Here is a 144,179-nt window from a genome sequence, read left to right as displayed (position 1 = left end):
GGATATGTAGCATAGGGTTGCGGCGGGGCAGGGTCGGTCGGTCGTTCTCTCGTCTCCTTACTCTCTCTCAGTCACTTTCATCCAACAGTTCACCTACTTCTATATTTCTTCCTTCCGACACCCTTTCAATCTGCAGTAGTCGATCCACGCTAGGCAGCGTAAAGCAGCCTTGATGAAACCAAGAGGCCGTGTAACCCAATTTGCAAATCAGTTCCTGTAAGTTCAATTTCACACATTTCGGGCGGTGGGAGAATACAGCTTAATTGCAGTAAGCATTTAAAAATTCTGTTAACGCCTTTTTATTCAAAAGGAAGCAGATGAAATGGCTATCAAATCCGTATTTAATAAGACAAATGCTCTTTCAAGTTCACCGTCTATACTAAATATTTCACACGAAAAAGCAGCCAGAATTTCTGCAAGTTCGACCCGGTTAAATCTGCGATCTAACAGTCACTGACCCACCACTATTAGCGAGATGAACATTCGGTCATTTCAGTGGTCTTCTGTGTCAGAAGTGCTCGCCGAAGTATTCCATAAAAAACACGGAAGATGCCATGCGGAATTGTCACTATGACCGAATATTTCACTCGCTCAGTAAACCTTCAACTAATTAAGTCCGAAACTTCACACTTTCCTCAAAATGTTCGTAACTTAAACCACATTAGTCGCGACGCGTTCTGTCTGAAATGATCTCACTAGCTCTTCATTTTACATACTATTTTCGCAGAGACATCTAGCATGGTGTTACTCAGAACTAGGTTAGCCAGTGACTCTCTTGATGCACCTCTGCTCTCTGCTTATCATTGGTTATTGATCTGAATGACCAATCACAGTGATCTTTCCAGATCATTCTCCGGCAAAACTTGCCTTAGCCAACCACTAATCAGAGAGTCATTTACGTCATTACAATTTCAATTTCCAATATATTGTTTAATAAAATAGAACGAAATGTAAAATAATCTTTAAATTAATAGAGAAATTCATTCCGCTTCAGACTTTCATTCTGGCTGCTCTCTTACAAAAGCAAGCACACATCGACGTACGTCATCAGCATCGTGGTTGCAACACAATTTTCCCACGGTTCAGTTTTATAAGGTTTTACATAAAATGACATTAAGTTTTAATATACGACCAGTATACACTCTCTCATTCATTCCCAGGTGCCGGCCGCGGTGGTCTAGCGGTTCTTGCGCTGCAGTCCGGAACCGCGGGACTGCTACGGTCGCAGGTTCGAATCCTGCCTCGGGCATGGGTGTGTGTGATGTCCTAAGGTTAGTTAGGTTTAAGTAGTTCTAACTTCTAGGGGACTTATGACCTAAGATGTTGAGTCCCATAGTGCTCAGAGCCATTTGAGCCATTCCCATGTATTCGCACAAGAAAATAATAACAAATAATAATGTTGAATGATTTTTATACTACGTAATGTAGAGTAATTAAAGTTTTGAAAAGAAGATTCTTGTTAAGTGATTTTATATATACGGTGAGCTCTGTTATGACTTCAGATGGTAATAAAAGAGATTTGTTTACTGGTCCGAACTGAGTTTTGAAACATAAGTGTCGGTTTTAGGACATTTAAGTAATTTTCTCAATCTCCGTAACTGTAATAGATAAAAATCTGAAGTTTTGACAGGATCCCTTCCTTAATAACATAAGATTGTGTATCAAGTTTAAACAGAGTCGGATGATAATGACCATGGTTTATTTAGATTCGTAGGCGGTATGAATTTGCATACCGACTTAATGTTACTGGAGACCATTCAGACAGCTGGTAGCGTCAGCTGCGCTGTGAGTCAGAGTGAAGAAAAAACGTAGCACGGCTGCGTGCCTTACTGCATCGAATGTTATCTCGTAATAACTTGCTACGATACAGGGTCGAATAAAATTATAGGAAAAGACTTTTCTACGTTGTCATGCAGTAAATAAGTTAATTTACTTAGATCATTTACTTAAGTTCAGTTTAATGGATGTAACAGGTACCTGTTGTTTGTACTACTTTCATCTTCCTTCGGTTCACTCTCAGTCCATAATCTGTACTCATTAGATGGTTCATTCCATCCAGCTGCTTCTACACTCCTGGAAATTGAAATAAGAACACCGTGAATTCATTGTCCCAGGAAGGGGAAACTTTATTGACACATTCCTGGGGTCAGATACATCACATGATCACACTGACAGAACCACAGGCACATAGACACAGGCAACAGAGCATGCACAATGTCGGCACTAGTACAGTGTATATCCACCTTTCGCAGCAATGCAGGCTGCTATTCTCCCATGGAGACGATCGTAGAGATGCTGGATGTAGTCCTGTGGAACGGCTTGCCATGCCATTTCCACCTGGCGCCTCAGTTGGACCAGCGTTCGTGCTGGACGTGCAGACCGCGTGAGACGACGCTTCATCCAGTCCCAAACATGCTCAATGGGGGACAGATCCGGAGATCTTGCTGGCCAGGGTAGTTGACTTACACCTTCTAGAGCACGTTGGGTGGCACGGGGACATGCGGACGTGCATTGTCCTGTTGGAACAGCAAGTTCCCTTGCCGGTCTAGGAATGGTAGAACGATGGGTTCGATGACGGTTTTGATGTACCATGCACTATTCAGTGTCCCCTCGACGATCACCAGTGGTGTACGGCCAGTGTAGGAGATCGCTCCCCACACCATGATGCCGGGTGTTGGCCCTGTGTGCCTCGGTCGTATGCAGTCCTGATTGTGGCGCTCACCTGCACGGCGCCAAACACGCATACGACCATCATTGGCACCAAGGCAGAAGCGACTCTCATCGCTGAAGACGACACGTCTCCATTCGTCCCTCCATTCACGCCTGTCGCGACACCACTGGAGGCGGGCTGCACGATGTTGGGGCGTGAGCGGAAGACGGCCTAACGGTGTGCGGGACCGTAGCCCAGCTTCATGGAGACGGTTGCGAATGGTCCTCGCCGATACCCCAGGAGCAACAGTGTCCCTAATTTGCTGGGAAGTGGCGGTGCGGTCCCCTACGGCACTGCGTAGGATCCTACGGTCTTGGCGTGCATCCGTGCGTCGCTGCGGTCCGGTCCCAGGTCGACGGGCACGTGCACCTTCCGCCGACCACTGGCGACAACATCGATGTACTGTGGAGACCTCACGCCCCACGTGTTGAGCAATTCGGCGGTACGTCCACCCGGCCTCCCGCATGCCCACTATACGCCCTCGCTCAAAGTCCGTCAACTGCACATACGGTTCACGTCCACGCTGTCGCGGCATGCTACCAGTGTTAAAGACTGCGATGGAGCTCCGTATGCCACGGCAAACTGGCTGACACTGACGGCGGCCGTGCACAAATGCTGCGCAGCTAGCGCCAGTCAACGGCCTACAAAGCGGTTCCTGGTGTGTTCGCTGTGCCGTGCGTGTGATCATTGCTTGTACAGCCCTCTCGCAGTGTCCGGAGCAAGTATGGTGGGTCTGACACACCGGTGTCAATGTGTTCTTTTTTCCATTTCCAGGAGTGTATAATTATTCTTCATCTTCACTGAGGATAGCAATGACATCAGTGAATGTTATCATTGATAAACATACGGTAACAAAATAAAATAAGCCGCAGAGGCCGCGAGCAAAACACTGGCATTAATGGAAGGAATCGTGGCAATAGTCGACTGATGGTCCATCGCCCAGAAAGCTCACAAGGCCTAAGCGTGGTAATATGGAAAGCCAGCGGAATAAAACAAAATCGGTCGAAGTGAAGCAGGTCATCACGATGCACGTCCTATTTACGAGCAAAGCACACCTTCGTGAGAATGAACCTTTCCGGCTGCGTAATGTGGCAACCTACCGGTCTGAAAGCACAACAGGACGTGTGGCGGCGTTGCCGTGTTCTTGAAACTACCTTTCACCAATCACCAAGAAGACCTGCCACAACTAGCTGGCACAGCGCCCGATGCCGTAACAATTCGAACGAAGACGGGTAATTTACGTTCGTGGCAGCATGCCTCGCCTCCTGCAACGATCGACGCCGGCAAGAGGTGGAAGCACTCTACTCACTTACGGAATCGACTTTCATTGATGGGACCTTAAGCGTCAAACAGCAGCACTGAATCACTCGCAGGATCGACAGACAGAAATGGACGCCAACTCCTGGCCGTGGCACAGGTGCTCTCTCACGGGACCCCACTTAGCTGTCGTTCAACAGCAGACAGCGTCCCGATACTCTCAGCATGACCATTACCAAAAATGTGCCGCGGAAATAGAGCTTATGACACTTAATGAACTCACCTCCGACCACTGTCTAACGCTTGCCGTACAGCACAGGATCAGTCTACCCACCAGTGATCGGAGCAAGTAGGTGGGACCAATATAGGCGAATCCTGATGAACATTTTCGCCCCGCGATAACCCTGAGATCGACAGGGGACACAGTCCCAGCGGTCGATTACATACCAGAAAGAAACAAACAGCGATTCGTCGCGCCGCTACGACAACCGTAGTTGCTACACCGGGGTCGGACGCATTGCTACAGCAGTTACGTCATCAGAACAACAGATACCGACGAAGATGGCAAACGTATCGGAATCCACCGGATACGATGGAAATACACTAGCTCCAGCGAGAAATCAGGTCCTGATCGGTGGAACGGGAACATGAGAGATGGAAGGATAAGTTGAAGGATATCCTTCCTCTGCTATAACAAAAGTTGCAGCTATTGAAGTGACTGCGGGCGTCTCCTCAACCGGAAAGAGCCCAGTTACAGCCCAGAGACTGCTCTACGATCTCTTCTTAGTGGCGGAGGCCTTTTCTTAGACGTATGAAACAGACAGTACCCTGCCAGATCATGACCTCGGGGCCTAACCAACTTTGCGAGGAACAACAAACACGGCTCTTCCTTTTTCCCATGGAGACCGATAAACAGCTTGCCACTACTAACAATTCCCACGGAAATCAGGAAGATCATTCGGAAGTGGAAAGGCACCTCGGCTCCAGGTACAGACTGCATAACAAATGAACACCTAAAACAGGTTCCACGAAGACCATTAGTTATTCCGATTACAATATTAACAAGTATTTGCAGCTCATCTTTTTTTTTTCTTCTCAGTGGAAGACGGCCAGAATTGTTCCCCAACCCATGTCAGGAAATGACCTCCGGCAAGCCACAAACTACAGGGCAATTAGCCTGCTCACTACAATGACTAAAATCCTCGAATGAGTAGTGCTGCACAACATCTGTTAGTCTCTTGCAGCCGAAGGAACTATCAGGTTCGAACAATATGGCTTTCAAAAGAAATTGTCCGCAGAAATGCAACTCCTCCGCGCGATGCAGCACAGCAACACTAGTACCTCAGCGTCCACGGTCGCGGCATTATTGGTTTGGGAAGACGTACATAAGGTGTGGCGGAAAAGGGTGCCAAGAAGATGATGTACCGGACATCAGTTCCGGATTGTTACACACATCTCGTTGACAGCAAGATAAGCGGATCGTAGTATCCGTCGAAGAACAACACTCTAACGCCAAATTGCTTTCCGCTGAAATCCCACAGGCCACAGAGCTCGGTCCTGTCGCCAGAGTTATTCAGTTGGTCTGCCCGTAGAAGAAAACTTCCACTTAACAAATGGTCACTTGGTGCGTTAGTAATAAAGTGACTCTAAACGTCAACAAAACTACGCAACTTCTCTAGGAAAAATTTCGACTGGACCCTATCCAAGTTTAGGATCATCGGATGCCATGGACGCCCCATGCGGTACATCGGAATAACGTTGAACGCTGATCTCTACTATCATGACCGTATTCGGGAAAAGAGGAGGGAAGGCCTTCGAGTGACGAGAGCTCTGGCTCCGTTTCTCAGCAGCGAAGAATTGCTCAAGAAGATCTAGTTGAAATTGAACAAAGGCGCGTTGCTCGCTGCCATGACATACGGTAAGTGAGCATCTCGAATAGCCTCAAAGACTCAATTCTCTGCAAAGCCAAAATAAAGTTCTCTGGTGGGTACCAGGGGTACCCCTCTGGGAGAGAATACATGATATACACGCCACAACTCAGACAGCTACACTAAAAGAGGTCACAAAAGAAAACATCAAGCTCTACAGGGAAAGCGATCTTCTTGATAATGTCTTACCCAGTTCAGACACATAGGTATAGCTCGTTCGATACAGGGCTACAGATTCAATGTTCCCCTAAATCTGAAGATGAAAAATAAGCATTCGTGAAATACGTCAAGATGGTAGTTACTGTGAGAACGTGTGGACGCAAGTTACTTAAGTCATAAAACCTTTAATATTTGATATAAAGTACAGAATATAGAAGAAAACCTCTTACCAAAGAAGAAGAATACTAAAGGAACAGCATTCTATAGTTTGTTATAGATATTGAAAATTCTGACATTATGATAAAAGTAGAACTCTAACCACAGGAAATTGGAAACACTATTAAATGTGGGAGAAACATCAAAAAGTGGTTTCAACAAGAACGCCATCAAGATGTGCTGTTGGAATATTGATCCCCAATCATTTCGTAGTTAAGTTACGAGCAAGTTAACTCAGTCCAGACAAGGCGTAATATAAAGTCAGTCTTCAATACTTCACATAAAAATCGGAAGAGGCGTCGCATTTGGTAAGGCAACGGAATCACAGTAGAGTGACGATGGTTTCAAGCCCGGTCCGAACATTCAGATTGTGGTTTCCCGTGGGTTCCCTAATTAGTTTAACGTGAATACCGGTATAAATTTCGTCCCATCACGCCTAATCCTAGAATGTACTCGGTCTTCAAAGACTTTGTCTTGGACTGGAAGATTAACAGTCTTTAACACATAGGCGAAATTGGTATCCATAGAAGTAGAGATGTATTCCTGACACGAAAATATTACAAGAAGTGCATGTGGACAAGAGGCTGAAAATCTTTCCAGCGCGTCTGGATCGTACATTATAACGTATATTCCCATTTACATATAGTTTTTGCATTTACTTTTAGTTTTTCTGATTGTCTTTTCTTCTGCTTTGTGTATGTCAGAGTAACTTATCTTGTTCTGACTGATTGTATGTCGTTCCTTATTCGCAGGATAACTTCCATCAAATTACAAAACGATGTATTTAGTACTAAATAACGTATATGCGCTATATGTATGGCCTAGCAGACGGGAAGGCTGCTGTATCACGTCGTCTTTAAGCATTAAGGTATCCTAGGTGGTTTGAATGACGAACATCAAATGCAGTTATCGGCTAAGCACCATCATGAGGGGTGCAATCATTCATGACAATCTTACTGCTCCCCATTTCTTCACACAGAGGCTTTCTGGGCGGATATACCTACTGTATCTCAGAAATGAAGTGCTCCATCTACTCGTTCCTGTACCTCTAGAAGTCATCCAACGAATGTGGTTTTTCTAATGCATCCTTACATGTATGGACACCAATTCAGAAACACCTTCAGTATATACCTCTTGACGGAAAAAATGGAACACCCAGGAGAAGAGGTGGAAATGAAACGAAACTTCACAGAGTGCGAGACAATGTGATGTTGTTCCAGTGATAACGAAATCGGGTGAAATTGATAAACAAGTTGGCAGGATGAGCCCCCTCATCAGTATGACGTTACAGCCCTTCTGGGTTGGATGTAAACGATCACTCGGTTGGGAAGGGCATCATGATCTTCCTGTCTCCAGAACTGAGCTGGCCAAAACTATTTTTATTCGTTCTCAATACCCTGGATAAGCAGTGAGACCGAGTTGGCAGCCGAGCTAGTTCCACACTGTTTTAACGAGGACAGATCTGGGGATCTTGCTGGCCACGTGACTACCTTAACATCATGCAGACAGGTCATAGAAAGTGATGCCATGTGTTGCCGATCATTGTCTTGCTGAAGAAGGGCACCACGATACTGTTGTATCAGAAGTAACACATGAGGCTTCAGGATGTTAGTCATATACCATGTGCAGTCAGAGTTCCCTAAGTCACTGCCAGATGTGAACAGAAGTCGTGCTCCATGGCCCCCCATGACATGCCGCCAGTGCCTCTCCATAATAATGGAAGAATGGGACCTATCATTCGCGGTAGTGCAGAACAGCGATTCATCTCTTAACACAACTCGACGCCATTTATCTGGCGTCCACGCTTCCCGGTCACGCACCACTACAAATGCAGCCATAAGTGTTGTGGTATTAACGGCAGCCTACGCGTTACTCGGTAATGCTGATTTCTGACCAATTGCGTACGATGGCTCAGAATATAACAAGGAGTCCGTTACATGTTTTTGGATGTCCAGAGCAGATGTGAAGGGGTTACGATGTTCTTGGCGACAGTAAGGTGACCCTCCCCTGTGGTGGTCACACATGGTCTACCAACACCTTGACGGCAACTACGCCTGATCTCAAATTCGCATTTAGTCCAACATCGGTCCACTGTCACATCCGAATACCTCACAAATTTGGATATCGCACGATTCGACCAAATGGGGACCCACAGTGAGGTACTTCAAAATGGATCAGGTGCTGATAATGCTGTCACACACGCTACGAGGCATCTCCGTGCTCTTCACAGTGATACTCAACATGTGACGCTGTTCTAGCCTCTGATATACTGTACCAGGCCTGGTAACAACACGAAACACGAACATCACTAATGCACTACGGTGTCACAGAGAATTGATTCTAATTATTTACATACCCGCCGGTGGTATATACCTGTACGAAGTGACACTGACACCCAACCATCTCACGAGAAGACAAGAAATCCTTAATGTTGGTGCTTCCAACATCCAGAAGAATCAACCGTACCATACCACAGAAAGGGACAGGAAGTTATATTTCTGTCACAGATATAATCAGGTTGTGAGGAAACAGACCGAATGTTGCACATGAATTGACATAGATGAAGCACACAATATTTTTACATAATTTCAGGTGTGTTAGTAATAACTAAGCATATGCTATTTAGCAGGCCGGTGTGGCCGAGTGGTTCTAGGCGCTACAGTCTGGAACCGCGAGACTGCTACGGTCACAGGTTCGAATCCTGCCTCGGGCATGGATGCGTGTGATGTCCTTAGGTTAGTTAGGTTTAAGTAGTTCTAAGTTCTAGGGGACTGATGACCTCAGAAGTTAAGTCCCATGGTGGTCAGAGCCATTTGAACGATATGCTATCTAAGATGAGAAAGTGTACATAGAATAACTACATTAAAACAAAAAAAAAAACGATACTAATAACTAAAAGGAAGTCGCATACTACCATTTGGCCATCTGGCGCACAGATATCTGTTCATCCGGAATACAGAAGGCGCTCGCTACTGGTCTATTGCACTATGCAGCATTGGTAGATCACAAATTGTGTAATTTATAATTTTGGACTACTCTACTATGACATTATACTACACAGCACTACACTACACTAATGTACTTGGTATTAGAACCAAGCTGGATATCTCAGTTGCCTGGTTGACTATCTCCCGGCGAGCTGAGGTACAACTCAGGATTCACAGGGGCTCTGCTGCTGTGCCACCCAAAATGTAGAGACCGGAAGGTGGCTGTCATGATTTCAGGAAGCCCTTCCTCGTCCTCCGCGAGGCTCGTCTCCTCACTGCTTCCAGGAGGTTGTTGTATGTGTGCGTTCTGCCGTGGCGCGTCTCGTTGTCATAATGTAAGGCCTCTTCTTCGTTGTCTCTCAGCCATGTAGGCTTGCAGTCCGTAAGCTGATATCCCAACTGTAAGCGAGTTCAGCTTGTGTCACAGCTCCTCATTCCTTGCAATATTACAGACTGTTCTATTTGCAAAGGCGTTCCTGTACTGGTCTGTAACATCTTTTCTAATGGCACACTCCCAGACAATGTGATCCGGGGTTTCGATTGCTCTGCGTTCACCGTCTATGATGTGTTGCAGTATTTTTAATAAATAGCTGGAATACGGACCATGTCCCAACATATAGTGTAAAGGTCCCTTGGCCGGAAGGAAGTATGTCATTCTTGTTCTTTCTTTTATATTAGGAAGGAACTGGTAGGTTCTCCTTACTGTTTCTGCCCTGTCCCAGATTTCTTGCCATTCTCTATCAATGCATGCTTTTATTTCCTTTTTCGATAAGGCTCTTGAGCCCAGTACCTCCTTTACCTTATCATATTCGCACTTTTTGAGCCAATATGGTGAGCCTTTCTTTCTTACTGCTAAGTCTAGAGGTAGCAAGCCTAATGGCATCAGCAGCGCCTCAATCGCTGGTGTTCCATACGCAGGTATCAGACAATGGACTATACTCCTCTGTGTTCACCGTTGAGTCTGTACTGTCCTTACCTTTCTGGCTCTGGAAGTCCAAACGCTCGACCTGTAGCCCACAATAGCGAGTAGGACCGCGTTGTGGTGCGTTCATATCGGACTTAGTGGCAGCTTGAAACTCCTTTGGCCAATGGTTGCTATTTTATTTAGGATTTTGATGTCTCTCTGGCAGAAGATTTATACATGTACATGAAGGTTTTGCTTTTCATCGATGTTAATTCCAACGTACGAACCTATATAATTGTTTTCTTTTCACAGGTTGGTCATTTAGTAAGATTGTGGGATTTCTCATTCCTTTTAGTAACATATGGACCGCTTTATGCGTTGCTATCATTAGTTTGTTTTCTATGCACCAACTGCTTAGTTCAAATGGTTGCAAGCACTATGGGACTTAACATATGAGGTCATCAGTCTCTTAGACTAAGAACTACTTCAATCTAACTAACCTAAGGACATCACACACATCCATGCCCGAGGAAGGATTCGAACCTGCGACCGTAGCAGGGGCGCGGTTCCGGACTGAAGCACCCACAACCGTTCGGCCACAGCGGCCGGCAACAGCTTAGTCTTTTAACACCTACACTACTGTTTACCTCTAATTTAGCCCTTGTGTTTGCAGATACTATAGTTAGCACATCGCCTGCTTAGGCGATAAAGCATCTAGTGTTAATTTGAAACTGGTTCAGTAAGGGCTCTATGCCAACATCCCAGAACTATGAACCACAAACAGACCCCTGAGTACAGCCTTTGGTTATGTCCTTTACGACGAGCGGACACCTGGACACGTACTGGCCACAGAAATGCATTCACATATCAGCCCGACGATTGAATGGGCCGATATTTAACGTCGTCACTTCTGAAGAATTATTCTCTATATTTTCCAGGTGCGTATTTTCAAAGAGGACAAACTAGCACTAATAGCTTTTACTCTCTTAAGAATTCGTGCTGGAAATATCAATTTCAAGCTACTTTTCGTACTGAAGTTAGTTTCTGTTGCCAAGACAAGCAGAGATGCTCGCGCTATTACTAAACAGTCAAGCGCGCAATAGCGTTAAGCTTATCTCTGATTCGCTTAATGTAATCGTCAAACTATTTCCCTTTTCATTATTAACCTTCAATAAACTTTCAAAACTGTCAAGAACTTGCAGATTAACTTTAACTATTCCCACTGTTAAAAAAAAAAAACTCGCTTACAATTATGAAAAGAAAAAAAATTAGTCCAATGTTTCTTGGTTGCGTATTATTTAAACCTTCATCTCTCCTTTTTAGCCGATTAGGATCTTGATTCAGTTTTGATAACCACCTTTAACTATGCACACTTCCAAATGAAAAATCTTCAACAGGGTGTGCTTTCATTTCACAATAATTATCTTCTCCGTTTATTGACAATTCTTCACAATACACTATATAGTAGCTAAGGGATACATTTCCATCCAATAACTGATTTCAAAGGAATACAGGCATCAACTGAACAAAATTAGAATAGTAACAAGTTCTTTTTACGTGTTAACAATGTTATGCTTTACTTTGTGTCGTATGTGCTGGCCCAACGACGTCGTCCTCTGGCGTGGCATGGCTGTCGGCTTAGTTCGTGCAGCGACCAACTTCTCAAGCTGCCGAAACGTGCTGCTGCCAGTCCGCCGTCGTCGCTGCAGCGTCCTAGAACTCATGCAACGTAAGAACACAAAAACACTACACATAATGCATCTTTTACACAATTTTCACCTATCACATTTATGAAAATTAAGAATAAAACTGATTAATTACTTGCTACTTCATATGTTATAGTATTCTTACCGCAAGATCGTACGCCGGGCAGCGTTATGACGAAAGGTAGCGCTGATAGGCAAGAAAAAAAAGTGCGATATTCACTCAAGAATAACAGCACATCTTCACAATTCTCTTTCCATTTCATTCTAATTACACCTGCCTGTCTGTGCAATAATCTCGTAGACTTTCACAGACACACTTTGGACACTCCATTTGTTTCAGTCTTTTGAACACGACAGGCCACCACAAATTATTAAACGTCCCAGAAATTTCAATCACTATGCCTATAAAATACTTGTCTGAGGTGTTCCAAATATTCCTTGCGTGATTTATAGCATTCTCGGTGTATTCCCATTTCCTGAATCTGTACCACAGATGGCCCATGCTTACTAATTGTTTGTGGTTCCACAGGCAGCGGCACAGAAGATTGAGTTAGAGCATTTACCAACCAAATCGGCTTGTAGTGGGTCTTTGTATACCTTTTATTCTAGTATAATGATATTCGAGACTTTCGAGATTCTGGGGACCCGACTCTGCGACAGACATTCGTTTAATAACACTGTTATATATGGCACAATTTGGTCCACTAGCTGAAGCAACACTTCTGCCGGGCCGGTATTTTATCCGGTCCTGCTGCTTTCTTCTTCTTTAACTTCATTGTTGCTGGTCTCACTTCCACCTGGGCAAATGGAATCAAAACACTGTTATTCACATGCAGCTCTAGCAATTCATAGCGAAAATGCTGATGGAACTCTGTGCCTTCCATCGTTTTATCACACGATAACGAAGCTCTGAGTAGATACTGGAATGATATTTCCCAGTCTGTGGTCATTGTGCCAATGGATCTTCTCATCTTTGATCATCCAGTGGGTGACCGCACCTCGTTCATTTCAGGTTTGTATGGAAAACCCCAAACATCTGTTATAATTTGGTCCTTAATGTACGCCTCCTACTTTTCTACTCAAGTTTGATGTTGTATTTCTTTCTGTTGTTTGACTATTCGATAGAAAATGAGCCATCCTTGTCGTTCTCTTTCCCCTAAAGATCTGTCACAGTATTTCAACGGCTGATTTTCTGTGCGTCTAAAGGACTGTAGGGCGGAACTCCAGGCAATTTTTAAGCCTTTTGACTTCCTAACAAATGTTCGGATCGCCTTGTCTTGATCCATCTGCAGCGCTCGCACCAATTTGTCCGCTTGGGCGTCAACATCAAGTACGCTCCTTGCTGTGGCTGTATCTTGAATTCTGCGTTTAAAAGTTCCCAATCTGGTTTGCGTAGATTGTATACTCGCTCGGCTGGATGTTAGCGTCTAAGTCATTAAGAAAGAATCAGTGGAAAATAAAAGAACAGATAACACCTTTAATAAAGACGTGTGGCTCCACCTATGGCGATGCTAAAGCGGATACAACCTAACTCAATGTAATACAGTGCATGGCGTGAGGAGAGTAACCAGTGGAATTGTAGGGAAAAACGTCGTGAAGCACACGGCAATTTGTCATCTGCTGGTGTTCGAACCACGCAGTGTGGTTGGAAACGCCGGCCGGAGTGGCCGAGCGGTTCTAGGCGCTACAGTCTGGAACAGAGCGACCGCTACGGTCGCAGGTTCGAATCCTGCCTCGGGCTTGAATGTGTGTGATGTCCCTAGGTTAGTTAAGATTAAGTATTTCTAAGTTCTAAGGGACTGATGACCTCAGAAGTTAAGCCCCAACTTTTTTTTTTCTTTTTTTTTTTTTTTTTGGAAAACGCCATCGAATTTAAATAATTTCTTCACATCGATACTACTCATTCGCAAAGAGTAAGCTTCAACTGCTACCACATTATCGTGTAACAGTATACTCATGACATCTAATGTGCCATCTCGAACAGTCACTGGGAGCACACACGGGCCCTGTATAGCACAAAATTCGTTTCGTGAAATATACAGGGTGATCAGAAACAATGCCCGCCGCCCGGTAGCTGAGTGGTCAGCGCGACAGAATGTTAATCCTATGGACCCAGATTCGATTCCCGGCTGGGTCGGAGATTTTCCCCGCTCAGGGACTAGGTGTTATGTTGTCCTAATCATCATCGTTTCATCCCCATCGACTCGCAAGTCGCCGAAGTGGCGTCAAATCGAAACCCGGCAAACGGTCTACCCTATGGGAGGCCCGAGTCACACGACCTTTACATTTTATCAGAAACAATGTGGAATGATTATAAGAGTACTGCAGGGGAGACTGTGCGATTGTGCGGTTTCCGATTTAATTAGCATTAAAGTCAGCCAGTCAGTCGTTCAAATTCAAGTAACCTGCCAGAGACAGTGTCGCCAAAATTGTTCTCTTTTGGTTTCCTCAGACGGAACATACGTTGGTTTTGCTCACTTGGCTTAAACCTATCGCTTCCGAAAAAGACACAGTTCAACTGGTAAGCAGCATTTCAACAAATGGTAACTCACCGATCGACTGACGTCAGTGCACTACCGCATTTTAGCGCGTGAAAGTGCTGGAATCTGCGCATGCAACTACCTGATTGGCTAATGCCAGTGTTGATTAAATCAAAAAATTTATGATACAATGAGCCCGCAGGGTAGAATATATCTCTTAGAGACGCTATGTAATAAAATCCAGATTGCTGCTGTAGTAGTTTAATGACGCATTTATTGTGATGGATCTATTTCGGCTAGATTCCCACCTTCAGACCATATGCTAAAGTTAATAACATTTTTTTGTTTTATTGTAGTGTTTGTTAATCATATTTTTGGATTTGCAATTTTGGTCGTCCATGTGTGAAATGTTTGTTTTGAATCCGAATGTTCGTTCAAAATGTCACCAGCTGCTAGTGCTTAAACCATCTGGTGCGGCTGGAGCCGCCACACATTTAAGTACAATGTCCTGGTGACATTTCAAATGACCAAACGGATGCAAAAAATAAACATTCTGAATAAAATTTCATTGAATTCCCAATCGCAGATAACGGATAAACAGGGACGACTACCCATTGACACATCGATTACAAATACCAGACACACAGCCCGAAATGATATCAACACACCATAGGAACTGTAACCATGTAGCGTTTCTGGCCTACTGTCACGTCCGCCAGTCCGTCAAACCGGACGATATAACCTCAGATTATAAAAATGACAAGAGAGGATCGTGAACAAGTGCAAACCACATAGCGGCTTATAACGTTAGTGTCCTAAACCTACGCCACGCTGAAATACAGTACAGAGTGACAGCGACCAGAGATGATACATGGACGTAAGTACCAAATATGTATATCCGAAAATATGATCCAAAATTCTTCACGGTAAACGATAATAGCCGAACAGTTGCAGAATAAAGATTTATTGAAATCCTTCGTTAGCAAAAAACTTAGCAACAAACTGAGAAAGAAGAAAAAAAACTATGTATTTTTGATGAGTGTTGTTTGCGGTTTTCGATGTATATGTTTGGTTTAAATGATTCTGTTATGTCTTTTATTCATGACTACAGATGGTTTCGATTTACAACATTTAGTTCGTTTTCGCTAGTACGCATCCTAGCCTTCAATTTCCGCGATATTCTCACTCATAATACTAGAGCCCTCTCTCATGCTATATGTTCCTTTGCGCAAGCTTCACCTGCTTGACACTAGGACACAGGCAAATTGGTGTTCATATTTTCTATTGTATACGAGTGTTGTAAATGATTCTGTTATGTTTTATTTATTAAGAGAGAGGGTTTAAATTAGCTCGACCTTTAAAACTTTGATGCGCATGAGTATATATCCCGGTGTTTTAAGGTGCGCGAGTGTCTCGCGCATACCACAAGTGCCCTACCTCGGTGAAATTGTGCCGGCCAGTGTGGCCGAGTCCTGCCTCGGGCATGGATGTGTGTGATGTCCCTAGGTTAGTTAGGTTTAAGTAGTTCTAAGTTCTAGGGGACTGATGACCTCAGATGTTAAGTCCCATAGTGCTCAGAGCCATTTGAAACATTTTTTTTCGGTGAAATTGTCTGCCCTAGTGTTTCCACACCCTCTTCACGCTAGTTCACAGGCTAAGTCCTGATAGTATGCCGTGTTCGCATCGACCATCTCTTTATAATTATGCTGTACAGTTGGAGGTGACATTTTAATTTTAACTACTGACGACGCCTTTGGCACGATAGTTTGATGCGTGTCTACTGCAGTGTGTGTTTTTAGTAAGTGACTAAATGTTTTTGTGCTTGTAATACTTTGGTAATTTTCATGGTTACTTAAAGCTATAAGTGTTTTTTTTTCTTCTTCCTCTCCCGTCCCTTCCCTTCCCAGCCCTCCTTCGGCGCGCCCCCCACCTCATCCCTCTTTCCCTCGCCTCCTTCCCTTTCTTCCCATTCCCCTTCTCCCCCCTCCCCCCCATCCCAGGTTTTTATTCGGTATCAGTGTGCTACGTTAGTGTTGTGTTTCTCTGCCGTTCTACAGTGTCATCTAGTGACGTGGGTTTTAATTGTGTGCTCGACGTGTTTATTGTCCATGACAGTTCCTTGCTACGCCCTCAGTCAGGTGACTGTTTTACTTGTTCTACGGACTTTTATGTTCCGGCCGTATTTTGCCTGGTGCCTTTTAATGTAGTGTGTGTGTGTGTTTCTTTTGTGCAACATGCTTTTTTAGATTTTTATCTTCGATTTACAGTCACCGCTTTGTATGTCTTATTTTCTTCTGTTCCGTCTGTTCTGTTTCTATATTCCGCCGTGTTATCTCCGTTATATTATTTTTAAATGTTTTCCTGTCTATTTATGTCTCTTGGCTGAAGTGCAGCGCTTATGTTGCTCACAGCCCCCTCTGATGGGGAATGGAAATGACAATAAAAGAAAAAAATTTTTCTTCTAGCTCAGTTTGTTGCTAAGTTTGTTGCTAATGAACGTGTCTTCCTGTTCAGGTGTATTTTTGCTTCTGATGAAGGTATATCTGGATATACCGAAACCGTGGTCAAGGATTTCAATGAATCTTTATTCTGAAACTGTTTGGCTGTTATCATTTACCGTGAAGATTTTTAATGATTGCTGCTTCAGCCATGTTTAAAATTATGATCCACAATTATAACAAAGTAAAAAGTGCGTAACTTTCGCAGATGGTCTGAAGATGGAATTCTAGCCGAAGTTGATCCATCACAGCAGATACGTCATTAAACAGCTACAGCAGCGATCTGGATTTCATTACATGAATCGGAAAACGTATAGAGTTTTTTCTTAACAATTATTTTCCAGCGCAACCTACGCTACAACAATTTTATCAGCTTTTCAGATTGCTTCTGACTACAGTGTATATAATGTGAGTGCTATGTGAGATCATCGTATGGGCTTAGTGGAGAGCGAACCGGAGGCGCCATATGCTTGCAATGGGAGATCTTCACACTTGAGTGCCAAGCTTTAAATCATTTGATATGAGGAAGTACAAACTAAGCCGCAATCGCACTACTATTATGGGCAGGGAGCGCCATTGCACAGCGAGGAGTGCTGCGCTGCGGCTTCGTCTTGCAATGTGACGGCTGAGTAGAGGCTTGCTGCGAAGTGCAACCGGGACCACCTGCGGAATAATTAGCAAGGAACCGGTAACGAGCGGGCTTGTTAGAGGAACCTTATTCGTGTTTAGTCCGCAGCAACTGGTGCTCTGCAAAATGACCGAAGCAATTTAACGGAAACTTCAGTATTTTAGGTTGTAAATCATTGCGCATTTAAAACCCTTATCAATAAATTAAGCAGACTAGACAATAAGCCAGTCATTAACTGGAAAAACCACACTAATACGTTGTAACACCACCTCCAGAATTGACAATGGCCTCATTTCGGCGAGGAAGGAAGCCTAGGAGCTTCTTCAGCTGTACCATCATGTCGCCGGCCGTTGTGGCCGAGCGGTTCTAGGCGCTCCAGTCTAGAACCGCGCGACCGCTACGGTCGCAGGTTCGAATCCTGCCTCGGGCATGGATGTGTGTGATGCCCTTAGGTTAGTTAGGTTTAAGTAGTTCTACGTTGTAGTGGTCTGATGACCTCAGCTGTTAAGCCCCATAGTGTTCAGAGCCATTTGAACCGTTTTTGTACCATGTCCAACTTAAGCTTCTCATTGACAATTAGATCTTGTAGAGCTACCAGATTGCGTGGATGTTTACAGCTACGCTTCCCCATCTTCTGCAAATAGTTCCAGAAATTTCTTATGAAATTAAAATCGGTTGATTTAGTTGGCCAGCAGCAACCTTGCCCCTTTCCTTATTCACACATTTCGTGTAAAACGAAGTCTATGAGTGATTTTAGAGGCAGTTGGCAGTGTTGGTGCCAATGGGATGCCCACAAACTCGTCGTATTTTCAGATTATTGCTCTACTAAATTTCTGATAATCGACTAAGTAGCAGACACGATGTAGTTGGTGAAATAAAACTACCTCGGCACAATGTGGGTACATTGTAGTAAAACAAAGTTAGTAACTTCACCCTTACTTAGGGCAGTGATTGCAACTACAGTTCACTTGATGGCTCGTTAAAGAATTCACTAAGCCGCGAACGCCACTCTGCTGTTCGGTTCTGAAGACCGAAAAACCTATTTTGATAGCTTCTCTAAGTCCAGGACCTATGTAGGAATTTTACAAGTCTTTAACAAGGCGTGACATTGGCCTCCAGTCGCTTGTCGGTTAGTATCTCTTCAGGACCACTGTTTTATGCTGTGTTACATGGCTGCAAGTGGTAATTTTTTTTTACCCTGATGTACCAACCATTCGGGAAACTTAATACGCAGTAGAGCTATGGACACATTTAAACGCGGTAGTTTTGTTGAACATTTTCTTCGTTAGGCGCGAGGGAAGCTCTCTTCAGGTCACATGGTAAGTCTCGCAGGTCTTTCCAGTTAGTTATAGTAAGTGGAATACAAAATCGTTTATTTAAAATGTTACCTTTCCACGTCGACACCCCTTACTGCCCTGATCCCGTACAAGTGCCTTTCACATACACTCCACTTCACAGCCGTCACTTATATCAGTAGTCGAGCGTTCCACCACATTTACATTGATACCAGGCGATCCGTGCGCTGTTTTAACTCTTTCAGACTAGGTGTCCAATATATTGGATTCCGACTTTGTATAGGTTTTGTAACAGTAAATAATTTCGTTCCTCTTTGAGTCCCACTGGTCTCTTTACTGGACATCGGTCGGTTTTAGATTCGTGCATCTTGCTGAGTTCTGTCACCTGACTGATGTACTACATCGAAAAACAGTGAAGATTGCGCCATTCCCCACTGCTATAATCGAGATAGAGCCATCTGTAAAGACTGAGTTAATGGTAAGAGCATAAGACTAATAATATACTAAAGCTGTTGTGACAAATGTCGTTGTCCGAAATTCTGGGTATTAGGACTCAGTAGAAAAAATGGCTCTGAGCACTATGACACTTAACTTCTGAGGTCATCAGTCCCCTAGAACTTAGAACTACTTAAACCTAACTAACCTAAGGACATCACACACATCCATGCCCGAGGCAGGATTCGAACCTGCGACCGTAGCAGTCGCGCGTTCCAGACTGTAGCGCCTAGAACCGCTCGGCCACACCGGCCGGCAACTCAGTAGAATTTTTGTTCTCTCTCATAAGGTGCAGTGAAGGCTATGAGATAACCACTGGGATCAGTCCCGTACTCTCTCGTTGCATACATTCAAGTAACGTCTCATTAGCCTCTTGTTTCATAACATAGAACAGGAGCTTATAAATTGTTTTAAGGAGATTGTCCTATAATTAGTGCTGTATTTTACGACATTTTCATCAGTGACGTATGAGGCAGTGTTTTAGAATTCAGTTGTATGATATAACAAATCCAGATCAAGTCAAGGAGATTCTGGACTTATTAGAACGGTGTGTTTGTGATACTGGTGTTGATACGTCAGACAGTGGAGATAATCTTGAAACATTCCAGCTACTATTTGTCAAGGTACAAAGACAGTGCCTGGAAAAATGACAAACAAAAAGGATATGTTGATCACACAGAAGACATTCACTGGCGTTTCAGTAGAAGAAACTTCGTTTCATGACGATGACCTTGAATGTGAAACTATCTCCCAACGGTACATCAATGCAACGGTTGACGTAGGTTTAAAAACACCCCCTATCAAGGGAGATCAAAAATAATATGTTCAGATTGTGTTAACCTTTGCCTAAAAAGGATGCAAATTACTTTGTGGCTTTTCATACGAAATGCAAATAATTTTTTTCTGTGTATGTTTAACTTGCTTATTGTTTTGTATTTGATGACATTTCTTGAAATTACTGATACTATGTATTAATTCTTGTATTATGTAAAAATTCTACTGCCATATACATTTTCACAATAAATAAGGCTGTAAAATGTTTAACTGTTGACTTCTTATTTCGCATCCTCAACTGTCTCCCAGATCCGATGTACAAATCATTGGACAATTTTTAATTTTTTAAACCAAATTTGACAAATTTCTGTTTTCCTCTAATATACTATAAGTAGATCCATATAGACTTGAAAAAGTACAACAGTATTTTTTTGTGTTTTTAAAATAATTCAGGACTTGGGGTTAAGGGGTGACTAATGTTTTATCGCTTGTGTTTGCGTAATGTTCGGCATGACCCCTATATTAACTATGCGTGTGAAATATTAAACTGGAGGGGAAGAAGAAGAAATGAAAAACTGTAGCTTGTCATGAGCTATGGAGTGGGATCTAGAATTAAACAATTATGTAACAAAAAATAGACACGTCTTCGTAAAATCTGCCCTATGCAATTTGGAAGAGCTACGGAAAACCTAAAGTTCTGTCACAGAACTGGGAATCGAATCCGGTTTCTCTCGAACGAGAGTACAGTGCGTAAGCAATTGTACGACTTCCTCAAGTGCCGTTGGAAACTCTCAAGAAATTTCGCAGAACATATCCGACTTCTTACAAAGATGGTAGTCAGAATAACCTTTTTTAATGGTGTGTTCTTGAACCACTCTTTCGAATATAAACGTGGCCTCTACATATCAGTTATAACTCAGTCACTTATGTGCCTTATATCCATTGGTGTTTGTGGCACATATTGATACGCTCACCTTGTTTCATCGACATTGTCTATTGCAACTATTTATGGTATGTATGACTATGGAGAGAGTATATGTAGTGTAGCTTCCCGCTCGTTTTGCTGGCAACGATAATGAAAATGACAGAAAGGGAGAGGATGAAACACGATGATGGCACATAGGCTACTCCATACATACATCGCCAATGTACATGCCAATATTAACGCCGTCATTCAATGGTACGGATGACCATTAACACTATCAACATTTCCTTCCGGTACGAGACCTACCGGGTCAGTGTTATTTGCGATTAAGACGAAGAAATCAAGTTGAATTAAATACAAGTGCAGGTTGTGTAACTGAAAGTCTGCTGTACAGTCAAGGTAAAGCACATATTATAAAAGTTTCAATGATGCTTGTTTTAACAAAATTGGTCTAGTGTACAGAGGAACAGCATAGAAATATGTATTAATGGATTCCACAGTGGTTGCAGGGCTGTAGAGTTTTAACAGTCGAGAAATGATTACTTATCGGACATTTCAGATTTGCGATGGACCCTTAACAGTTACTATTACAGCCGTGTGACTCATTCCTGAGTACGGCAATAATATCTCTCAAGCTTTTACCAGATAGAAATCATTGAATAACAGGAAAATGTTCATTGCAGATAGAGTTAGAGATTTTTATGATCGGCATCGGTAAAGGCCCACTATAAACGTATTTCGCCACTTTCTGAACACAATACTGATTCCTTGCAATGGATTCTGCTGTGATGTTTTTGAGTGGTGTTGTTGATTACGAGAGATATTCAATAATTAATGCAACACATTTTTTCTGAAACCACATTGGTTTTATTCGGGATTCCAATACACCAAGTTATTCCCCACTCTTTTGGATAAAAAACCATGTTTTTCAACATAATGTCCGTTCAATGCGACGGTCTTACTACACCTTACTGGGAGGGCATGATTGTCAGCACAACACCACTCTTCTGGTCGACATCGGAGTCAACGTTTTGTTGCATCAATAACGTACCCATCATCCACCTACTGCCTCCCACAGGTTGCATCTTTCATTGGGCCAAACAGTTGTTCATCACGGTCCTCTGTTAGGCAGCGAGGAACCCAGCGGGCACAAATCTTCGAGTACCCTAACCGGCGGGCGAGAGCGTCAGCACTACCACCAGAGACGTCCAGCGAGGTGTTTGATTGTGAAACGTCGATCCCCTCGAATGACATCGTCCGCACATTCCAACATTACGGGGGTCACAGCAGTGTGCGGCCGGCGGCACGCTGAGATCTCACAGGATTGGTTTAAATGGTGCCACTGAGATCGCGCAGGATTGGTTCAAATGGCTCTGAGCACTATGGGACTTAACATCTGAGGTCACCAGTCCCCTAGAACTTAGAACTACTTAAACCTCACTAACCTAAGGACACCACACACATCCATGCCCGACGTAGGATTCGAGCCTGCGACCGTAGCGGTCGCGCGGTTCCAGACTGAAGCGCCTAGAACCGCTCGGTCACATCGGCCGGCGCACAGGATTGCGCGACCTTGTAGTGATGATGAGACGCCTTGCCCATCGAAACACGTGCGTTTGTTTACTGCCAGGTTGGTTCAAATGCCTCTGAGCACTATGGGACTTAACATCTGAGGTCACCAGTCCCCTAGAACTTAGAATTACTTGAACCTCACTAACCTAAGGACACCACACACATCCATGCCCGACGCAGGATTCGACCCTGCGACCGTAGCGGTCGCGCGACTCCAGACTGTAGCGCCTAGAACCACTCGGCCACTCCGGCTGGCTACTGCCAGGTTTTCGTAAATATTTTGAAAGCGCCTATCTGAGATGCTCTGGTTTCCCAGCAAAACAAATTCAGTGATACCTCTGCTTGGAACGCATCTCCTCCACAGGCGCCATTTTGAATGCCTCATATAGCGCCGCCACATGTCGAAACGTCATGAAAATACACGGCCCGAAGCAGGAATATTCCACGATGTCCCACAACATCTTCTGCATTTTTTCAACGAAACTAGCCCAGAACAAGGATTAGTTACATTACTTATTGAACCTTCGCCGTATTATACCTGTCCAGTATATGATATCACGTACACCGAAGTTCTCGTGTTGTAACATATTTTGGATATGATTGTATATTCATTTGGCTTCCAGAATTATACATTAAGCTGTAATTTTTCGGCTAGTATCGTCTGTGCACCATGTCTTTGCCGCAATTACATTGTTCAGTAAAAAATTGCAATATGTCACGATAGTGGTTGTGCATAATTCAAAATGTTGCACGGGCTTCTGATACTGTCAAGTCACCGTCAAATGTTTCGGTTGGCAACGTCGTTGCCTGAAATAATTGGAGAATTACTAAAATCTCAGTAGCAAGTACAACAGGGAACTATCCTGAAAGAAGGGGGGACGATTTTTCAGCATCAGAAAAAAAAATGCGTTTGTGGACTCCCTTATGTTTTGACGAAAAATGCTCATCTTTCTATCAGCCATCGATCCCGTCAGTTCTGAGTATATTGCTTGTCATGCACTGTAGGGGTAGTTTTCTCGAAAAGGAGGGAGGGGGGGGGGGGGAGGATGCTGAGCCAAAATTTCATAGGCTGCACATAAGCGACTTGCCAGATTGAGCTGAATCGATTTCCCTCTCTGAGCCATTCCCCTCTGTGAGTAAGTCTGACCTCAGAGTCACCCAAAGCAACGCGAGCAACGTTAATCTGTCTGAACAGATGAAATATTACACGTTATTCCTATTATTGTACCTAGAACACTATTCTTCCAGGTGAATAAAACAGAGCGCAAATTGAACCGGCATTTATCTGCTCAGACCATATTCCTTCATTCCTTCAGCCTGTGATTTAGATATTTCTCACTGACGAGAGTGAAACACCCAATGGCGGAGGTAACCAGCTGCTAGGAGCTTCCGATACATTATTTGGAGGTAAGCTGCCCCAATCCTCGAGGCTGTTGCCAGCTCCCTATATCAGACGTTGGTGCGTTTGGTCACAGAGACAAAGGACCATACCGATTCAGTTGTGAGCCGGCAACTCTTTATCGACGTTGTACTGGTCTGTCAAATGGCGTTCACTGCGTGACGTAACTATTACTAAAGCCTTGAAAGAACACTTTGGCACCCATACCTTATTGACGAGACCACAGAATGTGTCTGATCTCCTTCACGACTTCCGAGGATTCCATCACGAAAGAAAAGGCCTCACTATTTTCGCTGCATCATTAAAATTCCAACATGATACCGCATTCTGTTTCCAGCGAAGGTTGGATTACACCGATACTCTATGGATACATTGAAATGTTTTCCGTTTTCTTTGAACAAATTAGGACGGATGCTTGGTGTTTAATGTCTCTTTCGACATCGAAGTCATTGGAGACGTAGTACAAGCTCGGATTAAGGAAGGGCGGGGAAGGAATTGGGCCGTACCCATTCAAAGGAAACGTCCCGACATTTGCCTTAAGCGATGTAGGAATATCACGGAAAACCTAAGTCAGGATGGCCGGACAATGACTCGAACAGTCGTCCTCGCGAACGCGAGTCCAGTGTGCTAACCACTGCGCCAGCTAGTTCGGTCTTTGAATTAAGGGCGTTTTTTGGTAGCGTCGAGTCGACAATCGGTCATTTCACTCAAATCACAAGAGAATAAATTGAAAGTAAACAGGCCGTTTTCTAATACAAATAATATTTGAAGCATTCGTATTAAGAGATATAGGGAAAACACGGAAACTTAAATCTATCAACTGAAGGCAGTCTGTAAACGAGACTACTATCATTTTTGGCTCTTTATTCATAAACATACGTCTTCATTACATATATTGTACAATTCACAAAGACCGGTTTTGGCCTACAGCCTTCATCAGACCATTAAAGCTGTTCTATACAAGTTTCAATACCGAGAAGTCGGTACATGTAGATACATATCAAGTGATTGTTTGGTGTTCACACTGTTGTATTAGATCATTTTTAATGAGCTGATGACGGCAGTAAGTCATAACCGGTAATTGTGATTTGTATAGTATATAATGACCAAGACTGACATTTATGAATAAACGAGAATCTGAATTCGTGAATGGGAGTTTCATTTGCCATGCCTCCGAACGCTGGCATTACCGGAAGTCGAAACCGGGGCGTCGACACACAAGCCAGACCCGCTAACTACAGGTCTATGAAGTAGGACGCGACATTTCTAAATACCATAAAAAGTAAGTTCAGTTCTCATATCAGCTATCAACAGTCTTCCGAGCCGAAACTTTCTGGTAGATTAAGACTGTGCGACGAAATGTGACTCGAACTCGGGACCTTTACCCTTCGCGGGAAAGTGTTTTACCGACTGGGCTACCCAAGCATGATTCACGATTTACTTCTACCAGCATTTCATCCTCTACCTTCTAAACTTAACAGACGTGCTCCTGCGGAACTGTCGGAACTAGTACTCGAAACACGGTCGGTAAAGCACTTGCTCGCGAAAGGCAAACGTCCCGAGTTCAAGTCACAGTCCGACACGCAGACGTTTCTGATCAGCGCACATTCCACTGCAGATGGAGAATTTCCATCTGTACTTTGAGTCGATTACGATTCATCACTGGGAGAGGAATAGAATCTGCTGTAAGTATCACAGGAATAGAGACATCAAACAAAATATGTAGCGGTGCAGCCTAATATTTCACACAGCGTGCTTATCGTCAGTTGCCAGTATCGCTGCGTATTTAGCACATTCAGTGCCCTTTCAGGTTCCCGATTTTACGGAAACGATCTGAGCGAGAATCAACAGCTGATTATAATCGTCCACTGCACGTGGAGCAGGAAGTGTGTCACTGTGTGCACAATGGTTCCGATAATACTGAGATAAAAGAAATTAGCGGAGACAAAATTACACAGGGTGCGGTTTAATGTGGAGGCAGTGAGTGTCGCAGAGAACGTAGTACAGTGCAGCAACGGAACTGTAGCATTGTTGCCGAGGCTGATGCTTCACCGTTTTGAAAACAAAGCCATTATCTGGCAGCGATCCCGAATTTGCCCGGACATGAACAGAGCAGTTATGGCAGTTAGCGAGCCACTAGCTGCGTGTAGCTGGGAACGACATGGCTTCCTGCCGGGGACAAAGCCACCGATCGCCATCTCCGGAAGCGCCGGGGGAAAATCGAGCTGCTGCCACTGTGTGTGTCCGCTGTCCACAGCGTCCAGTCACTCCGCAGCCTACAGTCGCACAACATGGCCAGCCACTGCCATGCCACCGTAGCCGCCGTGGTTGTCGCTGCTGCCTTTGCCGCAGTGGTCGCCGAGTCTTCGCCGCATATGGTAGCTACTTACACATTTTTCACTGCTCTTATGTCTGCTACAACACACTGAGGTGACGAAAGTTGTATGATAACTCCTAATATCATGTCGTATCTCCAGGAGTCGATTTAGAAGAGATAGGGGATCCAGTATTAGAATCGGAATTTAAAAGAGTTTTGGAGGACTTACGGTCAAATAAGGCAGAAGGGATAGATAACATTCCATCAGAATTTCTAAAATCATTGGGGGAAGTGGCAACAAAACGACTATTCACGTTGGTGTGTAGAATATATGAGTCTGGCGATATACCATCTGACTTTCGGAAAAGCATCATCCACACAATTCCGAAGACGGCAAGAGCTGACAAGTACGAGAATTATCGCACAATCAGCTTAACAGCTCATGCGTCGAAGCTGCTTACAAGAATAATATACAAAAGAATGGAAAAGAAAATTGAGAATGCGCTAGGTGACGATCAGTTTGGCTTTAGGAAAAGTAAAGGGACGAGAGAGGCAATTCTGCCCTTACGGCTAATAATGGAAGCAAGGCTAAAGAAAAATCTAGACACTTTCATAGGATTTGTCGACCTGGGAAAAGCGTTCGACAATATAAAATGGTGCAAGCTGTTCGAGATTCTGAAAAAAAGTAGGGGTAAGCTATAGAGAGAGACGGGTCATATACAATATGTACAACAACCAAGAGGGAGTAATAAGAGTGGACGATCAAGAAAGAAGTGCTCGTATTAAGAAGGGTGTAAGACAAGGCTGTAGCCATTCGCCCCTACTCTTCAATCTGTACATCGAGGAAGCAATGATGGAAATAAAAGAAAGGTTTAGGAGTGGAATTAAAATACAAGGTGAAAGGAGATCAATGATACGATTCGCTGATGACATTGCTATCCTGAGTGAAAGTGAAGAAGAATTAAATGATCTGCGGAACGGAATGAACAGTCTAATGAGAACACAGTATGGTTTGAGAGTAAATCGGAGAAAGACGAAGGTAATGAGAAGTAGTAGAAATGAGAACAGCGAGAAACTTAACATCAGGATTGATGGTCACGAAGTCAATGAAGTTAAGGAAATCTGCTACCTAGGCAGTAAAATAAACAATGACGGACGGAGCAAGGAGGACATCAAAAGCAGACTCGCTATGGCAAAAAAGGCGTTTCTGACCAAGAGAAGTCTACTAATTTCAAATACCGGCCTTAATTTGAGGAAGAAATTTCTGAGGATGTACGTCTGGAGTACAGCATTGTATGGTAGTGAAACATGGACTGTGGGAAAACCGGAAAGAAGAGAATCGAAGCATTTGAGATGTGGTGCTATAGACGAATGTTGAAAATTAGGTGGACTGATAAGGTAAGGAATGAGGAGGTTCTACGCAGAATCGGAGCGGAAAGGAATATGTGGAAAACACTGATTAGGAGAAGGGACAGGATGATAGGACATCTGCTAAGACATGAGGGAATGACTTCCATAGTACTAGAGGCAGCTGTAGAGGGCAAAAACTGTAGAGGAAGACAGAGATTGGAATACGCCAAGCAAATAATTGAGGACGTAGGTTGCAAGTGCTACTCTGAGATGAAGAGGTTAGCACAGGAAAGGAATTCGTGGCGGGCCGCATCAAACCAGTCAGTAGACTGATGACAAAAAAAAAAAAATCTTCTCTTGCACAGTGTAGCTGGTGCAACTCGACTTGGCAAGGACTCCACAAATTGTTGGAGCCCTCTGCGGAGATATTGAGCCATGTTGTCTCTGTAGCCGTCCATAATTGCGAGAATAATGTTGGTGCAGTCTTTTGTGCATGAATTGACCTATTGATTATGTCCCATAAATTTTCGATGAGATTCATATCAGTCGATCTGGTTGGCCCAATCATTCGGTCAAATTTCCAGAAAGTTCTTTAAACCAGTCGCGAACAATTGTGGCCCGATATCATAGCGCATTGTCACTCATAAAAATTCGATCGTTGTTTGGCAACATGAAGTCTACCAACGTATGCAATTGGTATCCAAGTAGCCAAACATAATTGTTTCCAGGCAATGGTCGATTCAGTTGAACCACTTAATCCAGTCCATTTCATATGAAGACAGCCCACAAGGAGCTTGTACAATGTTTTGTTGACGACTTGGGACTATGTCTTCCTGGGTGCTGCGCCACACTCGAACACTATCATCAGCTCTTAACGGCTGAAATCGGAACTCATCTGATCAGGTCACGGTTTTCCAGTCGTCTAGGGTCCAACCGATGTGGCCACGAGCCCAGGAGAGGCTATGCAAGCGATGTCCTGCAGTTAGGAAAGGCAATTGCGTCCGTCATCTTCTGCCATAGCCCATTAATGCCAAATTTCGCCGCACTGTCCTAACGTTTACGTTCGTCGTACGTACCACATTGATTTCTGCGGTCATTTAACGCTGTGTTACTTCTCTGCTAGCACTGAGAACTCTATGGAAACGCCACTGCCCCTCGGTCGTTAAGTGAAGACCATCGGCCACTGCGTTGCTGTGGTGAGAGGTAAGACTGAAATTCGGTATTCTCGGCACAATCTTGACGCTGTGGATCTCGGAATATTCAATTGCCTAACGGTTTCTGAAATGGAATATCCCATGCATCTAGCTCCAACTACCATTCCGTGTTCGAGGTCTCATAACTTCCGTCGTGCGGCCGTGATCACGTCGGCAATTTTGTCACATGAATCACCCGTGTTCAGTCCCACCCCGGTAGCTCAGTGGTCAAAGCGACAGAATGTGAATCCTAATCAGGGTTCGATTCCCGGCTGGGTTGGAGATTTTCTCTGCTCAGGGACTGAGTTTTGTTGTCCTAAGCATCAGCATTTCATCCCCATCGACGTGAAAGTCACCGAAGTGGAGTCAAATCGAAAGACTTGCACCCGGCGAACGGTCTACCCGACGGGAGGCCCTAGTCACACGACATTTACATTTACCTGAGTTCAAATGACAGCTCCACCAATGTACTGTCCTTTTACACCTTGTGTACGCGATGCTACCGCCATCAGTATATGTGCATATCGCTACCCTATAACGCCTGTCACCTCAGTGCAAATTGTGTTTGAAAAAATATTTTCGCATTTCAAAAGCCTAATTTGCTCTGCGAATAAAGAAAGGACCTTAGAGTCAATTTTTGCTGTAGCATCGAAGCTAAACTTAATGTGTGTGCCCGTTCTGAGTCTCAGACCCATGTGGTGGCCGGTAGGGTTCTCATGTTATGGCTAGCTCATTAGCTCGGTACAAACTTTTGTGATCACATCTGGAGTTTTGCATTCAAGAAAGTTTCTACGCGGCGTTGCATTCGACCTCAAGTTGATGAAATAGCAACTATCCACCACTGAGGATTTGTTAATAAAAGGTGCGTCTGAAAACTTCGGTGAATGTTCTCAAAGTAAATAGAGAAAGAGTTAAAATAATTTTATAGGTCGTCAAAATAATTACCATTAGCGGCATGGTTTTCTTCTGCTTTCCTCCGAAAGTAGAAAGTACTCACCATAGTGAGCTCTTCAGATGCACGGCCTACCTAGAAGCGTAATGATCCTCAGCTGAGAAAAGTTGCAAAAACGCAGTTGCACCACACATGTCAAGAGAGTGCATAGATGTATGTAACTGATTTAACTGCATTACACTGTTGAAGTGAGTTAATTTTGTCAGGTCTGACAGTAACTTTTAAAAGAAGGGAAGTGCTTGTTGTAGAACATCTCCTCTGCATTAGCACTTGGTGTGCGCGTATTTGCTACTACTCTCATTCCAGTACGCAGTTTCAAAAATAAAGGAACCAAAATAAGAACAGATCTCACTAACAGCACACTCTCTGTAGCAGTCAGTTTAAGGCTTTAATTCTGACCTTTTACGCAGAGACAGAGAGAGAGATAGGGATAGACAGATAGATAGATAGATAGATGTATGGATGGGTGGAGAGAGAGAGAGAGAGAGAGAGAGAGAGAGAGAGAGAGAGAGAGAGAAAACAGAAATGAACAGTCGTTTGTTTGGCAATATTTGCTTCGTTTGTTGGGCAATATTACGAAAAAAAATAAGAAAAGAGGCATCAAGTGAACGTACAATATCGACAGAAATCACGCACAATTATCGTAAGAAAACTTTGCAGTTAGTGTCAGACCAGTATTGTTCCAAACCACATCAATCATCTTAAAGTCTGTAAACTTGAAAGCAAAAATATCGTAATGTGACAACATGTCGATGTTTTATAAGTGAAATGCCACTGTGATACTAAATGCATATTTCGACCATAAAAACGAAAACCTGCAAATAATAATTTATTAACGTAAAAATTTTGATGTGAACTGTTATCTGATCTGAAAAAACCGTATTTACGAACAAAAATAAAACTGTATTATTCCAGAGTACATCCTCTCAAAATGCCGCATTGTACAATGCGAAATGCTTCTGGCACACAAATATAGGTAGCAGTTAGAGAAGTCGTTTGAATTTATAATATGCATATTTATGTACATGTAGCGGATGATGGCCATGCCAAAAAACTTGTTACAAATTTTGATTTCACCAGCCTAAATGCTGATGCTGAATGACTGATTTTTCAGCTCACGCGCCAAATTACTTACGTTACCAGAGTGTAGGTAGGTTTTATTACTGAATTCACAAGCCAAAATATTACTATTGTTAGGCTGTTATTCAGTTTGTAGACTGACATTTTTCTTATCATAAACAATTTGGTTCATTGTAAACACTGAAGTTGCAAGTATTTCTTGCTCGTTTTCTGTTTTATTTTACTCATTCACAAATTCCTGTTTAATTTGCCTTATAAGAAACACTACAGATTTTACATCAGCTTCCATTGCATTCTGTTCATTTACATCACCCTGATTAGTGTAAACCAAATTAGAATGGTTAAAGTTGTTCAATCGATCGACTGTTCTCTACATTGAACACGTCCACCAAAGAGACACCCACCAACGAATTGTGCTCGAATTTTACCTACGCAGTTGGAGATAACTGCTGCACATTTTCAGTAAAAACATCACTACGTTCTATTTCTGCTCCCTATCTTTGTTCTTGGGTGTTAGTTTGACATGCACCCACACTGAAACGTACCGCATCAACTTCCTACACAAATACTAAATCATCATTCATTTCCATGCTAATAATTCTTGTAACACAAGTAGGCATCAAACGAAATAATTCGAACTGGTCCTTCATTGTCTGTGGCAAATGCGAAGTGTCGTCACTGCGAGTCTGAAGATCACGCCGAGCGATGCCTAAACACTGCGCTCCGCCCGCTATGCCACGCGTCAGTTCCACGCCAGGCTTTGTAAAATTTGCAGCTCCTGCCGCCTGCGGCTATGCTTTCTCTTCTGTCATGTGATTGACGTCTGCCTGTAGCATTATGCTGTAGCAATCCAATTTCACCATCCGGAACTATTCCTCTTCTTGTTTGCCCCACGTATTACACCCTATTTTTCACCTATTAATAAACAGTTGAGAAAAACGTACGGTGTTTGATAGTTTCGAATGCTCAATCCAGACCATCACTTTTGCGCTGTGAAAGTTCATGATAACGACTATACAGTACACCATCTTGAAATTGTACCCTCTGAAAGAAAGCCTCAGTCACAGTAAAAAGTGAGGTCTACTTTACGTGACCTCTTGTCACAGAGGCCGACCAAGGAAATTCCTTTACAAGTACCAAAAGACGCAAAGTATCTCTTGTCTCAACACAGTAGTCAATCAGTTTCATATTGCGATTCATTTAACGTAATAGTGTCCTCCTTTGGACTAATCCCCACTCCGAAATCAATTTACTTCAAATTAAGAAAGAATCCAACCCCAAAAATCAGATAAAAGTGTGTTGACCCCATTATTAAACGTCTGAAGAACAGAGGTACGTTTCATATTTCTGAAATACCGAAAACCGCTGGCTTTACCATTATAATTTTTCTCCCTTATCAAGATTACGCAGTTTGATTCCGACTCTGACTCACAGTTTCAGTGATTCATTTTTTTACATATTCTCATATCCACTTGGACAACAAAACAAATGAAAAGGATGAAACTTCCTGGCAGATTAAAACTGTGTGCCGGACCGAGACTCGAACTCGGGACCTTTGCCTTTCGCGGGCAAGTGCACCACCAACTGAGCTACCCAATAACGAATCACGCCCCGTCCTCACAGCTTTACTTCTGCCAGTACCTCGTCTCCTACCTTCCAAACTTTACAGAAGCTCTCCTGCGAACCTTCTATAAAGTTTGGAAGGTAGGAGACGAGGTACTGGCAGAAGTAAAGCTGTGAGGACGGAGCGTGAGTCTTGCTTGGGTAGCTCAGTTGGTAGAGCACTTGCCCGCGAAAGGCAAAGGTCCTCAGTTCGGGTCTCGGTCCGGCACACAGTTTTAATCTGCCAGGAAGTTTCATATCAGCGCACACCCCGCTGCAGAGTGAAAACCTCATTATGGAAATGAAAAGGTTATCTCCGAATTTACACTCAAGGGGCAAAGAAACTGGTTATAGGCATTTGTATTCAAATACATAGATATATAAACAGAAGGAACACGGCGCTGCGGTCGGCAACGCGTATATGAGACAACAAGTGTCTGGCGCAGTTACTACCGCCACAATGTCAGGTTATCAAGATTTAAGTATTACAGTCGGCGCACTAGCTATAGGACACAGCACTTAATTGAGGATCAAATATATCGTTAACATTCTTCATTTCTCTACAAAATCACATTAACTTGTCGTAAAGTTATCAAGGAGAGTGATAAATTCTGTGTTTTAGGTAATTTTTTTGTGCACCGTGAGTTACTTCAGGCCAAACCTGGAAATCGTATTGTCGTAAATATTATCTTTAGAAGAGGTTGTACAAAGTTACACAACTATCGGGTTATTAAAACTTTCTTTAAATTCATAGCAATTTTGCAACATTTGATGACTGTTCAGGGTATGCTCTTGAAGAGCCCGAGGAATCACATGCGAACAATGTTACTCTTAACGCACGGAAGCATTCTCGGTGGTCATGAGTAATTGCGTGTGTCATATTCCACATGTACATTACTGCGCCTCAGCCGATGGAGATGAAAATGTGAATAAAAATATGAAAAATTTCTTGGTCAGCCTCTTGTAACCGTGTCTAGACTTTACCGAATCAGAGTTTATTACCTATCTCCTGAACATGCGGCTTCTGCCATATACAAAACGTATCGTTTGTGAATTTTTTCAGTGCTTATTACATGTCATTCGACGTACGTAGTATTGCCTGATTGGAAATGCATGATTCTGGCGACATGGTCGAATCATCTCTGCAAATACGAGTAATACCATTCCCCTTTGCTATTGCATCTAATGATACATTACGTGAGTAGCATTTCGTTAGAGTTCACCTATTTTCGTCTTATTTCACACAGAGAGAGACAGATACACACACACACACACACACACACACACACACACACACACACACACAAGCAGGCATCGCATGCAACAGCGTCGGCTACACAGTGTTCAATACATTAATCCGTATTCGGGAAGAGTGAGGCTCATTGTACCATCCGGCCATAGTGGAAAAGGCTTTTGCTTATCACTGAAGGCAAATACTGGAACAGTACCTTAAACGACATCACGACTAACATCATTTCAATGCGAAGTCGTGCTCTGCGTTTTCATCCACGCCAAACTCAATGGGACAGAGAACTCTAATATTTCTTATTTTGGAAAACGAAAAAATACATATACTCACATAAACTGGCCACCAAAATTAGGTGGTTCACAATACTGTTAAGTGTTATGACTTGGACTCAGATCTCTACGCCTTGGAGTGCAGTTGCGGGTGACAAATACATATATGAAGTTGTGCGATGTTTGGGCTAATGTCGTACATGGAGTTTAGGGTAGAGGGCGACCTCTGTGCCAGCGCGGCTGTCTACCCTACATCAGCAGCAGAAAGGAGGCCGCTGTCCATTGGACCGCTCGCGTAGATTCAGTCCAGAAGCGCTGCGGAATTGACTGCAATCAAAACCAGTATACGCGCGCATATTCTAATGTTAAGAGGGTTGTGTGCGCCCACATTCCTTCACGTCACACAAATGTACAATTCGTTCACCAACAGGATTCGAAACGACTGCACTGGAATAACCTCATGTACGTCGATCGATGGTGCAGACACGGAAACAGTAGACTAAATCCAAAGAGAATGAAGGCCTTTACTGAAGTTACCACAATTTCCTAAATCATTGTGTGTACAAATTAGCGCGATTCCTTCAAACTGAGTATTTTATACACTACTGGCCATTAAAATTACTACACCACGAAGATGACGTGCTACAGACGCGAAATTTAACCGACAGGAAGAAGATGCTGTGATATGCAAATGATTAGCTTTTCAGAGCATTCGCACAAGGTTGGCGCCGGTGGCGACACCTATAACGTGCTGACATGAGGAATGTTTCCAACCGATTTCTCAAACACAAACAGCAGTTGACCGGCGTTGCCTGGTGAAACGTTATTGTGATGCCTCGTGTAAGGAGGAGAAATGCGTACCATTACGTTTCCGACTTTGATAAAGGTCGGATTGTATCCTATCGCGCTTCCGGTTTATCGTATCGCGACATTGCTGCTCGCACTGGTCGAGATCCAATGACTGTTAGCAGAATATGGAATCGGTGGGTTCAGGAGGGTAATACGGAACGCCGTGCTAGATCCCAACGGCCTCGTATCACTAGCAGTCGAGATGACAGGCATCTTATCCGCATAGCTGTAACGGATCGAGCAGCCACGTCTCGATCCCTGAGTCAACAGATGTGGACGTTTGCAAGACAACAACCATCTGCACGAACAGTTCGACGACGTTTGCAGCAGCATGGACTATCAGCTAGGAGACCATGGCTGCGGTTACCCTTGACGCTGCATCGCTGACAAGAGCGCCTGCGATGGTGTACTCATCGACGAACCTGGGTGCACGAATTGCTAAACGTCATTTTTTCGGATGAATCTAGGTTCTGTTTACAGCATCATGATGGTCGCATCCGTGTTTGGCGACATCGCGGTGAACGCACATTGTAAGCGTGTATTCGTCATCGCCATACTGGCGTATCACCCGGCGTGATGGTATGGCGTGCCATTCGTTACACCACTCGGTAACCTCTTGTTGGCATTGACGGCACTTTGAACAGTGGACGTTACATTTCAGATGTGTTACGACCTGTGGCTCTACCCTTCATTCCATCCCTGCGAAACTCAAACATTTCAGCAGGATAATGCACGACCGCATGTTGCAGGTCCTGTACGGGCCTTTCTGGATACAGAAAATGTTCGACTGCTGCCCTGGCCAGCACATTCTCCGTTTTCTCACCAATTGAAAACGTCTGGTTAATGGTGGGCGAGGAACTGGCTCGTCACAATACGCCAGTCACTACTCTTGATGAACTGTGGTATCGTGTTGAAGCTGCATGGGCAGCTGTAACTGTACACATCATCTAAGCTCTGTTTGACTCAATGCCCAGGCGTATCAAGGCCGTTATTACGTCCATAGGTGGTTATTCTGGGTACTGATTTCTGAGGATCTATGCACCAACATTGTGTGAAAATGTAATCACATGTCAGTTCTAGTATAATATATATGTCCAATGAATATCCGTTTATCATCTGCATTTCTTCTTGGTGTAGCAATTTTAATGGCCAGTAGTGTATATCCTATAAGCGGAATATACATAAATTAGTTCTATAGTCAGGAACTGTACGTTCTAAAACTAGTATGCTTTCGGGATATACTGTTAGTTAAATACATTAGAATCAAATCGAACAGTCACAGCACCTGGAACTAAAAGCGACTATCAAATGAAATGTGCGGGAATGCTTTTTTTCCTTGTCTCCTGTTTGCACATTACATCAACCAGTTACTGCTTCAGCCATGTTCAATGTTTCATGATTCCGGAATACGGGGTAATTATTCTGTGGCGCTATACACTGGAACCTACCAATGTATGCGACTCAGTCCTTTGTTATGAGAAACACAAATTGATAAGAAATATTCATGGATATTATTATACACGTGGGCTTAGATACATACTTCAGATACTTAACTCAGGCTTGCTAACTGCATAGAACTAGTACTTGGTTCTTATCGCAGTTGATCGTCTTGTTCCACTTTTAGTGTTATGTGATAGCCAATGTAATTTGGCTTTCTTAATGAAGCATCATACTGAACTAGGTGATGGGCTGGACAAGAAACTAGATTCGCTTTCTCGGTGAGCAGAATTATATCCCCATCTGTCTGCCGATATTAAGGTTTTTCCATGGTGTCCCTCTATCACTCATTCGAGATATTGGGATGATTTCCTTCGCCGCTCTTGCCCTATACTACCTGTCCATCTCTAATCGTTTTTTTTTCTTCGATGAGATGTTGAAATCCAAATATAATTAGTGGTTCAAATTGCTCTGAGCACTATGGGACTTAACATCTGAGGTCATCAGTCCCCTAGAACTGAGACCTACTTAAACCTAACTAACCTAAGGACATCACACACATCCATGCCCGACGCAGGATTCGAACCTGCGTCCGCAGCGGTCTCGCGGTTCCAGACTGAAGCGCCTAGAACCGTTCGACCACACCGTAAAATTAGTGTGTCATTCTCAAAGAGTAGATGATAGTGCACGGGACTGTTCATTTTTTTACTTGGATCCGATCCTTACTACCGTCCCGTGTCCAATGTCTGTATCGTTCTCTTATTCGGTTTTAGGAACGCACACGTTTGACAACTTCTATGGCTGACTGCTTGAATTCAAACGCTCAATAGCTTGACTGGCTTACTTGAATGCTATTTACCTCGGAAACGGCGCAACTTACCGAATTTTTTTTTCGTAACAATAATTTCTGAGCACGACCCACCGCGCAAAAACCTTTAAAAACTGTTCAGATTATTTCTGACCACCTTGTTCAGATATGTTTGTTCATCAGTATTTTAACTTCTTCTATGCGGCTCGTCTAAATTTACTTTCCTGTTCCAGCCACTTCATCACTGAGTAGCACTTACACAAATAACCACAATTATTTGTTGCATGTGTAGGTGCAATTTCCTCATTCGCCTTCCTCGTTCACCACTACCTTTACCTCCAGTTCATATCAGTTTTTCTCTGATGTTTTAGCACCTCCCCTGTCCTTTCGGGCTTTTGCTGATCTGTGTTCTTTATTGTGGAAGATGGGTAGCTCAAATCTCCATCAATAAAGACTCATTTATATTTTCTGTGATGTCCCAAGGTCGGTTAAGGCGAATGCCAGGATGTTTCCCTTGAATGGCCACTACCGATTTCCTTCATTGTTTATTCCCCATGTCACCACGTGCTCAGTCTCTGATGATCTTGTCGTCGACGTGACGTAAACCCTAACAATCTGTCACTAATTTTTTGGTTATTGTATCGCCACCTATGTTGAAGGGAACTTTCTCATTTCTTATTCAATAGCGTTAATTTTCAGCTCCTTCTCTAACGCTATCTCTCGAACTATTCCATTCTCTTCTTTTCGGATTTTCCCCACAGCATATGATTGTGTTCTGTACAACGCTGTGCTCCATATGAAAATTCCTATACGTTTATTTCTGATATGTAGGAGCACGTTTTATTTATCTGGCGAGGAATATTGACTTTTCTTTGATAGTCTGTATCTCATGTCATCCTTGTTTCGTCTGTATCTCACGGTCCCCAGTTCTGATACTAAGCTAGTCGGTAGACTAATTTTTTGTAGGCCTCAAAACTTACGTCTTTCATTGGTTCACGCTTTATTTTCACGCTCAGTAGACTGTTAATTCCTTTCAAAAGCTCATTTAGCTAGCGATGTCAGTAGAGAAACACATAATTGATATCCCTTCGTCGTGAACGTTAGTCACACTCCTAAAACTTTTTTTCTTGTTAAATCTTTATTAAATCTTCGATATACATGTCGAACAGAACAAAGACTGCATCGCCGGCCGCTGTGGCCGAGCGGTTCTAGGCGCTTCCGTCCAGAACCGCGCGACTGCTATAGTCGCAGGTTCGAATCCTGCCTCGGGCATGGATGTGTTTGATGTCCTTTGGTTTAAGTAGTTCTAAGTTATAGGGGACTGATGACCTCAGATGTTAAGTCCCATAGTGCTCAGAGCCATTTGAATTTGAAATACTGCATCCCTTGCTTAAGGGGGTTAGGTTTTCGGTCTTGAATCCCTCTTGCCTACCTTGTGCCCCGAGCACTTATTTTCGGCCCAACCATTCCTATTGTTAAATTTTAGTCCTCACAAATAATGTACGTTACCCAGTTACCCAACTTTCTCTCCAGCGTATGTACTTTCTTCTTTTTTTTTTTTTTTTTTTTTGAGCATTTCAACCGACATGCACCACAAGTTTTTCACTTATTTCGTGTACCCATTTCTCTTCAAATCCAATGAACTTGATATTGATTTCATTTCTAACTGATGTACGTTTTACTAGCTAATAAACCCGGTATTGTCCGAACATTTATTTTGCCAATTTTCTGTTACAAACGGACAGTTTCTGTATGCCCGGCGCAGCTGATTCGCGTGTCTACAGCGCGTTTTCGTGAATATCTCTATGGCAGTGCCTGTTCGAAGCTCTGTACATGGCTATTGTTTCTGACTAAGCCATTTGCGCTTCGCAGTTGAAAGCTGACAAAAGCACTCTAAAAGTGCCATGGATTTCCTTAACATGACTTGACTGAAGGCTTGTCTTAGTAACAAGGAACAAATGTATTAAGAATTCATCCATGATGCTGCATTTTTTCATGCATCTCAGTTCATGGCATCATTTCTCTTGAACTGTGTGTGTTACCATGGCATAATCATGTAGGTAAATTCATCGCCATATGTGGACACTGTGTGCAAAATGTGTTGCGAGTAGAGTTAGCATCAAAGAAGTAATAAATTTAAACGTAATGCACATTACGACAATTTTTCACGCATCTCATTGTCTATGACGTCAAACTACGTTTGGTACGGGAATATAATTTTCTAGGTGCATTTAATGGCGTATGTAGATACTGTATGTGAAATTTATTGCGAATAGAGTTAGCATCACAGAAGTAATAAATTTAAACGTCATACATGATGTGGCAGACTTTTACGCATTTCATTGTTTAACGTCATATCTCCTGAACTATGATAGGGAGGTGATTCTTAGTGCAACGGTGATTGTTGTCTGACAGTTACTGATATGTGTACCAAGTAGGGTTGAAGTCGGCTTGTCGGTTTAGGAGGATATGTGGAATGTACACATAGCCACACATGCATACATTTTTATAATATGTTTGCATTCGTTTCGTTCCCTAAACATTATTATGTTTCCTGCTTTCGCCCAGCTGAATTGTTTATTATGTTACCACTGTTTTCTCTCTTCATCTTTGTTATATATAAATTTCTCTGTTCAACACTCGTAAGTACTCTTGTTATCGATATTAATTACGGAATCAATCGTACCAGTTATTCTTATATTTACTATCTACATGGCTAGGGAACACTGAACATACTATTCCAGAACACATTATTATACCACTTTCTTATACTTTAATTCTTCCTCGTAAACTTTAACCTATTCGTAATCAATTCTATGTTGTTATCAGAGTCTATATCTGTTACTGAACATCTTATCTCTAAATCTCTGTCTTACCATGACGTAATGAAACTGGAGTAATCCTGTGTCTCCTGGTCTCTTCGAATTATTCTTCCTCTTTAGTGACTATCATTACCTGGCGTTTACTCATATTACCTTGTATTCTCCTAATCAGTGATTGTCTTCTTGCCATATTACTTCACTGCGCGCTACTACGTCTGCATACAGTCTCTGCATTTCAGGCTTCGCATTTTATAGTATCCCTATCACATTCAGACTTACGGCGTTCCACGCTCCGGCTCGTTAGGCTTTCATTGCTTATCTTTCTTTTTCTCGTGGTCATCAAATCGAAGAAAGTCCTCTCCTGAAGATCAGAATGGCGAACTAATCCGTAGTCGTTTTAAGATGGAGTATCTTCGTAACACATTTACAGTATGTCTATATCCCATATTTTCTGTGGATACACATTACAAGTCTTTACGAGGTGCATTCAAGTTCTAAGGCCTCCGATTTTGTTTCTAATTAACTACTCACCCGAAATCGATCAAACTTGCATTACTTCTCGACGTAATCGTCCTGCAGACGTACACATTTTTCACAACGCTGACGCCATGATTCCATGGCAGCGGCGAAGGCTTCTTTAGGAGTCTGTTTTGACCACTGGAAAATCGCTGCGGCAATAGCAGCACGGCTGGTGAATGTGCGGCCACGGAGAGTGTCTTTCATTGTTGGAAAAAGCCAAAAGTCACTAGGAGCCAGATCAGGTGAGTAGGGAGCATGATGAATCACTTCAAAGTTGTTATCACGAAGAAACTGTTGCGTAACGTTAGCTCGATGTGCGGGTGCGTTGTCTTGGTGAAACAGCACACGCGCAGCCCTTCCCGTTTTTGTTGCAGTGCAGGAAGGAATTTGTTCTTCAAAACATTTTCGTCGGATGCACCTGTTACCGTAGTGCCCTTTGGAACGCAATGGGTAAGGATTACGCCCTCGCTGTCCCAGAACATGGACACCATTTTTTCAGCACTGGCGGTTACCCGAAATTTTTTTGGTGGCGGTGAATCTGTGTGCTTCCATTGAGCTGACTGGTGCTTTGTTTCTGGATTGAAAAATGGCATCCACGTCTCATCCATTGTCACAACCGACGAAAAGAAAGTCCCATTCATGCTGTCGTTGCGCGTCAACATTGCTTGGCAACATGCCACACGGGCAGCCATGTGGTCGTCCGTCAGCATTCGTGGCACCCACCTGGATGACAATTTTCGCATTTTCAGGTCGTCGTGCAGGATTGTGTGCACAGAACCCACAGAAATGCCAACTCTGGAGGCGATCTGTTCAACAGTAATTCGGCGATCCTCCAAAACAATTCTCTCCACTTTCTCGATCATGTCGTCAGATCGGCTTGTGCGAGCCCGAGGTTGTTTCGGTTTGTTGTCATACGATGTTCTGCCATCATTAAACTGTCACATCCACGAACGCACTTTCGACACATCCATAACTCCATCACCATATGTCTCCTTCAACTGTCGATGAATTTCAATTGGTTTCACACCACGCAAATTCAGAAAACGAATGATTGCACGCTGTTCAAGTAAGGAAAACATCGCCATTTTAAGTATTTAAAACAGTTCTCATTCTCGCCGCTGGCGGTAAAATTCCATCTGCCGTACAATGCTGCCATCTCTGGGACGTATTGACAATGAACATGGCCTCATTTTAAAACAATGCGCATGTTTCTATCTCTTTCCAGTCCGGATAAAAAAAATCGGAGGCCTTAGAACTTGAATGCACCTCGTAATGCAGTGATTTCCAGTAGTTTACGCAACCTTTTTGTCCGTTAATCAAATGTGATTCCTCCATCTTTAGAGCCGGTTTCCCCACCTGAAGAGTAAGAAGCTACACAGAAGCTCTATCCAGTCCTCCGCCCTCGTTGGAAAGGCAGTTGGTGCAATTATTGTGACTCGTTATACCGGAGGTATTAGCCCGATATTACCGTTATTTTATCCAGTATGTAAGCAGTGGCAAGAAGCCAACCTGTCATCCACGACCTTTCGGTTAATACTGTAGTTTCAGAGGCTGCCCTTAGAGCATTATGATATATTCATTACAGACTGACAAATTCAAGGTATGGCGACCAATTGTATGCCACTGTGCACTCACAAGGGGAACCGTTTTATCATATTCGAAAACAATTTCCACCTTAAATTATCTTTCTCACAGTCCTTATATTGGCTTGAGGAACTACCACGAAAGACAACCCTTACGTGTAGTCATCTCGCAACGTGTACTGATGTACATTGCTCGTAAAGTATTACCAATGAAATAGCACCTGATGACATGCGCATTCCTAGAATATCTTTTTTGTTTCAGGCAGCTTTCGCGTTCAGGAAAGAAATGGTGAGCAAATGTCAAGAGAAGTCGGAGATATCACAAGGTAAGAATATGTTATTTCATGTAGTGTTATTAAAGGCTAGCCTTTGTGAATAAAGCGATACTTAAGCCCAAAACACATACAAACTAAAAGATAAAAGACTCTGCTGGTCTCTCTCTCTCTCTCACACACACACACACACACACACACACACACACACACACACATCCACAGAAGACAGACGAGAGAGAGCGACGGAGAGAGGGAGAGGGACAGAGAGGAAGGATGGGAGGAGAAGTAACAGATGCTGAAGCAGACAGAAAATAAAAGCAGGACATACGAAGCGTGGCTATAAAATAACGGGACTATTGCTTAAAACATTTTATTTCAATAATATTCAAATCTAGTTATTGTCATTCTACATATACTCCACTGCTCTATCCCTACAAATTTCCAATCTATGGGAACAGTGTTGAATGTATTCCTCTGTGAGCTGCTTGAAAACGTGTGCCGTTTTTCTTGCAGTACTTCAACAGACTGAAATCTTGTTCCTCTTAATGCAGATTTGATCTTGGGGTGCTAGGTCAGGCGAATGTGGAGGGTGGTCTAATAGTCACTACGTTTACATGCGACACATCTTCCATAAGACGAAAATCGAATTTTGATATCGTGTTTACATGTTAAGGTCTGAAACGGATTTCCTAGCGCAGTTAAATAGGGCGCCTGGAAAACAGCTGACACAGTGTGTGGTTGAGTCAACACAATCACTATTTCTCGACAATTAGAGGGGATGAAAACATCTTCAGTCTAAAATTTTACTTATTCTTCGCTATAAAAAAAGCCACTCAGTCCATATTAACCGGAAAGTTTTCAAAAACAGGATGCAACCTGGCAGCCCAAGCACGTTTCAAACCCGGTCGCGTTTACATGGGAGCAGAAATCGATTGCGGAATTGGAAACGGATTTCCAGAATCGATTTTGAAGTGTTTACATGACAAGCCAAAAGCGGAATGGAATATCGGTTTATGAAATCCGGTTTTGGGAGCCCTATGTAAACGCGGCGACTGGGAAGCTGTACTTCACTTCAAACCTCTTAAAGGGCAACGCAGTGTGAGCCGATGCTTATCTTGATGCGCAAACCATGACTTGTTCTTCCACGATATGGGTCATTTGTTTTCTTATTTTCTCACAGAGTTGACCAAGAGCCTCATGGTACTTATGTTTATTAATAGTTTGACCTTCAGGAACCCAGTGAAGAGGGATAATTCCATGAATAACGAAAAACAAAACAATTATCATCGCTTTGAACATTGATTTGCTCATTCGGGCTTTTTTCGCTATCGGTGCTTGGAAAAACAAGATTCGTCACACGTTATCACTCTTTCCAAAAAATTAGTATCAGTTTCAGTGATACTGAAAGTGTCACATTTTGACGATCTTCTTTTTTTATACAAACATGGGAATTTTCGGCATTAGTGTTGCACACACTTTTCTCATCTTAAATAGGTTACACAAAATTTTCCTCGCATTCTTTGTCAACTCCAGCAATTTCAGCAATCGATCGAATACTCAACCGGCTGTCGTATCGAATCACATTACCTAATTTTCGATATTTTTATCCGTGTTTGGATTTTGAAGAGCATCCTGGGCATGAGTCATCTTCAACGCCTTCTTAGCCATCTTGAAAACGCTTGAAGCACTCAAAGATTCGCGTACGTGATAAGCAGTCTTCACCATCACGTGAAAATTCATGACTATTTGTTGCTCTATTATCACATTTATCATTATACTGGCAAAACAAATTAACAGCTCTTACAGAAACGAAACCCCCTGCTACAATGATTTCTCTACAGAAACCAGAGATGCCGCAGTCAAGCAGGCTTCTCGTTTCACAGATATCGAGCGTTCATCTTTGGCACTTGCGTGCTTTGTGACGGCATCAGCCCCTATATTTTACAGCCACATCTGAGTACTTTGATACCACTTATGTAACTCCTGACTGACAGTTACTTCCTGTTTTCTTGCTGATCATAGTCATGATGAACATTGCTACATGTTATGTGCCAGCTAAAAAAAATTGCAGACTTTTACTTGAAATTGAAAATAAAAAGCTTTACTCTCGGCTAGAGATTTCAATTCCGTGGTTGCACTGAGAGCATTCAGGTAGTTTCTTTTCTCACTCTTCCTTATGTGAAGAGAGTCCAGTTGATTCTTCGCTCTTGAATAGAAACTAAGAATTTTTTTGTAACCATCAAACTCAAATGGATTATTGACGGAAACTTTCATCGGCGATCCAATGTATTAGGTAATCACTTGTTTATTAAATGTTTGATATATTTACATACGTAAATCTCACACGCAAATCTACTGATTTTGCACAATGAATACGTTTCGCGTGACTGATGAGTTTCCCAAAACTATAGTCGTATATGAATTTAATGAATATAAAAACACCATTTTCTAAATTCGGCAGTCGAATGAAAACAAAACAGAGGGAAAAAAGCTAAGTAAACGATATGACATATCAAATGTAATTGCCGTAACTGTTAATACATTTATCCCTCAGTGAGACAAGACGGTTAGTGATTTCGTGGAAAAATGTTTCAAATGTTCAAACACACACACACCCATGCCCGAAGGCCTCGAACCTCCGCCGGGATCAGCCACACGGTCTAGGACTGCAGCGCCTAAGACCGCTCGGCTAAAACCACGCGGCGAAAAATGTTTGCGGTTGCCTATAGAACCATGCCTTCCCCCATGAACCATGGACCTTGCCGTTGGTCCCCACCAGCGATACAGATGGCCTTACCGTAGCTGCAACCACAACGGAGGGCTATCTGTTGAGAGGCCAGACAAAAGAGGGGTTTCTGAACAGGGGCAGCAGCCTTTTCAGTCGTTGCAGGGGCAAAAGTCTGGATAATTGACTGATCTGGCCTTGTAACACTAACCAAAACGGCCTTGCTGCGCTGGTACTGCGAACGGCTGAAAGCAAGGGGAAACAAAAGCAATAATTTTTCCCGAGGGCATGCAGCTTTACTGTATAATTAAATGATGATGGCGTCCTCTTGGGTGAAATACTCCGGAGGTAAAATAGTCCCCCATTCGGATGTCCGGGCGGGGACTACTCAAGAGGACGTTGTTATCAGGAGAAAGAAAACTGGCGTTCTACGGAACGGAGCGTGGAATGTCAGATCCCTTAGAAAACTTAAAAAAGGAAATGGATATGTTAAATTTAGATATAGTGGGAATTAGTGAAGTTCGGTGGCAGGAGGAAAAATTCTTTTGGTCAGGTGAATACAGTGTTATAAAAACAAAATCAAATAGGGGTAATGCAGGGGTAGGTTGAATAATGAACAAAAAAAATAGGAATGCGGGTAAGCTACTACAAACAGCATAGTGAAAGCAGTATTGTGGCCAAGATAGACACGAAGCCCATGCCTACTACAGTAGTACAAGTTTATATGCCAACTAGCGCTGGAGATGATGATGAAATTGATGAAATGTATGATGAGATAAAAGAAAATTCTTCAGATAGTGAAGGGAGACGAAAATTTAATAGTCATGGGTGACTGGAATTCGAGAGCTGGAAAAGGGAGAGAAGGAAACATAGTAGGTGAATATAAATTGGGGGTAAGAAATGAAAGAGGAAGCCGTCAGGTAGAATTTTGTACAGAGAATAACGTTATCATAGCTAACACTTGGTTCAAGAATCATAAAAGGAAGTTTTATTCATGGAAGAATCCTGGATATACTAGAAGGTATCAGATAGATTTTATAATGGTAAGACAGAGATTTAGGAACCAGGTTTTAAATTGTAAGACATTTCCAGGGGCAGATGTGGACTCTGACCACAATCTATTGGTTATGAACTGTAGATTAAAACTGAAGAAACTGTAAAAAAGTGGGAATTTAAGGAGATGGGACGTGGATAAACTGACTAAACCAGAGGTTGTACAGAGTTTCAGGGCGAGCATAATAGAATAATTGACAGGAATGGGGGAAAGAAATACAGTAGAAGAAGAATGGGTTGCTTTGAGAGATGAAGTAGTGAAGGAAGCAGAGGATCATGTAGGTAAAAAGACAAGGGCTAGTAGCAATCCTTGGGTAACAGAAGAAATATTGAATTTAATTGATGAAAGGAGAAAATATAAAAATGCAGTAAATGAAGCAGGCAAAAAGGAATACAAACGTCTCAAAAATGAGATCGACAGGAAGTGCAAAATGGCTAAGCAGGGATGGCTAGAGGACAAATGTAAGGATGTAGAGGCTTATCTCACTAGGGGTAAGATAGATACTGCCTACAGGAAAATTAAAGACACCTTTGGAGAATAGAGAGACACTTGCATGAATATCAAGAGCTCAGATGGAAAACCAGTTCTGAACAAAGAAGGGAAGACAGAAAGGTGGAAGGAGTAAATAGAGGCTCTATACAAGGGTGTACTTGAGGACAATATTATAGAAATGGAAGAGAATGTAGATGAAGATGAACTGGGAGATACGATACTGCGTGAAGAGTTTGACAGAGCACTGAAAGACCTGAGTCGAAACAAGGCCGCTAGAGTAGATAACATTCCATTTGAAGTACTGACGGCCTTGGGAGAGCCATTACTGACAAAACTCTACCATCTGGTGAGCAAGATGTATGAGACAGGCGGAATACCCTCAGACTTCAAGAAGAATATAATTATTACAATCCCAAAGAAAGCAGGTGTTGACAGATTTGAAAATTACCGAACTATGAGTTTAATAAGTCACAGCTGCAAAATACTAACACGAATTCTTTACAAACGAATGGAAAAACTGGTAGAAGCCGACCTCGGGGAAGATCAGTTTGGATTCCGTAGGAATATTGGAACACGTGAGGCAATACTGATACTACGACTTATCTTAGAAGAAAGATTAAGGAAAGGCAAACCTACATTTCTAGCATTTGTAGACTTAGAGAAATCTTTGGACAATGTTGACTGGAGTACTCTCTTCCAAATTCTAAAGGTGGCAGGGGTAAAATACAGGGAGCGAATGGCTATTAACAATTTGTAGAGAAACCAGGTGGCAGTTATAAGAGTCGAGGGATATGAAAGGGAAGCAGTGGTTGGGAAAAGAGTGAGACAGGGTTGCAGCCTCTCCCCGACTTTATTCAATCTGTATATTGAGCAAGCAGTAAAGGAAACAGAAGAAAAATTCGGAGTAAGAATTAAAATCCATGGAGAAGAAATAAAAACTTCGCCGATGAAATTGTAATTCTGTCAGAGACAGCAAAGGACCAGGAAGAGCAGCTGAACGGAATGGACAGTGTCTTGAAAGGAGGATATAAGATGAACATCAACAAAAGCAAAACGAGGATATTGGAATGTAGTCGAATTAAATCGGGTGATGCTGCGGGAATTATATTAGGAAATGAGACGCTTAAAGTAGAAAATGTGTTTTGCTATTAGGGGAAAGTAACTGATTGTGGACCAAGTAGAGAGGATATAAAATGTAGACTGGCAAGGGGAAGGAAAGCGTTTCGCAAGAAGAGAAATTTGTTAACGTCGAGTATAGAATTAATTGTCAGGAAGTCGTTTCTGAAAGTATTTGTATGGAGTGTGGCCACGTATGGAAGTGAAACGTGGACGATAAATAGTTTAGACAAGAACAGAATAGAAGCTTTCGAAATATGGTGCTACAGAAGAATGCTGAAGATTAGGTGTGTAGATCACATAACTAATGTGGAGGTATTGAACAGAATTGAGGAGAAGCGAAATTTATGGCACAAGTTGACTAGAAGAAGGGATCGCCTAGTAAGACATATTCTGAGGCATCAAGGGATCACCAATTTAGTATTGGAGGGCAGCATGGAGGGTAAAAATCGTAGAGGGAGACCAAGAGATGAATACACTAAACAGATTCAGAAGGCAAATAAACAATGTTTTCAGCCTTCAGTTGCAAGGTAATTTTATTCGTTTACCTAGGTTTCGATTCCAGTAATGGAATCTTCTTCAGAACAACAATGAAATTATTTTGTGAGCCAAACACTGGCCATGTCACAGATTAAAAATTAAAACATTAAAGACGCATAATCATAAGATCTTGCGTCTTTAATGTTTTAATTTTTAATCTGTGACATGGCCAGTGTTTGGCTCACAAAATAATTTCATTGTTGTTCTGAAGAAGATTCCATTACTGGAATCGAAACCTAGGTAAACGAATAAAATTACCTTGCAACTGAAGGCTGAAAACATTGTTTATTTGCTGTACATTTCACAGTTGCTGACACGCTGCAATATGTTAAAGATTCAGAAGGATGTAGGTTGCAGTAGGTACTGGGAGATGAAGAAGTTTGCGCAAGATAAAGTAGCATGGAGAGCTGCATCAAACCAGTCTCTGGACTGAAGACCACAACAACATCGGTTTTGTAGGTTTTGCAGCGGTTTGAGAGTGCTGTTACAGTTTATCCCCCAGGAGGACCATCCGTGTCAGATTGACGGTAGGAGTGTCGTTCCGCGAATGCTTTGTTTTGTCCTCACGTTCAGATATTGAGACGAGAGGGTATCACTGGTGAAATAGGGGCATAGTGCTGTTGTGTTTTCCCTGAACATGGTCTCTGAGGAGGAGATTGAGACCCAATATTACTCCCAAGCATTTCACCTGATGTGTTCAAGGGAGTGCCATGTTGTGCAGTGTGAGACAGTCTCTGAGTTAGGGCCGATGGCGAGTAAACACAGCCGGCTGGGGTGTCCGAGCGGTTCTAGGCGCTTCAGTCTGGATCCGCGCGACCCCTACGGTTGCAGGTTCGAATCCTGCCTCGGGTATGTATGTGTTCGATGTCCTTAGGTTAGTTAGGTTTTAGTAGTTCGAAGTTCTAGGGGACTGATGACCTTAAATGTTGAGTCCCATAATGCTCAGAGCCATTTGAATCATTTTTTGAGTAAACACAATGGTCTGCATCTTCTCCATATTCAGGGTAATGCGGTTTGCTGCTGTCCTAGTCTAAGCTGACTCGTAGGTGCCTTATCGCTGCATCGCTGTGGCAGCTGCTAAGGATCATTGTATCGTCTGCAAATTGCGCAAGGGCGACTTGTGGAAGCAATAGCAGGTCATTCATGCACAAGACGAATAGAATCACGGACAGAACGGAGCCCTGAGGTACGCCCTCCTGCTGTTGTTGAATGCTGGACCGCTGACCATCAGGTCGGACAAAGCAGCGCCTGTCCTGAAGATAGCTGTCAATAATCTTCGTGCAGTAGTCTGGAATGGTGGGGACGTCATGCAGTATGGGGAGCTGCTAAGTTTTCCATACTCGATTATATGCTTTTCCAACGTCGAAAAAGGATAGTTCTCATAGTTCATATTATATGCTATACACTTTGTAAGCTTGAGGAGTTGGAGTTCGATCGACAGGCGAGACTGAAAGGCAAACTGGTCTGGGCGTATCGCAGCCCCTTCAGTAATTTCTGGGCGAAGTCACTGGAGTACGATCCTTTCAAGTACTTTGAAGAGTGCTGCAGGTGGCTGATGGGACGATAGTTTTACAGTTGGCCATGGTCCTTCCTCAGCTTTGGTAGTGGTGCTAAGTGCCAGTCAGATGGGAAGTACCCTAGCAGGTGGCAATTCTTAAAAATGCGAGTTATCAGCACCAGTGGTTCATTCCACGTCCAGTACAGTGGCTCCTAGGTTGTCGAAAATAATGTCCCTCGCCAAGTGTAGGTGTTTATCCTGAGATTTCGCCTGATTTCGGGCAACCCCTCATAACGTAACTTTCATGCATTTCCTTCTTCATAAAATACTCGGCCACACACTGCATGGCCAACGGCCGCTCGTGCAGTGTTGAAAGATGGGAAATGTTTGATCACCCACCACAGAGCCCCGACTTGGCTCCCTCTGATTCTCATCTCTGCTTAAATGAGCCGCTGGCCAGGAAGACAACATTTTGGTACCGACAACGAGCACCACCCAGCGTAGAAAAATTGTGTGAAGGCAAAGGAGGGTGCATTCTACGACGAGGGTTTTGGAAAGTTTGTACAGTGCTACGAAAGATGTGTAAGTCGCAGCGGTGATTGTGTAGAGAACTATCTGGAAGTCGTAGCTGACGAAACACTTTTGATATTCACTCTGGTTTCCACTTAGTGACTGATCTTTCCTTACTTTCTCAAAAGCCATCGTATTTCTTATTATATGTAAAGTGTCTGCTTAGCTTTAAGTCGAAACTCAGCAGTATGGAGAGTTCAAATAAGCTTTATTATGTATTAATTAACTGTAGTTGTTATTGCTTGGTAGTGTCCGCATCCAATGGGCAAGTTCCCACGACAAATTGCTAGTACGGTCAAACACATTGAGATATCTCGTTACTCCAGAGTCATGCAGAGGCTTGTGATTCGGAGGATGGCGACTGAGAGAGGGCGTACAGCGCGGGGTGAGTTTGGTTGGGGGGGGGGGGGGAGGGGGAGAGGGAGTAAACGAGCCCGGCGGTACGTGCCATGGGCTATCGGCTGGCGACGATCGGCTGCACAAAAGCTGCCAGCGGCCGTGGCATGGCACACAAAAGGCGTCCCCCATTAAATGGTCAACTGCCTCTACAGAGGAGCTTTAATCTAGGGTGTGCACTGACTGGAAGTAGGTGGCCCGCTGCTGAGTGCTGTGCGCCTCACGTAGCAAAGGATACGGGTCACAGAGTTTTCTCTGCAGCAACAAAGCGAAACGACTGCAATTGGATTTCTCGACTAGTCGGCACAAGGCATTATAAGAACTTTAAAAATAACAGTAGGATGGTCCCATAAATATCTACCTAGAAAAATATAACCGTATTTACGCTTCTTTTTACACTGGCCCATATATGAAGGCTATTCATAAGGTCTTCATTATTACCCCAAAAGAATCAAACTGCGATCATGTGACTGCTGACGGCGTAGGTTTCTGAAATATTCACCTTTCAACCCGACGCGTTGATCCCGAACTATGTATGAGTTGACAGAGACATAGGTTGTAGAAACTTGTGTTTTCGCTGTTGAAGAATCGTTTCAACTCGAAAATCACCTTCTCATCTTTCTTGTCATGCTATGATTTCTTCATCGAAGAAAGAGGTAGAAGTCACTGGATATTTTTTTAGAAGAATGTTGGGTTGTTGTTGTTGTGGTCTTCAGTCCTGAGACTGGTTTGATGCAGCTCTCCATGCTACCATATCCTGTGCAAGCTTCTTCATCTCCCAGTACCTACTGCAACCTACATCAGTCTGAATCTGCTTAGTGTATTCATCTCTTGGTCTCCCTCTACGATTTTTACACTCCACGCTGCCCTCCAATGCTAAATATGTGATCCCTTGATGCCTCAGAACATGTCCTACCAACCGGTCCCTTCTTCCCGTCAAGTTGTGCCACAACTCCTCCCCAATTCTTTTCAATACCTCCTCATTAGTTATGTGATCTACCCATCTCATCTTCAGCATTCTTCTGTAGCACCACATTTCGTAAGCTTCTATTCTCTTTTTGTCTAAAATATATATCGTCCTGTAACGCCGGAAATGCATATCCTCCTATTTCCATCTATTGTACTATAATTTTTTTTCTTGTTTTGTTACCTCAAGATATGACATTTCTGTCTCTTTATTGTAATTGTTTTACTATTTGTATACATATTTATGCATTTATGTCTATGTATAATTGGTTTGTTTTGTAAATATTATTTGTATTTTTACGCTGGGTCTTGCCTAGGGAAAACTATGCTATCGAACGAATACATCGATAGGTCGTGTGGAGAACCAAAGTGTTTAGGATCTTTGGTAGTGTTAACTCTGTCGCGTGGAGCGCGGGAGTGAGAGAGTCTGGTTGGGGTGGGGAGTGGAGCAGGTGTGTTGTGTGAAGCTCCCGCGAGTTGCCGCGCTTCCGGGGTTTGGCAGAATGTAATTGCGCCCGACTTGCGATGATAGTTTCTGACATGGTGTCGCGGACGGGAAGCATTAGCTGGCGCACATCAAGAGCCCGTTTCGTCTGGTGACCGTGTCGAGAAGAAGGCGCGCCAACATCCAGCTTCTGCAACAGCGACGGCCGACAATGCGTGACTGTTGCAACCTCCTCGATCGACGGCTTCAAACCTTCAATCAACCAACAAAGAAGACTGGAAACACGTAAAGTTTTGGAACTGTATGGCAGACCTCAGCTTATAAAATTGTTCCATTTGCCTCGCAAAATTACAGTAACTTAGTATGAACCTTTGTTGCTCATTGTCCCAATTGCATTACCAAGCAGGGTCCCTTCCTTTTCCGAAATGAACCCGAGTGTCGTTGAAATTCAGACGCCAGCATTAAAATAATATAATTAGATTTCACTGCTTTAATTTCAAAGTTCAGTTAAAGTATTCATAGCTTGCTATGAATTATGGTACAATTATTCCATTTCACTACTTTAATTTCAAAGTTCAAAAAAAAAATGGTTCAAATGGCTCTGAGCACTATGGGACTCAACATCTTAGGTCATAAGTCCCCTAGAACTTAGAACTACTTAAACCTAACTAACCTAAGGACATCACACACACCCATGCCCGAGGCAGGATTCGAACCTGCGACCGTAGCAGTCCCGCGGTTCCGGACTGCAGCGCCAGAACCGCACGGCCACCGCGGCCGGCTTCAAAGTTCAGTTAAAGTATATGTTATAGTATAATATTCAGATTACACAAGCAGCAATTAAGAATGCGAGTTTTGTTACCGTATTTTAGCTTACCTGTGACTGCAGCTCAGCTTGGTACGTACTAAATTTTACTATTGTTAATTGTTCAGAATCATTTAATTCAAGTTCAAAGTTAAATCTCTTATATCTAAATTGCGTAGATTCAAGTAGCTTTAGAAATGATTGTTGAGGTAGTCCAAGACTAACCGTATTTAACTGAATTTCGATGTGCTTCAGAAATAAAGCTCAATATTAACTTCAGTCACTAAAGTAAGTTTCGATTTTCCGGTTCTATTAATTCTTTTGCTAAATTAAGTCAGAGTGTAGCAAAATTTATTACTTCTGACAAACTTTCAGTTTTCACACTACACGTGTCAACCTTCAGTTGCCACGCTTCTAGTGCTAATTATATGTGTAATAATCTTTCTTTTTCGGTTACTATAGTATTTGTCCTTAGGACTGGGGACCGTAATTTCCCCCAAATCTCAAATATCTAACTACCGCTAGTTAATTGTTACCGTAACGGCCGCACATTTACTTTCTTTATTAACTTTACCCCTTTTCAAAATTAATTTCCACCAGTTTCATTTGCATTTTTCCTTTCATTTAGATGTAACCCTTTCCTCCCTCTTTACCAACAAATTAACTTCGGTGACGATTACTTTTCCCAAATTTCCATTAGGTACACGCGGTTTAATTTTTCACTGTCATTAAGGTCGATAAGTGAGGGGGAGGTTACAGTCCATGTTTCACTTCCATACATGGCTACACTCCATAAAAATCCTTTCAGAAACTATTTCCTGACACTTAAATCTATACTCGATGTTAACAAATTTCTCTTCTTCAGAAACGCTTTCCTTGCCATTGCCAGTCTACATTTTATATCTTCTCTACTTCGACCATCATCAGTTATTTTGCTCCCCAAATAGCAAAACTCCTTTACTACTTTAAGTGTCTCTTTTCCTAATCTAATTCCCTCAGCATCACCCGACTTAATTCGACTACATTCCATTATCCTCGTTTTGCTTTTGTTGATGTTCATCTTATATCCTCCTTTCAAGACACTATCCATTCCGTTCAAGTGCTCTTCCTAGTCCTTTGCTGTCTCTGACAGAATTACAATGTCATCGGCGAACCTCAAAATTTTTATTTCTTCTCCATGGATTTTAATACCTACTCCGAATTTTTCTTTTGTTTCCTTTACTGCTTGCTCAATATACAGATTGAATAACATTGGGGAGAGGCTACAACCCTGTCTCACTCCCTTCCCAACCACTGCTTCCCTTCCATGTCCCTCGACTCTTATAACTGCCATCTGGTTTCTGTACAAATTTTCTCTGCCTCGTGATGACTGGGTGTTGTGTGATGTTCTAAGGTTAGTTAGGTTTAAGTAGTTCTACGTTCTAAGGGACTGATGACCGTAGATGTTAAGTCCCACAGTGCTCAGAGCCATTTGAACCATTCTGTACAAATTGTAAATAGCCTTTCTCTCCCTGTATTTTACCCCTGCCAACTTTAGAATTTGGAAGAGAGTATTCCAGTCAACATTGTCCAAAGATTTCTCTAAGTCTACAAATGCTAGAAATGTAGGTTTGCCTTTCCTTAATCTTTCTTCTAAGATAAGTCGTAGTATCAGTATTGCCTCACGTGTTCCAATATTTCTACGGAATCCAAAGTGATCTTCCACGAGGTCGGCTTCTACCAGTTTTTCCATTCGTTTGTAAAGAATTCGTGTTAGTAGTTTACTTCTGTGACTTATTAAACTCATAGTTCGGTAATTTTCACATCTGTCAACACCTGCTTTCTTTGGGATTGTAACTATTATTTTCTTCTTGAAGTCTGAGGTTACTTCGCCTGTCTCATACATCTTCCTCACCAGATGGTAGAGTTTTGTCAGGACTGGCTCTCCTAAGGCCGTCAATAGTTCTAATGGAATGTTGTCTACTCCTGGGGCCTTGTTTCGGCTCAGGTCTTTCAGTGCCCTGTCAAACTCTTCACGCAGTATCGTATCTCCCAGTTCACCTTCATCTACATTCTCTTCCATTTCTATAATATTGTCCTCAAGTACATCACCCTTGTATAGACCCTCTATGTACTCCTTCCATCTTTCTGCTTTCCCTTCTTTGGTTAGAACTGGGTTTCCATCTGAGCTCTTGATATTCATACAAGTGGTTCTCTTTTCTCCAAAGGTGTCTTTAATTTTCCTGTAGGCAGTATCTATCTTACCCCTAGTGAGATAAGCCTCTACATCCTTACATTTGTCCTCTAGCCATCCCTGCTTAGCCATTTTGCACTTCCTTTCGATCTCATTTTTGAGACGTTTGTATTCCTTTTTGCCTGCTTCATTTACTGCATTTTTATATTTTCTCCTTTCATCAATTAAATTCAATATTTCTTCTGTTACCCAAGGATTTCTACTAGCCCTAGTCTTTTTACCTACTTGATCCTCTGCTGCCTTCACTACTTCATCCCTCATAGCTACCCATTTTTCTTCTACTGTACTTCTTTCCCTCATTCCTGTCAATTGTTCCCTTATGCTCTCCCTGAAACTCTCTACAACGTCTGGTTTAGTCAGTTTATCCAGGTCCCATCTCCTTAAATTTCCACCTTTTTGGAGTTTCTTCAATTTTAATCTAAAGTTCATAACCAATAGATTGTGGTCAGAGTCCACATCTGCCCCTGGAAACGTCTTACAATTTAAAACCTGGTTCCTAAATCTCTGTCTTACCATTATATAATCTATCTGATACTTGTTAGTAGCCGGCCGGTGTGGCCGTGCGGTTAAAGGCGCTTCAGTCTGGAACCGCGTGACCGCTACGGTCGCAGGTTCGAATCCTGCCTCGGGCATGGATGTGTGTGATGTCCTTATGTTAGTTAGGTTTAATCAGTTCTAAGTTCTAGGCGACTGATGACCTCAGACTTTAAGTCGCATAGTGCTCAGAGCCATTTGAACCATTTTTGAACTTGTTAGTATCTCCAGGACTCTTCCATGTATACAACCTTCTTTCATGATTCTTGAACCAAGTGTTAGTTATGATTAAGTTATGCTCTGTGCAAAATTCTACCAGGCGGCTTCCTCTTTCATTTTTTAGCCCCAATCCATATTCACCTACTACGTTTCCTCCTCTCCCTTTTCCTACACTCGAATTCCAGTCACCCATGACTATTAAATTTTCGTTTCCCTTCACTATCTGAATAATTTCTTCTATCTCATCATACATTCCATCAATTTCTTCATCATGTGCAGAGCAAGTTGGCATATAAACTTGTACTACTGTAGTAGCCGTGGGCTTCGTGTCTATCTTGGCTACAATAATGCGTTCACTATGCTGTTTGTAGTAGCTTACCCACACGCCTATTTTTTTATTCATTATTAAACCTTCTCCTGCATTACTTCTATTTGATTTTGTATTTATAACCCTATATTCACCTGACCAAAAGTCTTGTTCCTCCTGCCACCGAACTTCACTAATTCCCACTATATCTAACTTTAACCTATCCATTTCCCTTTTTAAATTTTCTAACCTACCTGCCCGATTAAAGGATCTGACATTCCACGCTCCGATGCGTAGAACGCCAGTTTTCTTTCTCCTTATAACAACGTCCTCTTGAGTAGTCCCCGCCCGGAGATCCGAATGGGGGACTATGTTACCTTCGGAATATTTTACCCAAGAGGACGCCATCATCATTTAACCATACTGTAAAGCTGCATGCCCTCAGGAAAGGTTACGGCTGTAGTTTCCCCTTGCTTTCGGCCGTTCGCAGTAGCAGCACAGCAAGGCCGTTTTGGTTGTTTCGAGGCCAGATCAGTCAATCATCCAGACTGTTGCACCTGTAACTACTGAAAAGGCTACTGCCCCTCTTCAGGAACCACACTTTTGTCTGGCCATCTGTATCGCTGAGGCACGCAAGTCTCCCCACCAACGGCAAGATCCATGGTTCATTGGGGGGGGGGGGGAATGTTGGGTATGAGGTATATTTCACAATGGTGACTCATGCAAATTCTCGCCAATGTGCCACAATGTGGTACCCGACAACCTTTTCACTTACATGGGTAGTAATCGTAACTGAATTAAATATATTAATTTCTTGTATGTAAACTAATTCCTTAACATCGAGAGGAATCGTATAAAATGAAAAGTTAGTAACGAGAGGAATTGAAACCAAATTGATGAACTGACAGTCCATGTGCTAGATCACTCTGCCATTGCACCGTAAAGAGAGTGGCGCGTCAAAAATTCCTCGTATTCTACACTTGCACAATGTGCTACAAGCAGTTTCAAAGAAAAATACTGACCCTGTATAATTAATGTAGCACTCGTTGTGTTGGAAGGGACGACGACACATCAGAACATGCGCAGTCGAAAACAGGCTGCCCATCATTTCAGCACGCGACACTCGTTTCTAGTTATCGCGGCGAGAGCACCACGGAAGATGCTTCCGTACGTTTTATTTGTATACCAGCGCACATCTGAAGAGAAACAGAGTAATTTTAGCGTGATTTCTGGCTCTCATTGGAAGAATAATGGCGTAATTTTAGTGCGACTTCTGACTCGCATTTGAAGATAAATGGTATAGTTTTAGTGTGATATTTACAACCAGCTGTAGCACATTAGTACATGATAAGGACCGCCACTGAAATTTGCTAACCTAAAGAGCCAATATGCGTGAAAGTGTCCAGTGGAGAATGAATAGGGACGCTGTCGTGAAGGAAAAACGTGCCCTTGGGAAGATTTCCACGACGATACGTCTTGTCTGCATCCTGTAATCTCATCTGAAGATTTCGGTAATATGATGCTACTACGATTCGACCCCTTAAAAGTATAAGCTGTTCGCACCATACCATTGCAAATCCAAAAGAATACTCAGCATCACAAGAACAGATGAAGAGGGAGTCTTTTCCATTTTCCGAGATGGTGGAACTACATGTTTGTTTGCTTTGCTACTTTTTCTGTGGTCTTAGTGATTTATTTAGAAATTGTCCACGATGATTAAGTGGCTAAAGAAATCATCTGGATCTGCCTGACGCAGCAACAACATTTGAGTTGCTGACTGTGTTAGGCGTGCTTTTTAACTAGTTGTGGGCAGTGAGCAGTCAGGGAAACCTACGGGCAGAGGCCTCTGTCGTGTTTAAAATGTCCCCGGTATGATGGTAACTAATGCATAACCAGTACACATTTTTCTAAGTATCCGCTCGACTGTTATACAGTGATCTTAAAGCACCAGGCTTACACTTCGTATGTTAGTCCTACTTCTTCACATAGAGCTAGTGTACCTCTGTGTTCTTCCACATGTAGACTTGACTGACCAGACTGCAAGCGACTGCACCATTTAACCTCTGTGTCATCTGACAATGTACTTTGGCAGAGCACTTTCACAAAATCATCATGGATTGTTGCAGCTTTCTTGCTCTGTAAAGGCACAAAAACGAATTATTGCACGATACTCCATTTTGTCATTGGCCTGCGACGTTTTTTTTTTTTTTTTTCTAGCTGCACGTTACGGCAATGTGGTGCTCGAATTTTATTGTGAACAAGGACTTCAGACACGCGTCTGCAGAAAAACAAAAATTTAACTTTAGAGGAGACAACTAGAACTGTATAGATACTACTCGAACTTCAGTACGCTGTAACGAGATCAGGAGTATGTACTGGAGTGATGTGAGAGGAGTCTTCTATTCCGTACATAAGCTCATTTTTTCCAACCTCCATCCAGTAACTGAAGGACGAGGACAACTTACAGTCTCAAACTGATAGTTTCTCCTATGTATTTCAACCATTTGTACAGTGCTGGTCCATCTCAAAAATTTGTTTTGGAGAAATTTTAACGAATTCACATTGGTTACATATGGCACGTCGAGTCAGCAAACTTATATATAAAGTCAGTAACATTATATTTAAAAGTCAGTGAGTACTATATGTAGGTCAGTGTAGTCTGAGCTGTCAGTACCAAAGAGCATTCAGTTCGATGACAGGTGTAGCTTAACAGTTGTCCAGAGTAGTACTTGATTTTAGTTTCAAATTCATTTTTCGGAGCAAAAGCTCCGTCATCAGGTTACCCAAGTACTAGTTGACGCTTTAGGAAGGTAAAGAAGAAGGAAAGTCAAGTAAAATTAGAAGAGAAAGTATTGGAGAGCACTAAAATGAAAAGGGGACGCAGACGTACGAAAGTATGTCGTGAGCAGATTCAGACTGGATTGTGATGAGCAAAATTTCCGGAAGGCCCACCTCTCCGTGGTATGAGTATGCCTATGCCTTGTTTTTGGTCACGAGATGAAGCTCTTACCATCTTGCCAAGTGTACCAATGCAACGAAAGTGTCAAGAACATATTTTAGGTTTGTTTTTATTTTTTTGACTCTGCATTGTTCAACAATGACAAAATGAAAAAGGAATCGCTGTATTGTTGCAAGTAACGTGACTCTTAAGTATGTGTAGCGCTACGTTTTTACTTGTGCAGAGATGAAAAATTGTTGAACAGTGTGTCTTTTTCTTAGGTTTAGCGTTTTGTTGAAATCGATGTATGAATAAGCACCGATGAGGATTAAAGAAGACTGAACATATGTGAGTGGAGGGAAGGAGAGGAGTGGAAGGGAGAGGGGTGCAGTATATTCTCGAAAAAAGAAAACAAACAGAAAGCAGCTATTGTTGAAATAAAAGAGTGTGACTTGAATGTTAAAGAATGTAATATTGTTGTGCGATCAACGGAGAACTGACAGAAATCATAAATCATGAGTTCTTACATATGTTGACTGAATTAATTAGGGTAACCAAAGTCCAGTACCTGTTGCAGATGTGTACGTAAATGGCGAGGGACAGTGTAACTACAGCCTCATAAAAATGGTCATCACTTTCGAACGCCTTGGACGTTCATGCCACTTTTTTTACCTTCGCTGACCTTCAAAGACCTTACTGTTACACATAATTGGATTCGTCTCGATAGCCGCTATCAGAAAATAAGTACCAAACTACAGCATCCCCTAAAAAAAAGACCTTCATATCTCTGAAGCGACTCCACCTAGCAACAATAAACCAACGCCATATTATGGCCCCCGTTGTCCCATGCAACATTTGTCCCACAAACCTCTCGTCTACTATCATACTTTCGGAGTTATTCTAGGTGGCACTAGTTAGTGACTCACCCTGTACGTTGAATGGTCAAAGATGCAGTGGCCGCCTGGCTAGGAACCAACCAAGAAATTCATCCCCTAAAACGTGAATATACTTATTTCCATTTCTGGTACTGGGCAGAGGTCCGACACAATCGATGTAAGGTTAGTCCATAGAATGATCTTCACGGATGGAATGCAAAATGCCTTTTCGGTAATGTGTGTTGGATTTTGCTATTTTACTTTTCTCGCATTCCCCCATCAAGCGCCGGACGTCCTTGTACAGGGAAGGCCACGTAAGGTGTTCCCTAATTTTAGGAATGGTTTTGTGATGTCCCAACTCCCCCCAAATATAGAATAGTGAAAAAATGGATTACAGTAGGTATCAGATGTCTAGGAAGGCCAATTTTTAACGCACGACCCTGACCATCCTTAAAGCTCCTTGGTCAAGGTATAATCATCGAGTTCTTTACCCGTTTGTAAACGACACTTAATCGAATAAATACCTGGGCCTTCATGTTGCTTATGTTTTAAATCATAAACTAACTCTGGGACTACAGTCTGCACCTGTGAAGCAAAAACCCCTCCTCAGAGCTAGTCATCCTCTTGAAACATTCGATTGAGGGCGTCGGCAACTTGGCTGTGAGTATCTTTAATTTTTCCAACAGTAAACGTGAATGTAGATATACGGATTACCCAAAGGCTGATTCTCCCTATTTGCCTGGGGCGCCCTACAACCCACTCAAAGCTTAATCGACCGTCTCGAGCTGAAACTCCCTCTGCTCCAAATAAAATTTGAACTTTTCTAATGAAAAAAACACGGCAAGGACTTCCCACTCGCACACAGAATATTTCAGTTTGGTTGGATATAACCTGCTCGAGCGGGGTTAGGCTATAGGACGTCTTTGGCCCTCAGGCTCTTGCAGAGGGACTGCAATAATTTCTGAATTAGAGGCGGCCGTTTGCACAAAAAACAGAAGTTCAGAATTAGCGATTCCCAAAACGGGAGGGTTGGCTAGTGCTTCCTTAAGAACTTCAAAGGCCGCTTGTTGGCTCTCACCCTAAGGACTCCCCATTTTTGGCAACTTATTAAGAGAAGCTGCTAACTGCGCAATATTCGGGACGAGTTTGCTGAAAAAAGGTTGCCATAGTAATAAACCTGGCCACCCCTTTCTTGTCCTTGCGAGGGGTAAAACCTACGCAAATCACACATACGTTCTTGGTCAATTCTAACCCTATCAGCTTACACCAAATGGCGAAGAAATCTGAGTGCCACACCAGTAAGAACGGCTAGCCCTTTCTTGTACTTGGGAGGGGGAAACCAACGCAAATCACACGTACGTTCTTTACCAATTGTAAATGTATCAGCTGACACCGACCGGCCCAAAGCGGAAATTTGAGTGCGGACTAAGTTAATTTTAGATGGTTTAACCTTCATTCCAGCGTATCTAAAGCGAAGCAAAACTTGTTCAAGATGACTCAAGTGTTCCTCAAAAGTTCTGCTGTAAGCGACAGCATCATCCAAATTTGATATCTCCAAGAAAATTACCGCAGTCCTGCAGAAAGGCCGAAAGGAACCCTCTTAATGTAATAAAGGTTCTAATGGGTACAGACGACAGTAACCTGTTTGCAGTCCTCTGTCGAAGATATCAGATAATAAGCTTGCGATCTAGGGCCGTAATGTAACAAGCTCCAGAAAACTACGTAAAACGGATTCTAAGATAATCTCATTCAAGACCCTATAGTCAATAACCGCTTGGTAATCTCCTCCCTGCTTTTTGGGGTGCAAGAAAACTGGAGAGACACAAGGAGAGGTGGGCGCCTAACAAAATTACTTTGCCCCCTCCCCCCCACCCCACCATACTGAACAGGAACAGGGAGCAGTAAGTATACTCGGAAAGAAAGTGTTACCTCCATAGTCTAGAACAAGATCTGTATATCATACTAACTCACAGTCCAGCAATAGTTTAACAGTAAGATCCTCAACCACCAACAAATTAATCGGCCATAAAAACCCTAGGATACTCAGTTTGCCCCACACTTCACCCATCAGAGGCGAAATATGCCCATTCGCCGCACTTAATCTCTGATCGGAAGCACGTATGGAAAGAGAAGAGCAACTGACGAAAATCCCAAAACTCAAGGTACCATTGATAATCAAGAAATGAAAAGATACTACCTGAATCAAGTGGTGCACAGACAGGCTCCTGATTAAGCTGTGGACGAGCATAAGGCAGTGTCGCATCTACGGCGGGTCTGATATGAGCACAATGTCTAGATGGTTTCGAAGCACCCACACTAATCCTATTCCGACGTCAGCTGTTCAGACGGGGACCTCGCTTCATTGGGCAAGCTCGCATCAAATGCCCTCCAAAATGGTTTCAAATGGCGCTAAGCACTATGGGACTTAACATCTGAGGTCATTAGCCCCTTCGACTTAGAATTACTTAAACCTAACAAACCAGAGGATATCACACACATACATGGCCGAGGCAGGATTCGAATCTGCGGTCGTAGCAGCAGCGTGGTTCCAGACTGAAGCGCCTGGAACCGCTCGGCCACAGCGGCCGGCAAATGCCCTCCATCGCAACAGCGATAATATCGCCTAGCTTTAGGCTGAAAGGGCGGGACACATGCCGAATGCCTGACATCCTCATAAGCATGAGGGACAAGATTATTGGTTTCCTCATGGCTTTCATCAGCAGTCCTCAGCGTCTCATTATAAATTACTAGTTCATCCAGTTCCACCATGTAAGTAGGCTTATTAGAAAATAGGACATTCGTATCATGCCCCCTGAAATATTCTGAACAACATCTAAGTGACCTGAAGCTCCGGGGCAGCCACAGCAGCGTGAAACCTCTCAATATAGTCAACAAAATTTTCGCAGGTCGATTGTATAAGCCAAAAATGCTTGTGCTGAAGCTCCCATTTAATACGAGAAGGCAATTTAAGATGTATTAATCGCTTCCTCCAGTCACTCAGGAACATTGATTGAACAATACTTTCAAAAAATCCTATTTAACCTTTGGGGGGGGGGGGGGCAGGTCAATAGGTGTCGTAATTCCATAATGACTCTTTGCGAAATCCGTAATGCGTCTGCATGATATTCAGAGCGAACTGTTAGCCACAAAAAGCTTTCGACTTGGGGCAGCTCGTTCAACAGAAAATCAGAAACTTCACGCAATGAAGAAACAAGGCGGTTAGGAAGTTCAGCATACTCTTCGCCAACAACCCTACTTGCCGAGAACTTTCCCACTCCAATGGTGTTTTTCGAAATCTATCTAGTAATTCCAGCCTGATACTGAATAATAGCTCTAGCCTGTTCCAACCCACCGACACTGACACTAACCTGCAGCTCTTTGACTTGATTGAGAAACCGTCAACCAAACTAAAGTGATCCACACTTAACTGTAGTGATTTTAAATAAGTGACTCGGTTTCCCCAACGCGCAAGTTGCTCTTGCACGCAACACAGCTGTCACGGGCAGGCTGACTATCCTTAACAAATGTGATATTTTGAGTCAGTTCTACAGGAGCTGAAGAGTAACGATTGATTGCCGAACTTACCTCACCAATGCTGTCAGGGACGGCGTTCACAAGACGCTCAGCAGCAAGACATAAGCGAGTTGCCAATTCACCCATATTTTCATCGGTTGATTCACCATCAACTTTCATATTCCAGCTGATCATGTCAAAGAAACGCTAGTCCTGGGCACGTCCAAGCTTCCATGGCAGAAGTGTGTTTACCTACAATAGCACAATTCTTAACAGCTAATATTGGGAAGCAGACACCAATGAATGAAAGTATCTGGACACAAAGAAACAAAAAATAAAATAAAATCTCCTCCATCACCAGAGCACAACCACGCTCCGCTACCAGTTTAAATGGGAAATTGCACCCTCTTAAGCGGCCAGAACGGTATATAGGTAAGACTGGGCCCAAGGGAATTCGAATGCTTCGACTTAATACGCATAATTTATGAAACAATCATTACAAATTACATAAACTTCGTGTAAAATGGCTCTGAGCACTATGGAACTTAACTTCTGTGGTCATCAGTCCCCTAGAACTTAGAACTACTTAAACCTAACTAACCTAAGGACAGCACACAACACCCAGCCATCACGAGGCAGAGAAAATCCCTGACCCCGCCGGGAATCGAACCCGGGAACCCGGGCGTGGGAAGCGAGAACGCTACCGCACGACCACGAGATGCGGGAAAGCGTAGAGCAGGCTTAGCAACAGTAGCAAAATGTAGAATGCGTTGCGCGGACTCACCACTTTCATTGGTTACGTACAAAATATGCATTCCCGCACTCCTTGAATATGGAACGCAAATTTCTTAAGGTACCCTTTAAAACTAACAATAACTAATAATATCATGATGCTACGAATAGCTGGAGACCGTGTTTACGACTTTCCTACTACCTTGTTACATGAAAGTAATCGTTACAAAGAAAATGCAGGATAGACTCAAGGAGAAATGCTTTAGATAAGGGCTCAGAAGATTAAAGTAACACGTATCCAAGAAGTCTCTCGTACATTTGTCGAATTATTGGTCGTACTGACATATTTTGTTAACACGATTGTTTGCAAGCTTGCTAACAGTTGCTTACAAATTGAGATATTCGTTTGTGCGACGCCTTCAGCTGTATGACAGCACCTCCCCTATCGCCTGGTGGGCGTTTACAACGGCATCTCCACCACTATCACTGTTCCCACCCCTAGAGCCTCAAGCGCGCGATTATAGGCCAAGTTACTTTGGGCACTCTCTACCTCGTGTAGTGGGAAATAGCAAAGTATAATTAAATACTTTCTGGCAGTTACTCATATGCATGAAAAGTTGGAGCAATTCAAAAGTATGTTTAAAATTTTTAAGAAACTACTGTTTCCGTTGTAAAGGAAAATTTAATGACAGAAAATGAATGACCGTTTATCTTACAGAAAACATTTAAGCCGAACTGCAAGCTCGTCACCTTTTTCCACTATTCGAATTGTATGTACCATGAGAAAGCTGAGTCTGAACGGAGTGCATGACATGTAGTTCCCGGTCCTGAATGTGGGAATCGCACGCCGAGGAAAGTTGCTCGCAGGCAACAAAATTCGTGAGAAGTTGAAGCTGCAACTGCGCTTCTGCCCGAGGGAGGACGTGTCCCAAGTTTCCCCCAACCCTGCACAGTACCCGATGGAGGGGTGCTGACATGGAAGCACGAATCTGGGTCACACCAGCTATGGCGAAGAAGAACGTCCTTCCCACGGTGATAAAGACTCGTCCTCACAAATAGGTCGCAGTAGGTTTGCCGTTCGCATTGAAGACGACACGATCAAGTCCCATTCACATTTATCAGTCGGAAACCCAGTGCAGCATATAGTGAAGGGAAAGTTGTGCAGAATATTTATATTCTATTCTACCTGCCGAAAGCTACTGACTGCTCCTTTCTGTTTGTGTTCATTCTTTCTCATTTCTACACTTGTGTGATGTATGTGATGCGGAAAGTAGAATTTTTTGTAATCATCTGATAGCAAAGCTACTCCAGATTTTATATGACAAAATCCTCTGAGTTGTTTGGCTGCGTGATATTCCCCCACAAACTTCACTGATCGACGTTTCGATTCCACTGCTGAGACTTCCTTCAGGGTTCTACTGGGGTTCAAAATCATGTAGATGAATGAACCATTAGAGCCTGAGCATAGGTCGGACTACAAACGTGTGGATAGACATCGAACATGCCCTTGCCCGAGGATTCACTCCGGAATTCGCATTAAGCAATTTAGGAGAACTATCGGAAATGTTAATCTCGATGGTCGGACGTGGACTTAAATCATGCATCTCGTAACTCCACAGTGTGTTCCAGGAGGAATGATCAGTATTCAGGGATATGACAGGAATTATTACTCGAAGCAAAGGAGTCTAGTTTACATGGTCTGTAAAACGAAAATCGGAACACTTAGGAGCATTTGTTCAGTAGAAGAGATGTGTTTCGCGGTAGCGAAGATGAATAAATAGTTATAGTTCTTCAGATACAAACATTAGATCCAATGTTTACGGTAATTTTTTTCTTGTTTTGGTCTACATTACCACCTCAAAATGTGGAAAGCGAACAACTTTCAACAGAAAAGAATTTTTTCACTGTATCGGAGATTGAGAAGTGCTCATAGCTCTTAAGTTATACGTTTTGAAGCCCATGTTACTAACTGTTTTGCTTCGAATCACGGAATACTTAGCATACCTCTAGGACATTCTGTATCGCTCAAACAAACGTTAACCACAGCACCGTTTCTGTCGGTTCTCTGGTGTCGTAGTTTGACGGATGACGATCTTCAATGGCTTATCAAAGTACAATGTATATAACTATTGTAAGGGTATCCATTCCATGACATTTTTAGTTGTGTATTTTTTCTTTAGTTAATTTTCTCTTGTTTCCTAATGTAATAGTGCAGTTCAACAAAACGAAATGGGATGTATAAGGGGAAAAAAAAAGTTGACAAATATTTCCTCGTCTTGTTCAGTCACCTAACCACTCAAAATACAAGCGTAACTTTGAGCAATTGTCTAAAAGATGCAGCTTTATTAAACTCGTAAGATTTATTTCCACTTAGATCTATTATGCTTCTGTTTCGTGCAGCGGCTGTTACGGAATCGAGGCTAATGAAATTGCCCTCCCAAACAGCTTTTCGTAACGGGCGAAAAACACGCATGAAATTGCTCTAGACACCGACAAAAATATCGCAACACCAAATAATTCATTTTGAGTAATTAAATTTCCGGAAAACATTGGCCTCTGTAACGTATTTAAGTATTTAACATTTCAAGATCACAGGTTAATGTATGCTCGAGACAAGCAGCAGGAAATGTTATGTGCTCGTACACTAAAAGCCGGTGTAACTGATAGAATGGTGACTGTAAGTACGCAAACTTCCATACATTGTGTTGTACAGGAGTCGGATGTAACTTTGTGGGATGGAGCTCCATGCCCGCTGCACTTGGTCTGTCAATACGGAGGCGGTTAACGCTGTTTGTGGATGATACTGGAGTTGTCGTCCGGTGATGACCCATATGTGCTCAATCGCAGGTAGGCAACGTGCCGACAGTCTGCAGAGCGCGTAGGTCTACAATAGCGGCATACGGGCGAGCGTTATCCTGTTGGAAAACGCCCCCTAGAATGCTGTCATGAATGGCAACACAACCGATCTGATCACCAAATGTTGCTGTCAAAGTGCGAGGGATAACCACGAAAGTGCTCCTGCTGTCATACGAAATCGCACACCAGGCGATAACTGTACGTGTAGGTTCAGTTTGTCCAGCATTCAGACGTGTTGGATCCAGGTTCTCAACTAGCCTCTTTCTAACCAACACACGGCCATCACTGGCATCGAGGTAGAACCAGCTTTCGTCAGAAAGCACAACAGACCTCCATCATGCCCTCCAGTGGGCTATCACTTGGCACCACCGAAGTCGAAAATGGTTGTGATTTGGGGTCAGTGGAATACAAGCTCGAAGCTTGATTTGTAGCAGTTCGTTGTATCACAGTGGCGTCAAGTACTACTCAGATTCCTGCTGCAGATGCAGTACGACGCAAGTCCCTGAGCTTCAAGCGCTAATAGAAAGCACAGAAGCTGAAATAGTTACAGGTACAGAAAGCTGGCTAAAGCCTGAAATAAGTTCTGCAGAAATTTTTACGAAGTCTCAGACGGTGTTCAGGGAAGATAGATTAGCCAGAATTGGTGGTGGAGTGTTTGTGACTGTCAGTAGTGGTTTGTCTTGTAGTGAAGTCGAAGTAGATACTCCGTGCGAATTGGTATGGGTGGAGGTTATACTTAACAGCCGAACTAAGTTAATAATTGGTTCCTTCTACCGACCCCCAGACTCCGATGATATAGTTGCTGAACAGTTCAGAGAAAATTTGAGTCTCGTAACAAATAAATACCCCACTCATACGGTTACAGTTGGTGGGGACTTCAACCTTCCCTCGATATGTTGGCAAAAATACTTGTTCAAAACCGTTGGTAGGCAGAAACCATCTTCCGAGATTGTCCTAAATCCTTTCTCCGAAAATTATTTCGAGCAGTTAGTCCACGAACCCACGCGAATTGTAAATGGTTGCGAAAACACAGTTGAACTCTTAGCCACAAACAATCCAGAGCTAACAGAGACCATCATCACTGATACAGGGATTAGTGATCACAAGGTCGTTGTAGCTAGGCTCAATACCGTTTCTTCCTAATCCACCAGAAACAAACGCAAAATAATTTTATTTAAAAAAGCGGATAAAGTGTCACTAGAAGCCTTCCTAAGAGACAATCGCCATTCCTTCCGAACTGACTATGCAAATGTAGACGAGATGTGGCTCAAATTCAAAGCATAGTAGCAACAGCAGTTGAGAGATTCATACCTCATTAATTATAAGAGGTGGAACTGATCCCCCATGGTACACAAAACAGGTCCGAACGCTGTTGCAGAAGCAACGGAAAAAGCATGCGAAGTTCAGAAGAACGCGAAATCCCAAAGATTGGCTAAAATTTACAGACGCGCGAAATCTGGCACGGACTTCAATGCGAGATGCCTTTAATCGGTTCCACAACGAAACATTGTCTCGAAATTTGGTACAAAATCCGAAGAAATTCTGGTCATATGTAAAGTACACAAGCGGTAAGACGCAGTCAATACCTTCGCTGCTCAGTGCCGATGGTATTGTTACCGACGACTGTGCCGCTAAAGCGGAGTTATTGAACGCAGTTTTCCGAAATTCCTTCACCAGGGAAGACGAATGGAATATTCCAGAATTTGAAACACGAACAGCTGCTAGCATGAGTTTCTTAGAAGTAAATACCTTAGGGGTTGCGAAGCAACTCAAATCGCTTGATACGGGCAAGTCTTCAGGTCCAGATTGTATACCGATTACGTTCCTTTCAGATTGCGCTGATAAAATAGCTCCCTACTCAGCAATCATAAACAACCGCTCGCTCACCGATAGATCTGTACCTACAGATTGGGAAATTGCGCAGGTCGAACCAGTGTTTAGAAAGGGTAGTAAGAGTAATCCATCGCACTACAGACCTATATCATTGACGTCGGTTTGCAGTAGGGTTTTGGAGCATATGTTGTATTCAAACATTATGAATCACCTCGAAGGGAACGATCTATTAATACGTAACATAGTTTCAGAAAACATCGTTCTTGTGCAACGCAGCTAGCTCTTTATTCGCACGAAGTAGTGGCCGCTATCGACAGGGGATCTCAAGTGATTCCGTATTTCTAGATTTCCGGAAAGCTTTTGACATCTTTCCTCAAAAGCGACTTCTAATCAAGCCGCGGGCCTATGGGGTATCGTCTCAGTTGTGCGACTGGATTCGTGATTTCCTTAGAGGAAGGTCGCAGTTCGTAGTATTAGACGGCAAATCATCGAGTAAAATTGAAGTGATATCAGGTGTTCCCCAGGGAAGCGTCCTGGGACCTCTCTTGTTCCTGATCTATATAAATGACCTGGGTGACAATCTGAGCAGTTCTCTTAGGTTGTTCGCAGATGATGCTGTAATTTACCGTCTAGTAAGGTCATCCGAAGACCAGTATCAGTTGCAAAGCGATTTAGAAAAGATTGATGTCTGGTGTGGCAGGTTGCAGTTGACGCTAAATAACGAAAAGTGTGAGGTGATCCACATGAGTTCCAGAAGAAATCCATTGGAATTCGATTACTCGATAAATAGTACAATTCTTAAGGCTGTCAATTCAACTAAGTACCCGGGTGTTAAATTTACGAACAACTTTAGTTGGAAAGACCGCATAGATAATGTTGTGGGGAAGGCGAGCCAAAGGCTGCGTTTCATTGGCAGGACAGTTAGAAGATGGGACAAGTCCACTAAAGAGACAGCTTACACTACACTTGATCGTCCTCTGTTAGAATATTGCTGCGCGGTGTGGGATCCTTACCAGGTGGGATTGACGGAGGACATCGAAAGGGTGCAAGAAGGGCAGCTCGTTTTGTATTATCACGTAATAGGGGAGAGAGCGTGGGAGATATGATACGCGAGTTGGGACAGAAGTCATTAAAGCAAAGACGTTTTTCGTCGCGGCGAGATCTATTTACGAAATTTCAGTCACCAACTTTCTCTTCCGAATGCGAAAATATTTTGTTGAGCCCAACCTACATAGGTAGGAATCATCATCAAAATAAAATAAGAGAAATCAGAGCTCGAACAGAAAGGTTTAGGTGCTCGTTTTTCCCGCACGCTGTTCGGGAGTGGAATGGTAGAGAGATAGTATGATTGTGGTTCGATGAACCCTCTGCCAAGCACTTAAATGTGAATTGCAGAGTTATCATGTAGATGTAGATGTAGATGTAGAGCAATACGCAGGACACGGGGGGTCTCCTCTCTCGGTAGTGCCACGTGGCCGTCCGGCGCCCTATCTTGTGACCTTACATTCCTGTGAACCCTGCTGCCAGCGATCATGGACAGTGGCTACATTCCTGCCGAGCCTTTCTGCATTATCGCAGGAGGAACGTGCAACTTCTCGTAGTCCTACTACATACTCTCACTCGAACACACTGAGGTGATGATAATGGCGTCTAATTCATCTTAAAGCCATCCCTCACTAACATCAACTCACCTGTCCAATATCAAAGCTAATTAACGCTCAAGACCGTTAAAGCGTATGTTTTAAGCAAACGTTGTTTGCGTCCTCATAGTGGAACTACTAGGTCCACTCTTATGCGACTGGGGTCAAATAAGTAGAAGCACGCATACCGACTTTCGTTTATGTCGCACTTCTTGGTGTTGCTGTTTCCTTTTCCGTCGGCGAATAATAAATAACGACTACTGCCAAAAGAAGTCTCAAAAAGCGTCACACTTCCACTTTCTCAGACATTTAATTCTGCTTCCAATAGTACCTAAGTGGAATAAAAGAATGTAAACAGAGAAATAGTTTGATATACTGTTCAGATGTATAGAGGCGTCTCTAAATAAACTTTATATGATACACTAATATGTAAAAATAGCAGAAGATTATGTGTAGATGTAAAGAGAAGACAGTTGTAACAAAACGGAAACAAAGAAACAGGAAGTTTAAGCATCAAGATGTAGGTGTTACCAATCACTGAGTGGTAACTCCACTATACGGCTTACTGCACACCTGACATCCTTACATCTTCTACAGTACATATATTGAAAGACAGTAATCGCCAATGACGTAGATTCTGGTCTGTCTAGGAGCTCAAGACGCTACTTTTTTATCAGCATTATGGCTGCTTTGACTAGCATAATTTGTGAGGTACTGTTGTAGACATTTTCAACGTAATGAATACCGACTGGTACGTGGAAATAAGGTATGTCTCGCAGTATTATTCTCCATTTCCATCTACATATTTGAGTATACTCCACCGGTCAAGATGGAGAGTGGTTCTTGCTAGTGTTAACGATGTCATGCCCGATTCCAATCGAATATCGGCCGAGGGAAAAATGCTTATCTGTATAGCTCTAGAATCGACATTACCTCTTGTGTATTCGTCACGTGAATACTCGCAGGGTATTGGTGCATGGTGATGGCAGCATGACGGTTGCACAGTTTTATTGAAAGGCAGGTTCTCTGAATTTACCCTAGCTGGTATCGCGAGAGCTACATTGTCTGTCTGCCAAAGATTATCAGTTAAGTTCCCCAAACATTTCTGCTACACTTTCGCAAATTCTGGCCCGGCTTATTACGATCCGAGCAGCGCGCCTCTGTTTTCGTTCTACGTCTGTTGCCATGCCTAATTTATAAGGATTCCAAACGTTGCAACAATAAAATTATGCGTCTCAGCTTGTTGTATGATGCTTGTTGTATGATATTTATTATACAGATATAATACAGTTTCCCATATGCCTTTCAACAAGTCTGCCTCTTGTGTTTCATGTGATCCTTCCATTTGATATCTTTTCTTAGTACTACTCTTTACACTTACGCAATGTGATGTGCTCAAGATTTCCACCTCTCATCTTGTAGTCAGACACTACCCAGTATTTTGTGTTCGTTATAGGAATTGTCTTACATTTACTAACGTTTAAAGAGAGCGTGCAAGTGGATATTTTGTCCAAGTCACTCTGCACTTCCTTATGATCGTTCAGCACGATTGTTAACTCTACACAATAGAATAGTCGGCAAGCCTGGCTGTAAGGGTGCAGCCCGTCTTTTAAAGCGGAGCTGTGTAAGCTGGTCCTGTAATCTGACAAAAATTAATTAGATGCCCTCCAACATAATGGATCAGGAATTCAGTGGGTAGTAAATGGAACAAGAATTACTATTAATTCGGTTCATTTCGTTAAATTGACTTGTAAAATACTAGACAAGAAATACTGTTAAAGTAAAACCGTGGCGCATCCGAAGAAATGGTCTGGGGTAGGAGTGTATTAATCGCGTAAATGAAACAATTGTAGTCACGAGGCTGCACCGTGACTGTTCTGATATCAGTATAAAAGACAGACTGTACTAAAGAAGGGAATGTGTTGCATCTGTGGCCGTATCTGAAAGGAAGACTGACCGTTAGAATCTGAATGCATCTTCGAAGTAAAGCCTTAGGTTATTGAAAGTCTATAGAAATGACTTCACTGTCCCTGTCTCGCGGTCACAGCTCGATCTCACCACAGCAAACTGAAGGTGGAGGATGAAGCTGATGCACAGTCAGTCACTAGTGGCTCACCAATAGCCCTCCCCAGCGGCTAAGTTAAAGTGAGAAAAAATCTTCCTAAAACTTACAGCTCCTCTGCTCTGGCTGCTTTGCAGAAGTCCGGCGGCGGAGGCTCCCAACGAAGAATAGTCGAAGACGAAGCAATGATAACTAAGAGGAAAACTCGTATTTCTAAAAATATTCCTTAGAAAATGTTGGACACCTTCCCTGAGTTTTTCTTCAGGGAGTTAACGTAACGACCTTCCTACCATGTGGTATTTAAGAAAGGCGTCTCACCGTCCTTCTGTCTCTCTGCGTCGGTAATGAGGTGGAGCCTCGTCTGCACAGTCAAGTTTCTCTCTCTAACCTACAGTATATTTCCATTAGCCAATCCTGGCTGCGGCAGCGTCTCGCGCGTGCCCCATGTTGCAGTTCTCACTCCGTTCCCTAGATGTTATCTACAGTATCCTCTGCATTCTAAACAAACACAAACTTCTACGGTTTGTGTACTTTAATGCCTTCCAGGACCATTCTAAAAACAGAATTCCTTCTATTTCCACTTCTGGACCGTAAAATGGTCGCTGCTGGGGGACTTCCTAATTGCGTGACCTGCAGTGCGACCGGTGCCCAAGCGCGATACTACAAGATACAAGAGAAAGTCCGGTGGACTGTATGGAAGTGACCTGTGCTCTTCCCGGCATGCCCTCCTGAGAACTTCCACAAGGGTGGTTCCTCTGTTGGCCATCGGGACTCCGCTGCCCGCCCGAGCACTGTCACTTGAGCCCAGTCGGCTTTCGACATCCTCCGACTTATACAGGTTGGCCCATTGATAGTGACCGGGCCAAATATCTTGCGAAATAAGCATCAATGTTCAAACGTACCTACGTTCTGTATTTTAATTTAAAAATCTACCTGTTACCAACTGTTCGTCTAAAATTGTGAGCCATATGTTTGGGACTATTATAGCGCCATCTATCACAAAGCGAAGAAAGTAGTCCTACTAAAACATTCATATTTCTCTACGTACTTCACGAATATGTAATAAAAAATGGGGGTTCCTATTTTAAAAAACGCAGTTGATATCCGTTTGATCTAAGGCAGCGCCATCTAGCGGGCAAACCATAGCGTCATCTGGTTTGCCCCTTCAAGCTAGACAAGTTTCGTTCTTTGTAGTTTTTTCGTTTGACACTAATTTCGTGAGATATTTGGCCCGGTCACGATCAATGGACCACCCTGTATAATATAAATGAAAATGTAAAGAACGACAATTGACTAACGGCAGTTACTAGTACTGTCATGCATTACACTTCTCGGTGTCCATTAATGATTCCTATCTAATTGTTCTTTTTATTTTGATTTTATATACGTTATGGGACAGTTTTGGAAAAAGTGGTCACGTTACATGGCCCTGCCTGACAAATCGTTGATAACATTAAAGGTACTATCCTTTGGACAAAAAAAACGGTTCAAATAGCTCTGAGCACTATGGGACTTAACATCTAAGGTCAACAGTCCCCTAGACTTAGAACTACTTAAAGCTAACTAACCTAAGGACATCACACACAACCACGCCCGAGACAGGATTCGAACCTGCGACCATAGCAGCAGCGCGGTTCCAGTTTGAAGCGCCTATAACCGCTCAGCCACAACGGCCGGTTCCTTGGGACACACCAAAATTTTTTTTCCAATTTCTGTGTAACTTTCGCTGTCCAGTATAATATCCTGAAGTCTACTAGTCAAATATTCTTCTAGTCAGTCACATATCTGAGAAGACACTCCATTCGATCATATCTTGATTAGTAGCCGATGAAGTGTTGCATTGCTGAATTCCCTTATGAAACCTGGGAAGGCGGAAGCTACCTGTTCACCAGTTGTTTGCAAGATATCGAATATTAAAAGGGAAACTGTGTTCCGTATAAGTGCTTTTTCCTGAATTCATCTGATTCTTGGAGAGAATCCTGCTTCACTCCAGGAACGTTATAAAATTTGAGCTCATAATCTGCTCTAGGATAGAGTAACTAACACAGGTTACCAGTGATGCTCAGTAAATATGTGCAACCGATCTTTTATCGCTTTTGCAAAAAAGTATGTCCTGCGCTCTTTACGAGTCACATGTGATTTCTACAGCGGAAGAGATTCTCGATGTATGTATTCTAAGAAACAACTTAATTCCGTGAAGTATTCAATATAAAATCCAACTGTAAATCCGTCAGGTTCTGGTGCTTTGTTCGCTGTAAGTATTAATACTGTTTTTCAATCCAGGAGCCGCTAATATCAGCATGTCTCATTTGTGAGTCTGTGCGACTATCCCAAACATGGGGATAGAGTAGAATACTTCTGCGTCATTATATTTTTAAATGCGAAATCTAAAATTCGTGCTTTTAGTCTATTGTCTCTATTTACGTCATATCTTATGAGGTTTCATTTTGTGTTAGCATCGACAAACACACACAATATAAGAGGTGTCTATGGTGGTACCTTGATAATTTTATGTTTATAACAGTTCTGTCGACTACATTTTGGCTATAAGTACTATACAGATGTAACTAATGTGACTTAAGTTATTTTGAACGAGTGTCTACAGTCATGTTAGGTTTGGTGTGAAATCGATAGTCAAGATGAATTCCTGATGTTCGTTTTTATAGCAACTTAATATGGAAGCAATGGATAACGATAATTGTTATGAAAATCGTTAAGTCGACTTTTGGAAGTCCACAAATACTTACCTTCTATATGAAGCAAATATCTCGTTCCTCGATGTGGCATAATATTTCGCGTTACCTATTGTTCGATAACATGTTATGGTCTTAGTGTAAAATTAACACATTGCCAAACAGGCGTCACAATTTAATCATAATAGTACACAGGTAGATAAAATCATTTCATCTTTACTGGATAATACATTGTAGCTTATGAGTAACTAGTGCAGTAAATGACTTGTATAAGCACACTTCCATGGGCACAAGGGTCAAATTCTTTAACTTTGTAACTCTTCTATATTCCTTTATGTCAAATTTGTTGGCGAATCAATATAAAACAGATCTTCATCAGTGTTTTGTGTTCCGTACCTCTATCATTAAAAAGGGAACCCTTATAGGATCACTTTATTGTCTGTTAAGGTTCCTTTTTCTCAGGTACGGGAGCGGTATTAAGTTGAAATTTGTCGATGTAAAATAACTAAGCTTCTAAGTCAATGCAATAAAAATATACGGCTTATTGTGTTACATATTTCGATACCCGATAAACCACTCATCAAACCTGCAGATGAATTATGTGTGCACAAAATTAAGTTTGTACACAACTGTCAGGGCACAAGTCCTGCTCGCATTTTTTCCGGTTTTTGTGTTTTACTGACTTGAAATATTGTACAGGTAAACGTTCTCTACAGATTGTTCCGAACGTGCTCTTTCACATTAATGCAGGAGGTAGATAGCTTCAAAACAAATATACAGGGTGAAACGAAATTCGCGCACTCTGGCTTCGCAGTGCAACTCCTCACATGCCAGCAATAAAAAAAATGTCTCTCATAAAATTTCGTCCGGCGAGTACATCCGGCAGAAAAAGGAAGTTAAAGAGTGGCAATCTGGCAACACTGTAACCACATGTAAGGTAACTACCTGTGTCAGCACTTACGACAGGAGCAGTACGGTTTGTGCAGTGGCTATAGTTTCGGGTTAGCATGCAGCAGGTCGATGGTTCGATCCTCGGATGAGCCCTACGTTTTTTATTTGGTAAATGTATTGCAGGTGGTATGGTATCTGGCATCTTAATCGCCAACAGCGATTGCAGCGGGTCCTCTAGAAAACACTTACAGTTACATACTACAATCGTACAAATGGAAGATTGGTCAGCTTTGAAAGAAGCCCTTTTCATGTCATGGAATTTCACAGTTACCTCATTCACTAGATGCGATATATGTTTTCTTTGTATCCTCCTCCAATGGTCCCAGACATGAGTAGCAACTATTATTCTTGCCTCGTTCAGGTCCATACATTTCGTTAGGACCTTACGTTACCAGTAGCACTACCAATGTGCTTTGCGAATAATGTCCAAACTCGATTAGTATTTGTATGTGTTATCACCATGGTCCCATGCCTTTCAAGACTGAGTCTGGTAGCTGCATGCTGTTAAGTATATATTTCAATGCATTATTATTTCTTTCTATTCTCAGACGTTATGTCTGGTCAAAAATGGACAGTGACGCTGACCTTGATCAAGCGTGACTTCCTTTTAACTGTACGGTATATGTTATATTGCATTTAGGAACTTTCGGGTCATTGAACATGTATCAATAATTACAGATTTTTGTAGTTGTATATATATGTTTGGATGTAGCTGTATTGCATTGTACTGGTGGATATTGTGAGGTATGACTCCTGTAGTTGATAGTATAATTGGTATAATGTCGACTTTATCCTGATGCCACATTTCCTTGACTTCCTCAGCCAGCTGGATGTATTTTTCAATTTTTTCTCCTGTTTTCTTCTGTATATTTGTTGTGTTGGGTATGGATATTTCAATTAGTTGTGTTAATTTCTTCTTTTTATTGGTGAGTATGATGTCAGGTTTGTTATGTGGTGTTGTTTTATCTGTTATAATCGTTCTGTTCCAGTATAATTTGTATTCATCATTCTCCAGTACATTTTGTGGTGTGTACTCGTATGTGGGAACGTGTTGTTTTATTAGTTTATGTTTTATGGCAAGTTGTTGATGTATTATTTTTGCTACATTGTCATGTCTTCTGGGGTATTCTGTATTTGCTAGTATTGTACATCCACTTGTGATGTGATCTACTGTTTCTATTTGTTGTTTGCAAAGTCTGCATTTATCTGTTGTGGTATTGGGATCTTTAATAATATGCTTGCTGTAATATCTGGTTATTATTATTATTATATAATTATTATTATTATTCTATCGATGGGATTGTGGAAACATCACGTCTATTACCGTTAGGGTGATTCGAAATAGAACATTTCACAAATAGCGATGTCGGTATGAATCATGCAGAACAATGTCTGACAAAGGGGTAATTCGCATTACATGGAACAGCAGCATCTTTAGCATCTCAAAATTGATATTGTTTTTGTAGTAATTTTGTCCTATGATAGGTCATTTCCTTCAACTGTCTAATTCTTATTTGTCTAACCACATATTTGTTACGTTCAGAGCTACAAAATCTTCTAAATTTAGGATACATATGACGTATGAAACGGCGTATAGTACAGTATGAAATGTCAGAATGAAATTAGCAAATAAAAAAAAACATGTGCCGCAACCCAGGATCGAACCCACGACGACCTGCATGATAACCCAAAACTATCTTCTGCACCAACTGTGTAGCAGATATAAGAGCTGCTAACAAAGCTAATTACCATACACGTGGTTACAGTATTTCAGATTGCCACTCATTAACGTCCTTTTTTCTGCCAGATGCTCTCACCGGACGAAATTTTGCGACAGACATTTTTTTATCGTTGGCATGTGAGGAGTCGCGCTGCGAAGCTCGATTGCACGAATTTCGCTTCACCTGTATTTAGTTTTGGTACCAATAGTCCCTGACAGCAGTTTCGGATGATAGGAACGATTTTCGCAGGAGGCAGTTTGGTACGGTACTTACAGCAGCGGCATTCGCATGAACTGCCCTGTATGCACGCCGTACATCGTCGGACCACTGACTGTCACGCCGCCGGCCGTGGTAGCCGAGCAGTTCTAGGCGGTTCAGTCCGGAACCGCGAGTCTGCTATGGTCGCAGGTTCGAATCCTGCCTCTGGCATGGATGTGTGTGATGTCCTTGGGTTAGTTAGGTTTAAGTAGTTCTGAGTTCTAGGGGACTGAACTGATGACCTCAGATGTTAAGTCCCATAGTGCTCAGAGTCATTTGAACCATTTTTTTGACTGTCACGTCCAATCGAATATCCCCGGCATGTCCACAATGTTATCAGTAGTGACGTCAGTTCTAGCTGCGAGGTCTTCCTGTGTTTCCACAACGGTTTCTTACACCAGCTCCTTCGAAGGCCTCCGGAGGAAGAAATCCAGTCACGTGAAGTCAGGCGACCTGTGTTGCCAGACCACAGGGCTACCTCGGCTGATCCATCGATTCCCAAAAGTGGCTCTCAGATCATTCCTCTCAGAAATGCTGAAATGAGCTGGTGCTCTGTGGATCTGGGAATTTTTTCAAACATAAAACGGTACGTCATCCAGCAGTTCTAGCAACAGAGGTCCACGAAGATACGAGATCTCAGAATGGAGGAATGTATGGTCCAATCAGCCTATCACCGTTGTTTTTATGGGGCGGTGATGTGTATGAATCGGTGTGTTTCCAATAAGATCTCAGAGTCAATCATCTGGAAAGAGAGCAGTCCTGAATATAGGCACACGTTCCCAGTCAGCGACAACACAACAGCTTACGTCAGCACCGTTAACAAAATGTTCCGCAACATTGCAAACTAGCTTCAGAGACCATGTGTTCCTCATCGAAAAATATTGGTTTGGACGTCCTCTACCTCCTGTATTAAGCTGAACGAATAGTTTCGGAACACCCTGTAGATTCGCCATTACAACAAAATTTATTACAGCCACGGTAATACGTCGAAAGTATGTTTTACGGAGACAGCAGAACATGTATGAATCGCAATGGCTGCAAACCTTAACGGCGAATGTGTTGTATGGTGGCTATAATTTCGCACCTTACAAGCACTCATCCACATATTTTGCCGTGATCTACAGCCTCATTAGGTATTATTTAATAGGTGGTACAACTTATAAATGAATATTTAAAGGAGACTGACATTGTCACATACATCTCGTAAATAATAGTTACCGCTTATTGCATGAAACGGAGTGTCTTATTATTATACTAGTAGAGGTTGGAACGACAATGGAAATGAAACGGCGGACGGAACTCAAGCCCTGGGCCGAAGGCTCACACAGGTGTGTTGGTCCTGCTTAAACGCAGGAAATAGCAGGACGGACGTTGTAGCAGCTAAGCGCTGGAGCCGAACCGGACAGATTATAAGTCGGAAACTACGAAAATCGTGGACGCTGGTCAGAGGAACGAAGAACCGGCACCTCGGAAACCACGCAGGCTGGGTTATTTTCTAGAATTTTTACTGAGAAGTGTACCATTGTACGAGTATAGGTTTTTCCTCGCAAGCTTTCCTCGCTGGACGAGAAAAGACTAAAATATGGGTGGTCGGCGTTCGGTAGAATCTGTAGACAGGGAGAATACTCCGTGGTTTCAGGAATATGATTCGTTTTCGGAATTACGATGGTGGGGAGCCGAGCCTTACTGGTAGGCTAGGGGTGCAGAGAAGAGAGCATACGTTGTGAGCGCTCGTGTGTGACGGTTGCTCGACATCAGCTTTTGTTGGTACAGACGGATTTGCTGTCTTTGCTCTCAGGAGAGTTTATAGTTAGAAAGGTTAGTAACTGTACTGTTGCGAACCTATACGATTCTGGACTTCACCTCCGAGTTGGAAGTCGTCGTTGAGTACGCTGAGTTCAGTAATTGAGAGCACTTCCTCTGCCTATACTTACGTTGAGACGTTATCTGAACTTCGTCCTTGTGGTAAGGAATTCGCGTTTCTCGTTTGTAGAACACAGACAGGAGAAGAGAGTATTAATTAGCCAGAGTACGCCTTCTGCCGTCCTAGTTTTTGAAAGAGTTTATTTGTGGCTGGAGTTCTTCCATCGTCGCAGACGAGTGCGAGAGCCATCACTTCGACGCACCGAACGCAGTACATACTGTGATATCGAAAATTGCTTCGGCTTATTAGGGCTCTAAAAGCTAAACAGCTGTGATCATTTTAGTTTATTTCCACTGAGGTTTCACACCACCGTAGATCACCTCTGAAAGTAGTGTCTCCTAGAGTTTGGCATATAGATGATGTCAGTTATTTCGCGTTATTGATATTAGACCGTGCAGTCATAATAAGGGGCAGAGTTAGGCAACTGATTAATAATTTCTCTTAGGAAATGTAATCTTTGTAATCTATTTTTTTTAATCTGAAATAAATATATAAGCAGGAACGACGTTTATCATTTAGCAGGATTATTTGCCTTCATTATTCATTCATGTTTTGACTGTAATTTATAGAATTAACAGATCCTAAGATCTGCTTCAGGGGGTAGTCAGACAGGGCAAAATCTTCATTTTGTCGTTTATTATTTTAAGTTGCTCGCATTCATTTTACACACGCTTGGAATGGCATCTTGGAGTGTAGACTGTAAAAATAACCTGGCACAACCTCTTGCTGCAGCTCAAATGTGAAGCAGTAAAACTGCAATTAATATAAGAATTAAAATATCAACAATTGTCCACCCCTCTGACGAGAGAATGCGAACAGGAAGTTGCTACGGAAGTATAGAACTTGTGATACAAAGGGTAATAGTTAACAGCCTGAGATCTGCGTCTGAACGAAAGCCAAAAGACGGGCAATAGTAACTGATTTAACGCATAGCATGGATAAAGTAGCCATGCACGTCGATCGAGACGTGATTGGATGTATTGCTCTGAAATCGTGATCGAAATAACCTCTTAGTGTTCTGTAGAAATCGTGATCGAAATTACCGCTAGTGTTCTGTAGAGAATCTGTGGTACTAAAACGAACTGCTCATTCCATGATTTCTACCAAGTAACAGAAGTAGGTGCAGAGACAATAGGAATGGCGGCGACACCTGTGTTACTGCTATCACGAACTGGCTCCGACTAAGAAATGCAATCGCATGACGGGTTGAGAGTCTCTTTCAACTTTTTTTGATTCGGACGCCTCGCCACAGCAGACGTTTGCCGGCAGAAGAGGGTCTTATAGCCAGTCTAACTGGGGTGGTGGCTACAATCTGTTACGGTCAGCGATAGCCAGCGTACACGCTTAGGGGTTGGGAACACTGAAGATACGCGAATCTTGCTAACGCGGGAAGTGTGGTATCCGAGGTACCGTAGTTTTAAGTTCTAAGGAACAAGTTGGAACCGGTACAGAATTTCGCCGTCTTGCACCTTATTAGCACTAATTAATCCTCACTCCAGAAAAATTTCTCCACCCCTACCAATCAACAGTTGTCTATTCAGGCCTCGGTCGAATTAGTTTGCCAGGAAGAACTGGTTTAATATCGTTTACTCATCAGTTAATTTAATCGACTTTTGAATTAGTAACTTAATCAACTCGTGATGATATAATCCGATTCTAATTTTTACAAGCAATCCGAATCCATGATCGGGAAAGTACACTACTGGCCATTTAAATTGCTACACCAAAGAGAAATGCAGATGATGAACGGGTATTCATTGGACAAATATTATACTAGAACTAACATGTGATTACATTTTCACGCAATTTGGTTGCATAGGTCCCGAGAAATCAGTACCCAGAAAAACCACCTCTGGCCGTAATAACGGCCTTGATACGCCTGGGCATTGAGTCAAACAGAACTTGGATGGCGTGTACAAGTACAGCTGCCCATTAAGTTTCAACACGATACCACAGTTCATCAAGAGTACGAGAGTAGTGACTGGCATCTTGTGACGGCCACCATTGACCAGACGTTTTAAATTGCTGAGGGATCTGGAGAATGTGCTGGCGAGGGCAGCAGTCGAACATTTTCTGTACCCAGAAAGGCCAGTACAGGACCTGTAACATGCGGTCGTACATTATCCTGCTGAAATGTAGGGTTTCGCAGGGATCGAACGCAGGGTAGAGCCACGGGTCGTAACACACCTGAAATGTAAAGTGCTGTCAATTCGAATAAGAGGTGACAGACGTGTAACCAATGGCACCCCATTCCATCACGCCGGGTGATACGCCAGTATGGCGATGACGAATACACGCTTCCAATGTGCGTTCACGGTGATGTCGCCAAGCACGGATGCGACCATCATTATGCTGTAAACAGAACCTGGATTCACCCGAAAAAAGACGTGTTGCCATTCGTGCACCCAGGTTCGTCGTTGAGTACACCATCGGAGGCGCTCTTGTCTGTGATGCAGCGTCAAGAGTAACAGCAGCCATGCTCTCCCGAGCTGATAGTCCATGCTGCTGCAAACGTCGTCGAACTGTTCGTGCAGATGGTTGTTGTCTTCCAAACGCCCCCATCTGTTGACTCAGGGATCGAGACGTGGCTGCTCGATTCGTTACGGCCATACTGATAAGATGCCTGTCATCTCGACTGGTAGTGATACGAGGCCGTTGGGATCCAGCACGGCGATCCGTATTATCCTCCTGAACCCACCGATTCCATAATCTGCTAACAGTCATTGGATCTCTACCTAAGCGAGCAGCAGTGTCACGATACGATAAACCGCAATCGTCATAGGCTACAATCCGACCTTTATCAAAGTCGGAAACGTGATGGTAGGCATTTCTCCTCCTTACACGAGGCATCACAACAACGTTTCATCAGGGAACGCCGGTCAACTGCTGTTCGTGTATGAGAAATCGGTTGGAAACTTTCCTCATCTCTGCACGTTGTAGGTGTCGCCAGCGGCGCCAACTTTGTGTGAATGCTCTGAAAAGCTAATCATTTGCATATCACAGCATCTTCTTCTTGTCGGTTAATTTTCGCGTCTGTAGCACGTCATCTTCGTGGTGTAGCAATTTTAATTGCCAGTAGTATGTATGTGTTGCTGCTTGGAATGCAGGTTTTCTCTGCGAATTTGTCGACTTAGAGAAAGCTTTTCACAGTGTTGATTGAAATGTTCTCTTTCAAATTCTGAAGCTGGCAGGGGTAAAATATAGGGAGCGAAGGGCTTATTACCATTTGTACAATTTCTGGAAAGTATGAAAAGTAGTCGTGCGCGAATGCCTTAATATTTCCATTGCACACAAAAAATGTTCGAAACCCTAACTTTCTTTAGATGTGGGGGCAGAAGAAAGTTAAAGCGTATTACGTTTGCTAAATGGGATAGGTATTCCCGCAATTCGTCCTCAGAATCCCTAAGGATCTCTAACTGTCTGAGAACGTATATGCTAAAATGAAACATATTTGTGAAACGCGTATTTCAAATACTTTGCAATCCAAGGCTCTTATCAAAATATTTTAAATCGTTTAGTTCTGAACACTTTAGTAATGTGTCAATTATTGCTGTACTATTCGTGAGATAATCATAAGAATATTACGTTTCCTTCACAACAAACACTGGGTGTTATTGGTACAGAGTCGCTCGCTTCGTTTTGGTCGCGAAATACCGGGCCCGTATTTCTTCCTCAGTGACAGATGTATGTGCGAAGGAACAGTGCATCGTACTTCTTAATAACACAGGCACTGCAAGATAATATTTATCTGTAGACACCGGGCAGGCTACTTCCAAATAAAATGTCTCCCTCATACGGAAATATGCATACTGGGTGTATGAGTGTAGGTTATAGACACGTAGTTGACGAGATACGGAAGTTTTGGTTTGGGAGTGAAGCGTGCTCCGTTAGTCTAATAGTAAGGCTGCCGCTCACGATAAGTGGGAAATCTGGGTTCCTGTGCCGTTCCGGCACAACTTTTCATTGTCGTCATTCCATTACTCAGACGATGGTTGACAGTATTCGCAACTGCGAATACATTCCGTAGAAAGCACTTTGCCTATTTTGTTAATGTTTGCGATTTATAACCTTCATTTAACTATTTTGCGTTTCATGATATTTATTTCTTCAGTGCGCTACAGATTCTTATGATGACAAATGAAATTAAACGAGCAAGCCGTCGACAAATAAATAACTATACAATGAAGACAATAGCGATTCCATTTTAGTTTCGTTAGCTTTCTATGTATGTAAGAGAGCTTTTATTATGATTTCGCTTTTGCTTTGTGAATAATTGCCTCTTAGGTCTATGCATATGTAATCTTTATTTTATAACATTCCCAGCTTAATATTTTATGCACTCTGTGCAACTCTTATTCTTAGATCATCTGATGAATCTATTTCCTTCATGCTTTTTATCTGTTTTCACTGTACATGTTATGTCACTTTAAGGTCGGATTGTAGCCTATCGCGATTACGGTTTATCGTATCGCGACGTTGCTGCTCACGTTGGTCAAGATCCAATGAGTGTTCGCAGAATATGGAATCGGTGGGTTCAGGTGGGTAATACGGAACGCCGTGCTGGATCCCAACGACCTCGTATCACTAGCAGTCGAGATGGCAGGCATCTTATCCGCATAGCTGTAACGGATCGTGCAGCCACGTCTCGATCCCTGAGTCAACAAATGGGGACGTTTGCAAGACAACAACCACCTGCACGAACAGTTAGACAACGTTTGCAGCAGCATGGACTATCAGCTCTCAGAGCATGGCTGCGGTGACCCTTGACGCTGCATCACAGACAAGAGAGCCTGCGATGGTGTACTCAACGACAAACCTGGGTGCACCAACGGAAAACGTCTTTTTTCGGATGAATCCAGGTTCTGTTTACAGCATCATGATGGTCGCATCCGTGTTTGGCGACATCGCCATACTGACGTATCACCCGGCGTGATCGTATGGGGTGCTATTGGTTACACGTCTTTGTCACCTCTTGTTCGCATTGACGGCACTTTTAACATTGGACGTTACATTTCAGATGTGTTACGACCAGTGGCTCTACTCTTCATTCGATCCCTGCGAAACTCTACATTTCAGCAGGATAATGCACGACTGCATGTTGCAGGTCCTGTACGAGCCTTTCTGGGTACAGGAAATGTTCGACTGCTGCCCTGGCCAGCATTTTCTCCAGATCTCTCACCAATTGAAAACGTCTGGTCAATGGTGGCCGAGCAACTGGCTCGTCACAATACGCCAGTCACTACTCTTGATGAACTGCGGTATCGTGTTGAAGCTGCATGGGCAGCTGTATCTGTACACGCCATCCAAGCTATGTTTGACTCAATGCCCAAGCGTACCAAGGCCGTTATTACGGCCAGAGGTGGTTGTTCTGGGTACTGATTTCTCAGGATCTATGCACCAAAATTGCGTGAAAATGTAAACACATGTCAGTTCTAGTATAATAAATTTGTCCAATGAATAACCGTTTCTCATCTGCATTTCTTCTTGGTTTAGCAGTTTTAATGGCCAGTAGTGTATTATGATATAATTCGCGTATTATTCGGCAAGACGAAATGGTAACGCGGCAATAGCAAGAACTAACTTGGTCAAGTGACTGGGCACAGTGATACTCCGTCTGAAGTATGTAGCCTTCCCACAGTGAAATAATATGAATAATATTCACATTTAGTGTAACCTCCCAACAGTAAAAGTTCCGAAACCTCCAACAGTAAAAAATATAACCATAACATTGATATTTAGCGTAACCTACCAACAGATAAATACCGTAACCTACCAATAATACAATGTGACTAACCTCTCAATAAAATTGTCGCTCAATTATAACCTTTCAACAATGACTGTGAATTTAAACTGGTAAATTTAGGAAGTCAGCAGTGCTGCGTCATGGCCCTGAAAATTCATTCTGAATAAATTGAAAAATCTTACCGCAATTAGGTCGCAGGATAACGCGTATATATCTACTCCTATAAGAAATTTTTCTGGCGCAGCTCTGTGCAATGCTGCCCGATAGATTTGTCATGTATAACAAGAAACAACTGATTTTTCTTTTCAATAATCGTGATGACCAAGGATTGGAGAAATTAGTAAATTCTTTAGATTGAAATGAATGATTGTCAAAAGTTACTTTTTATGAGAAAGATTATTATTAAGAGATTTTTTTAAACATTTACATGGGACTTGAGATAACATTCCTACATATGCGCGAGGCTGCTTTTACCTTATACTTCAACGCTCAGGCTCCGCCATCGCTCGCCACGACCGGCCCAGCCAACACGATACACCAGACTGCTCGCTAGCAACTACTTACTCCTACTGCTACACAGTTCCTACTGCAGTCAACACTGCTCTTTGGTCTCAGATTCTCTTATAGCTTACATATCGCAGGCAGCACGTGATCAATCCATCGAAATTACATCAGCTCGAGTGCGCTAGCAACAAATTCTTTAATCATGGACCTCTTACAAGTAGTGTGCACTGATAGACCGCAGTGCAAGCATGGGAGGTGACCCGGGAAAATGTCTTTGTGGGCAGATACGACGGCTTCCGGTTAACGTGGAGAAGGGATTTATCGTACCGGCGGAGAAGGCGTGCAACGTACAGTGAGAATGCAAAAGTTGACCAACAGAATGTTTTGCAAATTACGAAGTAGGGACGCAAAACAGAGTAGAATGGAATTTAAGTTCCTACGCCACAGAAGGAGAAGGGAGGGATTCGCTGTAAGTATTCAAATGACGATATGGACAAATGTATCATTCGGTAGCGATGTCTACGCTATTACGAACAATATAAAGAAATGTCAACTTTGCGAAACCTGCGCAGCTTTCGTCGCACAGAACTGAACTTCACGGCTAGCAAGGAAACATTTAGAAAAATAAGTGCTCTATCTACGATATTTGTTTTTAAAAGGTGCCAAAATTTAGTTATTGTTATGTTATTAGCGAACGAGAAGACGTAGCTGCAAAAAAGGTGTATTACATTAGGTTTTCACAGAACAATGAAGGACTAGAATCAAAGAGGTCAATGGTTTGCTTAGATGAAACATGGATTCACACACTTGACACCGTAGATAAATATTGGAGAAATGATACCATGCGAGGAGTATTGTCCCAGGAAAGTGCAGGTCAGCGTTTCATTATTGTGCATGTAAGTAAAGAGATGGGTTTCATTAAGGGTTCGTTCACTTCTCATATGTGAAGCAAATACCAAGACATCGGAGTATCACTCAAAAAGTGGTCCATGAACTCTACTTTGTTTACTTAAAGGAAATCACGTTTTATCTTTCTTTGACGAAACAAGATACAGAAATGTTGAAGTATTTTCTAAAGGAACGAAAGAAAATAAACTGGTGACAACCGTGTTATCCTTCGCAGCAGGTTAATTTGAAAATCACTATACCAAATTCCACTGATGGGAAAACGCTCTCGTCCGCAATCCTTTGCTGCTAACGAAACATTCGGTAATCCAAAATGGGATTGGAGGCATCGTCTTTTCGAAACCATCTATATGGCGTTGGGTTAATAAAAACGTTCATACGACGGTTAAAAAGACGTGGCAAAGGGTAAGAAATAAAACAAATAAAGTTGGTTGGATAAAATTAATGAATACGATCTTTTTATGAAGAATTAAAAGCAATAATTTCCAGCTCCCTATTTGGACGCAAACTGATAACCTGTGGTTGATCTCAACCATGTCTTCATCCGCTACGCTACGCCACTAGTTTGGACAACACCACTAAACGTGTTGTTGCTTGCGAACTAGAATACATAGTTGCAGAAACGGCATGCTGTATTATGTTTCCTTAATGCTGTGTAAAATCATGCGAAATAGTTTTCTTGATTACTCGCAAAGTCTTTACCCCTTCGGAATATTTCTGGGCCCTCTAAGTGTCCAAACGCAGTCGAACATTTCCTGTATCAAGAAAGGCTCGTACAGGACCTGCAACATGCGGTCGTGCATTATCCTGCTGAAATGTAGAGTTTCGCAGGGATCGAATGAAGGGTAGAGCCACGGGTCGTAACACATCTGAAATGTAACGTCCTCTGTTCAAAGTGCCGTCAATGCGAACAAGAGGTGACCGAGACGTGTAACCAATAGCACCCCATACCATCACGCCGGGTGATACGCCAGTATGGCGATGTCGCCAAACACGGATGCGACCATCATGATGCTGTACACAGAACCTGGATTCATCCGAAAAAAGACGTTTTGCCATTCGTGCACCCAGGTTTGTCGTTGAGCACACCATCGCAGGCGCTCTTGTCTGTGATGCAGCGTCAAGGGTAACCGCAGCCATGCTCTCCGAGCTGGCATTCCATGCTGCTGCAAACGTCGTCGAACTGTTCGTGCAGGTGGTTGTTGTCTTGCAAACGGCCCTATCTGCTCACTCAGGGATCGAGACATGGCTGCACGACTCGTTACAGCCATGTGGATAAGATGCCTGTCATCTCGACTGCTAGTGATACGAGGCCGTTCGGATCCAGCACGGCGTTCCGTATTACCCTCCTGAACCCACCGATTCCATATTCTGCGAACACTCATTGGATCTTTACCAACGCGAGCAGCAATGTCGCGATACGATAAACCGCAATCGCGATGGGCTACAATCCAACCTTAATCAAAGTCGGAAACGTGTTGGTACGCATTTTTCCTCTTTACACGAGGCATCATAACGTTTCATCAGGGAACGCCCGTCAACTGCTGTTCGTGTATGAGAAATCGGTTGGAAACTTTCCTCATCTTTGCACGTTATAGGTGTCGCCAGCGGCGCCAACCTCGTGTGAATGCTCTGAAAAGCTAATCATTTGCACATCACAGCATCTTCTTCCTGTCGGTTAAATTTCGCGTCTGTAGCACGTCATCTTCGTGGTGTAGCAATTTTAATGGCCTGTAGTATATATGTGTTGCTGCATGGAATGCAGGTTTTCTCTGCGAATTTCATTGCTGAAATCTTCTCGGGTTATCAGTCGAGCCGAAGCATCATGTTGTCGCTGCGCCTCTACGAGTTTCCTGCCCTTGATCTTCAGGCGAGTCTTCTCCATTAGGTTAATGTTCAGCGGGGCCGACTACCATTCGGAAAAGCCGGGTTTGATTCTCGGTGCTGTTAGGAATTTTTCGGGGTGGGCGGACTGCAACGTAGTGCACTCAGCTTCGTCATGCCGTTTGAGGAGCTACTTGACCGTCTGGTGGCGGCATCAAGCCTTCTATCTTGACATTGGCCGAGAGTGTGATGTTCTGACCTTCACACCGCATCTGCATAATACGAGGGGCGCTTGAAAATTCCGTGAAAAATTCCGAGAGATGGCACCACCGGCGCGCATCGAGGTCATGTTTAGTTAGTAGCATCTTTGTTAAGAACGCACACCAAGTTTCAATCATATTGGTCTATTTCTTTGTGTTTGGCATTCGTGTGAATCAAGGAAGTCGAGTGATTGTCAAAAAATGGACCAAAAGGAATTTCGTGTGGTCATTAAATACTACTTTATGAAAAGCAAAACGCCTCAGGAGACTAAAGAGAAGCTTGATAAACATTATGGTGACTCTGCACCTTCGATTAGAACAGTTTATAAGTGGTTTCAAAATTTTCGCAGTGACCATACGGGCACAAGTGATGTGGAACGTTCTGGACGCCCTGTGGAGGTTAAGAAATCGTTGACAAAATCTATGATATGGTGATGGATGACAGAAGATTTAAGGTGAGTGAGACTGCTAATGCTGTGGGCATCTCTAATGATCAGGTACGGTACATTTTAATTTGCAGAAACATTTGGACATGAGAGAGCTATCCGCAAGATGGGTTCCGCAATTGCACACACTTGACCATAAACTGAATCATGGGAAGTGTTGCAAGGATGGTTTGCAGCTGTTCAGGAAGAATCTGCAGGACTTTAAGCGACGTTTCGTCACTGTGGATGAAACATGGATACATTACTGTACTTCTGAGACCAAACAACAATCAGAAGAATGGGTTACCAAGGGAGAAAATGAACCAAAGAACGCGAAGACCATTCCTTCAGTCGGAAAGGTTATGCCGACTCTTTTGGGATTCGCAAGGGATTATCCCCATTGGCTATCAGAAAAAGCGTAAAACTATTACAGGTGAATATTATTCATCGTTATTGGACCGTTTGAAAACAGAGCTACAAGGAAAACACCGGCGATTGGACCACAAAATGCCCTTATCCATCACGACAATGCACCAGCACACACCTCAGCAGTTGTGGTCGCAAAATTAATGGAAATATGATTCCAACTCGTTTCACATCTCATCCATTCTTGAGACTGTGCTTCCACAGACTACTGTTTGTTCCCCAATTTGAAGAAATGGATGGCGGGACAAAGGTTTTATTCAAACGAGGAGCTGATTGCAGCAACTAATGGCTTTTCTGCAAAAGTGGACAATTCCTATTCGGAACTGATCAACAACGGCGTTGGATGAAGTGTATAAGTCTAAAAGGAGACTATGTCGAAAAATAAAGGATAACCCTAAACAGGTAAGTAGTTTTTATTTTTGAACAGACTTTTCAAACGGCCCTCGTACCATTGGCTGATGGAGGACACAGCAGTTGGTCGGACGTGCTTGGCCTGTCTGTGGTCGGAACAGCGGTGCTTGTCTTCAAGTGAAGTGTCGATTTCATACTCAGTTCGTTCCTTTTTAGCCTCTGGACAGCAGACTCCTCTGTCGAGGTTAAGATGGATGGGTCAGTCTCTTGGCTACGTAAGAACAGTGTTGCAAGATGTTTAGAACATGTGAAAAGCATTCTCTTCGATCAAACTGACAAGTCTGTAGTGACTCAGCGCAGTATCAATGGAAGACCCAAAGATGCCGTGCCGCGGCACGGATTCTGGGACTCGATCGTAAAACTATCAGTAAAAATAAGAATATACGACGATCTTGTCAGCACTTTCCATCTGAGGTCAGCATGGGATATGACATTAGCAAAATTGGTCAGCAGCGCTTTGATGTGAAAGCGGTGGAAGGAAAAGTAGACAGCAACAGGACTTGGCACCTGGTCCTCCCACCACCCTTTCAGGGTCCCTCCCACAACTGGCTACTTGTTGGGCCCTCGGAAGACGTTTATGTGATTCAGCGACTATAAAGAAACGAAGTGGGTGTGAAACCGATACTTTGCCTGAAGTCGATAGGTAAAAAACACATCTAAACTTAGTGACAATACGACACCACAACTCTGCTGAAAACTCAAGAAAATTTCATCAGTATCTTTTGTTTATTTTGAAAGTAAGTTTTGTCCCTCTTCCTGAGATTCATTCAATATCTGTAATGTCGTTTTCATTTATTCTTTCTTACTTTCTTTTGACGGATAACAGAAACTTCGCAAATTATATTAATAATAATATATTTCTAAACTTTACAGCTGAAAACGAGTGATGAAACACATTAAAATCAAACAATATGTCTTAGCAGAATAGTTCTCTCACAATCCGTTCAAAATATGATAGAAAAATATACTCAAATGTGCTCTGTAAGTCATTATTACCGAATTTATTTATGAATTCTTATGAAATGCTTATAGAAGGATGTAGAACAAACAGTAAAATCATATGTACCTTATTTTCAACAGTAATTCTCTTACTTTTCCAGAAATCGTTGACGAAATGCAGAAGAACAAAGGCTTATTACCTGATGAGAGTTCAGTTGCGCAAAGGGTAAGTGTATTTAACAATTCCATAAGACTAAACATGCATTATTCTATTAAAAAGATTGTGGAAATCAGTTAAGATGCTATCAAAATTTGAGCCGAATTTTTAAAGTATACCTTGAGGTAGCTATAGATTTCTATGTTGTGGTTACATTTACAAACTGTTTTAGTACTTAAGAGTTCAAGGATTAACTAATTCACGAAACTAGAAGCTCAATAAAATAAATTTGTTCGACACAATATTGAAATACTTACCTGTTTTACTGTTAAATGACTTTGCAGTATAGTAGAGTTATTGATGAGTTGCAATTAATCATCACACATCACAAGACTTTGTACCTCTAAAGATGAAAATGTGTTCATGTTTGATGCCTACCATTAAAGAATCAGTTATAATGTAAGACATTTGTATTCTCAGTAATAATGTCTGCTCTCAATTACTTAAGCATTGTATGCAAAAGTATTCTCAGTAATATACTTCTTGAATTATATCGATAAAACATCAGTACATTGGGAGGTTGCAGCTTCTTGATGGCAGGTTCAAACGTATTTTGATGGCTGTTTCATATGTACTATATAGTCCTGTGGACTCTTAATGGCATGTGTATCTTCTCACAGTTGTTAGTCGTTTATGTGTATCTTCATTTCTTTATCAGTTTCTTTGTGTGGATGAGGTTCTATTTGCTCATAATTTTATTTCCAATTTCTGAAAAATAAGCGAAAAGCTCCAGTTTTACATAACCCAAAGCATGCAGTTATTTCACCCCAAACCACCCGATGGTTTAGAATGTGTGCGTCCACATTTCACTTTCCGCTATGTTCTACTAAAAGATAACTTCGATGATGTGTTACATCTAAATCATTTGCACTTGCAGCTCATCTTGAGTCATGGCGATAAAATTAGGAAGCAATGACACATGAAAATCAATAATCGCTAGTGATGGAAGGTAAGGTTAACTTGTCTGTTGCAAAAGTGAACTTCATATTACTTTCAGGTTGCAAGCCAAGACGTTAAAATGAATGCGATAAAAGCAAGCCACGCTATATGAGTAATTCCATCTGTGATAAGACTTCTAACTTCAAGAATTGGCAATACTTGTGATCAACTGTGTGAAAAATTCAGGCCTACCGCAATGAGAGAAAGAAAACAGATAGCAGTGCCACGATTTCAAGACATTGCGTTAAAATTTTCACGATGGGCAGAAAATTAGTATACCTAATGTTCGGATTGATCATATCTTTGCGGGTGTAAATGCGGAAATGGAATAGAAACATCGATAAAGTAAGACGTATTTACCTATAGTTTCCATAAATTTATGTATTTCCATTTACCTGGGACTCTTAACTGACACACCAAGCTTTCACTTATTATATTCTCGATGGACGCCTCAGCTGTACTTTTGCACACGCCTGCAAGCGCCACAAATGCAGTTACAATATTTGGGTGGGAGATATTTATCATATCCATTATCGTATTAATATGGTGTTCTCTAATTTCTGTTTTCCTTGAAATCTCAGACTGAAGTGCGTCTAAACAATATCAGGAACGTGAGAAACTTGAAATCACACTGAAAAACTAAGCCCCTAATAAGATTTATATGGAAGGTTCACATAAACGTTTTGAGGAATCTTGTGTTACTATGTAAGAAAAGTTAATTGTTTATTCACTATAGTTACGCAGTCCTTCTATTCAGAATCGTCAAAGCGACTTCGGCATTGAATGCAGGGTTTTTCAGAAAGACAGATCCAGTTCGATTAATTTTTGTTTCATAGTTTTTAAATTAGACGTTAATAACTTAAGTACAGTGCCCATCGGTTGACCAGAATTGTTTCAATAGGTTGAACGTAAATTGGCTCTTTTGCCAGCCGCACAAACGTCATATGGCGTGTGGTCAACAGATAATGGTGACCAGATAGTAAAAGCCAAGTCTCTTCCTATGCAACTTATGTAACTATTGCCATCCAAAAAATCAGGGCCAAATTGATAAAACGCACATGAGGACAGAACACCATGTCACAATAACGTTGACCAGTCAGTGTCGTGTTTAAAGATTTGGAGGTAAATACGTCCATATAGCGTCATACCTCTCTACACCATAATACCCAGATCACTAGAACGATCATGTTCGACAGTGTTCTTGGGTGCATTGGGTACGCTCATGTGGCGAGAGATGTGTACACGTAATGCTGAAACTGCCTCGAGGCCTACGTCTTTTGGTGTTCTGTGTGAAGGTATGAGTGTGAGTGAGAGAGAGTATCCCAGGGTTGCTGAGTATAACTTTTTATATTTTCCCTTTGGTGCGTACTTTTCACGCATTCATACCTAACTAGTTGAGTAAGGGCGTTAATAACCTTGCTTTGGAACGCCTTATACATACCATTGCCACCAGCATTCATTTATCCCAAAGAGAAGAATTTTCTTTATACATTATTTATCCTTCCCTTTCAAAAATGGCTCTGAGCACTATGGGACTCAACTGCTGAGGTCATTAGTCCCTAGAACTTAGAACTAGTTAAACCTAACTAACCTAAAGACATCACAAACATCCATGCCCGAGGCAGGATTCGAACCTGCGACCGTAGTGGTCTTGCGGTTCCAGACTGCAGTGCCTTTAACCGCACGGCCACATTGGCTAGCCCTTCCCTTTCACTTGACTGCAAAAACTTAAAAATCGTTTTGTTTGTGTATAACTTTTCTTTCTTTGGTTTGTACTAAACTATATAACTGATAGTGTGACTCATAAAAACTAGTATTTCATCTAACTTCTTATGAGTTTTCTGAGACACGTTTTTTGTTTCAGTGTTTTCAAGAATGCATGGCTAAAGAGATGGGACTGGTAAGTTAACACAGAGTGCGCACTGCGTAAGTAATTCATATAAAAGGTTCACACAACAAGCTGCAGAGGGTGGTTAATTGATAGACAAAGTCTGTAGGTTAATTATGTTAATACGTTATATAATGGTGACAACAAGCTGAACTGAAACCTTAAAGACTGAAATGAAAATACTAAAATTCACAATAAAGTGGATTTTGGTGCAAAAGAAGGGCATACAATTAAGAACATGTCATCAGTGGATAAATTCATATACAGCAACTGAAAACACAAAACTGAAAAATGATCCAAAACAAAAACATATCAAATGTTCATCTTTAACTTGAAAATGATCACGTGGAACTAAAATTTTAATTTTTTCTGTTTGTTATTAGAATAAAAAGAACTACATATTACAAAATTTCATTGAAGGGTAGTATGCCATATTAAATTTAATGTTTTCCATGTCATAGGAAATTAAGGTCATACTCATCTACACGAAAATTGCAGTACCTAACAAAGGTGATTATGTTCACAGTGAAATATGTTGCATGTATGAACAGAAAAGGTGTGGTAAGAGTCTGAAGGAAACAGTAACAGGAACGTGGTAGAAGATGCAGACTTAAACTAAAATTATTTGTGAACAAATTCAGTAGGATAAGTGAAAGCACATTGGATATTTTGGAGACAGACGATTAAAACAACAAAACCATAAATAAAATGAAATAGAGATTTATGTTTGGTTAACACCACACTTAATTCAACATCAGTGCCATGGTTACTAACAACCAATTTTACAACCATTCCCCATTACTTTTAAAATTTTGCACTGTACAAGAAGTTGATCAGAAACATATCCTCAATAATAAACATAACAGCGTTCAAAAAGTAAAGCCAAGAGAGACAGGTAAAGCTATTCCAATAGAAAGATAGGAAATTGCCTATGGGGACAATTGTCCGTCAGTAGAGATAAACTGGAGGAAGCTACAAAGAAGGAGTACACAACAGTAGTTTCAGAATACTTGCAAAAGTAGAAAAATCCACAAAAGTTGAATAGTTTAGTAACCATTCCCCTTAATAATAATGGAGACAGGCTATATTTAATAAACTATGATTACATAAACAACACCTCTAATGTTCATGGTATTCACTTAAATTCCAACCAACTGCGAAGAAAAATCACAAGCTTTTAATGAAACATATGAAAAGGCTTTAGTGCATACTATATGACCCCTTTGCAAATCGTGAATGAAGTCATAAATTAGAGCCGTTGTTGAGTATTAGTGCTGTGACTAGGGCAGAAAGCATTTAGGTAGAGCTTTGAAATCAGTTTCAACTGAGTTTGTTCTAACAGCCCTTTAGTGATACGACATTGATTTAACCTATATTAGTAACTGATAATATAAACGTAACAGTGTCACAGATTTCATTGGACTTCATAAGCATAGTATATATTGAGTAAAGAAAGAGGAGTAAATTACGCAAGGAGATCTCATTTCAATAAAAATATTCTCTGCAATTCATCAGGATGACTTTAGATACTTAAAGGTTGGCAGACTTGAGCAAACAAAGGAATAAACGAATCAGTGGGAACCTACTTCCCTTTTCGGATAACATTACACAGTTTGAGTCTAGTGTAGGTAGATTTCAACAAGTAATACAGCAACTTAATACAGCCAGCTTGAAAGTAGGGCTGAACATGAATTACAATAAAACTAAATCAGTGTTCAGTGAACGCATTGGAAAGATTGTAGCATAAACTATCAATTATATCATAATGCTAATTTGTAAGTTTTTTATATTTGAGACAGCTGAAAACAACAGAACGAACGGTGAGTAATAAAAATTGGAGTAAAATCGGCATTTAGTGCTTGTAGTAAACAATATAGTGTTTACAAAATTAGTTTATGATGTGACTTAAAAGTAAAGTCGTCATTTAGCTCTTCTGGTAAACAATGTAGGTTTACACAATGAGAATATGATGCAACTTAAAAGTAAAGTTTATTACCTGTGACTTATCAATTATAACTACTGGCTCTGAGACATGGACTTTTTATGTGAAAACAAATTATAAACTGAGGTTTACAACGTGGCTCACAAGGAGGCATACGTTGGAAATTTCTAGGAGGGTTAGGAAAACAATCATATGGTCTGGGAGTTGGAATGGAAGGCATAATTATGACTGTGATGAAAATGAAGTGCAGGTGGGAGGGACATTTAACATGTGAATCGGGGTGTATGGTGAAATGTAGCTCCATGGGAAATCAACGGATAAGAGCTGCCGAAACACCGACTTAATCCAAAGTGAGTAGATGATGTCATGAAACAAGATGCAGCAACAGTGGTGCCTATAACTGAAGCAGTTCATACTTCAGGAAATATGAAGTGAATGATAATGATGACAATAACAAAGATATATTTGTCAACACATCTCTTATATTGATATTGAACTATTTTCACATATTTCTTAAATATTAGTCTCATAGATCTGAATATTCCCATGGATACATACATAAACTTTCTTATTAGTTCTGTTTTCATGTAACCAAATTTTGATCATTTTCATTGGTTTTAAATCTTGATATTATTGGTTAAATCTGATATAATTTGTTTCACATTGTGAGATACGGTAACAAAAATCATAGAAAACTCCAGAAGGCAAATAAAGAGCAGCGTTTATTTAAAATACAGGTGTAATCGCTGTGAAGAAAGAAGGTATGGGGTAAGTGGATGATGACATTATGTGTAGAATTGAAGTACAATGGAGATTTTATTTGCGGACCATTGAAATTTGAACACTAGAAATTTTTGATTTCATGAACTTCGCGTGGTTTCACATCATAGGTGTAAAGTACTGTATATCTGTATAAGGAGAGACCCAAAATCACGAAAACAACACTTTTCGCCAGATAATAATGTTTCAGGCAAGTTCCCCCCGTCCCACGACTCCCCCAAACTTATACTTGTGAGGAAGTGAGCACTCATTTATTGACCTCCAAGCTGCCATGTTTCTATGGTGGAACCATATCTCTGCTCAGGAACCAGAAAATTTGCAACCTTATTCAACACCGAGATCTATATTCTGAGAGAGACATTGAAACGTAACAACGAACTGGAATGTTCCTAGCTACAGTATTCTTTGGTACCTTTTCCAGGACTCAAAACCAGAGGTGGCCAATCAAACAAAATGTCATGCCCACCGAAAATTTTACCGTTTGCTGTGGAAGATACCTGGTTGCAAAATAAACTCAGTCTGCTCCTACTTCTAAAGTTGGACACTTCAGAATTTGCTATTTTAAGATTTTGATCATCAACATAACTAATGATAATTTGTCAGTCATTTCTGCAAGATACCTGGTCCATTTCTTGCTCAATGCAACTTCTGCTGGCAGTCGATGCTGGCTTCTTCCACCCTCAGTCTTATTGCCACATGTCACCAAATGCACCAAGAACCAATCGTCGCCCAGTAATGTTATACACTGAAGTACCACGGTAAACGCTCACGTGTCATTATTCAGTGTGGCACTAATCACTAACACTCAAGGTGGTGACCTTGATACAATTATTCAAACAATGGGTACTTTATTTTCTTTTTAATATTAGTTTGTGATATAAAAATGGAAATTGTTTTGTTAAAATACTTCAGAGTAATGTATTAATTAACACTGTTAAGAGTAAACTATTAATTTAGCTGTCGACAAAAATGGATTACTCACAAGGGAAGAAAAGCAGTTATGGTTTACTGTAATTACGTTGCTGCAACTGCCGCATTAAATCTTTACTTTTGCCCCTACGTTTTCAGTATTTTGGTTGGAGTCACTTCAGACCGTAACGCTTGAAATCTCTTGTATCAAATAACTGATATAAGTAGTGAAAATTAGCTCCATGATCTGAAAAAGTATAACGAATCCACCCTGGTATAAATGACTTGCACAGAATCGCTAATTAACGTACGTGACATCTCCTCCCGCACAGTGTGCACATCACCCCATTTGCAGTTAATTTGTATAACTTCCTGTCCCCTCAAAACGCTATGTACTTTTACATGTTGGTTACGTTTAACAACTCTGTACTATTAACAAATATAAACACAAGGAACTAATTTATTACAAACAAGGTTCATAGTTTCCTACGTACCACTGCTATAGTACACAACACGAATGGCTTTCGACTCAGTAGTTTCCCAGCCTGGGATTACTATTTCACTTTGGTTCATTTCTCTCTTATTCAACGCTGAATTCCCTTCGAGTGCGATCACTTCATCTCCACTTTCTCTTCTGGGCCTCCTTTTTGGCCTCTAGTCGACGATCCCTCAAAGATGCTATGCGGAAATGGCCAGCCACCGTAATCCATCAATGCTAATCAAGCATTTGCTGAAGATGATCTGTTAATTGCTTACGTTTTACGACCGACATCTTCTCTGATGTATTGGTTCTGCATCGCTGCCACACATCAGATCCGTGCTACTGTGAGTAATTTGAGTACATTTTCCGGCTAGTCGGAATTGTCTGAACGCGTCCTTCGTCCTGTGAACACGTCTCCGATTACCTTAAGCTCCAAAACATGGTGTGAAGCATTTGTTCACGTAACCTGATTTGCCAGCAAAACATAATTCGGAATGTACCACGTTGATTCGTTATTTCGTTTTTAACTATTTACTTTCGGTCTGGTAGCGTGAAGCTCCACATTGTGCACTCTTCCGCTTTTTTAGGCGGCGGTTACGTGATCTGAAAAAGTGATAAGGAAGACTGCAATGGATATATGTGATTCTTCACAGTAACTTCTAATGCTTTCAGAAGTTATTGTGAAGAATCACATATGATATCCATTGCTGCCTTTCTTATCAACAGGAACAATAGCCTTCAAAATAGCATGTGTATGTTCACATCTACATACCGGTACACACGTGGTCAGACATTACACGGTGCGTAGTGTCACTGCTCGTCATCTCCTTTCCGCTTCCAATCGCAAATGCAGCCAGAAAAAGAAAACATCGGTCCATATGCTTTCATACGAGCATTGATTTCTCTAATCTTGTCTTCGTGGACTTTATGCTAGACGTAATTTGGTAGTTGCAGGATCGTTCTGAAATCTGACGCAAATGCACGTTTTCGAAACTATCTCAACACTGTTTCGCAAAAGATGGTCACCTTCTCACCAGGGATTACCGTAGTCGAACTTTCAGCTACCCTACAACCGACCTTACGTGCTCGTTTTATTTCATGTCACTTAGCAACGCCACGACTCAGTCAAGCTGCACACCACTAATACTGTTTTCGAACAATGCAGAATGCTTTTCCTGCTTATTGTATTAAATTATATTTTTCGATATTTAGAGCAGGGCGCCCCTCACCATACCAAATGGAAATTTCGTCGCTGTCACCCTGCGTTGTGATACAATGCCGTGAACTTCAGAGTCGTTTGCAAACACCTCCATAAACCGACGGGGGTGGGGTATGGAGCGAATCGTGCCTTCACACGGGGAGGAAGGTTGCTGGTGGCGAAAAAATCTTGAATTTTAATTCCAAAAGGATAAACTAAACAAGTCAATGTAAGTTGTGCACCCATGAAGAAGTGAGAGAATAAGACGAAGAAAAATCGTTCACTAAATCTGGTGTCTTACTGGAAATTGTTTACGGTGTTGTGAAACAATTGACATGTTAAGTAATGGAGCTGGTCACCTTGGGTGAGTCAATATAGCAAAACTTGCTAGTGACAGTGTTGCCAACTCAGCTTCTAACAAGCACCTACAGAACACTTGAAATGTAGCTATGTCAGCATGAAAGCCCCTACAGCAGCGCTTCACTTTATAGTAAATAGAAATAAATGGGAGAATAGAATGGCCTAACTTTTCCTATAACGCAAACTTGAACACCTATAGCAACATCGCCGAGAAAAACACGTTTTAGCTAATAATTAAAGAAAGGCACTGCCTTTCAGATGCTATAATCTTTTGAATCCAAACACTGCACGTGTACACGTGGAAAATTACATGAAATCCTTCCCCCAATACTCCCTCTCCCTAGGATCTGTCATTAATACAATTCATATTCCCCTTCTTGCCACGCTCATGTAAATTATTTTTTCTGCTTCGTCTGTAACGTCTTTTAAGTTTTCTCTCATCCCCTTTCCTTTCTCGGTTTGAAGACATAATCAACAGTTTTTTCAATCACACTGAAAAAACGTACAATATCTCACTTTGGAAGTGAAGCAAGTTATCAACACTGTACAAGCTGTTTATCCAGTTTCGTCGTATTTCGCTCTGCGTTTCAGCATCTCTGTTTTGGATTTAACTGTTACTTTTCCCTACAACAAATGACAGTGCTTTCAAAACCGCTTTTATTGAGGAATAAATCGTGGTCGTGGCTTATGGGATAGGATAATATCACCTTCTCGATATCCGACCATAGCCGGTTTTCCTTTATATACTACAAAATCAAATGGCTCTGAGCACTATGGGACTTAACTTCTAAGGTCATCAGTCCCCTAGAACTTAGAACTACTTAAACCTAACTAACTTAAGGACATCACACACATCTATGCCCGAGGCAGGATTCGAACCTGCGACCGTAGCGGTCACGCGGTTCCAGACTGTAGTGCCTTTAACCGCTTGCCCACCCCGGCCGGCTTATATACTAGAGACACACCGGCTGATACACAGCTATTGTCAATAATTAAAGCATTTGTACACTCCTGGAAATGGAAAAAAGAACACATTGACACCGGTGTGTCAGACCCACCATACTTGCTCCGGACACTGCGAGAGGGCTGTACAAGCAATGATCACACGCACGGCACAGCGGACACACCAGGAACCGCGGTGTTGGCCGTCGAATGGCGCTAGCTGCGCAGCATTTGTGCACCGCCGCCGTCAGTGTCAGCCAGTTTGCCGTGGCATAGGGAGCTCCATCGCAGTCTTTAACACTGGTAGCATGCTGCGACAGCATGGACGTGAACCGTATGTGCAGTTGACGGACTTTGAGCGAGGGCGTATAGTGGGCATGCGGGAGGTCGGGTGGACGTACCGCCGAATTGCTCAACACGTGGGGCGTGAGGTCTCCACAGTACATCGATGTTGTCGCCAGTGGTCGGCGGAAGGTGCACGTGCCCGTCGACCTGGGACCGGACCGCAGCGACGCACGGATGCACGCCAAGACCGTAGGATCCTACGCAGTGCCGTAGGGGACCGCACCGCCACTTCCCAGCAAATTAGGGACACTGTTGCTCCTGGGGTATCGGCGAGGACCATTCGCAACTGTCTCCATGAAGCTGGGCTACGGTCCCGCACACCGTTAGGCCGTCTTCCGCTCACGCCCCAACATCGTGCAGCCCGCCTCCAGTGGTGTCGCGACAGGCGTGAATGGAGGGACGAATGGAGACGTGACGTCTTCAGCGATGAGAGTCGCTTCTGCCTTGGTGCCAATGATGGTCGTATGCGTGTTTGGCGCCGTGCAGGTGAGCGCCACAATCAGGACTGCATACGACCGAGGCACACAGGGCCAACACCCGGCATCATGGTGTGGGGAGCGATCTCCTACACTGGCCGTACACCACTGGTGATCGTCGAGGGGACACTGAATAGTGCACGGTACATCCAAACCGTCATCGAACCCATCGTTCTACCATTCCTAGACCGGCAAGGGAACTTGCTGTTCCAACAGGACAATGCACGTCCGCATGTATCCCGTGCCACCCAACGTGCTCTAGAAGGTGTAAGTCAACTACCCTGGCCAGCAAGATCTCCGGATCTGTCTCCCATTGAGCATGTTTGGGACTGGATGAAGCGTCGTCTCACACGGTCTGCACGTCCAGCACGAACGCTGGTCCAACTGAGGCGCCAGGTGGAAATGGCATGGCAAGCCGTTCCACAGGACTACATCCAGCATCTCTACGATCGTCTCCATGGGAGAATAGCAGCCTGCATTGCTGCGAAAGGTGGATATACACTGTACTAGTGCCGACATTGTGCATGCTCTGTTGCCTTTGTCTATGTGCCTGTGGTTCTCTCAGTGTGAGCATGTGATGTATCTGACCCCAGGAATGTGTCAACAAAGTTACCCCTTCCTGGGACAATGAATTCACGGTGTTCTTATTTCAATTTCCAGGAGTGTATGTAATCAATGATCCTACGATTTCCACTTTTTTTCCAACAGAAGCTCCGACTACACCGTCATGACATTGCTCAGCTGTGCTAGCTGTTGGGGGTTTCTCCCCGTACGCTCTCCTCTCCTCGGATAACGAGAAGTGGACAGATTTTAGTTATGCGCTCTGTTTGACATAATTAATTTTGGAGTTATAACTCAGAATGTATTACATTGTTAACCTTAGAGACGTTTCCACGTCAAAAAGACGTATGTGTAAAAATAAGATGTCATTGATGAACGACATAGTGAAAAGAGGCTGACTACGTCCGAAAATGCATGGAAGTGGTGGGGCTGGGGGGGTGGTGGTGGAGGGGGGGAGTGAGGGTCCGGTGCGAGAAATTTTCGTGTCAAACGCTTGTCGGAAATCTATAAATTCTGGACCGACCTGTTGCCTTTCACCCACGATTTGCAGAATGTCGCACCAGAAACAGAAAAGTTGAGTTTATAACGAGCGATAATTTATACATCCACGCTGATTTGCGGGCGGAAACTGTCGTTCTCAAGGACATTTTTTACTTCGAACTTTGCTCAAGACTGCAGCAGTCTGGTGATACTGATGTCATGGATGTTCCTATTCTGTAGAATTATCTTCTCCAGTATTACGAAGGGTCTCATTGCCTCCCCATGCTTGGCTTCAGTTAGTGGAACAGAACGGATTTTCAGAATCCACAAACTCATCTCCCTATGTTTGAAAACCAAACTAATTTGATTAGGTTTTAAATTACTCTTATAATGTCTCAGTTCTCCTCCCAACTGGATCGAACAGATTTTAATCACGGATTAGGAACGGTGAAATTAAAGACTGTTGAACTGAAACTTTGAGTCTCACAAAGTTTGATTTGATGGATCAATTGAAAACACGAAGGTTCAAGCTTGAAGCCAGTACCACCACATTTTAATCTGTCGTTGGTGCTACTCTTAGCGCATATTCCATAAAAAAGTTTCAGTTCAGAGACACATCACGTTAGGAAAATCTTTCTGTGCTATCTGTGTGTAACAACCACACGAACAAACGAAAACACTGGCACACGCACATAATATGTTTGGGTAACTTACAAAACCAAACGAAGGTTTCCGGGTGGTAAACGTGCAGACAATGGGATGTGAAATGAAGAAAGTCCTTCTGAGGGCTGTTCTGGGAACTAGAATTACTGGCCAGATTTCCTATATCTCAATTCGTTAATGACCCTTGTCATAAATAATGTATTTCTGTTTAGAACCAGTTAATAAAGTTCATATTAATAGGAGCCTAAGGATTTGTTAGAGGCGAACTCATTCTTCTCCATTAAAGAATTTCGTAGGAGAACTAATTGTTGTATATGTTGTTAGTAAAATCAAGTAACTTGAGTCTTTTTAAAAAAATTGGCTTCTACATATTTTCAGCGTAGTAAAGTGCTCAGTGCAAATGAACGTTGTAAGCTGCTTATACGCTTGATAATGAGTGACTCCGATGCCTTAAAAATCATCATATGCTCCTCAGACAGTACATGTATGTGTTTTGTGACAAATTTGTTCTTATTGTTTAAGCGAAATTTTTTGCAGATTTCTCCCACGTTCATGAGACCATTCAACTTAGAATCTGTGGAAGGAACATTACTACAGCGCTTTTCTTGCAAATATGTATTATGTGTTTGACACACACAGTGGTTACGGTTACTACAAGCCACACCATAAGTTGGAAAACTGGGCCGAATTTCTAGTACTTTACTGTCGAGTTGAGATTTTCACAAATGTTTTATTCGTATCTTACAGAAACTAGCAGAACGGCAATAAACTACCTTTTAAAACACGCCGCTAACGCCAATCAAAGTAATTTATAGCAATACAACAATTTGATAATATTTGGAGAACATTAGTAAACAGGCTACTAAAGTAAATACAGAACTTTGTTAATAAAGTACGGTGAGGTAGTGAAGCTTGCAACACCGCCATTAACAAAAATTAAACAGGTCTCAGCAAACACGATTAATGGCAATAAAAAACAATTTACAAACTTGGAGGAATTTAAAAAAAAATTTAAACACAAGTGTCCTGGAATATCTTTAGAACATAACTGATATGACGGACCTGTGTAAGGCGGCCACAAATCACCCACTCAGTAATGCTCAGTTTAGAGAGAATACTGACCAATTTAAATACGCCCGTAAACAATTGCCACTCTCAGGCAAGTCACCGCACCTACTTTTAGTCAGCGAAAACTTGTTATAAGATGGCTTAACTTGCATTACACCACACAGTCCTTAATGAGCGACCACATTATCAACCAACAAGAAGCATGAATTTACTCATAACCCACGACAAAACAGCGAAACAAACTGCCAAAACTACACCTCCCATCTGACAGTAACAAGAGGAGGAGGAAAGACCACTGTCTTCAATTACACCAGTGTCAGGGACAAGAAACCAGGTCGCCGGGGGCCACAAGGCAGAAGAGATGCTGGTTACACAAAATTATAAATTAGTGATTAAACCTTCCACGAACTTAACTTGCAATTATGCTCAAACAGGCAGTACACGACCTCCGAAAGCAAGCATCCACACATCAGACCGCGCACGCGTCGCCAGCGTACCCAACACCCCACGGTCGCGCGACAACACGCTCTGTCACCGGAGTTCACGTCTTCTCTGCAACGTTGACGGGTAGTGACCGCTCCATGTTAAGTATCTCCTTTTAAACTCCAGTGCTGAAACGGAGGATTTAAAGAAGCTTGTTAACGTCCCACCAAGGCGAAATGAACAGCAACTACTCGTGGGGCGATTCTGTATACAACCAACACGCGGGGAGCTCTTCCGCCAACTCGACCCGCTCGTTACACACAACCGACATACATCACGTGGCGACTCGGTACAACCGACCACGCCTGCTTAGCGCTGGAGAGCCTCACTGCCCTCCCGTGTCCACCACACTCTCTCTGCGCGCAACGCCCCTACTTCCGCACCAATACACGAGGTTACAACCGGTCAAAGATCTCACTTCCTCCATAGCAGTTTCCCGGAAGCAAAAACGCAGATATCGATAGCAGAGGGAAAATACAACCAAGCAGTCACTTAATGACAGACAACATATCAAACAAACATGTCAGGGGAAGAAAAGGATAACCAATGGAATCTAAACACAAGGTGTAGCACGAGTCGATACACGGCTCAGTGTTCTTCTTTCATGACAAGTTTTACTTTCTTTGGGATCTTCTCAACTTTCGAACCCATTCATTGTTAGGAAATTAGACGTTCCAGTGACATCAGTCAAGTTGAAGGTAAAGAGATGAAATAAACTAGTACTAAACAAACAAATAATGTAAGAAAATAGGGAGAATTTCGTTACAGTTTAGCTCCAGTCTTATCGCTAAAGTAACAAGTAAATTTGCAACCACGTATGTGTTCCTTTTGTTGTGTTCGTAGATCTGTGAAGTAGGCTAAGAGTTGTAATTCGGAAAAGAGAAAAAAGTGAAAATATCGTATAACAGCAATGCAAATAGTCAATGAGTAGATCTTAAAATTAAGTTAACCTTAAGACATAATTTACTACGTATATTAAATACTACAGCTCTGTCGCTTACACTCTCAGTGACTAGTTAATGGCCTATGTGGCTGTCTATTTAACAGCTTAAAAACGGTGGCGGAGTTGCGGTGGAAAATATCGTGACGGTGCTGAAAGCGACGCTTCAGATGGCTTCGGAAGGGTCCGAGGACAAATACACGATCGACACGGATGCAGTGACGCAGGATCTCGAGGGCTGCGAATTCGAAGGTACGTACTGTATGTCGATTCGCGCCACACGTTTAAGCTGTAAGGACCGAAAACCAGAGACTGACTCATACTGATCCTTATTATGTGTCCGTCTCTGGATGTTATTGTTGTTGTTGTTGTTGTGGTCTTCAGTCCTGAGACTGGTTTGATGCAGCTCTCCATGCTACTGTATCCTGTGCAAGCTGCTTCATCTCCCAGTACGTACTGCACTCTAAATCCTTCTGAGTCTGCTTACTGTATTCATATCTTGGTGTCCCTCTACGATTTTTACCTTCCACGCTGCCCTCCAATACTAAATTGGTGATACCTTGATGCCGCAGAACATGTCCTACGAACCGATCCCTTCTTCTAGTCAAGCTGTGCCACAAACTCTTCTTCTCCCAATTCTATTCAATACCTCCTAATTAGTTATGTGATCTACCCATCTAATCTTCAGCATTCTTCTGTAGCACCACATTTCAAAAGCTTCCATTCTCTTCTTGTCGCAATTATTTATCGTCCATGTTTCACTTCCATACATGGCTACACTCCACCATACAAATACTTTTAAAAACGACTTCCTGACACTTAAATCAATACTCGATCATAACAAATTTCTCTTATTCAGAAACGCTTTCCTTGCCATTGCCAGTCTACATTTTATATCCTCTCTACTTCGACCATCATCATTTATTTTGCTTCCCAAATAGTAAAGCTCCTTTACTACTTTAAGTGTATCATTTCCTAATCTAATTCCCTCAGCATCACCCGAGTTAACTTGATTACATTCCATTATCCTCGTTTTACTTTTGTTGATATTCATCTTATATCCTCCTTTCAGGACACTGTCCATTCCGTTCAACTGCTCTTCCAAGTCCTTTGCTATCTCTGACAGAATTACAATGTCATCGGCGAACCTTAAAATTTTTATTTCTTCTCCATGGATTTTAATACCTCCTCCGAATTTTTCTTTTGTTTCCTTTACTGCTTGCTCAATATGCAGATTGAATAACATCGTGGATAGGCTACAACCCTGTCTCACTCCTTTCCCAACCACTACTTCTCTTTCATGCCCCTCAACTCTTATAACTGCCATCTGGTTTCCGTACAAATTGTAAATAGTCTTTCGCTCCCTGTATTTTACCCCTGCCACCTTCAGAAAGAGAGTATTCGAGTCAACATTGTCAAAAGCTTTCTCTAAGTCTACAAATGCTAGAAACGTAGGTTTGCCTTTCCTTAATCTATTTTCTAAGATAAGTCGTAGGGTCAGTATTGCCTCACGTGTTCCAACATTTCTACGGAATCCAAAATGATCTTCCCCGAGGTCGGCTTCTACCAGTTTTTCCATTCGTCTTTAAAGAATTCGCGTTAGTATTTTGCAGCTGTGACTTATTAAGCTGATAGTTCGGTAATTTTCGCATCTGCCAACATCTGCTTTCTTTGGGATTGGAATTATTATATTCTTCTTGAAGTATGAGGGTATTTGGCCTGTCTCACACATTTTGCTCACCAGATGGTAGAGTTTTGTCTGGACTGGCTGTCCCTAGGCTGTCAGTAGTTCTAACGGAATGTTGTCTACTCCCGGGGCCTTGTTTCGACTTAGGTCTCGAGACATCATTAGAAAACAAAAATTAGAGGTAATGAGGTATTAACTACCGAGTATGATGGTATCGGCGAAGAATCTGATTGAGATTTGACACAACATAAATGAGATAACATGACACAAAGGTTTATGATACAAGTGAAGTCGCTCAAAACGCTTGTATTTGTCTCATTAAGTGTGCTGCTGCGAGATGCAGTGGTGTGCAAAACGTAAGTACGAAAGTAGCTGTCACATGAGTGTCGACGCCAAGTATCGCAGCTGGATGAAACTTGGACGATACATTTTAAGAACTGCAAGGGAACTGAAAGAAATACACAATGAGACGAACAGAAAAGGCATTTTTATTCAAAAGCAATAATTACATTGAAGACACCGTGGTACATGATAGTTTCCTCGAAATCACTGTTGACAACCATTGGATGGTCGTCAGTGCACGTGGACGAGCCGCAATACGCCTCCACGACGCGCCACACACGCGCACGATGGTATTTAAGTGGGGGAACCGACAGGCAAACCCGTTCGACGAATACCCTCCCTTTGCAAGAGCTTGTCCACCTGCACAGTTCGATGCCGTCTCGTATTGGCACCCATAAAAATGCACCCCTGAAAAGACGCAAATGGGGAAGGTGTATAGCACTGTAATAATGTTGCCACAGTAGCGTTGACAGGTGTGGTAGATTTTTGAAGTGCTCAACAGAGGTGCGCAACTGGCACAGACGGTGCCGCCGAACTGAGGTGTCTTAGAGGGACTCTCTGTCATCTTTTTCACTCATGTCCTAATGTCGCAGTGCTCCCCGCGCCCCAATTTTCATGTCACAGGAGTGTGTGACACACGAGTGCTGGAAAAGCATACGCACCCTTTGCCGCTTCGGACCACGTACAGATTTTTCGAATGGTTTTGAGCGGTCCGCAGTGGTTTCACCCAACATACCAGAGGCAAAATTGTGGTCGGGCTACACTCCAAACTATTGTGATGATGTTCGATGGACTTGAAGGCACAAGATATCCTTGGAGAAGGGTTGAATCTTCCTGGGGGTGTTGGCAGTGATAAAGGTTACGTCGTCCTACTGTTCATCGCACAGCGAACTGTCGTTTTCGATGGCGAATTGGGTGTGACTGTTGCCCTAAGGGAAGGAGTGGGTTCATTGACTATTTATTGTATGCGTGTCGATACTGAGCAACAGTGTGCTCGAAATGCTTTCCTCGGCCACCCATAAGAAAAACGAGTGATGTTAACTGTGCATCGCGGTTCTGACCTCCATCACACCGGAGTCAAAAGAAGAGGTGAAATTTTGGTAAGGGGTGGAGTGGTGACCTTCCCATCACGCGACGGGTCGGCGCTGGCAGAAGGCAGTCTTTCTGAGGCTGTAAATAAGCTGCGAAATGTCTCTCGTGTTGATGTATGCTGTGTATCCGGCTTCTTGTAGACATAATTTTCGGCAGTATCTGTAAAGTAATCACGAAAAATCTTTCTAACTGCAAGAGGCTCGGGAATGGCATTATAATTCACAGTTAATTCGACATTATTTATTTTAGCTTCTGTTGCGTTGATTCTGATTTCGTTTACAGTTGACCAGCGGGAAATTGACACGTTATCTGACCTTCGTATCTGTTGGATAATTCTTTCTTCTTTTAATATCCTCACTTCTTTGTGGTTCTGATTGTGTACTGCTTCTAGACTTTTTTATGAAACTCGGAGTTTGTCTGGGCAAGAGAAGCGTGTTTTCTATTCTTTCTTTCAGGTCTTTAGTTTTAATATATAATGGCATAGTTTATGATTTTATAGGTGTATGTTTTAGAGCACTCACCTTTTTTAGCTGGATGGCAAGTACTATTTATGGGCCTAGTCAAAGTTCTAAGAAAATGTTCCATTTATTGTTGACACCAATGCTAATAATAACTGACTACCAAGATTCCTAAGTTCAACTATGTCCTAGCTTAACAATGTTGTTTGCGGATGTTATACTCTCGTTCTCGACCATTTTAGCACTAGTGTCTGACCTATATGATGTGAGAAGTGACGATTTATGGTGTTTGCTCAGATGATGTGCTCATAATTTGTTTTAATAAGATCTACTGGACGGCTGTGTGTTATCTATTTCAGTGTGTACTAGTCCAGCTAGGTCCTTAATCTCATGGAATACAGTCTGTAAAATCTTAGCTTCTCTGACAGTTATGTAAAACGTTGATTTTCAGATTCCAGGTGTGATGAAATTTACATTTCTACGACCTGACATTAATTCATTCAAAACTCCATCAAGTGCTTTCAGGAAAGCATAAAAATTTCCACAAGGAGATCTGTATATACCTACGACACGGAAACGGACAGTGCAAAACGTGAATTTAACAATTCCAGTTTCGAAATCTTTATAAACGCAGAACTTCAAACTTCCTGCACGATCATCACTGTGAGCCAGACCAAGACTCGAACTCGGGACCTTTGCTTTTATAACCAAGTGCTCTATCGACTCAAGAACGGCTCAGAGGCCGTCCTCGTATCTATACTGTCTCCAATACTTCATTTCTTACCATACGTACTGCGCTGAGGTTCTCCTGCGAAACTTGCAGGTCTAGCACTGTTCGAAGGAAGGATAAATAAAACTTGTTTATACAAAACAATTTTTCTAGAGTAAATGGCAACACCACTACCTTTAGTGTGGCTTCTACGGTAGACTGTTGATTGGTTACAGCTTTTTGATTTTAAATGTTTTACGTTATCTTCAGAAATCTGATGTTGTGTAAGAGCAACAACATGTGGAGCCATTACTTTGGTAAATGATTCAAAAACATCTGTTTTGTTTCCTAGATCCTGTATATCATATTGAAAAAATGATAGCCTATTCTCTTGTAAGTTTCAGTCTGCGTAAAGTATAGGCCTATGCGAATCACAACACTGGCGTCATCTTCCACTTGTGTACTCAGTACTTGTTCTGGATTGTTACTATTGGGCCAGATCCCGTTGGAATTGGCCCCTTTTGCTAGTTCCCTGCTTGTGATTGTTTAGGGCGATGGTTTGTTTGTTTCCACAACTGCTTTCGCGCATTATTTCATCAAGAATTTGTTGCATTGTGAAACTAGACTTTTCATAACTGTTGACTTCAAAAAACCCTTCCTCTTTAAACTTCGAGTGGGAGTGTGTCGATTTTTTATACGTTTGTCGAATTTCGTTATTCATACAAATTAGATCTCAGAGGTACATTCCTCGCTATCACATGTGTAGTCGCAACTACAAGATAATGGCCAATTTCTTACAAATGCACTGATTTCATTATAACAAATACCGTTTGATTCCGCTATGAGAACAACAGATTCGCTTTTAGTAGAATTGTCACATTCTTTAGCTATAGTAGAATTGGCACATTCTTTTACTACATTGCTGATCACGTTTCCGAAATTCACTCCAAGCTTGACACTAGCTGACACATTCACCGTCTCTTCCGCAGAGTTTGGTACAGTTTGAAGGATTGCATGTTCTTTGCAGGTTTCATGTTTGTTTTCGACGGTCCACTTTTACATAAGGTTGTTAATAATGCGTTGCTATTTTCTACATTGTTACAAGCACATTTTTATCGGTTACAATTTCGGATGTTTTTAGAACTCTGTGCCTCCCCTGCTATTGGTCCACTGATTTTCCGAATTGGACTCAGGTAGGTGATGATTTTCTCACTGAAAACGCATATGGGAATTTAATTGAGAATTTGATACCAGAAATTATACTGTAGGCTGTACTGACAACGTTGAACGGCTTTGCGTTTGGCTCTCGTTCGTTACGAAAGACATTTTTCTCTCGTACGTCAGTATTTTTTTATTCAATCATGATCTGGTGGAAGGAGTTTCATTAGTGAAAGGACTCCAAATTTGAGAGAAAACTGTAGCACGCTAATGTAAAAAGACGCAAAAATACTAAATATATGATTTTACCTCATTGGTGGTGCCTGAATAAATAATCAATGAACAAAACAAACCAATAATAATCAAATGGCGTTGTCACAAGAGAGACTTCATCTAAAACCAAGTTGCGCAATTATTCCTGAGACTGACACGTTTGTTTGTCATCTTTTCCAGGTGAAGACGACGAATGCATCAACTCCCATGATACCATGAAATGCTTGCGGAGTTTAGGAAATCCGGTAAGCTACTATCATGAACATAAAGCTGCTTTTCGATGCACTGTTTTTTCTCTATGGTGTACGACTGCCAGTTCGTTTGTACTGTACGATGTCGACGGCTACAGAGATAAGTGCTTTATAATGCCTAGGACGTATTAAAGCCGGCCGGTGTCGCCGTGCGTTTCTAGGCGCTTCAGTCTGGAACCACGTGACCGCTACGGTCGCAGGTTCGAATCCTGTCTCGGGCATGGATGTGTGTGATGTCTTTAGGTTAGTTAAGTTTAAGTAGTTCTAAGTTCTAGGGGACTGATGACCATAGATGTTAGGTCCCATAGTGCTCAGAGCCATTTGAACAACCTATTAAACCCGTAGTGTACAAGTAGATCTATTATGATATCTATGATCGCCTTGCTTTACTGAAGCCTGAAGGCATTGTATCATGAGTTCTTCATGTAATTAAATGTAGATGTATAATGTTCTGGTAGATTCTCTCGTATATCAGTTATATGCTAATGAATCTGCTTTGTTTACTTGCAGGAGAATATGAAGCGCTACATAACAAAGGAATCATAATATCTTTGACTAACAACAGCGGTTTTCATGGAACTGATAACGCCATGAGTGTCCAATATAATGATCAATCCTAGAACGAAGGAACAGCTGAGAAGGTGTTTTACATGTTTGGCCATCAATTACTGCAGCTTATTAGAAACTATACTTAATGTAAAATGCTATATTTTTCATTAAATGATTACAGAAATCCTTCATTACCTCTCACTCTCCATTTCAATGAACTTAAGAGACCACTAAAGACGATATTTGCATGTTTCTTAACCTTATAGTTACATAGAGGAAAATGCCGTTACAGAAAGCAGAGAACGGATTGTGTAAGTCAGTCTTGAGTGAACAAATGCAATATAAATTTTCGGTATGCTTTTGTAACAGAGACTGTATGGTGAAATCATTAGCCACCCAGTTACTACAAAGTCAGATATAACGTAATAACAGAAATATTAATATTCCTTAGCAAGCGTGTAAATTCCATGGAGTTTTAAGTTCTCACGCTCAACTGTCTCACAGCGGATTCGATTGTTCGGCATGTGCGGCATCTGTGCACAGTCAACAGCAAAGATCACGATGCTACGTTAAATTTTCAAGTACTAAAAAGATGGAAACAATTACCGGTTCATAAGATGACGCTTCCATATTATAACATCGCGAAATAACTTTCTTCATAACCAACCGCGGGAACTGGTATGGTCGTACCCTCGTCACCGGTAAGTAATATAGCCTACCATTAAACTCGAACAAATTTCAATATCTATTAACTCATGTTTTAAGTAAGACAACGGGGCACCTCCTATCTGTTTTCCGCTGCGTAACTCCGAACTTATAGTGGAGATTATGGTTACGGGAAATATTAATATCCAGGCTTAATCAGAAGTGCTATTAACAATGTACAGACCAGTAAAAGGTTAATGTAGTGGGGACATAATTATCGTCATCATTAACAGTTTCCAAGCTCAAGCCGGGTCTGTCTGAAACATTGCATTCTCCATTCCTATACTTCCTACTATTTAAAATATAGTTTTTAGATGGAAGCAAGCTGTATGTTATAGACATACTCTTAGGAGATGTCTTTCACCAAATTAATCACGTATATTACCTAACATATATGGAACGAAAATACTCGGACTGAGGATTATTCAGTACTAATAGTCGGCTTTGACTGTTGACGTTGGAAACATGTGACAAACATCGTAAACAACATGGCGACTATGGCGTGATGTTATTGGTGATTTTATGTAACTGGTTTAACTACAGAACGGCCTGTCACCACAGTCTGGTTTTTTGCTTTCACATTCATTGGCTTCGCCAACTGACAATCAAACTTTGAATATTTATAGCAAAAGGTGGCATCACAGCAGCCATTAACATTACGTCATTAGTGAAAGACGACGACTTGTGTCGAATATTTCTTTTGACTCAATTACTCGTAAGGAGTGTTTCTCTTAATGGAAATATACTGTCTGAATAAGGGCAGAGCTGAAAGCTGCCTTCACGTTTTCAAATATGAGAACCAATCTACCAAAGCACTTGATGTAACGCAGAAAAACTATGGTAAAATGTCCTAAAGCAGAACAACATTCCGCTGCACGAAATGAACAATAACAAAGTAGTACCATACGCTGTCAGAACCCGTCTCGTTCACAGACCCAAGATAACTAAATACTCGATATCTGTGCTATCAGAAGTTTATGGTAACTGACTACCAAGGAATTTTCATAAAATTTTAATAAATTTTAAATTTTAGTACATTTTTTAAAACGTAGTTCTACTAATGACTCGCCAGCAAAAAAAAAAAAAAAAAAAAAAAAGAAAATCCATATGTCATGTGGCTAGAGCCTCCCGTCAGGTAGACCGGTCGACTGGTGCAAGTCTTTTTAGGTGACGCCACTTCGGCGACTTGCGCGACGATAGGGATGATATGATGATGAAATCAGCACAACACCCAGTCCCTGAGCAGTGAAAATCTCTGACCCAGTAGGGAATCGAACCCGGGCTCTTTGCATAGCATTCTACCGTGCTGACAACTTTCTTTTTTTTTTTAATCTCATTTAGTTCGCTTTCGTTCGTTGCATCTGCTTTGGGCGGACGTCGTAAGACACCCGTTTTAGATCGTTGTTAATCGGTGAACTCAGTTTTTTTATTACAGAGGGTAGCAAACCCTCTGACCGAACACGCTGAGCAACCGTGCCGGCATCACTCAGCTATCGAGGCGGAATATTCCAAGAACCGATAACAACATACCCTCCTTACGAGTTTGTACGGTAGTTTTAATTCTTTTCATTATAGTATGTAATTTATATGTGAAATTTCACAAAAAGCGATATTAACATTAGCAGACTGCTTATTATTGGCTACTGCCCAGGCGTATGGTGCCATCGCTATTTAAAACAGTTACATTTTTAAACATTTGTCTCTGAATGCAGTCTTACACAAGTATTCTAAAATCTCCAACAATTTAGTCATGAAAGAAGGGACGGGAAGGGGGAAAGGCAGAACTTTATGCAGAACGGGAGAGGCATTGTGTATAATTCCTCGGCCGATGACATGCTCATGGCATTTTCCAGGATTTCTCTACAGCGTTATAAACGTTTACATCGTGCACGGTCCTTGAAATCCGCTAGTAACGACGTCGATGTCAGTTGGTTTTAACCCTAAACTTATGCATTTTTGCTACCGACAGAGTTGGTGTCTTTAAACTGACTTTCAAGTGAGACAAAACCTGAGTGTTAATAGATGTACTAATTGTTCTTGATTTCCTATTGGAACATTTTAATGAAAGGAAAACATTGTGTACACGCACTAAAGGTCGGTCAGTAATATACCAGATACATGTTCAAATACTGAAGCCATGGCTAGTGATAGAAAAATTTAATTAATTTAATAATTTAATTAACTACAATATGAAGAATTGCTTGGAATTTTAATGTCTGAAAGTAATCGAAGTAAATATTAAAATTTAAATGTCATTGCACAGTAAGGAGCATAAACCATAATCCTGTTTCATAGTTAACGTGTTTGATGTAAATCTTTCACGATAATATGATATTATTATGCTTCAGTTATTGTTCTCATTTGTATTCAGATTCACTGAACGGAAGCTAGCATTCAACATATCCTACTAGACGTTCGTTGACAAGTATTCTCTGCGAATGTTCTTTCTTTAAACACGGTGCGTCCATTGCCAGATACATTATTCGTTATTTTTTATTTGATAGATACAAATGCAGTTCGGATGCAGCACATGTGCGCTTTGACTTACACTGAATACTTTTGTCGCTAAAATTTACCCGTTATTCAAGAGTTATGATAAATACTGTCTTTACAGATTTCCTTTCACGATGCTGCTAATATTAGTCTGTTCTTCCGAGCTAATGAAACAAAGTGGTAGCTCTCAGTTACTGTCATTAATTATTTCCTCAAATGATAAGCGCATAGTCTTACATAAATCACAGAAAATCCTTTCCTATTTATGAGGAAAGCTTTTTTCCGATAATGATATGCATTTATATAATTGAATATATTAGATTTTGTGTCTACCTTTGAGTCCCTATGAATTTCATCCTGGGCCATAAATTATAAACTATTTTTTGAAGTTTTGGCGTGGAGTCATTAAGTATTCTTACCGATTTCCACTGACTTGTAATCTATAGCTTAATGCACTATCATGTTTATCCTAACTGTGTCTCATGATCAGAGATAAATCTTTGCTACTAGGTATATGTATATTTTCGTGCTTTGAGCTTCATCAAAGAGAATATTATCAGTCATTCTGCTGTCTTTATCCATTCATGTCGCAACGTTAGTTACTGATTTAAAACTGTATGAGATAAATAAACGTTAGAGATAATATTATCTATCAAAATCCCTTAGAAAATATACACCGAAATCACCACAGACTGTTAATTGCTTCTTGTTCTCTGACTGACAGCGTAATAAGTAATTCACACGCCTCATTAACAGTTCTAATTTTCCCAGAGAGTATCTATGAACAGCTACAATTAAAAATGAAATACTTTCAATATTGATTCACTAGCATACGTTTGTATGTTCTCATCTCTACCAAATCACCTTCTTTCAATGTATCTGAAGCAGTGTTCTGTCTTTATACATGATGAGTCAAGAGAAAAGGTACATACTTTGAGGGGTGACAATATTGGTGATTCCGAATGGTTTCCAATAAAGAACACCTTTAATGTACATTGTTATCTATTTTCTATATTATTCTATCATTGTCATCGATTAAAACGTAGCACACTAGTTTAGGGGAGTGAGAGACGAACAATTTGATATGGGACACTTGCGGACTATGAAATCCGGCAACTACCTCAAATTGGTCTACGAAACTACCTAAGCTACTGCGCATGCGCGTCGCATGAAGCTTTCAGTCTTCTCACGCTCTCTTCGCGCAGACTATTTCCTCTAGAGAAAAAAATGAATACGATTTTTTTGGGAAGTTAATGTAGTTTAATTTTATACTGTGATACGTTTCTGGTGTAGCGGATTTCAAGTTATCCGAGAAAAATTTACAAAACTGACATTAAATGTGTTGTGCTTGGGAAATCATTCGGAATAGGGTATATGTCCACATGAAGTTTCTTGTTCAGAATCATCAGTACTATCACCCCTTAAAGCATATGCACCCCCTGACAAACTCTGTATATGAAATGACTTCCATTTTTATTCTACGTGATTAATGTGCTTTATTGTAACCCTTTATATTTAACCTCTTTAATCCTGTGGTCATGTGCTGTTCAAAATGGCGAAGGATGTCAATCATTTCACAACAGTATGTTAGTATCGTGTCTCAAAACTAAAAAAGATACGTGTCTGACAACAGTAACCACAGAAATTTTGCTTTGCGTGATGTTGGCTCGACGTACATTACTTAATTTTTTCTTCTCTTATTCAAGTATAGGCCATGTATAGCGCATCCCCTTCGTCAGTTGTCCTAATATATATTGCACTCATGACAGATTTAGTCAGCAGTACACTCACAGCAGTGTCTGACTCATGGTTGACCTGGTGCTGCCAAAGACCACCACAACACTCACCCTAATATGTGCAGTTGCTACTTCTATGCCATCCAAGTCAGCATTAATACTGTAACTCTGTTTATAGCCAGGCTGCTCATTGCTCCATCGACTATGGCTAGCGAATGCTTTTTGTTAAAATCCTTATTGAAATTTCATATGTCCTCTGCCACGTGACTACGGATAACACTCGCATCCACAAGAATTGCTATCTGGCACCCTTTTTATAATTTTCCTGATGCCATCTGGCCTGGACCCCTGCAATAAATTTATTTTTTCCCGAATTCGGTTCAGTTTTTCTTCATCAGTAATCCGAGTTGCTCCAAATATTCACTGTTTTCTGTTATATCGCATTCCAAAAGTGCTATCCTTATCAGAAAATGTTATCGTCCCTGTCCCAGTTCTGTAAAATACTACACTCCAGTCAGATATCTTCAGAAAAAAATTGCTAAGATTTAAATTTGTAATGGATATTAAGAAATCTTTCTTCTTCTTAAAACCATTAATTGCCAGTCCGCGTGTTATATCCTCTCTGCTTCAGCTATAGTGACTGATTTTGCTCCCCAAATAAAAGAAACTAGTCTAATTTTAGCGGCTTGTCTGATTTAATTCGATTACATCAGATTAACTTTGCGTTATGTTTGTTGTTATTCATCTTACAATGCCTTGAAATACAACAATCATTCTTGTTATCTGATTTGTAAGTCCTTTGATGTTGCTGAATTATAACAGTGTCATCAATAAACGCCTTTCAGTTCCGTTGTTAATATTTGCAGCCTTTTCCCCTAGTCAGTATTATTTTATCATTTATTTAAGAACGAAATCTCCTAAATAGCACCTAAATATCTTATTGGTGTGTACCAGGTGTGTTTAACTAATGCATATTCAGTGGTCTATAACACATGAGAAGTTATTTAATTATACGTATTTTGATAGGCGAGCTATAGTGATTCTTGGCAATTGATTTAAATTAGCTATTTACACACACACACACACACACACACACACACACACACACACACATATATATATATATATATATATATATATATATATATACATTTGTGATGTTTTTATACTTATATTCACTTTATGTCCTCACATTTCCATATATTCATCTACGTATACTAGGTACACATAGCACAGGTTTCTTTCAGCCTACCTCCCTGTATCCCTACCTCAACACTCCACTCTACTCTCATTCGCTACAGTACCCATCTCTGTCAGCCCTATAGCATGTGAGCAAGACCATATGCTGTGTGCTATGCCATAGTTTATGTGCAATGAAATGTTTAAATGTGAAATTTCAGTTGGAAGAAACTTGCACTATGCGCATCTTCTAGATACAGACTAACGCACGGATACCTGAAAAGGACAAAAAAATCTATCAAAATATGTATAATCCAATAACATTGTTTCTACTGTAGATCACCGAAGATGCCTAGCATGGATCGAAGAGACTTTTTTGATGCACACGAATAAAGTATTGACTTGAAAAAGATGGATCTCCTTTCTTAACTATATGATAAATTATTTTTCTTTCCCGTTGAACATTAATTTCCTATCCATATACTTCCTTGGTTTCTGTCTGCGTATAAATTTCAGACTCTATGTTCCAGTCGACGTTATAAAAGCTTTCTCTAATTCTACAAATGCTGTAACGTAGGTTTACCTTCCTGCAGTCTATCTTCTAAGAGGAGCAGTAGGTTCAGCATTGCTTCGAGAACTCCTACATGTATTCCAAAGCCATTCTTTGTACGTAATGTTTTGCAACTATGATTATTAATTAGGTGGATCTCTAATGCTCACACCTGTCTGCACCTGCCTACTTTGCCACTTCTGTTATTACATTCGTCTTGGAGTTTGAGGGTATTTTTACTATTTCCAATTTCTCACATAACTAGTGTAACAGTTTGGTTAACGTAGGTTTTCTCGTGCATCTTAATAGCTCTACTGGAGATATTTTACTTCGACTAAGTGCCTTCGTGCTATTTCTAATACATCTCACAGTTTTACAGCCTCCATTTCACTTTCATCCACTTTCTCTTTGCCTTACATACTATTCTCTTCAAGTTTCATTCCGTTATACAGACTTCCACCTTTCAGTCTTCACTTCTTTGCTTGCCATCTGAATCCTTAAAATGCGGACAACCTGTCCTCTCTCCTGTAAAGTTTCCAGTAATTTTCCGGTACCCTTCTTGCTTCTACAGCTTCACGTTTCTCCTTTAGCCGCTCCTGCGTAGTCGTTTTACACTTCCTCTCACTATCATTTGTAGACGTCTGTATTCCCTTTTGTTTGCTTCACGGCTGCATTTTCTCCTTTCGTCCATTATACTTTATACCGCTTGTGTTATCCAAAGAGTCCTGTACGACTTCATCTTTATGCTTAGTTTCTCATCTGTTGTCTCTGCTACTTAATCTCTGAAAGCTATACTTCGATCTCTTGTGTTTTTCCTATTTCAGTAAGGCATAACTAATGCTCCTCAACAACCACTGGTTATTTGACCTAATTCAGATCTCGTTTTTCAGTTTCCTAACTTTCTGGAATTCATTCAGTTTTTATATGTATTTAACAACTAATGGTCATGATCAACATCTGCCCCTGGAAATGTTTTTCGGTGTAAAATCTGATTTCAAAATCATTGACTCCATTCTATGTCTACAGGCCTCTTCAAAGTGTACAGCCCTCTGAAACGATTACTGGGGGAATGTTTGCAGTGATTAAATTGTGTTTTGCACAAGATTCTACCTGGCGGATTTTTCTTCAATTCCCATTCGCAATTACTGTTCACATACTGCCTCCCCCTTCTCTTTCTTATCCTGCTACTGACTTCTATTTTCCCTTAAAAGTATACTTTCGACTTGCATAACGTTCTGAATAATTTCTTTTAATTACTTCTGTAGTGGCCATGGATATGTGTCTTATCTTGGCTGCTTTAATCCGTTCACTATGCTATTCATTGTAGTTCATCCTGATCCCTCTTCTCTGGTTATTTATTAAACCTACTGCTGCATTATCCCTATTTTATCCTGTATTTGATAAACCTCTGCTCACCAAATCAAACATTCTGTGCCTCCCGCCACAGCACTTCGTTAATTCCCACTGTAACGTCATCCTGCCCATTTATCTTATGAAATTTTTTACCGCACGTCTGTTATTTCTCTTGCTTCAGACGTGCAAAAATACCAGCCAAGTTGCCTTTTATTACAAGGCCATGTCAGTCACACAGTCTGTAGTCCTTGCAGCTATAGAAAAGGCTGCTGAATCTTTTCAGGAGCCGTATGTCAATTTGATCTGTCTAGAGACATCTCTCCAATGTGGTTGCATCTACGGTCTAGTTCTCTGTGTTTTTCAGACAAGCAAGCCATACAATTGCATCAAGTTCCATAGTTCATACTGGAGGGAACTATAGATACAAAAGATATCATTCGTAATTTTATATCGTTTGAACAAAACTGTTTTGTGGTTTGTACCCTTTGTTTCCAGTATATACCAGGTGTGCATCCTTCGTCTGTTTCCTGAGTTACTTCTTTGTTTGTTGTCCTTGCGCTTTACATAGCCCTGAATTGCTTATAAACACCTGTCAACACCTGGAGTTATATAGTCAGCACATTAGATCTAGGTGCTCATAACATAATGACCTATCCCGAACAAATGTAATCCATCGCGATCATCTCAAAGTTTTTTAATCTAAGAATATTCTAAACAAAATTTTCAGTCTTTAAAAGTGATTGTAGAGACATCCAGGTCAATTATATATTTCTCGTCCGTCTAAAAGCTTTCTATACAGTGAAGACCTTCACTCGTTATAGACGATACACGGCTTATGGGAGTATTTTCCAGTCAGGACGTAGCGCTGCATCAAACCCTATCAAACGTAGACAACAAAGCAGCATTACAAATGTTAACATGACTTCACGTCATTCATTGTTGTGCTCTTATAATTTTAAGTGAGAACATAATTAATTATTACGAAAGGCTGTTCAAAGAAAACTAAATAAATTACGTCAGCTGAGTAAAATTTTGGCTTTATCCAAGGCTTGTCGCTACGTGCATGAAAACAGTATGTTGACAACTATTCAGAACGATAAAATAAGTGGCCTATTTCGGCTACAGGGTGAATGAGTAGCAACTTAAATCAGTAAGGGGTCATTCCATATCAAATCACCCAATAAAAAATTAATTTTACACCCACCTCCTTAGATTTTCATGAAATTTGGCTGAAATGGTTCTAATACCATCCTGACAACACCTGCAATTTTTTTGCTGTATCTCTTATAGTTCTTTTTATAAATTTTTAAAGTTTTTATGTTTTGCGTTTTCCAAACCTTCGGAAATGGTAAATTTAATTTGTATTCAAAATTTTAAAATTGCTTATCTTAAAAACTCTTTTAGATAACTTCATGAATTTTTGCAGCAAGTTTATTTATTATACATATTTGAAGATAAAAATGATACTATTAAAATATACTAATATTTTCTATGAAAAAATATATGTATGTAGTTTTTTCTTTTTTTAATGGATGTTTTGTTTTATAAGAATTACAATATCTAGAGTCTCAGACCTGATAGAATGCTCTAATTTGTTTTAATTTACTCTTCAACATATAGGCTACTTGATAAAACAAAAATAATGATGGCTATTTAACATGTTTATTAATTATAGTAGATTACATTAGAATTATGTACAAAGACAGTGTACTTACGACACTTATGTATAACCCAACTGATTGCTTGAAACATTGAATTTTTTGAGTAATTTTGCCTTTTTAATAAACATTAATGCTGATTCAAACTGTTTTTCCACTTCATCCAAGAGCTTTCAGTTCTTTTGACACAGTCTGTTTTGAAGTAATACATTCTTCCAGTGCCACTTGATTGAGGTGCGTCTACTACACAGACTATGTGGTCCAAAGGCACTACGCAAGAATCTTCTCTTTCAGGCCAATAAAATGATGCAGCTGGTCCTGAAGGATGTAGAAATAGAATTTCTGCATCTTCTTCATCATTGAATATTGTTTTTACCAGTCCAAAGTACCAGTTACCATCATAATTTGCAGCCACATAGCTATTTATGGATGGTTCAACACGAACCCAATCAGAAGAAGAATGGAAAGAAAAGACTAAGGAGGGTTTTACACTATCTGTAGTCCTTCTAATTTCAAGGTTGTTTGTTGTAAGTGGTTTGAAGTTATGAAAACGTCTTGTTCCAGGAATGGTTCAGTTTCTGAAAAACGTTTTTCTAGTTTTAACCGTAGCAAATCAGCTTCTTTTTTGTCAATAAAGTGAAAATGAATGTTTTCACTATTTTTTTCACAAAACATGTACACATCAATTGCTGTCATTATTTGTTCTTCTTCTGAAAGCTGTAGACTGGCTTTTCTTAAAATTGTTTTAATAGTTTCTCCTAGGACATCACAAATTGCATTCCCATGACTTGTTGCAAAAAAAGAGTGTTGGGCCTTCAAATTAAAGTCTCTCAAGTGTTCAGTCAAATTTTTAAAACTGTTTCTATTTTTGTACTGCCCAGCACAACCATCTGTAAAGTAGTAAACTGAGTCAATGTCAGTATGATGTAATGACAGCCACTTTGTAATTTCTTTTTGTACAAAGTTAACAAAACCAGTGTCATGTTCTTGGTCATCACTAATAAAACAATGGTTGGAAACAGAAACATTGTTTTCCTCATTTCTTAGAAAAACTCCCACTGGGTGTAGAGTACAACCACCTCTGTTCCAGTGGTAACTTTGGATCTCATTTTGTATAACAAAGGAATAATTTTCACTGAAATCCATCACAATAATTGCTGTTTTAGGTGGTGGATCTTCTTTCAATCTTTTAAAGGCTGCTGATTGGGATTTTGCTATAAACGAGTGTGGGGTGAGCTTTTCCAATGACCTAACCAATTAAGAAATTTAGTCTTCAACACTGATAGACTGTTTGATCATTTCTGCCCTGTCTGTGTTAACCCACTGACTGATTACAATTTCTACTTCTAAATCATATTCTTCACTTAGTTTTTCAGTTAAGTACTCAGTTAGTGCAGTATTTGCAGGACAGCTGTCGCAATGATGTAGCATACAGTTTTGGTTTTCCGTGTTGCACACAAGCATCTTAATTAAGTCTTTATAAGATTCTTCAATTTTCACAGCATCCAGTAATAGTTTAACATTCTGGTGGATACTGCATACACATAACAGTGTGTGTGCCTGCAGCACCAGTAAGGATACACCATTTAGGTCTCAAGAAACAAAATTTTGAAAATCCTACTTCTACCTCGGGATTCTCCCATTTGAAAGAATAATAGAGTTCTCTCAAGTTACACGAAATGAGTCTTTTTTGCATGTACACAATTTTTTGAACATTTACTTTGTCTTTTGTTCCAGGTAGCACTCTGGAACTTTCATCCTTTTCATAAAAATCTGTTACAAGTCTTACTGTATTTTCAGAAAGAGTTTTACCTTTTTTTGGACCAGGAGTTTCCAAAATACCCTTTTCAGATTTTAGCTTTCTAGCTTGTCGCACCATGTACTCACTTACATTAAATTCTTTCATCACTTTATGTCGACTCCAAGAATCTGGAGCCAAGGTCAGAACCTGGATTTTTCGAGACCTCCCAACAGATGAAATCTTCTCTTCCATAAGAGAAATCATTACATCAAAATCCTTTGCTTTCTCAACCACACTTGTATCTTCTTCGTCATCATCAGAACTTGGTGCATCATATTTTAATGCTTTTGAAACCGCCTTTTTTGCAGTCTTTGCAATACTGCTAATCTTCCTTTTAAAATAAGACCTTTTACTTTGTTCTGACAAGCCATGAAGCTTTATCGGTGTTAAACCTAAATTATCAAAAGCAATGTTTGTTTGTACAAGGGATTCATTTCTGGATTCCAATGATTCTAATTCAACCATGACTTCATCATCTGTTTCACTTTCATTGACTTCAAGTCTTAATTTTTCCTCACAAAAGTTACGGCATGTTGAGCAAAGCTTTTGTCCAGGTTTTATGCTAATATTTTTTGTCAGTAATTGTATAGAAAGTTCCAAGACTACACTTCTCAACGATTTTTTGACGGGCTTTTTGTGTTTTTAGTGGGTCTACACATGCTGTTTGATACTGTTCAAAAACGTTTAAAAAGTAGTAGCTGTTGTGTGAACATATATTCTTAAATTCACACAGATTAATTCCAGATCGTAAGTGGATCAAATCTTTTTCTTCCTCACTCGATTCAGATACCGGTTGTAACTTTTTTGAAGGTGTGTAGGTTGTTTGGAAACAGTCAGATTTTTTAAATAACCTTACGCTACAGTTTTGAATATCTGACATACTGATTTAACTTTTGGTCTGATTACTGTTCTGGTTACTTTTATAGGATATTGGAAAAGAATCTTTATAAACTAAGTAACAGTACTTACTGAAAGTTCGAATAAACTTAATAAAATACTATCCAAGCACTATTTAACACTGTAATAATTTTTTACTTCAAAACACAGCAGTAACAAAACAAAATCCAAGTGTACATTGTCACTCCTAGAAGACAAAAACTTATTTTCGGTGTCTAAGTCACTTAATACTTTTTATTTTTAAAATATAATTAATATTAATTTAAAAATTAGATAACTATTAAACACGTTAAAAAGCCAACATAATTTTTCTTTTATCTAATAGCCTATACAATTAAGAGTATTTTAAAACAAATATGAGCTTTCTATCAGGTCTGAGACTCTAGATATTGTAGTTTTTGTAAAACTAAACATCCGTTAGCTAAAAAAATAAAATAAATTTAAAAAAAACCTGTAAATTTTTTTTTCATTTGGAAGATTTTAATATATCTTTATGGTAATTTTTTAACATTTAGATATAATACACAAACTTATTCCAAAATTTCATACTGATATATTTAGTATTCTTTAATATACAAATTTTTTTAGTTGTGAGGACACGTTTAAGTTACGATTTCCGACTGCTGAAACAACGCCAAAACTAAAAACTTTAAAAATTTATTAAAAAAACTATAAGAGATAGAGCAAAAAAATTATACAAGTGCTTTCAGGATGATAAAAGAAGTAATTGTACCAAGTTTCATCACAATCTGACATGGTTGGTGTCAAGGCCTAGGTCACTTGACATGTAATGACCCTAAGACAACAACTTAGTAGTTAGGAAGAATGCTTAATATGACATTAATCAGTGTCCAAGGCTTTCCTTCTAGTGCAATACAGTAGTAAACTGCAATTAATCGTTTACGAAAGTAATATCTATAAAACACTAGGCGTCGGTATTAAGGAATAACATCCATTCATGTGTGCAGAATGATGACCAGAGTGAACTCATTAGAGATATCAAATGTATGAGAAAACGTGGTAAGAGTCTCAGTTAATTTCTCAAGTTACGATTAGGATTGGAACATCTAAGTTGTAACAGTCTCGAGAAATGTGCTTAGAATTTCAAAGAATTTTCTTTCACCAGACTCGAAGGAACATTCCAGGTTTTAATTGGGTCTCTTCTCGCAGTGATTGTGAGACTCTATTACAACTCATTCACTGGCTCATAAGTAACCATTTTTCATAAGCTCTTAATGCGCCAAGGATTGGAAGAGTAGTTAATACGTTGCAAGTGAAAACACCTTAAAGCTACACTGTAGAATGTAGAGCATAGAGTCGAGTGTTTATAGTGAAGTACAAGCATGGTATCACAATAGCACAGAATGCCTTTGTAAGTCACTCTTAACTTCCAGGTTGCAGAACAAACAGATCAATGTGCTAACGGCATAAAACTGACTCCGTTCTCTGATAGCGAACGAGAGGGTTTAAATATAAACTGTCTCAAGAAACTTGTATAATGTAATATGTATACCTCGCGGAATATAGAAGAATGGTGGGATTAATTAGAGAATAAAATTAACAATGGAGGTAATATTTTAAACATGAGGACAGAATAGCAACCATCCCAACAACTGCTACAGGAATGAAAAGGGCACACTATAACTGTTGGACATAAATCTCTGTATAAGCGACATGAGCCATCTACATATCTCCTTACTTTTTTTATTTCTTAACAAATAATTCAGTGACTAAGTACAGTAGCACTAAAAGTTTTGAGCGAATTTTTTATGGAACGTGAAAAACCCCACAGCAGGGGTATAAGCAGTGTCTCACAGCAGGGGAATGTACTCTGTCAGTCTAGAAACTTTTGAGACAGAGAAAAGTCCTGATATTAGTTTTAATGTTTCGGGTGTTCTGCATAGTCTCCTCCGCCCTTCCCCACCTCCCCCCCCCCCCAAACCCTACTCCATCCACAGACACTAGACAATGCCCAGAATGTTCATTCCGTCATGTGAAACTTCCAGATAAGTCCTTCTTTCGGATGTTCCCGTTTTGCATTTTAATCAGGTCACAGCAGGCGTCCACGAGTCGTCGTTTTTCATGGAGAGTCGAGATGAGCGGAATAAAATCTTCTTCAAGTCATTCTGATGAACGTCTTGAACACTTGTTTTCCATAATTTTCTGGACTACTATTTGTGAAACAACAACGTTGACACTCTACGGCCGCACATTCATTACTTAACACTACTTGTTCACAATTGATTCGTCGAATGCACGTCTGTTGCTGACGGCAGTTAGTTCAAGCAGCCACGGTAGCTACAGCTATGACGCTGCTAATACTCCAGGACCAAAATTAGTCTTAGAATTTTTGGTCGGACAGTGTATCTTTTTTCTTTCTTCTCCGGCGTTTTTCGATGTTCTGTTCAAATTCTTCCTACTGAAAGTCGAATATTTCTTAGCAACTTTCGTTGCTACTGAAAAACGTCTCTTCCCACTCTGGAAGAACACACGCACTTACGAATACCCAGAACATGGTCCACAAAGCTGTAAGACAAAATGGGACACAAAACTTGAAGATACTGACAAACAACACTGTTAATTCTGAAATATTTCACAATTAATTACTTGTCTGTAAGTATCTTCAAGCTTTGTGTCCTATTTTATCTTAAACTTTGTGGACCTGCGTACGAAACAAGCCAAGGTCCCTCCCGCAAGTTCAGCGGCGTTCGAGAAAGAGCATGTGGTTTCATTGTAAGGTGGCTATAATTTCGTACCTTACAAACACTCATCCACATTCTTTGCCGTGATCTACAACCACATTAGGTATTCTTTGATAGGTAGTACATATCAATATTTAAATGAGACTGACGTTGTCACATAGGCCTTGTAAATAATTGTTAACGCTTATTGCATGAAAGGCGACGGATTGTCTTTATTATCATACTAGTAGAGTTTGGAGCGACAGTGGAAATGAAACGACAGACGGAACACAAGCCCTGGGTGGAAGGCTCACACAGGTGTGTTGGTCCTGCTTAAACACAGGAAGTAGAAGACGGACGTCGTAGCACCTTAGCGCTGGAGCATAACAGAGTCGAGACCGGCCGGTCTTGTAGCCGAACCGGAAAGATTATAATTCGGAAACTACGGAAATCTTGGACGCAGGTGAGAGGAACGAAGAAGCGGCACCTGGGTAACCACGCAGGCTGGGGTATTTCCAAGGATTTTTACTCAGAAGCGTAAAATTGTACGAGTATAGGTTCTTCCTCGCGAACTTTCCGCACTGGACGACAAAAGACTAAAATATGGTTGGTCGACGTTCGGAAGAATCTGTAGAGAGGGAAAATATTCCGTGGTTTTGGGAAGATGATTCGTTTTAGGAATTACGATGGAGGGGAGCTGAGCCTTGCTGGGAGGCCGGCGGTGGAGAGACGAGGTTTTCCGTTGTGAGCACCCCGTGTGTGACGGTCGTGCAGTATCAGCTTCGTTGGTACAGACGGACTTGCTGTCTTTGCTCTAAGGAGAGTTTAGGCACTGTACTGTTTCGATCATATACGATTCTGAACTTCACCTCTGGGTTGGAAGTCGTCGTTGAGTACGCTGCGTTCAGTAATTGAGAGCACTTCCTCTGCCTATACTTACATTGAGACGTTATCTGAACTCCGTCTTTGTGGCTAGTTGTTCGTATTTTTCGTCTGTAGAGCACAGAGAGGAGAAATAGTATTGGAGTACATTAGTCAGAGGACCGTCTTCTGCCGTCCTAGTGTGTGAAGGAGTTTATTTGTGGCTGGAGTTCTTCCATCGTCGCAGACGAGTACGAGAACCATCACTTCGACGTACCGGTCGCAGCACATACGGTGATATCGCAAACTGCTGCGGCTTTTTAGAGCTATAAAGTTAAGCAGCTGTGATCACGTTATTTTATTTCCACTGAGGTTCCACACCACCGTAGATCATCTTTACAAGTAGTGTCTTCTAGTGTTTGGTACGTAGATGATGTCAGTCATTTCTCGTTGTTATTAGATCGCGCAGTCATAATAAGGGGCAGAGATGGGCAACTGATTAGTAATTTTACTTCGGAAATGCAAACTTTGTGACATAAAGGTTTTTATAACCTACAGTAAATATATAAGCAGGAACACAGTTTATCATTTAGTAGAATTAATTTCCTTCATCATTCATTTATGTTTAGATTGTAATCTATAGAATTGAGAGATCCTAAGATCTGCTTCAGGGGATAGTCAGACAGGACCACATCTTCATTCTGGCGTTTATTATGTCCGTTGGGCACATTCATTTTACACCCGCCTGGAGTAGCATCTTGGATCATGATTCGGTGAAATGTTTTATTTGCTGTATATTCTGACTCGTCACATACAGGCTCATCATAATGCTTCTTCCGATTTTTAATGACTTTTAATAGTTTAGAAATCATAATTTTGCTCTGAAGTAGATAATAGTTAGGGCCTACATTTGGAACTCTGATATATGTACATCTTGTGCCATATTTCTTAACTTTCGATTGACAGTTATGCAGTCGATAACACTGTTCCTGTGCGGAAAAACGGGATGATCGGTAATAAGCCCTCGACAAAATCACTGCCGAAATCCCCAGTCTGTCTCCACTGCATATGCTTTAGGATTTCTGCGAAGACCTACTGCGGAAGGCACTGTTGTGAGTGCCCCCTAGCACTGGCCGCAAAGCATACGGTGTCATTAAATAAACTTTGTAGTAGAACCCATAATTTATAATCAACATTTTTCCTCGACCTTTAATTAGAATGTCGATTTACTACGTACAATGAGAATCATTTAATTCTGAATTAACAAAATAGATAATGAAACCTTTTGCACATTTATCCTTCGTTGCTCCAACAATATGAAGTGAGACTACCGTTAGCAGCTCAATAAGAAGCTACTGGATGCCAAGCATAATAATGCGATTGAATTCCATCATCAATGTACACTACGTGTTCTTTTGAAATTTATATCAAATTTATCTACTTCTTCTTTGAACTAATTTTCATAAACTTAAGAGATGATTCGCAGATACATGGAGAAATTTGTTCAGTGATTGGACACGCATTTACAGATTCTGTTTTGGCACCAAGTTCAATATGACTCACATAGCGCGTACAATCTCTTTTTTAACACACTCCCTTGTTTAGGAGAAACGAATAAATACATAAGCATGTTTACATCGTAGCCAGATACATCGAAAATCTAAAACAGGGTGGTACGTTAGTACCACTGTTAACGTAAGCTGAAGAGTAGATAGCCCCTACCTAGCTTTTTCCTTCTCAGAACTCAGAGAAACAGACACAATACAATAATTCTCTTTTCACCACTAATTTTTTTTATTCTCCTTAAGCGTTTCTATTACTCGCAATCTTTGAAGACTGTACCACAACAAGAATAGGGGATAAAACAGTTACGCTGTTAAACCGTATTAACATTCACAAGTTCCGGCAAACCATGGACCAAACTCGATACAAAATACCTCGGTACGCTCATTGCTAAGAGCATAAGCGCAGACTGAAAGATAGGGGCAACCAATATCCAACAAAACAATTTTGTACATCAGATGGCATTGCTGAACACTCGATCAAAGTAACAAAAATGACATCAGGATAGATGACAAACTCTTAGTGCATCCTTACATGTCGATAAGCCATACATTTAAAAAATCGTTAATTGTGTTATTAATGCATGTTATAACGCACAGTTACTATTATTCGGTGGCCAAAATCTCAACGCTACTCAGTCAAACTCCTGAAAGGAACCCAGGCATGTACAGGGTGTCCAAAATAAAGGAAGATCCGTGTCTTATAAACAAATACAGACAGTTCACTCGTTTACTCTAAACACAGAATACAAAGTAGAAAATAGTTATTATAGAAAATAGCGTACTCAGCGTTCAGTAGATCAATAGTTTACGGGAGGTACTGTTAATGCTCACCACAAACTTCAATACACAATTCACCACATCTCAAAATGTTTCTTGAACCTTTCCTTAATTCACATAGTGTGGTTTCCACAATAGCACTGCGAATGTTTGTTTTCAACTCTTCAACTGTATGTTGGGTGTTACTGTAGGCTTAACCCTTTGAATAACCCCACAAATTAAAATCACAGGTAGACAAATCGGTTCATATAGGAGGCCATGAACCTACAGAAACTGTACGTTCTTCTCAGCAAGCTTCATGGACGTATGACACTGAAAACTGTGAAATATGTGCCGTAGCGTCATCTTACTGAAAAAATACATACTCTTGTCCGTCCTCCGTTAGCTGCGCTATTAGTGGTTCCAAGAATTCCGTTACAGGTGCCTAAGAGGTCACGGTATTTTTAAGGAAAATGAGGCTTACAATCCGTTGGCATGAAAATGCATAACAAATACCTACTTTCAGATCATACAGAGGCAGGTCAAAGTGTTCTCTCGGTGTGTCTGTTGGCCAACAGCGTCCGTTTTGATAGTTCATGTACCCACTAAGGTGAAATCATGCATAGTCTGAGCTGAAGAAAGAATTTGGATCCAGACAACCATCAGTGACACTCGTAACCATTGGCAATAGTGTTGTCGTTGTGCCTAATCTGTAGCTTTCAATGCTTGCATTACTCTTATTTTGTATGCTCGCATATGAAACAACTTCAACATGTTTTGATAGTTCATGTACCCACTAAGGTGAAATCATGCATAGTCTGAGCTGAAGAAAGAATTTGGATCCAGACAACCATCAGTGACACTCGTAACCATTGGCAATAGTGTTGTCGTTGTGCCTAATCTGTAGCTTTCAATGCTTGCATTACTCTTATTTTGTATGCTCGCATATGAAACAACTTCAACATGTTCCGCCACGTTGGGAGGACGTGAGTCTAGTTAATTTCGGCGCACTTTTTACCACAATCTCATGAACAGGTCCATTATTTTCCGGCGAACAAACTTATTTTGCAGTTGCATTTGGCGTTAGCGACTGAACCTGTTGCTCTAAATTTAGTAATCAGTTTCTGCACAACACTTTTTGCAGCAGCAGTTGACTCTGGATATTTTATCGTCAACTTTTCATTTAACGTTTTAAACGATTTGCATCCAAAAAACGTTTCAATAGTAAACACTCATAGATAAATTGAAAAACACATTCTCCAGAACTATATTCACAACAAGCTTGAAACCGACGACTGACGACGCACCACTGATAACAAAATCGCCGCTGAACATTATCGAGAGCCGCCCTAGCATTAAAGAAATAGCTTCAGATATCATGTTCAGTATAACACGGGGCCTCTCTTATCTTGATCACAACGTAGTACTGAGCAAGAAACCAACTAACCTATTAAAACAAGTCAGTCATATAGAATCCATTCAATACAGTGTCTAATGCGTATGTCCACCAGCAAGCTACGAAAAATGAACCCGGCGAAAGTTATTTTTCCTTGTACTGTACACGTACTACGTTCGAAAAAGTTCTAACACCATTTGTACGACAGCACCGGCTACCATTTGGAATTTGTCAGCCTCGATATCACAAAGATTATTTCTGTGTGGCCGTTTTGTTATATGAAAGAGAAAACCTCATGGTTTAGTGATTAACAAATATGTTGTGTTCCGTTGAAAAAATACCAAAAATCGACTTACCCAAGTACTGTCTGTAGCAGTTCCATGATGTAAACATTGAAATTCGATTACTGGTAACCCATTCCTTCTGTCATAATTTCGAAATCATTTTTGCATGTGAAGAGTGCATCCGCATAACCTGGACCACCGACACACTCTCTTTCCATTATAAAGTGATATAGTCTGATCAACTTGCAGTGGTACATATTTCATTCTTCAATCATGTTAACAACGCTTTGGGGAAGGGGGTTACTGATACAGCAATACCATCCTATAAAGCTCCCATTTACCAGGATTTCAAATAGATCGTGATCGTGTGCTCATGGAAAGGTGATCGGACTTTACTTCGTTTCCTGCGTGAGCTCTCGATTGGAAGAAAGAAAAATTATTCTAATGGAAATCCAACCAAAGATTTGTTATCACTGAGTATAAGTTTATGTTAATGCAAACTAAAGTCGGTCACCACCCTACAAAGTGCAAAAGTAATTCCAGCCAAAGGTATAGCAAAAGTTGAAACAACTGCTGCATTAAGCTTTTCTCCAATAAAGATTTTGTTTAGTAATAGGATACGAGAGACGCTAGCATGCATCAACAAGTAACCAGTCATGAAGTAATTATAGCAGCACATATCAACACAATGAGTAACCAGAGCATGATGCCCGCACTGAGCCACTTATCAAGGAAACAATACTAATTACTTTGACGTGGGTTGGCCATGAAACTTCACTACTAGTAAACAGTAATTTTGAAAAAGTTAGAAAGCTCTTATTTTGACTAACATGAACGCAATTTATTTTCATTGACTGTTTGTAAGCCTTTTCATTGCGCAAGTCATGTATTTTGTGTGGAGGCCGTGAATCTGATATAGCTTAATTCAGATACTGCAACTCATAATTTTAAGAGCGCAAATATTTCACGAACAATTAGCTGAGCTTTGCATCAACTTCCACTGTAGAATTACTGAAAGAATGACTAGAGCATGGAGGGAACCGAAACTGTTCTGTCTTACAACGAGCTCTGGCTGACATTGTAAGTATGTCACCTTATTAACTAACTGTTCGCCCAAAACCTATTTTGTGATGGTGTTTTGTTTCAACGTACTAGTTTCGGGAGTTGCCCGTCATCAACGGTACCTATACTACACAAAAGACACACATTCATTTAATAAGTTACTTACAGGGTGTATTGTAGGGTTTAATGTATTTGTGATTTTTCATTTCATTTTAATTCGATTTTCCTTATACGTAATGTTTTCTAGCGTATCCCAGTGACAATATTTCGTAATGATCCTATAATAATACAATTACATTATTTATATATCTATACACATGTAAACGGAATACTGATTTTTTACGAAATATATGCAGCTGTCAATGGCTGTTCCTGTACTTGGAATGATTACTCTTTGTACAAATCAAAGAAATGTCACATCTGATTTTATTAACTCTGTTAGCAGAACAAAAAACTGAGTTTTTATTAAAATATACTGGCTAATTTTTCACTATGTTTTGTGCTTTTGTTTTTAGATCGGTTTGTTCTTTTAAAATAAGTGAAAATTTCTGTTTTTTCCTAAATATGTAGTAAACTACCTTTTTCTGCAACATTTTGGACTGATAGAAATTGTCATGTCACTCGCTGTGTTGTTTCACTATTTTGAGTGTATACTAAACGAAGACTCTTTCGCGCCAGTTAGATTCTGATGTTCTTTAAAGCTTGTTCTGAAATTTTATGTACTTTGTTCTAAGTAAATTTGCCCATAGCTATCGCATTTTAACTCGAAAACACCTGAACATGTAAATTTGTAGGATTGTTCTATGATGCAACAAATCTGTGATCGTGATGTATTCTGTACTCTGAAACCTATTTTTGGTTGCTTTTCGGCTTATGAGTCCTACATATTGACGAAAGAGGAAGTTTACTAAATATTTTGGAAGCAACAGAAATTTGCACATACGTAACAGAACATCCTTACATTATGTTAAACCAACAGAGCGATCTTCAAAACAAAAAAGTTAATCGAAAATTTCGGTAGTATACTTCAATAAAAATATATTTCTTTGCTCTGCCAACACAGATAATACATATTAGAAGTAGCATTATACTGGGTGTGTTACCTAAGAGTAGTAAGGCAAATTTTCTCTGGTGTTTCGGCAAACACCTGCCATTTTGATTTTAAGTTGTGTAGATGAAGTCAGCTCAAACAATTAATGCTTGTCGCGGCTCTCATCCGACGACCATTGTCAACAGAGTCCGTCTGTTTCTTTCCTTGGAGAATTCTGTGTGCCTACTCAACTTAATGCTCCCGAATTAATCTAGTACCATAATCGTTTGACCGCTGTGTACTAATAGAGGCAGTAAAACAAGAGTAAAATACAATTGTCCAGCAGCGACTGAGTAACGCTGCATGCTTGGCGGTAACAGTTACCGCGAGCTGTAGTAGTGCTGTCGCTACTGGAGATTTGGTTATTATTGGCGTTTTACTGCCGACGTAGTACATAGCGATAAATCAAATATCGCGCTAGACCAATCTGGAAATGCTCTAACGAATGGTCACGTAAAATTCCGCTTTAAAAATCATTTCCTTTGTTGCGGGAGACAAACCAAAGTTTTCCATCGACACTGGACGTCGCCTTTGACGCGATGAGCAATAATTGTTTGGGCTGACTCCAGCTACACAACGCAAGGGCAAAGTTGTAAATATCTGCTGAAAGAACAGAAAAAATGCACTTGACGACTCTTATGAGAAATACACACTAAATATTCTACGATGTACAACAAAAGTAATCTTAGCATTTAAGCAATATCCAATGACAGCTGCGTATACTTCGTGAAAAAATCCTTACGCTGATTATATATATGTACATATAATTCATGTAATAGTATTACATTGTTGTTGTTGTGGTCTTCAGTCCAGAGACTGGTTTGATGCAGCTCTCCATGCTACTCTATCCTGTCCAAGATTCTTCATCTCCCAGTACCCACTGCAACCTACATCCTTCTGAATCTGTTTAGTGTATTCATCTCTTGGTCACGCTCTACGATTTTTACCCTCCACGCTGCTCTCCAATACAAAATTGGTGATCCCTTGATGTCTCAGAATATGTCCTACCAACCGATCCCTTCTTCTAGTCAAGTTGTACCACAAATTTCTCTTCTCTACAATTCTATTCAATACCTCCTCATTAGTTATGTGATCTACCAATATAATCTTCAGCATTCTTCTGTAGTACCACATTTCGAAAGCTTCTATTCTCTTCTTGTCTAAACTATTTATCGTCCACGTTTCACTAACATACATGGCTACAATCTATACAAATACTTTCAGAAACGACTTCTTGACACTTAAATCTGTACTCGATGTTAACAAATTTCTCTTCGTCAGAACCGCTTTCCTTGATTCTTCATCTCCCAGTACCCACTGCAACCTACATCTTTCTGAATCTGTTTAGTGTATTCATCCCTTGGTCCCCCTCTACGATTTTTCCCCTCCACGCTGCTCTCCAATACAAAATTGGCGATCCCTTGATGTCTCAGAATATGTCCTACCAACCGAACCCTTCTTATAGTCAAGTTGTACCACAAATTTCTCTTCTCTACTATGCCATTCAATACCACCTCATTAGTTATGTGATCTACCAATCTAATCTTCAGCATTCTTCTGTAGTACCACCACCTTGCCATTGTCAGTCTACATTTTGTATCCTATCTACTTCGACCATCATCAGTTATTTTGCTCCTCAAATAGCAAAACTGATTTACTGCTTTAAGCGTCTCTTTTCCTAATCTGATTCCTACACCATCACCCGATTTAATTCGACTACATTCCATTATCCTCGTTTTGCTATTGTGATGTTCATCTTATATCCTCCTTTCAAGACACTGTCCATTTCGTTCAGCTGCTCTTAAAGGTCCTTTGCTCTCTGACAGAATTACAATATCATCGGTGAATCACAATGTATTTATTTCTTCTCCATGGATTTTAATTCCCACTCCGAATTTTTCTTAATTTCCTTTACTGCTTCCTCAATATACAGATTGACTAACATCGGGGATAGGCTACAACCCTGTCCTCCTCCCCTACCGACCACTACTTCCCTATCATGCCTCTCGATTCTTATAACTGCCATCCAGTTTCTGTACAAATTGTAAATAGCCTTTCTCTCCCTGTATTTTAACCCTACCACCTTCAGAATTTGAAAGAGAGGATTCCAGTGGGCATTATCAAAGGCTTTCTCTAAGTCTACAAATGCTAGAAACGTAGGTTTGCCTTTCAATAAACTATTTTCTAAGATAAGTCGTAGTGTCAGTATTGCCTCACATGTTCCAACATTTCTACGGAATCCAAACTGATCTTCCCCGAGGTCAGCTTCTACCAGTATTTCCATTCGTCTGTAAAGAATTCGTGTTAAGTATTTTGCAGCCGTGGCTTATTAAACTGATAGATAGTTCGATAATTTTCACATCTGTCAGCACCTGCTTTCTTTGGGCGGTCTGAGGGTATTTTGCCTGTCTCATACATCTTTCTCACTAGATGGTAGAGTTTTGTTAGTCCTGGCTCTCCCAAGGCTGTCAGTAGTTTTAATGGAATGTTGTCTACTCTGGGGCCTTGTTTCTACTTAGGTGTCTCAGTGCTGTGTCAAACTCTTCACGCAGTATCATATCACCTATTTCATCTTCATCTACATCCTCTTCAATTTCCACAATATTGTCCTTAAGAACATCGCCCTCTATATATTCCTTCCATTTTTCTGCTTTCCCTTCTTTGCTTAGAACTGGGTTTCTATCTTCATTTTCATGCAAATGGTTCTCTTTTCTCCAAAGGTCTCTTTAATTTTCCTGCAGGCAGTATGTATCTTACCCCCTAGTGATATGGGCCTCTAAATCCTTACATTTGTCCTCTAGCCATCCATGCTTAGCCATTTTGGACTTTCTGTCGATCTCATTTTTGAGACGTTTGTATTCCTTTTTGCCTGTTTCATTTACTGCATTTTTGTATTTTCTCCTTTCAACAATTAAGTTCAATATCTCTTCTGTTACCCAAGGATTTCTATTAACCCTCGTCTTTTTACCTACTTGACCCTCTGCTGCCTTCACTTTTTCATCTCTCAAAGCTGCCCATTCTTCTTCTTCTACTGTATTTCCTTCCCCCATTCTTTCCATCGTTCCCTAATGCTGTCTCTGAAGCTGTCTACAACCTCTGGTTCCTTTAGTTTATCTAGGTCTCATCTCAAATTCCCACCTTTTTGCTGTCTCTTCAGTTTTAATCTACAGTTTAATAGATTGTGATCAGAGTCCACATATGCCCCTGGAAATGTCTTACAATTTAAAACCTGGCGAAGTGTTCTCGGGCTTCCAGCCGGGTGGCGGTGTCTTCAAACTGCGACGTTTCGACGAGTGACATACTCATCATCTTCTGGCGAAGTGCCGAGACTTTGCGGATGCCGGTCCCTTTATACCTGCGGTGTGCCCCCCACCACCTGGCCGCGGGAGGCTGGGTCCAGCGGAGCCGGCGGGCGAGGTGGAGGGGGAAGCGGGTGCGCCGTTCGTGTCTCCGTCAGAGCATTGTGATCGCGTCTCGTGAGCTGGACGGTTCTTGTTGCGTTCCTGGCGTATTGCGGCTAATGCTGGATTCCAGGCCGCGCTCAGTTGATAGCCTTCGTCCCTGTTCACAAGATTCTCGTGGACCCGTATTTCTATTGATTCTTTAATGACGCTATCCCAATAGCTCCCGGCTCGGCACAGCACCCTGGTGTTTTCGAAGTCAAAGGTGTGGTTTTCTTTGATGCTATGTTCCGCTATAGCAGATTTCTCTATCTGTCCAAGTCGAACATGCCTGATGTGTTCTTCGCACCTTTTAGAGATGCAGCGCTGCGTTTGACCAGTGTACTGCACACCACATTCGCAGGCAATGTTGTATATACCAGGTGTGTTTAGTTTGAGTGGGTCTTTAGCTGAGCCCAGCAGTTCTTTCGTCTTCGGCGGTGGTCGGAAGACGGTATTTATGTTAGATTTTCTTAATAGCCTCCCGATTTTGGCCGATACGGGCCCCAAATATGGGAGAAAGGCGAGTCTCTTGTTCACTTCCTCTTCCTCAGATTTGTCAGCCTGTCTCCTCTTGAAGGCCCTGTCAATCTGTGTTTCACTGTACCCGTTTTTCCGAAATACCTCTCATAGGTGGTGTAATTCGTCTGAGAGGCTTTCTTTGTCACAAATGACGTGCGCCCTATGTACCAAGGTGGTCAGTACTGATTGGCGTTGCGCCGGATGGTGGCAGCTGGTTGCATGGAGGTACAGGTCTGTGTGCGTCTTTTTTCTATATACTGAATGGCCCAGCCTGCCATCCGCTTTCTTCCTGATCAGTATGTCCAGGAATGGAATACAGCCATTCTCTTCTACTTCCATCGTGAAGTTGATATTTTCGTGTATGCCGTTTAGGTGGTCCATAAACACCTCCAGTGCCTGCCTGCCATGCTGCCAGATCACGAAAGTGTCGTCCACATAGCGGAAGAAGTGCCTGGGTTTACGGTGAGCAGTTCGTAGTGCCACCTCCTCAAAGTGTTCCATATAAAGATTCGCGATCCCTGCTCACCGTAAACCCAGGCACTTCTTCCGCTATGTGGACGACACTTTCGTGATCTGGCAGCATGGCAGGCAGGCACTGGAGGTGTTTATGGACCACCTAAACGGCATACACGAAAATATCAACTTCACGATGGAAGTAGAAGAGAATGGCTGTATTCCATTCCTGGACATACTGATCAGGAAGAAAGCGGATGGCAGGCTGGGCCATTCAGTATATAGAAAAAAGACGCACACAGACCTGTACCTCCATGCAACCAGCTGCCACCATCCGGCGCAACGCCAATCAGTACTGACCACCTTGGTACATAGGGCGCACGTCATTTGTGACAAAGAAAGCCTCTCAGACGAATTACACCACCTATGAGAGGTATTTCGGAAAAACGGGTACAGTGAAACACAGATTGACAGGGCCTTCAAGAGGAGACAGGCTGACAAATCTGAGGAAGAGGAAGTGAACAAGAGACTCGCCTTTCTCCCATATTTGGGGCCCGTATCGGCCAAAATCGGGAGGCTATTAAGAAAATCTAACATAAATACCGTCTTCCGACCACCGCCGAAGACGAAAGAACTGCTGGGCTCAGCTAAAGACCCACTCAAACTAAACACACCTGGTATATACAACATTGCCTGCGAATGTGGTGTGCAGTACATTGGTCAAACGCAGCGCTGCATCTCTAAAAGGTGCGAAGAACACATCAGGCATGTTCGACTTGGACAGATAGAGAAATCTGCTATAGCGGAACATAGCATCAAAGAAAACCACACCTTTGACTTCGAAAACACCAGGGTGCTGTGCCGAGCCGGGAGCTATTGGGATAGCGTCATTAAAGAATCAATAGAAATACGGGTCCACGAGAATCTTGTGAACAGGGACGAAGGCTATCAACTGAGCGCGGCCTGGAATCCAGCATTAGCTGCAATACGCCAGGAACGCAACAAGAACCGTCCAGCTCACGAGACGCGATCACAATGCTCTGACGGAGACACGAACGGCGCACCCGCTTCCCCCTCCACCTCGCCCGCCGGCTCCGCTGGACCCAGCCTCCCGCGGCCAGGTGGTGGGGGGCACACCGCAGGTATAAAGGGACCGGCATCCGCAAAGTCTCGGCACTTCGCCAGAAGATGATGAGTATGTCACTCGTCGAAACGTCGCAGTTTGAAGACACCGCCACCCGGCTGGAAGCCCGAGACCTCTTCGCCAGCTGTATACGCCGGGAAAGCATACATTCAAATTTAAAACCTGGTTCCTGAATCTCTGTCTTACCATTATATAATCTATCTGAGACCTTCCAGTATCTCCAGGCTTTTTCCATATATACAATCTTCTTTCATAATTCTTGAACCAAGTGTTAGCTATGATTACGTTATGCTCTGTGCAAAATTCTACCAGGCGCCTCCCTCTTTCATTCCTTACTCGCATTCCCTATTCACCTACTACGTTTCCTTCTCTTCCTTTTCCTACTCTCGAGTTCCAATCACCCATGACTATCAGATTTTCGCCTCCCTTCACTCTCTGAATAATTTCTTTTATCTCATCATACATATTATCAATCTTTGTCAACTGCGGAGGTAGTTGGCATATTAACTTGTAATACTGTGGTAGGCGTGGGCTTCGTATCTATCTTGGCCACAATAATGCGCTAACTATGCTGTTTGTAGTAGCTTACCCGTATTTCAATTTTCCTGTTCATTTTTAAACCTACTCCTGCATTACCCCTATCTAATTTTGTATTTATAACCGTGTATTCACCTGACCTGAAGTCTTGTTCCTCCTGCTACCGAACTTCACTGATTCCCACAGTATCTAACTTTAACCTATACATTACTCTTTTTAAATTTTTTAACCTACCTGCCCGATTAAGGGATGCGAAATTCCACGCTTCGAACCGTAGAACGCCAGTTTTCTTTCTCCTGATAGCAACGTCCTCTTGAGTAGTTCCCGGCCGGAGATCCTAATGGGGGAGTATTTTATCTCCAGAATATTGTAACCAAGAGGACGCCATCATCATTTAACCATACCGTAAAGCTGCATGCCCTCGGGAAAAAATTTCCCCATGCTTTCAGCCGTTCGCAGTACCAGCACAGCAAGGCTGTTTTGCTTAGTATTACAAGGCCAGATCAGTCAATCATCCAGACTGTTGCCCCTGCAGCTACTGAAAACGCTGCTGCCCCTCTTCAGGAACCACACTTTTGTCTGGCCTCTCAACATATATCCCTCGTTGTGGTTGCACCTACGGTACGGCTATCTGTATCCCTGAGGCACGGAAGCACCTCCACCAAGGGCAACGTCCATGGTTCATGGGAGGGGGGGGAGGATTATTACATTAATATTACGACATATTTTCATTGGGATACGCAAGACAAGTCGAGTTACAATGAACTGAAAAATCACAGATGCATAAAATTCTACAATATATCTGTAATAACTTATTGTAAGAAACAGATACCGCTGATGATGGGCAACGCCAGAAACTAGTACGGTGAAATAAAATACTACCAGAAGGCAGTTTTGTCGGACGATTAATTGATAAGATGATATATTTACCATTTCTAAAAGCTGCAGAGCACGAAACATACAAGACATACATGACTAACACTTTCACCATAAAACAATAACAACAAAAACACATAAGTATAAATACAAAAAAGCACTTTTACAAACCTGTTACATAATGAGGTATGTCGCATGCCTGTGATCTTGTATGGCCTAGTATGTAGTTAATAATCACAACCACGTAGAGAACTTCACACGAAAGTCTGCTTTCTATTCCGAAAACTATTGCTCCATGGACCTTAACAATGCTTTTAAATAATTTCTGTAATTTAGTGTGACTCTTTTACTATGTTTTTAAAACTGCAAATATTTTCGAATACAAATAAGATCTTATCAAGGTGGTATTGGATAAATCAAGGTTCGTGGCATACATTTAAAATTAACCACTTACAGTGTGAAAACTTCATTCGAATACTAGTCCATGCAGCAGTTGTTTGGGCTGACTATTATCAGAAAGTGGATGGGGAGACAAACTCTCATGACGATATAATAATGCCGCATGACGCTCTGAATATTTCTTCTTGTCGTCCGAAATGAAAATCTTAAAGTAATCCAATAACTGCCATGATGCAACGACTAATAATAATTCACATCGGAGGGATGTTTATTCAGTTTTCTAGTAATACACACTTCTCTCAGCATGTTTATTCTTCGAAGGCTAACCACAGACCCCTTGCCACAGAAAGACGAGGCACACTAACTCGTGCTTTTCCACATCTTCACTTCCGCCTAAACCTTTTCGCTATGGGTTGACTTCCCTCCATCTTTTCTGTTACATAAATACTAAATTTCCTTAGCGTGAGCGAGTTACATACGTTACAGTTTAGCACATAGATAACGTATCATGATGAATATTGGTAAAAGACCTTTACGGAGTATTTCAAGATTACGTACTGTTACAGAATGAGAAAATTTATGTACATGCATCGTAAGTCAAAGAATTTAAATGCTACTGAGGCTACAATATTGATAGTCGACACAAGAATCTCTTCTGAGTTAAGAAACAGCTCACGTTAAAGTCTTTCCACTCATTTAGAACACTGATTACAACAGAATACGTTTGTTTGCATGACCATCTTCCGCAGCAGCTGTTAAAATCAGTTATTGCTGATTTTCAGTCTTGAGCTTACTGGAGTTTAATTAACTACAATTACACCAGATGCGTTTGCTTTTATTTATAAAGCATCTTCCGTGGTTTTTCTGCAAATTGGATACATATATTTGTACATTTCTGGTTGTTGTAGGTTAAATACAGCGTTTTGTTGATAAAGTTTGTGTGCAAGTTACGTACTTACTGTGTTTCTTTCCATATTCTGCTATTTTCGTCCTTGATGGCAACGGTGACGTCGAACGACTTCGATTCACATATAAAGTTGGCAGTTTTTGCCATTCTGCAGTAATTCTTGCGCTGCATTATATACACTTCACTTCTGTAAATTGAACTGAAGGTATGTGTGTTTCTCACTCTGCACAGTAAAAGTGTTTAAGTATGTTCGTTTGCTTTCGTTCATGTTGTGACTTTGAAAGTTAGTGTAAATTAGTGAAAAAGTCTTGTATGTTAGGGAGAGATCTGGCACTAGTTAGGTGAGGGGAACGGTTGGCCGCAAGATTTTTTTGTTTTTTGGGGGGAGGGGGGCGGGGAGCGGGGATGGGTCTGGATGTTGATTATAGGGCAGAATCAGAGAGTGGATGTTAGTGGTAAATGGATCCCGTCGTTATACATGTGTATTTAATGTTATATTAAGTGGTCCGTCAGTTTAAAGAGTGTGTGGTTTACCAAGGCGGTCTGATTATTTATTTTTTGTTTCTTTTCTCTTAATGATTTTTTGACTGTGGTACTTTTGTTGTGAGGTGAGGACGTATTTAATGTTGTTTATATTCTTGTGATTTTCATGCCTGTGTCACTGATGGTAATTTTTATGTCGGTGTTGGTATAAGTGGTCTACAAAAGTTGAATGATTTGTCCTATACTTCCACGCCCTTACATGTCCTTTGTATCTGGTGCCAAATGTCCTCCTGGTTTGACCGATGTACCTTCCATCACATGTATTGCATTTCAGTTGGTATACTCCTGATTTCTGGTATATATCAGTTTTCCCTGTTATTTTTGGGAAGTATTCCTGAATTGAATTGTTGGTTTGGTAGGCTATCTTTATGTCTTGGTTTTTGAAAATACTGGATGTTCTGGGTGGTTGTATGTATGTATGTAACTGTGTACCATATTTTGTTTTGTATTTCTTTCACATTTTGTGTTGTTTGTGTGGTGTCACCGCCAGACACCACACTTGCTAGGTGGTAGCTTTAAATCGGCCGC

At 41.5% G+C, this 144,179-nt stretch overlaps 1 protein-coding gene across 1 annotated transcript; it reads left to right on the top strand.

Moving 5' to 3' along the window:
• The first annotated feature begins 26,183 nt into the window (after positions 1-26,183).
• Positions 26,184-112,948, top strand: LOC126148248 (uncharacterized). The gene is made up of 7 exons (XM_049915745.1): positions 26,184-26,311; positions 42,226-42,289; positions 91,734-91,798; positions 94,593-94,628; positions 106,352-106,496; positions 112,144-112,208; positions 112,725-112,948. The coding sequence occupies exons 1-7, from the start codon at positions 26,225-26,227 to the stop codon at positions 112,758-112,760; spliced, it is 498 nt and encodes a 165-aa protein (XP_049771702.1). The 5' UTR covers positions 26,184-26,224; the 3' UTR covers positions 112,761-112,948.
• Positions 112,949-144,179: the final 31,231 nt, after the last annotated feature.

Source organism: Schistocerca cancellata, chromosome 2, assembly GCF_023864275.1.
Source record: "Schistocerca cancellata isolate TAMUIC-IGC-003103 chromosome 2, iqSchCanc2.1, whole genome shotgun sequence".
Taxonomy (NCBI): Eukaryota; Metazoa; Arthropoda; class Insecta; order Orthoptera; family Acrididae; genus Schistocerca; species Schistocerca cancellata.
The sequence above is the reverse complement of the archived record's forward strand: the minus strand, read 5'-3'. Positions and strand labels throughout refer to the sequence as shown.

What these genes read in the sequence shown, in the direction of transcription:
- LOC126148248 (XM_049915745.1), top strand. Translation starts at nt 26,225, where the DNA reads ATGGCCAGCCACTGCCATGCCACCGTAGCCGCCGTGGTTGTCGCTGCT. An exon ending in TGGCTAAAGAGATGGGACTG is followed by an intron (nt 94,629 to 106,351) that starts GTAAGTTAACAC and finishes TCTATTTAACAG; the next exon opens with CTTAAAAACGGTGGCGGAGT. An exon ending in TGCGGAGTTTAGGAAATCCG is followed by an intron (nt 112,209 to 112,724) that starts GTAAGCTACTAT and finishes GTTTACTTGCAG; the next exon opens with GAGAATATGAAGCGCTACAT.